This window comes from Camelus bactrianus, chromosome 9 (assembly GCF_048773025.1).
Source record: "Camelus bactrianus isolate YW-2024 breed Bactrian camel chromosome 9, ASM4877302v1, whole genome shotgun sequence".
NCBI lineage: Eukaryota > Metazoa > Chordata > Mammalia > Artiodactyla > Camelidae > Camelus > Camelus bactrianus.
In genome coordinates this window covers 74,438,248-74,582,426 of record NC_133547.1, presented here as the reverse complement: position 1 = coordinate 74,582,426, position 144,179 = coordinate 74,438,248, and the positions used below count along the sequence as shown (strand labels likewise).

The window sequence follows — 144,179 nt, the reverse complement described above, 5'->3', positions numbered from 1 at the left end:
CCTGCCGTCTCCCTCCCAGCAGGGCTCCCTTGCCAGGATCACACACCCCTGCAGCAGGAGCCAGGCCTCTCCCCTTCTCTTGAGCTCCCCAAAGGCTCTGGATTGACGGTGACTGTGTGCCTTAGTTCGTCTGGGCTGCTGTAACAGAATGCCACAGACTGGTGGCTTATGAACAGCAAAACTGATATCTCATCCATCCATGAGCAGGTACTAGCACGACTGTGTTCTGGGGAAGACCCTCTTCCGGGTTGCAGACTTCCTGTCATAGCCTCACTTGGTGGAAGGGACTAGGGAGCCCTGTGCTGTCTCTTATATGATCCCTAATCCTATTCACAAGGGTTCCACCCTGAACCTGATTTCCTCCCAAAGGCCCCACCTCCTAACACCATCACACCGGGCATGCGGATTTTAACATATGGGTTTTGGGAGGACACAGATATTCAGACCAGGGCACACAGAAGCCTTCATCCCATCTCCCCTCTGCTCTGATCCTTGCCTCTCCCTATCTCGAGACCTATTGTCTTTGGCCAGTTGGCCCAAACCCAGCTCTCTAGTCCTTAGAACAAGCAGTCATTGGTGTCGTCCACCAAGCTTCCCGTCCCATCACTGGGATAAAACATTGTCTCTTGTTTGGCATAACTGAATCCCATTTTATCTGCCATGGTGGCTTTGGACAGACAGGATCAGTTCAGCTCAGCTGGACTATATTCCCCAGAGTCCTCTTCGGTTTAGAGTTCCAGCTCGCGTGGACCACAGAAGGGTTCTTTGGGGAGATCTGGAGGGTGAAAGGGAAGCATGAGGCATTTTGTAGCCACATCTGCTGGCTCATCAAATCGGAATGAAACAGCAGCGGGACCTGCAAACCCCACCCTCCCCTGCATCTTCCTTCAGCAACTCTGCGAGAGCCCGCCCCACCAAGATCAGAGACAATGAGATTTCCCTCTGTCCTTGGGGGTGCCAGCTTCTGATCTCATCAGGCTCGATCTCATCAGGCTCGTTCGGGACTTTACTTGCATCTTCCTTTCCCAACTGCTACCCTGAGGACAGGTTCCAGCATCAGTTGTGGGAGAGCAGCCTTTCAGAGACAGCTTAACCAGCACGCCCACCTTGTGCATCACGTCAAATCCCTGGAACAGACTCATCTCCTAGTAGAGCCTGCTTCTCAAATGGAACCCTGACTGATAGGTCTGCCAACACCTATCTGCTCCCCCACCTGACCTGGGAGGCTGGATCCCACTAAAGCACTTAAGTTTCCCTTATTCCAGTGACTGGATGGATTGGCTTTAAATTCAGAGGAATTTTTACTTCATTTAAAAAAAATTCCTTTCGAAGCCAGGACTGTATTTACTACCTAAAGTTCTCAGGAAAAGGAGAAGGAAGAAGATGCCTGGCACAGCTGACTTTGTGGGAGAAGCACTACGCCTTTCAGACAAGTGTATTTAGGAAATTTATATGCATCATGAAAGTGTCGCTACCTACAGATCGCTGAGTCACTGCGGCTCACAAGGCGGTAACATCTTACATGTGCGCTCGCACGCGTGCCTCACAGCACATGGACAGAAAATGAGGGCAGGGAGTGGACTTCTCGTTTTATAGCTGAGGAAACTGGGGCGTGGGGAGGCTCCGTGATATGCCCACACTTCCGTAACTCAAAAGTCAGAGGTTGCAAACCTAGGGGCCTGAGAACCCAGTGCAGCCTTCGGTTCTGTTTTATTTGGCCCGTGCAATATTTTTGGTCTGGTTTGGTTTGTGTTTTTTATGAGCTTCCAACATTTGAAAATCAGAAAACTTGACCCCCTTCCCTCTTAAAAAAAAAAAAAAAAAAAAATCCAGATTTGCTATTTGGCAGCAGACACTGGAAGTGAGTAGAGGCTGCCCCCTTTAGATAGAGTGGGGGAGCCCTGCTTCCTGTGGACTAATCTCCCTCTTTCACTGTTTATATTACTACAAGCTCCTGTGGGCGTTTGTGTGTGCGTTCCTTTAAAATGAGTAGAATTGAGACTCAAAGCCAGTCTGTAATTCAGTGGAAAAGCACAGTCCTGAACGTACAAAACACATATGTTCTTAGTCATTTGATAAGAATTTGCCAAGTTTCTATTCTATGTAGCTTGAGGCGGGGGGGTGGCGGTGAGCAAAACAGGTACCTAAGCACATGTGTGCAAGTGTGTGCGCCAGGGCACATCCACACGCACAGTCTCCTCGATCGGGTGTGCCCATCAGCTGAGGTTCAGTGCGTGAGCTGGATGTCAGCTGAGGAACAGCGTGCAAAATCCGGACACTCAGATGTCCAGCTACATATTTCTAGAGATGGTCTGCATTTTCTATCTGCTCTTCTCTGGAAGGGTTGCTCGTGTCTCCTTTTCGGAAAACAACTGCTTCAATGCAAGTGTTGGCTCCCCGGGTTCCTACGAGGCCGCTCAGTGAACCACACAGGCTCACAGAAGGGTTAACTCCAGGGAAACTGAGCAAAACAGCCAGGTGGTGGGCTGGGAGCCGGACCTGGTTGACCCGGTTTCTGAAGCAAGACTTTTAGGACCCAAACTGGGGAAGAGTAAAGGAAAGTGGAAGGAATCACTCACTTTCACCAGAAGACTTTGCTTGACGATGAAATTTTAAGAGAGGACCAAGATCAGTGGCTGGAGGAAAAGATGAGGTTGAAGAGCTCTGCTACTGATTTAAAAGCTTTTTAATAGAGCAAAAGGAACACAAATAAGCTTTTGCTCTTCTTATACGGAAGAGCCGTCAGTGAGACCTTGCGCCTCCCTTTAACTGGCGGTGTCCCAGAGAAAGACTTTCCCTTCCTCCAGCCTCAGCTTTCCCCTCTGTAAAGTGGGCTCTTTGGACTTTAAGACCACTGAGCTGCCCTCTAGCTATCACAATCTGATGCCAATCACACAGTGTCAAACCTACCTGTAGGTTTTGCTTTGTTCAATAACCATGCAGGCTTCCTCACCCCACAGTATTAATAACAGCTAGCTTTGTGTGTTTGCAATGCCTGCATGCACTAGGTATTTGACATGTATTAACCCATTTCATCCTCACAATCACCCCAAATTTACAGAGGAGGAAATTGAGGCACAGAAAGGTGAAGCAGCTTGTCCCAAGTCACACAGCTGGTTAAGTGGTGAGGCTGGGACTTAGAGCCAGGCAGTCCAGCTCCAGCGTTGGTGCCCTGCTCTGCCACCTGTCTTAAGGTGGGTCTTGTTTGTCTGTCTGGGGTTTTTTAAACTCATAGATAATGGCACTGAAGCATGGATGTCACTCTACAGGGCAGGAGTTAAAGTTTCAAGCTCTGAAGTGAGACCTGGGGTCATAGGTGGCCTGCTGCTTCTACCTGGGGGGAACTTGGGGACATCACTTCAAGCCTTAACTAACTCATCTGTAAAATTAGGCTAATCATTGTAGCAGCTCATTGGGTCCCCGTGGGAACTCAGTGGGAGACTGCCTGCAAGACACTTAGCGTATCTCCCCCAGGTGCACATCCGCAGGATGCAGCCATGTGTCTACCGGAGGACATGTATTGGGAGGCTCCTGTTCAGAGACGCATCATTTGTAACCGCACAAAACTGGAAAGTGACCCCATGCCCATCAGCAGCACATAGATAAGTAGCAGGTGGCTATTCACACAAAGGAATACTATACAACCCCGAGAATGGAAGGCTACCACGTCACACAGCAGCACTGATGAGGCGCATAAGCTCCATGTGGAGTGAGGGAAGCCAGACACCAAAGAGTCCATCCTGTGTAATTCCACTGATATCAAGTTCAAAACTAATCTGGGCTATTAGAAGTCAGGAGCATGGCTCCCCTGAGGGGTAAGGGCGGTCCCTGAAAGGGGGTGAGGGCGGTTTTGTGGGTGCTTCAGTCTTCTGCTTCTTGATTTGCTGCTGGTGACAGGGTGTGTGGATTTGTGAAAATTCACTGAGCTGCACCTAATGAATATACTTGGTGGTATACATGTTATATACCAAATAAGAATTTTTAAAATAAAGAAAATAATAATAATAATAGTAAGTATTATTATTGAAATGACTAATAATCAGTTCTGGGAGGGCAGGAACTTGCTGTGGAAAAGAAGATGGTCTTAGGAGACAGTTGGTCCAGGGCTCCATCTCTTCCTGGCTGTGTGACCTTGGGTGCATTTCTTAACCTCTCTGAGTCTCAGCCTTATCCTCTATAAAAATACCATGACTCTCATCAGGGTGCTGTAAGGACAAAATAAGAAAATGCACGCAAAGTCTGGCATGAGATTTAACACCCGATAGGCACCCAACAAAGCTTGTTCCCTTCCTCTTTATCTTGTATTTTGGCATACCTGCACAGTGCAGGGTATGCAGTAGGTGCATAATACTTGCTGAATGACTGAGTAAACCTTGAAAGTCACATGGCTGCTTTGTGAGTTGATATGCTTTCAACATCCACAGATGGGTTATAGGAATGAAATCCCCCTGCTTCTTATTCAGATGCGGATGAGCTGCTTGCTCAGAGGTTGGAAAGGCGTACCTTGTGCTCTGGTCATTCCCGTGGGAAGGCTCGGGTTTGCCCTACGCATAGGTGTTCCCTCTACCAGCTTGCCGGCTTTACTGCTTTCTGCAACGAGGCGTGGGGAAATTGCCCCTCCCCTGTGTCAGCACACTGCCTGCTTTCTTCTCCCCTCTGAGCAAAGCAAAGAGGGAAAAGCCCTGAGTTCACCAGATCCTCCTCCTCTCCTGGTTGGGTTAAGCCTGGCTGTTCCCTTGTAGCCAGGCTCTCATTGCTCTGACAGTAGAAGCAGAGCCTGCCAGGTGGGCTGTAGCCGGAAAAAACTCCCTGCAGGGTGTCGTGGGAAACACCTTGGCGATGCAAAACTTTGAGTGAGGCGTCCGAGTCCTGATTGCACAGTGATAGCCCGTCCCCCAAGGGGCACTGGTGGGCTTCCCCAGTGGAGCCCACCCCTCACTGCCTCTGCATCTTCCTGATGGAAACTGAATGACTACCATGGCTTCCATTTCACAGTAGGAGAAACTGAGACAGAAGGGTGATGAATCTCAGAGGCTGCCCAGGCTGGGAGGCAGCAATACCCAGGTCAGGCTGCTGTCCCCCAGTCCAGGGTTCTCATGTCCCGACCACGGGTATCCACAGTGCCAGTTAGGCAGAGGAACCCTTGCGTTTAAGTCCCTGCCCTCTTGCCCTCTTCTCTGCCATCCTGGGCCCACAGACACTTTCCTGTTCCCGCTTTCATTTCACAGCTTCAGCCACTACTTATTTGGCGCCTACGATGTGACAGTCACGGGTCCAAGTGCTGCAGATACAGCCCTGGTCCCCGCCTGCTTGGAGCTGACTATCCACTGGGGTACTTTAGTCCATAGCTAAACTTGGCTCTCCTGCCTGACAGAAACTAAGTAACCATGCTTTAACAAGACAGGCTTGCCTCTCTCTCACTGAAAGTCCCAGCTGGTAAGCAGTCCGGGGTGGGGAGGGAGGGTGGCTTCACCCCACAAGTCATCCAGGGACTCAGGTTCCTTCCACCAGCTCTGCCAGCCCCCAGTGGGATGTTGTCACTCACATGGTCATGGCTGAAAAGAGGGATACATAGGGCAGGCAGTGTCCTTAAAGGACCTGACCTGAGGGTTGCACACAGCACTTCTGCTCACATCCCATTAGGTAGATCTGAATCACATGGTCACATCAAGCTGCAAGGGAAGCTGGAAAGTATAGTCTCCAGCTGGATGGCCCTCTTCCCGGCTAAAACTTGAGGGTTTTATAACTGAATTGAAGAGGTGGAGGATGGATTTGGGGGCTCTCTCTGCCATGTGTGGAGAGACAATGTATAAATACCATTATCCCATAAGTCAAATGGACAGGAGAGGCATCTTGACATGAGATTTGAGCAGAGGGTTGAATGAACTAAGGTGTCCAGACACGCACTGTCTAAGGGAAGAAGGTTTTAGGTGGAGGGAGTAGCAAATAAAAGGTTCTGCAGGGGGAAGGAGTTGGTGTGGGAGTAGGGGTGACATGTTTGAGAAAAAAGCACTATAGAGTGATTACAGAGGGCCTGGGAGACCATAGTTAGGAGACTGAGTTTTATTCTGGGAGTGACGCCCGTCTGTGTGTATTTGTGGGGGAGGGGACAAAGGTCAAAGCAGAAGCCAGGTAGGAAAGCTACACATTTGTCCAGGTGAAAGATGGGTCTTCATCCAGGGGGAAAGCAGACAGGGGTGAGAAGTGATATTTTATCTGTGAAGAGGAGTAACAGCATATATTGTTGGGAAAATAGATTGGGGTCAACATTCTGACTAACCTTCCATGCCTGGCTTAAAAATAAAAATTTTAAATTTTTTTTTTGGCGGAAGACTTTAGAGCAGAGGAAAGGCATGGGCAGAGCTAAGCTACAGAAAAGCCATGGCATCCTCTTGTCAACTTGTGGGGAAGGTGATTTTATTAAAAATGGAAGTGAAGTGTTTAGAGGATGCCCTGGCAAGATGGTAAGGGAAGTGCCAGCCTGGAGTGCTGATGGAAAGTCTGAGTTTGTGCGTGGTGGGGCACTGAGAACACAGAGCCCCCAGCCACGTGGATAAAGAGGAGGATTCAAGACGCGCGTCCACACACACACATCTCTCCAGAAGAGCCCCATATTGCTAGAAGCAGCAGCGGGAAGCCATTATGAGAGCTTGCACAATCTATTCTAGCTGAGAAAGTTTCCCAATATAATTTACAAAATTTCAGTTGGAAATGCATTAGCAGCTGAGCCGTGAGGAACTTCTACGGGGTAAATCGGAAAACTAAATTAAAACCCCAGCTTCGAACACGATCGAACCGTGTGAGCAGCCCCTGCAGTCTTCTCTAACCTTTTCAAGTCCTAAGAGCCCTTTTGTTCAGCCCAGCTTATGGGTTGCTTTTCATCTGATTTGGTCGCAGAAAGTTTTGATGGAATCCTTGCAAACGATGACTGATGAGCTCGCAAGCAAAACTGGCCCCACGTCCGTCATACAAGGAGCTCCGAAGGAGAGAGATACAGACGTTTTAAAACAGAGTATTGAAGAGAGATCAAGGGCAAGAGTAAGACAGACAGACAGGAATGAAGGCAGAGAAAAAGACAGAAATGCAGAGAGAATGACACCGACGGAGGGGCTGAGAATGACACAGCGCACTTGACCTCTCTGGGCTGCCTTTGATATTCTTAACCAGGAGCTGGTTTTCTTGAAGTTCTGCAGTTTATCTCCCGGTCCTGTGTTGACTGGCCCATGCACTGGGAAGACTGACTGGTGTCTACAAGGCCGTGTCCTTTTCCTCCTGGGCTCCTGGGGGACCCTATTAAGGACGAGCCTTCCTTCTCCTCCCCCAACCCGCACCCTCGTAGGCTCCGCTCGCCTCTCCAAATGGCCTTCCTTCCTTTCTCTTCTGTGCTGTCTTTCAGCTCCACTTCCCAGAGCAGGTGCCACGTTCTGCTTGAAATCACAGGGTTAGGTATGTCCCTCTGTGGGTTTTAAACACAAGTGAGGCTCTGGACAGAGTCTAGGCAGAGTCCCCAGTCCTCTTTGAAGACTGGGAAGCGTCTGTTCCAGGGCATGGTGACCATGCAGCCAAGGAGAAGGTGTCAGGCTGTCCCCAGCTGAGGGGCCAGTACTGGTCCCCACGACTGAGCATTCTGGATTCCTCCTGGCATAGAAACAATCCTGTTGGCACAATCACTTGGAGCACTTACCGTGTCTCCATCAGGAGCTGGGGATCCAGGACAGAGTCCCTGCCATCGTGGAAGGAACATTCTAGCAGGGAGACCACAACAAGCGAGCCAGCCGGTAAACAACACAGCTCCAGCTGGACATCAGTGTTTTGCAAAAATAAATAACGCCAAAAAGTGACTGGGGCGTAGTCGTGGGGAGAGGTGGCTTCTTTAGATGAGGTGGGCCGGGTGGCCACCAGGGAGGGACGTTCGAGCAGAGACTTAAATAAAGGGGAAGACCCAGCAGACATGCCCTGAGGTGGGAACAGGCTGACGTGGTTAAAGAACAAGAAAAAAAAATGCTTAAATATTTCTTAGTATTATTTGGTGATCTAGATAAGTGGAAAAAAAAAAAAAAGAGTCTGACGTCCCCATGACACTACAGTGGTTAGAAAAAGAGAAGTTAAAGAGTGACTCCCCACCACACACATCCCCAAGTGTCTGCAGCCCAGGGAGACGTTAACAAAAGACCAGAGTCAAGGAATCCACGCATGAACAACTGTGGAACTTTCCACCTGAAGCCACAGGTGTGGACCTGTGCAACCACTCATGTGCATGCCTCCTAAGGATGCTAACGCCCTCTCCCCACCCCTGCAGTCTAGCCAACCTCCAGCCACAGCTAAATCAGAGCCAGGCAGGTCTGGACGCTGCAAACCTCCCAAGGCTGGGCTGCAGGCACTTTACAGGAATCAACAGAGGCAGAGGGAAAATAAACGAACAAACAAACCTTAAATCCTAAGATCCAAAGAAGAGAGACTGATGGAACTTTAGACAGGCAGGTGATAATTCTCAACACTTAACTCTGAGACGTTACACACAGAAAAATCAAGAATTCTCTGTGATGGATGTTAAATATAGAAATTGACTTCTATTCAGGCCAGCCTGGATCCGAGAAATCTGCTGCTGCTATAAACTTTGGTTTTTGAAACAAGAAAACAAAGAATTTCTGCAGTCACGCATGGATAATTTCCAGAGAAGAGAGATTAGAAATTAATGCTAGAATTTCACTGTGTGTATAACATAAAAAATTATTACATATAATTATATATAATTTTATTATAATTTATTACTATGTAAATATAATATTAAGCTATCTGTATACAGAAGAGTATTTTCACAAAGCCCCTTTTTGCCTAAGCATGTTCTCCATCATACTTGACTCTTCTATGGGCAGAACTAAAGCCACAGCAATAAATGAATGGAAAGACACAGTTACTTGAAATCTCACATTCTTGTTGATTACATCAAAATTTTAAACTTCTGTATGACCAAAAAAAAGGGAAAAAAAGTCCTCACCGAAGTCAGAGGCTAAGCAGCGATGTGGGGAACAGCATCACATAATAGACAAAGGGCTGATTTTTATTATTTACAAAGAGCTCTTACACATCAACATGGAAAAGACAAACAGCCTGATAGATACATGAGCGGAGTACAAGAGCAGACCGAGAGCAGAGGAAAGCAATGCATTTGGCCAGTAACCTATGGGAAAAAAGGCCAGTCTCACTCAGAATTAGAGAAATGAAAATTAAAACATTCCGTTATCTTTTACAAAAACAGATGATATGGATGGACCTGGAGATCGTTATTCTAAATGAAGTAAGCCAAGAAGAGAAAAATACCATGTGATACCACTTATATGTGGAATCTTAAAAAAAGACACAAATGAACTTATTGACAAAACAGAAACAGACTCATAGACGTAGAAAACAAACTTATGGTTACTAGTGGGGAAGGAGGTGGGAAGGGATAAATTGGGAGTTTGAGATTTGCAGATACTAACTACTATATATAAGATAGATAAACAACAAGTTTCTTCTGTATAGCAGGGAACTATATTCAATATCTTGTAGTAACCTATAGTGAAAAAGAATATAAAAACAAATATATGTATGTATATGTCTGCCTGAAACATTATGCTGTCCACCAGAAATTAACACATTGTAAACTGACTTTGCTTCAATAGAAAAAATGCAGGGAGAAAACCCAGATGGAGTAGGTTCAAAACCTGTCCTCATTTAGACCTTCCAGAAGCAGACCCTTAGAAAGTGTTTGAGTACCACTAGTTGATTTGGGAGGGATCCCAGGATCTGGGAGGGATCTTTGGGAACAGAGGTAGTGGGTGGGGGAATGAAGCGAGTTACCCTGGTGACGGGAGTTTGATGCCACTGAGGAAGCTGGAGGGCGTGTGGAGGGAGATGGGAGCACTGAGTGACCTCCTCTGAGAGGTGAGGGGCTGGGGTACCTATACACCCACTCCCATCAGAGTTCAGCCAAAGGTTGCCAGGAGGTGGGGTGGTCATGAATTCCGCAGCCCTTCTGGCCAGCAATAAGCATGTGCAGGGGAAGCAGCCCTGGGCAACCAGCAAATCCAAAGGCAAAGAAACACAGGTGCTGACATGGGGCAGCATGCACAGAGATGAGAACGGTAAATGATACAGGATCAGGGCATCAATCAACAAGATCTGTTGCAGAAGCCTCTGTGTGTTCAGATCTTGCAGTGGGCACGGTGCTGATGAAGCATTTATGTGGCTCATCAGCTCATTTTATTCTATCACCACCTTAAGAGATAGATCCTACTCTTATCCCTGTTTTCAACTGAGCAAACAGAGATGCAAGGGGCTTGATTAAATAACTTTCCCAAAGTCCTTAGTGAGGAGACGGTGAACGGATGATTCATGTCAGGCTGACCGGCTTCAGAGCCCTGCCTATTAACCAGGGTACTTCCCATGGATGCAAAGAAACATCCTCACACACCACAGCTGAGAATGTAAATCTGCTACAATCTTCTTGGAGGGGCACTTAGCAATAATTGTCAAAATTTTAAGCGCACACATCATGTGACTCGACCTCTTCACTTCTAGGAATTTATCCCATAAAGACATACTTGCAAAAGGGACTAGCTGTAGAGGAACAAGAAAGCAATTGCAATATTTTTAATAATTTTTTAAAAAATGGGAAACAAGGTAACTGGATGTTCATAAAGGGGAGGTAAAATATTTATGGTATATCCATACAATGAAAATACCCTGGAAGAGTTAAATATAAGGGGCACAAAGATATCTGTATTGAAACAGAAGAAGGTCTATACTTATAAATTTTTTAATTTACATTTTTTAAAAGAACATATAGCAACAATCTTTTGGTGTGACTTCATTTGTTTAACAAGAAAAAGGGTATTCATTTATTACATGTGAATGTATATGATTCAAAGAGAACGCTGATGAGGATTGAAGGTCTGAGAGAAAAAGGGGGGGTCTCATTTCTTACCCTGTGCCCTTCTGAATTACATGGATTTTCTCCCATGTGCTACTTATATAATTAAAAATCTTAATAAAATCAATACACCAAGGGAAAAACCAATCCATTGCTATCCTTGGGATATTAACACCTGGCTTCTGGGGTCCTCTCTGACCAGCTGCTCTTCCTCCCTGAAACGCACCCGTCTCTGAGGTTTAACCTCCCTCTCTCCTTTGCCAGGTTGCTCGTCTCCTCGGGATGTTTCTTTTGAATCCTGTTGCCTTTTCAAGTCTTACAGATCCTGCAAACCTCGCTCAGTTACCGCCTCCTCGGAGAAGCCACGCCAGTTCCCAACAATCTCCTTCCTCTCCAAATGTCCTCTACAAGGACAGCATCTGTGGTCTGGACCAATCACATGACCTGGAATCTCAATTTTCTTGACTTTCTTTCATGTCTCCCGCGTTTGCGTTTTGTTTTCTAGTATTTTTCAGGAAACTTCGATGCTTTGCCAATTCTCGGGAAAAATTCAGGCAAGAAATTGAGCAAATGAGGAAAAGCATTCTCCTCTGAGAATTAAAGCTCAGCCATCACTATGCAGACGTTACTCATTTGAAGGAATCCGCTGACGTCAGGTGAAAAGCAAGAGCAGGAAACTCCGCCACGTGGGGTTGAAGGTTAAGGACCAGAGCAGGGAGGAGAATGGGTCTTAATCTTCCCGTTGGCCTTGCTAGCAGTTGTGCTTGTGGCTCTGTATGCTGCTTAATGGTGTGTCATTCTTGCAAATAAAATAAATATTAATGTTTATAGGCATACTCTACTTTAGTCAAATCCTATGAGTAGAGTTCCAAGAGAAAACAAGGTTGGAAGCAAAGTAAGTCCTTTGGCAATTTTTTGATTCTGTGTGGTGATTTCACGCTTGCTGGGAGATCTGAATGTTATGTTATTCCAATATTACCCGATACTATTCACTAGCACTTTCCAGTATGTGAACATCTGTAACTATTCTTTATAACCCTCTTTATAACTACCATCAAGGGGTCTGGGATTAACATTCCTATATATAAAATAGATAAACAACAAGGACCTACTCTATACCACAGGGAAGTATATCCAGTTTCTTGTAGTGAGTTGTAATGGAAAAGAAACTGAAAAAATACATATGTATGTATGTATATGTGTAACCAAATCGCTTTGCTGAACTCCTGAAACTAACACTGTAAATTGACTACACTTCAATAAAAAATAAGAATAAAAAAATTTAAAAATACTATGGAACTATGTCTTATTTATCAAACAATATTTTAAGATACCCATGGTTAAAAGTACTTGAAGAACAACTTAAGATTTTGAGAATTCCAATTTCTCATTCCCAGATCCCACAGATTCATACCTGTTGGGAATTTGGAAACACTAGCACTGTGACTGAAGATACTGGTTTAGCAGAGCTTTGCTGTTGGATCTGTGATGGCGAGATTACTCAGAAAGTGATGCCTGTGATATTGATGACATGTGTGCATGTGTGTGTGTGTTTGTGTGTGCCAGGTTCTCCTATGAAGACTGGCTTCCTTGGGCTGTAAATTTTCCGTCTGCAAAATAAAGAAGTTATGGAGTAGGATATAGCTCAAATGGTAGAGTGCATGCTTAGCATGCACAAGGTCCTGGGTTCAATCCCCAGTACCTCCATCAAAAATAAATAAATAAAATCCAATTGCCACCCCCCCAAAAAAAGCTACAGAAGCCAATGATTCTTTTATATATATAAATATTTTTCTTTTTATGGAGGTGCTGGGGATTGAATCCAAGACCTTGCTCATGCTAAGCATGCTAAGCATGTGCTCTACCACTGAGGTATACCCTCCCCACCAATGATTCTTCAAACATTATTTTCAGTGAAATCTGACCCTTGGAGGAACCCCAAAGTGGACCATAAAATTAAAGGCAATGTTAATTGTGCCTACCATGGTTCTGAACTGGATGCTAATTAACTTACCTAAGCTTTTCAGCAATCTGTGTGCCCATATCAGAGGAGAAAACCCAAAGGGTTGAAGTAACTTGTCCAAAGACATATGTGAGCAATCTGGTTCCAGAACCGGCAGTGAAAGCGGGCAGTGGGGACCCAAGTCCTTCCTGCTCACCACACCCCACTTCATCATCACGGTGGCCCCACATACCTTTGGGCTCCCCCAGCACACAGCTGGAAAGTCATTGCCCTCAAGGATCTCTAAGGCCTTTTTCAGCTTAGGTCTAGTTAAAAAAATGTTTTAACCTTGCAGTCCACTTTTGTAATTGGCTGAAATTTGTCATTCTATGGAACAATACGAGCACCTCACATGAGCATCGCCCAGAAACCCTCTCAGACAGAAAGGGCGTGGATTCTGCCCCTCGTATGTACACAGGAGCAGAGAGATTCAACCTGAGGTCAAACATCAATTAAATGGCAGAGGCAAATCTAGAAATCAGGTCTCCTGAGTCCGGGCTCAGGTTTTTTTCTAAAGCGTATGAAAGCACTTTGTCATGTGTGAACACTGAACAAATATTCAGTATTATTTTTTGCACCTACCTCCCAGCCTTGTCCAAAATAGCTGTTCAATGAGGGTCTGTTGAACTGAATGGCTGATTATGGCGGCTTTATGATTATAGCATGAAAGTCAGGAAAGAACAATGGAAATGCTCATGAATTAAGATTCTGTTTACCCTTCCATTGTCGATCCTAATCATTTATTTAAGTATGCCTTCTGCTATCCTTAGACTAACACACACACAAAAGAGAGCAGGCATTGGCCGATTATTCTTCCACTGACCACAAGGACTGGTGGCCCAGAAGCACAATGCATAGCACAGTCACCAGGTTGGGATTCAAAATTTGTTGTAGAGGAAACCCCGCCCACACGCACTAACAAGATTGCCTTACATCCTTGCATCCCGTGTGACATCTCTCAAGAGCGTGTGGCCACCGTTCATCGAGAGCCTTAAAAACCAGTAAGCACTTTGACCCAGAAATCCCAATCCCAGGAATTCACTCCTATAAGACCGGGAGATCTGGTGAGAGAGCTATTTGTTGCAACACTGTTTCCAAAAGCAAAAATTGGGAAACAAACTAAATCTCTGCAATAAAAATTGGCTCAGTAGATGATATAAAATCTAGTCTGTGGATTACTAGTTAGCTCTTGGAATTTTTTGTGTGTGGCAAATCCTGTAATAACACGAGATAAAGTGAGGTTGGAAATATACCTACTCAAATTTAACAGTGGCTATCTCTTTATCAGCTGGATTCTGAATGGTTTTATTGTTTATCGTGTGGTTGGTCTCTAGGCTTATAACGAAACATATTTCCTTACAGAATGAAAAACAGTAAAATTGTTTCAAAGGGATGCTATGCAAGAATACATAATAGCACTGATGGGTGTTTATATTACAGTTTAATATTATTAACAATTGCAGATAATATTTATGGAGAACTATTTCACGTAGCCCCTCTGCTAGATTCTTAACCAGCTTCCTTCATTTAATCCTCACAAAGATTACGTAAAGAAGGCAGGATTATTCATCCTCCTTTATAAGCGAGAAATCTGAGGCTCAGAGAGGTTGAGATTGAAACCACTGCATGTCGTTTTCCCCTCTTGGCAAATGTGAAAGCAACAAGAACTCATTTGCATGAATACAACGTGCACGTAATTGTTTTCTACGTTTGTGTGGTGGGAGTAACAATCATCTTTATTTTCTTTCTTTTGCTTATTTATATTTCTGATTTTTCTAAAATGAGGCCATACATTGACTTTTTACTAGAAAAGGCAAAAGCATTTTGAGATTGGCAAAGAAAGCTGGCCACCAAGAACCCATACACCACGTGTAAGTACTGAAAACAAAAGGATGGGTCTGTTGTAGAGGTGGGAAATCAAAAGAAGCGAGAATATGAAGTCCTGAAAGCAATCCCGGGCCAGTCCTAAGACAGAGTTTGTGTCTTTCTCGTTCCCTTCTGCCTCCTTCTGACAGGCTGGACCCTGCTTCCAGAACGAAGTGCTCCTCAGGGCAGAACGGACCTGGATGAGTGCTGGCCGCCCTCTGAAAGTGTTAGAAGCTTTGCCAAAGGGATCTCCCTTCTCAGCAGTCCGGGATCCTTCGTAGCCCCACTGACCTTGGAAGTAGACTTGTGTGCAAATCCTAAATCTGTCAACAGTGAGATTACAGGTAAGTCACTGAGTGTCTCTAAGCCCCCGTTTTCCTTTCTGCAAAATAAATGTGCTTTATATTAGAACCTATCTCATCTGATTGGGGAGCTGATATAACTAAGAGCCCAGCACAGTGCCTGGCACGTTGTAAGGACTCAGTAAAATGTAGGTGTTCTTTGTTATGATGATTAATTAATTATCACTACGATTTTGACATGATCCATATGTTATTATTATATTATTATATCTACTATCTAAATATATAAATGTATATTTATAAATATATAATAAATACATATTTATTATATATATTAAGTATTATATGTTTATTATAGAAATAATTAATATGATTATTATTTTCTGCATCTCCCCTCTTTCAGGCTCCCCCTCTAGCCTGCCCTTCTCCAGTTCGGGCCCTTTTCTGACCCCAACACCAAAGCCTTCTCTTTTATCTTTTTCCCCCAGGAGAAACTTCCAGACTAGAATCAGTTTCTCACAGCCAAACTCAACCAATAAAATTCATTACTCTGAAAGTACTAGGCGTTAATCCTAGCTCCACATTTGCTTCTAACAGAGACCTTCCATGCCTTAACCCCAAAGGATGGGAAATGCTGAGAGTGCGGGCTCTGTCTCTTACTGATTTTACGGGATGATGGGGACCTGGTTCCTGAGAGAGGGAGGGTTCCAGAGGGGCGTGGAGACCCTCACAGCTTCACCTACCTCTCCTGACCTTTGATTCTTTCCAAATCTTCTCTTTAAAGGCTGTAGACGTTTTATGCCCATTGTCATGTTTTATAAACTTTCATTAGCAGCACAGGAAGACAGATGAGCGTGGAAATCCTTGAAGCTGCTCTCTGTAACCCAGGCTCTTTATGACGACCGTAACCTCACCGTGTGGGCCATTTCCATAGTCTGAGGATCAAAAAGAGCCGTTTGCTTTTGCCGAACAAACAGCCGCCCAGCTGTACAACCAAGCCGGGCATCAGTGAGGCCAAGAATGTATTTAGGGAAGGTGTGGTAATACCATATACACAGCAGATTATGGATTTAATGGCTGGTAAAACAGAGCAGAAAATTGACTATTCTTAGTCGTGGCTGCAGACTTGGAACCCTATGCCAGAAATACATTGTTAGCCCATCAAAATGACTAACTAGGGTATGAAAACCAGAAGATATCCTGTTTTCAACTCACTGGTCTCACTGCTCCAACGCAGCCCTCTGATGGCTCTATTTATGACTCCATCCCCCCAGATTCCTTTTCTTCCAAATAAATCACCACCAATCTCACTGACCCAAATCCCATTTCTTACTAAACAGCTTCAGTCTCTCTCTCTTGAGCCTACATGCAAGTGCAGTAAAAAAATATTATGAATCCTTTAGGGTACTTTTTGCCAATTAAAAGTGGCATATTAAATTTCTGAAAACCTTTCTAATCTGCAGTATAAAATCACATTTTATGGTAGCAGATAATTTAGAATCCATAAGCTAATTAAATGAAGTGAATGACAACTGTATTCTCTAGATAAATGATAGATCCGTCACAGATAATGTACAAATTTAAGGGACTGGAACCTTGGGAAAGAGACAGAAACAATGAAAAAAATTGAGTTACCAATGTTGGTCCTTATACATAAGTCCAACTAATTATATTAACTGCATAATGGAATTAATTGCTGGAGTCGTTTTGTCTCCAAATCACTACGGAGTTACGGGAACATGTTCTTTCTGCTCTTGAGAGAGCCTTCATCGCTCTCTCAGTACTGAGGCATGCTTCTGGCACTCCTGGATTTGGAGAGAGAATGCAAGCGTATCCTCTCTGCCCAACATCTCTGGACAAAGGAACCACAGCTATTGATGAAAAGGAAGAAAGTTTCCAAATTAAGATTCAAAAATTACATCTAATGAGTCAATTCTTTGGCCCAGAAGCCTTAGGATCATATAATGGAAAGGTTTAGGAGAAACTGAAGATCGTCTAGTTCAGTGTTGAGAAGGATCCTGAGTCTGTGTTAGGCTCAACCTGAAAGAGTGTAGTGATAAACTAGAAATGCATGACATGGACCTGGGAACACTGCAGCATAGATGCCAAACCTGACCAAGTTCAATTCCCTCGTTTGAGAAAGGAGGAATAAAGCCCCTCAAAGGTGAGGTGATTACCCAAAGTCAGAAGGTTAAGTTCAGTGGTGAGAATTGGGAAGAGAATATAAAGCCTGCGTTTTTTGCCACAAAGCCCCGCTCAGAGGTCCCCAGCATGTCTGAGGGCAATTCTGATCTTCCTAAAAGACAATGAGAACCACATAGTTTATATTTCTATAACACTAGCAGAGAAGGTGTGTATCCTCATCTCAAGCTTCTCCAGGTCAGAGTCAGCCCTCCTTGGACCATAAATGAAGCTTTGCTGACTTCAATCAATCAGAGAGGTTGTTTCAATGTTGAACAGCCAGACATACAGAGGAAAAACCCGACTCTGTTAGGAGAGCTAAAGTCGGTCTGGCTATCTCATGTACAATAGAAAAAAGATCTGAAGGTCAGAGTAAACAACCTGATAAAGCTATGAAGAAAACCATCTCAAACTAGATAAAGCTAGAAGCGTGACTTCACTCGGTTCCAGAGTCCTTGCCCCCACTCCAGTTCAAAGGAAAAATCTATGAGAGGAGGACTAGAGCCTTATTCTTTCTGTGTGTCAGGCCCAAATGTAGTCCTGAACACAGAGCAGGTTGTATTGAATGAATCTCCTGCTTAGACTCATGCAGTCAACTCGTAGCCAGAAGCTGCATGGTAAATGTGTTAGTAAGAACTCTCTTATTGCAAGTGACCGAAACAAACTTAAGCACAAAAGGGTGACATATGGTTTATGAAACTAAAAGTTAAGCATAGTGACAGTTTCAGGTATGGTTGGATCCAGGATTCAAAAGTCGGTCAGTAGCTATTAGATTTCTCCTCCATGTTTTGGTTCTTCTTTCCTCTTGTTGGCTCCACTTTCAGGCAAACCCCCAAGTGGTAGCACCCAGCAGCTGTGGATTTATATCTTCCCAACTTCAAGTCCATCAGAAAGAAAGAGACGCCCCCCCCCCTTCCAATAGTTCTAGCTAAAGTTGGGTCTCAGTCTCATTGTGACTTAGGTCACATACCCATCTCAGAAGTCCTCACCCTGGACCAGGGGAATAAAGCACTCTGACTAACCATGCTGGGTCTCATATCTGTCACCATCACTCTTACCAAGTCACCAGCAAGTTTTAAATCAGGTCTAATGTTCAAGGAATGACTTTGAATGGGTTGGCCCCATTTATACTACATGGGCAGAGCTACACTCCTCTCCACGGGGAGATGGACCCCCAAAGGAAATCCAGGCTTCTGCTACTCCAAACCACAGATGTTACAGGTGAAGGAGAACTCAGCCTTCCTGAGAAGCACCTCCGAGGTGGTTAGAAGACTGGCCCCTGGGAAGGAGGGGGCAGGGGAGAGCCTGAAGCCCCCACAAAGCCCAGGGTCAGTGAATGCTTACCCTTGGAGTGAAGACAAATCCAGCAGGGCGCTGACCAGGTTGAAGTCTCCCAATAAATGTAGAGGAGAGGGGCTGCATTGTGAGCTGGTGGAGAGGCTGAACAGTGGTCCGTAAAGATATCAGGTCCTAATCTGGAACCTGTGAATATTCTCTTATATGGCTTTTGCAGGTATGATTAGGCTAAGAATCTTAAGAGGAAGAGATTATCTCAGTTATCCTAGGGGACCCTATTTGATATCACAAGTGTCCTTATAAGAGAGAGGCAGAGGGAGATTTGACACAAATCAAATCAGAGGACATTCTGCAATGTGACTAGGGAGGTAGAGGTTGGAGTGATGCAGCCGAAAACCAAGGCATGCCCGCAGCCACCAGCAGCTGGAAGAGGCAAAGAACAGCCTCTCCAAGTGTGAGGGGGGACTGTGGCTGACAGCTTGATTTTGACTAGTGGTGCTGATTTCAGAATTATGGCCTCCAGAACTGTGAGGGAATACATTTCTCTAGTTTTCAGCCAGCAAGTTCATGGCGATTTGTTACAGCAGCATAGGAAACTAATACGGAGGGTATAGGATAAGCGTATTCTACAGCGGGAAGGCTGAGGTCAGGACAGAAGAGAGAACTGGAACTTCACTGGGAGAGGGGCCCCATAAACTCAACAAGGCCGATGCCGGTGGACACGCTGTCAGTAAAGAGTGTTTCACCAACACTTACAAAGAATCACACTGGGTTAGGGGGTGGGGAGGGATACATTGGGAGTTCGGGGTTTGCAGATACTAACCACTATATATAAAATAGATAAAAAATGAGGTCCTACTGTGTAGCACCGAGAACTATATTCAGTTCCTTATAACAGCCTATAATGAAAAAGAATGTGAAAAGGAATATCTATACGTACATATGGACACTGAATCACTACACCTGAAATTAACACACCATTGTACATCGACTACACTTCAATTAAAAAAAATCTACTCCAAATATATTTTTAAAAGAGTCAGATTGAAGGATTAAGTCATCTTTCTACTCCCAGGGGTAGTGAGAGCATGGGACTTGCTCAAAGACAGATGCTGTTTGTGATGTTGTAGGTTCTTATGCTTGGAATAATGAGGCCTCTTACCAAGTGTGAAAGGGAGCTTGGGCCAAGGAGACAGCACGCAGTCCTCTGCTTTCAGGGAGGCTGCAGGAGCGGGTGCATCCCTTTAGTTGGGTGCTGGGTTGCCCTCTGGCGAGCACGCCTGGCTGGCCCCAGGCTGCACAGGAGACAAGGACTTGGTTGTCTCACCCTGTCCTGTTGCAGCCTTCAAAGGATGCCTCTTTGACACGCAGTGTCCAGAAGGCTCTGCTTTTTAGTTTCCCCTTCTCCCCAAGGGGAGAAATCTTTTTAGTCCTCCTGATGGGTTTAATCCTTGCAATGGGTTACCTTTCCTTCCTCATCCTGTGGGAAGAGATTTTAAGACCAGGAGGAATCGTATTTATAAAGGCAGCTGATAGTGACTGGATATTCATATCATGCAAAGTGCTTTACAAAGCCATTTAATCCTCACAGCAACCCTATGAGGCTCAGCCTAGTTGGCAGATAAGGAAACTGAGGCTCAGAGAGGGTGAGCACCTAGTCTAAAGTCACACAGCTCATATGTAGTCAAGTCAAGCTTCAAAGCCACGCGATCTGACTTCTAAGCCCGCACTCTCAGCCCCAGACTACGGTGCTCAGGACAGTGCTAGCCTCACTCACCCCCTCTGCTCATTCCTGGGGTCCTCCTACCCAGAGATCAGCCAGAGATTGCTTTTTTGGTCGGCTTCTCATTCTTTATGCTGCTACTTTTTAGCCGTATTACTGATGAGAAAACAGCTTAGTAAAATCAATGGTTTTAAATTATACCTTTATGTACCAAGGATACAAAACAAGCTACAAAACAGAAATACTTTCCTGTGACAAAAAATCAATCTTGCTGATGCTACTGTTCCTCGAGCCTGCCTCCCCCTGGCCCCCGCGCCCCCTCCCCCTCTTACTTAAGACTTTCTCTGCTCTTACATCTGCCGGCTTTGTGTAGACTTTCTTCAGGTTTCTTGCTCGGGAGACTCGTTTTATCTAAAAGGTCAATTCTTTCAGCGGGGCACCAAGCAGAATTGAATATAATTATCCCAATCTCCACCGTGTAGAATTCATGCTTGAATTCATTCAAAAAATAGCGTGCAGTATAATTAACTCAGAGTCCAACCAAATCTATTGAGAAAGCCTCAGGTATCATACAGTTCCACTTACAATAGAACATTTTCATTTAAGGACATTGTACGTATTAACCCAAGTCAGCATCCAATTACTCTGAATAAGTGAATTCTCTGTTCCAGGAATGTAATTTGAAAATGTTGTCATGCAATCTGAGGCAAAAGGTCCTTTTTCATTAATCTAACTCTCATTAAAGTGGAAGCCTGCAGGTTATTTCAAATCCATTAGTTTTAAATACAGGTGATTACAATTCTATTGCACATAAGACAGCAGAAGTGTCTATCAAGAAATATTGGGATGTTTTGAGGGATGGGACTGGTCGGTGGTTTTGCTGTCACGGCCGAGCATGAAATTTACCAGCTGATGGAAGGGGAGACTCTGTTCCAACCCCCCCCCCCCCCAGGGCACACACAGTCAACTGTATGAACCCAAAGGGTGAAGCTACACTTGGGAAAGAGCTCCAGCTAGTCTAGTTCTCCCAGAATTGTCTTTTGTGTGTATTTCTGATCCACTTAGCTTTGGAAGCTCAATAAAATTAACACTCATAGCTTTAATTCTTTAAGAGGCTGGCAGTCTTTGGACCCATGGCTTCATCTGCCTAGATTCCCCTCCCCTTCCGTTATCTACATTCTCCTCATCCCTCAGATCTCTGACTCAAGGGCCCTTCTTCCAGGCAGCTTTCCCTGACTACCCAACCAGAAGTGACTGGCTTTGAATCCTTTCAACCCTGAGCCTCTGATTCCTTTAGTATTTGCCATCTGCTCCCTCAGGGTTTTAGCTATCTTTATACAAATTTGATTCCATTCAGTAAATATTTATTGAGTGTCTAGCAAATATCATGTTCTGGACGAGGTGCTAGGGATTCAGTAACGGAAGGGTCAAGGAACTCACATCACTAGTGGGTGGGGGTGTGGGGACAGACAAGTAACCATGCCGTTATACTAAGTGCCCTGGAGTGCTATGATACAGGACTTATAGGGGACAGTGGAAGCCCAAGGGAGAAGCTTCCAACCTGAACTTCATATCGCTTCTTTACCTAAAACCCTTGAATGGTCTCGTTAGATCTAGAACAGAATCCACACCTCGAACGAGGCCTCCAAGGATCCATAATGATCTGGCCCCGCCTCCCCCTCTCACCTTCATATCTTCACACCTTTCCTCCTCTTCAGCCACACTGGCTTCTTTGAGTTCTTTAAACATTCCAAAGTCTTTGCTGCCTCAGTGCCTTTGCACATGCTATCCTTGCTCTTATCTGTGCCTCTCTCTCCCAAACTCTTTAACTAACCCTTTCCTCCTTATCTGGTAGCTCTCGGCTCAAATGCCATTTCCTCGTGGAAGTCCCCTGAACTCTACTTTCCAAAGTAACTTGCAAGCCTGAGATATTTCCTGTTTCTTTCTTTCAAAACCCTTTCACCACCTGAAATAGTAAGTTTTTGTTCAGTGAGGTGTTGTCTCTGTCCTTCCCTAGAATATAAATTACAGGAAGGCAAGGACCTGGTCAATTTTAATTATCATGAAATCCACTGCACCTGGCCCAGAGCCAAGCCTAGAGCAAGCACTCGATAATATTTGTTGAATTTAAAAAAAAATGAATAAATGACTTGGTGATTAAAGTTGAGACTTTAGGAATTTCCCGGCAAAAGATATGGAAGAGAAAGAAAGTTGTCTTATTTTCAAATTGAACCATAGCTTGGGGTGGGCTTCTTCACTTGTGAGTCCCCAGAATCATGCCTCTATATCAAAGATGACCAACATATTTCTGTTGTCAGGTTTACCTCACTTTTTAGTGTCTAGGTGAACCCAGAAGACGAGCAGAAATGTTGGAATTGGGTTGAGACTAAATCTGGCACAAGGGATCCTAAGGGCTTGCTTCCATCTCTCCCAGGTAAACACAACCTCACAACTGAACACAAGATGGAACCCCCACTCCCAGCCCCTCTTAATTGCCTTCACCACCTAGAGCTTCCCCACCTGCTGGCCAACTGGAAAGAACTTGAAAGACTTAAATAAGTTGTCGGCACTAACTATCTGTCCATAAGCTATTTGGGTGGCAGCTGGTTGCTGAGCCCAGGGCTGGGTGACTGGGGAACCGAAAAAATTTCAATCACATTCTCAGCTCTGGAGAGGATTACACTTGCTTTGAGAAAATAAATCTTTCACAGACTGAGGAACCCCTTTCAGGTGTGAAAGTTCACTTACATCCCTTACCTCTTTTCATATCCCACAGAAGACTTCCCAAGTCAAAACACAATTACAGAAAAATTAAATGGACTTCAGGTAACGGAATGACTTGCAAAAAAGTCACTATTGAGGGGCAGCTAAAACTCCAACTTGAATTCAGGTCAGGATAACTTCAGCAGGTTTGGCCACCCCCTCAAGGAACCACAGTTATCAATTAGAGAGAATTGGTCCTCTTGGAAACTCTCCCAGCATTCCCTGGGACATGCCAGGTCAGGTAGAGGTGGGTATGTTTGTAAGGCTGACTGTCATGGAAGTGGCCCAAGGGTGCCCCTGACCATAACCCTTGGAGAAAGTCATTTCTCAACCATCATTTTCTATCATTTCAAACTTTTCATCCCAAGCAGGTTCCACTTCCCAGGCAACCTCAAGGACCACCACTTTCTTGAAGGTTTCTCCAGTATCCTTCTAGGTCTTATTCCTCCATAAGTGGACACCAAACAATCTTCAATTAATCGGATACCCCACTGTGCAGTTCTCTAACGGTTTCACGGGTCATCTTATCTCCCCAACTACAATGAAAACAGCTTGGGCAGGAACAATGCCTAATAATACTAATTACAAGATAATAATCTCTTTTATGTTGCTTTCAAGTTGACAAAGCAGGTTCAAATCCTCATCAAATCCTCACTGTACCCCAGTGAGGCTGGCAGGACCAGTGCTGTGATTATTCGCATGTGACACATGAGGAAACTGAGGCCTGGATGATCGAGTGACTCGTCTGAGATGGCGCAAGCCACCCAAGGGCGTGAAGGGTGTGAAACAAACTGGGACTTAAAGCTGGTTCCTCTCATTCCAAGATTCTTTCACCATATCACCTGAGATCACCTTTCTTTGGCCCAAATCTTGCATTTCCACCTTCTCCTTTCTTCTCTCAATCAAATCTTTACACTTTCTCACCTTGAACAAAGAGTTTCTTGGGCTGAGAAGCCAAGTTTGGATGATGTACATCAAAGAGCAATATCCTTAGAGAAAGGATTTTGTTGCTTAAAAAGCAGTATGTGAATAAATGAAAGTAACTGTCTCACTTCTGGGGTAGCTGTTTGTTTGGTGTTTCTACAACTAAGCCTGTCAAGAGTTGCTGGGCATCAAAGACACCTATGAGCTCCGAGCCCATATGATCTAGTCTTCATCCATGACCGAGAACTAGACCTTGCATTGACTTGAGTCTTTGGACACTGGTTGGCCTGTCTGGAGGTTGGGGATAGGCTTAGGGTCCTGGGCTACCCAAAGGGGAGAAAACTCACATGGAAGGATCTACCTGCTGATCACAAGGTGGCTTAAAGATGTTTAGTTCCTCCCCACCTCATCCCCCTTCAGGAAAGAGAGTGAGCTAGCTCCCTAGAAGATCTTGTAGGACCTTTGCCCCCCCCAAAAGAGTCTAGACCACTCTAAGCTGAAAGTCATCTTGGAAAAAGGAACGTGATGAAAAAAAAAAGGCATCAGAGACATGCCCCGAAGTTGTTTTCGTAACATTGACACTTAGGGTTCCCAGCCTGGTGCCAGAAACATACATGGCAAGCAACATCCATGAACATGTGGTTGATTTTCCATAAACAGCACATGACCTGAGGTGAACCGGGACTACGTGCCATTTCCACACCTACTCCATGAAGTGCCCAGCATGCAAATGAGTGGCATCTGTGTATGCACAGACTTGAATAGCTCTAATGTGTGAGAATTATTAGCAAACGTTGGCATTTTAACTATTAAAGTTTGACAACAAACAAAACCCACTTGTCTCACACCTCCAACTGATTGCCACATAAAATATGTCATGGTACTAGGCTGCCAAATTTGTTTTTAATCCACTCATTTTCTTCCTCCTCCCTCTACTGCCCCAATTCTCCTATCATTTCAGCCACCTGATCCAGGAGAGAGCAGACCCAGAGGAGCAAACCACCAGTCTACACTCCTTAACATTACACATGTGTGAGTGTGTACATGTGTACACACACACACACACACACACACACACACACACACGATCTTGATGCAGCTTAGTATTTTTTAAGCCCTTCTTTCCATTCCAGATCCTGCACTACATGTAATTTTTACATCACCTTATTTAATCCTCTGCTGGTAAAACCAACCCCTTCACAATCAATAGAGCTTCATGTCACAGGTTTAAAAAATTGAAGCACTTAGCCAACAAAAAATGAGCTTACAGTTGCACGTCTTAGAACAATCCTCAGGACCCCTTCCATGTCCTCAGGGTCTTGCTTCTCTTTGTTCTTCTGAACTGAGCCAGTGACTCCTACTTTCTAAAGGGACATTTGAATTTCTTTTCAAATGTATATTTGACCTCATTTACTGCGGCCCCCCTGATTTTCAAAATGTATGTTTGAATGTCTTTTCAAATGAAATAGCCTTTTGAAGTTTGTTTGCTTGTGAGTACAAGAATTTTTTCTTCCTCTGGATTCCAAAGCATTTTCTGGAAGCAGGGCAGGTGGGGGGTGGGGGTGATGTGCAGGTGAAAGGGATCGTGTTTATATATTGTATTTACGTCTAAAATTACATTTATTTATATACAAATACCTGTATACTGGATTAAGTATTATGTACTAGGTATTACAGATAAATGCTTACATCTCGAAAATAAAAGAGAACCAGTAAGATTGATATGTTAAGAAGGGAGGTGGGAAAGTGCCCCAGCTCAGCTTGGGGGCCCTGATTGCTTCATGCCTGCAGATTCTGAGTAAATGAGAAAAGGCATGCTTCAAGTCTGGGCTTTTTCCCACAATATCTCATGACATTTTTTGAGAAATATACTGAAATTATCCTTGTTTACAACTGGAGTTCAGAGAGATTAAAAAATTCACCCAATGTCACGTAGCTTGCAAAGGAGAAGCTGGTGTTTACACCCAAGTCTGATCCTTTTCTGAATTTTCTATGCAATGTTGATTTTAAAAAGCTTTTGTTGTTCTTGTTTTGTTCTGGGTCACGTGTGACTGGAATGCCTGTTTTGGGCTCCATCTCAGTTTAGGGAACTGTTTTCCCTCAGGTGCCTCCCTCAGACATCCTGTGCTCTGCTCTGCCCTGCCCGGCAGGCTTGGTCCCTGAAGGATGCACCGCAGCCTCCTTCATCTCTTGGTGTCCAGCTGGGTTCAGCCGATGGAGGTGCTGCTGTGGAGAGTAGGTTCTTGTCTTCCACGCAAGAAAGAATCCAAGAGCAAGCCATAGTAAAGTGAAAGCAAATTTATTCAGGGAGATACACACTCCACAGACAGAGTGCAGGCTGTCTCAGAAGGCAAGAGAGGCAATCCCAGGGTAGAGAGTTGTTAGCTTTTATGGGCTAAGTAATTTCATATGCTAATGAGTGGGTTATTCCATCTATTTGGGGGAAGAGTCAGGGATCCAGGAATTGGGCCTCCCCACCCACTTTTTGGCCTTTAATGGTCAGCCTGGGAACTGTCATGGCACCTGTGGGTGTGTCATTTAGCAGCTGATGTATTACAACGGGCATATAATGAGGCTCAAGGGCTACCAGCAGTTGAATCTTTTGCCATCTTGGGTCTGGTTGGTTCTAACCAGTTTATGACCATCCTCAATTGCTGTGTCATTCTTATAATGGTTGCGACTTGCTCCCTTCTCTCTTGTCTCAGAGGTGCCCTGGACAGGGGCTCATTCTCCTTGGTAGTTCTAGATCCCATCTGACAGCTTCTACCTTGGACTCTAGCCTCCTGCCTCAGACCCTCCCACCCAGAGAACGTAGTGGATTCCTGCAATTTTTAATCTCTGATTGGCCCACGGTCCCTTCTGGCTTTTCAGCTCTTCTCTCAGCTCTGTAACCAATCCCCTAGATTAAATTCCTTCTTTGTGGAATATTCAGGCTGGATTCTGCCTTTCTGGGCTGAGCCTGACTGATACAGAGATGAACACATATAAGACCATTTGAGAAAAGCACAAGGAACAGTCACAGTGAAAATGGTGTGGAGGTGATTCCGCTTGTCGACCACACTTCTCTATTGCAAAGTAGAACTTTACCAAAAATGAATGCAGGCAGGGAGAAAATACTACTCATGGGCAGATATGAAGATAAACTATTTCGGTGTATTCCAGCCAGCAGCATTTTCCACTTCTTTGAAGGGTAGGAATGGTGGATATAGCCCTACTGGCTCTGTTCCCTCCTCATGGTTCCTTATTTGCCTACAAAGCACAAGGCTGTTACCACTATCAGATAGATGTAGTGACTTTAAACCTGAATCTCATGAGTCCATACCTGATTTTTGGCTGCCCACCCTTGCTCTAATTTTCTCCATTTCTAATCCTATTTAATGGACAACAGGAAGGAGGGAACAAGGAAGATCTGTGAGGCATTACTGGGAGGTGCATGTTTCAGCGGGAACTACTGCAAAGACATAGGACAAAACCCATAGTCTTTCCTTAGGCACCTGCTAAAAAACATAGCTTCTACTTTTCTCACCAAGGAAGCCCCTGAGAGACATCTGTGTCTGCACATGGCATAAGTGAATTACAGTCACAAGCATTAGCTAGAGACATGAGACTCAGCTTAGTTTCTGAGTTGTCTATATTGCGGCAAAAATCTCAGTCCTGACCAGAATGGGTGATTCATCAGGATTCTCCAGAGAAACAGAACTAATAGGAGATATATGTACACAGACATGCACACACCTACCCACCCACCCACCCTCCTACCCCCCCTACACACATTCCTTATTATAAGGAATTGGCTCACACACAGTTATGAAGGCTGACAAGTCTAAAATCTGCATGGCTATTGTCTCAGGGGCTGGAAGCTGCTGGAGAACTAGGAAGATCTGATGTCTCATTTCAAAAACCATGAGGCAGGAGAAGCCAATGGTCATTATTGTGAAAGTCATCAGGAGGGAGAATTCTTTCTTACTAGGTGAAGGTCAGCCTTTTGTTCTCTTCAGACCTTCCACTGATTAGATGAGGCCCACCCATACTAGGGAGAGCAATCTGCTTTACTCAGTCTACTGACTTCAATATTAACCTCACCCAGAACACCCTCACAGAAACACCCAGAATAATGTTTGACCAACTATATGGGTACCCTTTGGCCAGCCAAGTTGAGACAAAATTCACCATCATAGCAGGTAAGAAATTCTACAAAACATAAAGTTTAAAACCACAAGGTTTATTCCACTTATATGATGTACCTAGAGTATAGTCAAGTTCATAGAGACAGAAAGTAGAAAGGTTGTTGCAAAGGGCTAGGGGGGTGGAAATGAGCAGTTATTGTTTAATGGATATAGAATTTCAGTTTGGGATGATGAAGAAGTTCTGGAGGTGGATGGTGCTGATGGTGGTACAAAATTGTGAATGTACTTAATGGCCCTAAATGTATGCTTCAAGATGGTTACATGATACATTTTATGTTATGTATATTTGACCATAATAATATTGAAAACTACTGAAAAACTAACAAAAATATTACTTAGAGTTACTGCTGTGTTTAAGTGAATTAATAAAAATATTTTGATAATTTCTCAGTTAAATAAACAAAGATTGTTTCAGTTATCTACTGTGATCTAACAAATCACACCAAAATTTAGTGACTTAAAACAATAACAACAACCTATTATCATCATTATCATTACTATTCTGCTGTTGTCACTTGAGATCTCCCACATAGATGCAGTCAGATGGTGGCTGAGGCTGCAGAATCTAAGACAGCTTCCATCCCATGCCTGGCACCTGGGTAAAGACAGCTGGCAGGCTAGGACTTCTGTCTCTCTCCATGCGGTCTCTCCATGGATCAGCTTGGGCTTCCTCACATGGTGGTCAGATCCCAAGCGTGAGTGTTACAAGAGAACTCCAGTGGAAGCCACCAGCAGTCTTAAATCTAGACCTGGAACTCCACCTTGTCACTTCTGTCCCAGCTCAGGGTTAAAGCAGTCAGAGGCAGCCCTCCTTCAAGGGTCAGGAAAATAGACTCCTCTTCTCAAAAGGGAGAATGGAAAGAATCTGTCGCCATCTTTAATCCACCACGAGGTGCCAGAGCTATGACAGAAAGCAAGGGCATTCTTCCTCAATTTTCATTCCTAGAAAATATGACTTAGGGAACCTACATTAACCAGAATGTCCTAATTTCAGAACCTCTTGTGATCCCAAAGGAAGGGGATGGGTCTTTTGGCAAATCAAATCCTCGATTGAGTAGAATCTCAAAATACCCCTTCCAAACGCATGCGCGAGCTCCTCCCCCCCACAAAATGTTCAAAGCCTTGGTTTATGGTACATCTACTTAATGCTAAAACTGCAGAAATTAATTTCAACTTTCTCAGATGACTCAGAAGCCAGCAGCATGGGGGAGGGGGTCACCACCAGTAGCATCCATTATCATTTCACTGGTCCTGCACCCCAGGGCTGGTTGACAGAATGCCAAAGAGATAAACCGCTTTTACTGTAATTCCCACTCTGAAAAAAAGAGATTTACTAAGCAAATTAAGAGGGTGAAGAAACTTGCTAGGGGTGACATTTAGCCTACTCAAGACACCAAACTTTTCAAGCACTTTAGAAGCACGATTTGCACACAATTACAGGAATGCCTCATTTATCCACCCCTGTCAGGGGAGGAGCAGTTTCACAGAAGTGAATTTTTCAGATAATGGTTGCTTCCCCCTAGAGGCACCGAGCCATTCTAACCAGACTGGAGAGAAATCTTTCCCAAATGTTTTGCAAACATCCCGAAGCCTCCAAATGTACACTCAGCTCACCTTCGTTTGCCGAGCACAGGTTCTACTTACTGCCTGTGACTGTGTAGGTCCCTAAAAAGACAGTGTACCTGAAGTTATCAGTCCACTGCCAGCTGCCTTCAATCATCCAAATGACATTTATTGACTCCTTCCGTTTATTGCCAGGTGCTGATTTTATTGTTTTCTTATTGTGCTTTTTTTCTGACTTCAGATACAAAAAATGGAAATAGCTTACTCCAGTCTGTTTTGTTTTATTGAATTTTTGAATCTCTAGTCGCCTTACTCATCCCTTGCCTCCCCCTACTCATATGTTTGATGTCTATGTTCTTTCTTATATATGTCCCTGTAAAATACATAGTGCTGTTTTGTCTGTAGCTAAATTGATAGAAACGGTATCGTGCTATGGGACTCTTTCTGTGACCGACTTCTCCCACTAAACTCCCTGTCTTTAAGACGGACATATTCTGCTTCTAAACACTGCCTCGAATACACCTGTATCCACATTTTATCTGGCAGTTGCTCTGGTGATGGATAACCAAGTCACCTCCAACTCCCTGCCTCAAAATCTGTACTGTAAAGAATATCCTTGTTCACCTGGCCCTGCGGAAGAGCTTCTCTGGGGCCTGAGATGACAAGATCTCCAGGTTTCCACATGCGCAGTTTCATAAGTGCTCCCAGAGTCCTCCCCAGAGGGGCTGTGTTAGTTCATCTGCCACCGGCAGTTCACGAGAAGCCCTATGTGCCCACATCATCACCAATACTTGGTATTAGTTAACTTTTTAAAAAACCAATCTGATGGGTATAAAACATTAGCTATTTGTTTGACTGTTTTTCTTGCTGATAATGAGGTTGAGCATCTCTCCATAGGCACAGTGACCATCATGGATCGCCTAGTCATTTTTCCCTCCCAACCTGTTCACCCCCTGTTGACTGTCTTTTGAGATCTTCAGCAAAGTGAAATGCTGAATTTTGATGTAGTAAGTACTCTTTCCTGTTTGTGTGTGTGTGTGTGTGTGTGTGTGTGTGTGGTCCTTTTCTCTTTCCCACTAATCTCACCTGTCCTTTTCAAATTCTCTCCATATTTTTTCCCTAATCCCCCCAAACACAACTCCACACCTGGCCGTATTCAGGCTTTCTCTCTGTCTGGCATGCCCTTTTCTCATGTGCTCTGTCAGTAACCCCCAACCTAGCCCTTCCAAACCCTTTCACTCTGGGTTTGCCCATCACCTCCCTTGCATTTCTATTTAGCAGCCATTGCATCTCTTCATCTCCTGAACGTAGTTGTCATGATCTCCTTCTCCCCCCAGAAGATTAAAACTCCCTTGAAGGCAGGGCTTGAACTCCATCCACCTTTCCATTACTGGGGTGAGCAGCTCAGATAAGCTGATAACAATGAATCAGTAACTGTCTATCAAACAAATTAAATAGGTCTTCAGAAAAAAAGTTTACAGCATGAAAAGTAAGCCAGTCTCCAGCCAGTGTTCATATGCTCTATTGACATACAGTGACAAAGAAAACGCCATCAAGCCCAGCTAGGATCTTTTCCTGTGGAGCAAATAGAAGCATAGAAGGAATTCATTCAGCAAATCCAAGGCTCCAGGCTGAACTCTATAGGACACATCTCTTAGATGTAAAAGGAGAAAAGGGACTAGAGAAGATGCTAGATTCTTAAAGATGTCTGATCTCCCCCTCTGGTTATCTATTCCTGCATAACAAACCATCACCAAGTAGTGCTGAAAGCAATGGCAGGGAGGTATTATTATTTCTCCCAGTTCTGGGGGTTTATGGGCTCAACTAGGCATTTTTTGCTTGAGGGGTGGGTGGGCACACGTTGCAGTCAAACTGTGGCTGCAGCTGGAACCATCTTGACGGCATCTTCTTTGTCTGGTACCTGGGCTTGTCCAACTGGGGGCTGGGAAATCTGCAGCCCCAGAGTATTTTTCGAGGTGCTCTTTCCTTGAAGTCTCCCCTGCACGGTGGCTTAAGGATAGCCAGACTTCTTACACGGCAGCTCAAGGCTCCAAAGGCACGTGCCCAAAGAGATGGAGAAGAAGAGCAACGGAGCCAGGAGGAAGCCATTTGCCTCTTATGACGGAGCCTCAGAGCTCAGGGAGCATCACTTCTAGTACATTCTGTTCATGAGGCAGTCAAAGGCGTGCCCAGACCCAAAGGAAGGGGAAATAGACCCCACTTCAGGCAAAATTTGGAAAGACCATACGGGAGCTGAAATATTACCATGGCCATTTTTGGAAAATAACAATCAGCCACAACTTCTGTCTAAACCAAAACCCAGGCTGAAGGTACAATATCCATCTCTTAGCGCCTCAGTCATTCCATCTGTACAATGAGCAGATTGGGTCAGGCCATTGGTTTTTAAATTATTTATAATAATTTTATCTAACAGATCTCTCTTGGAAACTCAACATATGAAGCAGGTAACAATGAAGCTGTTACTTTGGAATCAAGTTCACACAAAGCCCCATCCATTTAGTTTCTTCATTCCACAACAAGGCTCTAAGCTCCCTTCAAGCTAGAATTTTCTCTGCTTTGACAATTGCACGCCTTCAAGGTAGAACCCAGGTCCCGGGAAGGATCAGGCTTCCTCCCTAGCTCCCCAGCTTGTGCCTAAAGATCAGAATCCCTCTTGCTGCCGCCACTCCCATCACCAGCCTGTGAGCCAATTGATTTGACCCAACAGAGATAGATGGGTGAAATCACCCTCGCAGTAGGTGCTGGAGAATAATGGTACCCAGGAGGGACAGGTAAGCAAAAAGGGAACAAACCGAGGCAATTTCCAGACATCTCCACTGCCCATTACTTGGTTCACTTAAATACACAAATAACCCCCAGGCAATCAGCAGCCAGCACCTCAGCAGCTGCTGGAATGATTTCCTTTCACTAGAGGCGGAGACTGATCAATGCCCCTTAATCGCACCACCACGTGCCCAAACAGCACGCGCACATCCCCAGCCAGCTCTCCACGTCTGGGCATCTGCTCCACACAGGTGGAGGTGAAGGCCCCCGTATCCACCCTCCTGAAGTACAGAAGCAGGGAGACCAGCCCCCTCCGACAGGGTGAGCTTCTCTGAGACGAGAGGTAGCTTGTGCTGCCCGGCGTCCCTGAGATGAAGGTACAAGTGAAGTGTGAAAGGGCTCTTGGGAGTTGCACTGTCCATGAGCATCATCTTTCATCATCACTGGTGAGCTGCCTGGAGCCAGTGGGGGCAGGGAGGGTATGAAAAGAAATATCAGATCCACCCATAATAGTCTCTATGCCAACCTCAAGAGTTTGCGAGTCCACCCTGTGATCCTTGAATGTGTCTGAGGACCACTGATAGCGGGGCTCTGGACACAGCTCTCCTTTTCCCAGTGAATGGATCCCACCGGGGCAGGGATCATATTGACTCTGGGGCCAGATGACCAGGGAGTGACCCTTATGAGTGGCCAGAAACCACCTTCTCCCACTTCAGCTGTGTTCCCAACTCCAGCTCCCTTCCCCATGGGCCCATCCTGAGGTTAGTCTTGGGGAAATTTTTAAGGGTTGCACATTCCCAGACCTAGTCCAAACTTGACTTATGGGACCATGACGCCATCTCTGATAATGAATTTGGTGAGCACCTCAGCATCAGTGTCAGTGTCCATCCCTGGGATGTTGCAGACAAAAGCCCCACAGATAACTGTCTTATCTGCCACAGTAAGAGAATATTACATTGTGATTCAGTAAATCTCAAATTTATGGCATTTTCATATTACCACCCTGAGTTTAGCCATGTGCTACATTTTATTTGTTTAATTTTTTTCTTTAAATTGGCTCACTTTCATAGAAGAAAAAGAACATATTTATTTTCAAAGAAAACGTTTTGTCACTGCCCAAACTGGAAAATCAATATTGCATGCCATAAATAGGTTATGACTGTAAAAGTAAGCACAACAGGAGTTCATGGTGGATTAAACACAAATGCTTTACTCTGCTCGTTGCTGAAACCCAAATACAATGATAGTTAAGGGATAAAAACCAAAAAGGCATAAACCCACAGGACCAAAAAAAGAACAGAAGACGAAGATGACAAATGACAGATATCAGCCAAATTTTGGAGACTAGTGAGGAAATGGATCAGGATGAATTGACATCTAGATCTGAGAGTAAAGAAGCAAAGAGATAAGCTGTTCTAAGCAGCAGTGCCCTGGAAAGGCTCTGGGAAAGGTAGGGGTTCAGGTAGGGCTAAACCCAGTAGAGTTAATGGAAAGACTGAACTAGAATCTGTCAGACCCCTAGCTTCCCTCTCCCACCAACTCCCTACGAGGGATCACTCCCAGCAGGGGATGGAATGCTTATTTTTTGGGAAGGTGGATAATGAAATGAGTCCATCCATCATTAAAAGAACATTATGACACATATTCTAAAAGTTGAAAATGCAACTAATCACCAAGACAAACCTTTAGTGTTTTCAGGCCTGGGTGGCACACTGTCCTTGGGCAATGGGCCTGCATGCACTACAGTGGTCAGCCTGGGGAACACTGTGGGCTCTGCAGCTTCTGCTGTACTCAGGTAAGAAAAAGAGATTATGCCCATGAAATAGAAACACGAAACTACAAAAAGGGACACCCAGGGAACAAGAGAAAGGTTCAAAAATATGGTGAAGAGTGGATAAAGAATAAGAAAATAAGTGCATTGCTGTAGGTCTATCTGAATAATAGACCTTTCAGAGACAAAAGAAACAGGATACAGAGGGGAGGAAGTTATCAAAGAAGTAATACAAGAAAATTTCCCAGAAACTAAAGACTTTGTTTTTGAGATTCAGAGGGCCCACTGAGTGCCCAACAGAATGAACAAACAAATAACCACACCAAGGGATATTATCATAAAATTTCAGAGCACCAGGAATAGAAAGAAAAGTCTAAGATCTTCCAGAGAGAAAAATAAACAAAATAGAACAACAAAGAACCAGGAAGGAATGAGACAGTGAGCTTTTCCTCAGCATTCATTGGAAGCCCATGGGATAATGTCTTTAAAATTCTGAAAGAAAATGACTTCAATGCTTGACTTTTGCACATAGCCAAACTATCAATCCAATGGAAGGGAATACTAAACCCGTTTTTTAAGGCATGTCGGATGTCAAAAATTTGTACCCTTTCTCAAGAATGTATTAGAGGATGTGCTCCATCAAAACAAGGGAGTAAGTCAGGAAAGATGAAGATGTGAGATCCAGGTCATGGGAGTTCTTGCACAGGACAGCAGCAAGGGAAGCTCCTGGTGACCGCTGTGCTGTAGGCCTGAGGAGCAAGGGGGATCAGAGGGGCAGGAGGGTGATTGGCTCCAGGAGGGATGTCTCCAGGAGAAAATGGAATTGACAGATTAACTGACAGGTGGGCTGGGTGTAAAATTGGATTGAGAGCCTTTGTACAGAGCTACTGGAGTGTGTGGGAAGAGTCACCCAGACATCCAAAGAAAGCCAAGCTGAAGGAGGCAAAGGCCAGGAAAGGGTGACAGCCTAAGACACTATCCAACTAAGCTGTGAATAATATTTACCCATTTATCATAATGAAAACACTAAATCTGAATTTCATAAAAAATACAATATACCAATGGTGGGAACTTGGAAGGAAGGGGAAATATATGTGAGTAAGAAGGGGTCTAAGGGACATTGTTCATACTTGGAAATTAATAGTACCTACCTGTTCTGTGAAACAAAATCAGGAGACATTAGCATAAACATGTCATGTGAAAGTATAAAGGATAAAACTCAGAAGAAACAGCTATAACAATTGACAGTGGAATTGGCATTTTGGGGCTGGGAGGGAGGGGAGGACCGAGAGGCCTGCTGCTCATTATAAGCTTTGTACTATTCAGCTATGTGTTAAGCAATGTTTTTGCATTAGTTTTAAAACAACTTTTTTAAGGGATCAAAAACTAATACAATTAAAACGAAACAATATGATTTAATTTTTATTGGATATTGTCAGTTCAAAGCTCTGCACCCGAGGCCCATTATCTATTTGAGAAAAGGAGATAAGGAAAAATCAGAAGGTGGCAAAGACCAGTTAGTACCCAACAATGACTTCTCCCAGGCAGGTAATCAGAAAAACAGACAGACGTCAAAAGTTGGCTCCCCAAGTATTACGAAGACAACCTGTCGCTAAGACACAGCTGAGTGTATAGCTTCCTGGGCAAGGAGGTCATCACTTTGGCAGAGTCCTGGCCATGTCTCAGAACAGGGCAAGGAGGGTCAGAATTTACTGAGAATTGGAAGTTTGGTTTCTGGAGGCCCTCTCCATGCACGGACTTGATCGGGTAAGAACCACAAGATAACAATCCAGGATTGGTAGAAACAGCAAGGCAAGGATGTTGAGAGGACAGATTCAGAGGAATCTTAGGGCACAAAGTGTCTGTGGATGCTCTCACTGAAGAGGCGATGGGTCTTTTGGAAAGTCCAAGCATGTGCTTGAGCAGGACAGTCCTGGAAAAGTCAAGTTGGGCTAAAGAATATGGAATAGCAAAGTTGGGTTAATGTGGACAGTGAGGTGTGTCTTGATTCTCAGAGTCTACGCAAAGCATGACAGGAATGGTTTAGACTCTTAAAGACAACCAAGAAGGAAGAATTGACTGACGTTAATGAATGCCACTTGGGTGTATTATCTATACCCAAGGCAACTGGGTCCACGCTTTGGGGTAAAACAAGTATTACAGTAAAAAAAAAAAAAAAAAAAAAAAAAGAGTGTTACTATTGGGGAATGCTAATTACACTCTGATAATTATTAGACCTTAAAACTTGAAGGCCTGAACTTTGATGATCTCCATCCTCCTTCAGTGGTTTAGAAACAGCGAGAGAAAGAGAGAGAGGCCCAGCTTCAGGACCATCAGGGGTACGCACGGTTGTTGGGGGGAGCCAGCTGGAGCCCAGCTCCCACCCCTTCTCTGTCTGGCTGCAGATCACGATATCCAGGGCAGTTGTTTTTTTTGGCCATTTCAAGTTTTTAGCATCCTAGGTATTTAAGTATTGGAGGCATTTCACTTCACTTTGGGTATAAATAAATATACGTGTATCTTTAAACCCACTAAAAGATTTTGAATAATACACGATGAAAGGCCACGGCGGCACTTATCACCTGGCTTAATACATTCTGGATGTTTCCTTCCCACTTGACCTGGCCCAGCCCAGACGGAAGTAACAGGGACCACCAGACCCACCAGGAGTCCATCAAAATACCTAAGTGGGGTTGGGGGGGGGGTCTGTGTCCCCACATCCACAGTTTCCCAACTGCTGCTCCTCTACCTGTTTCTGAAGCTCCCCACTCCTGGAGAAGGGGTGCTGAGTGATCTTCTTTCCCCACATGTCAAGCATGTTTTCGGATGAAAACAGAACTGACCACCAGGCTCTTTCTTTTCTGAAAGAATCTGTGGGTGTACATTTTCTGCCCCACCTTTGCAGTGTCCTGTGGGCAGGCTCCCGAGGCCCCACCTGCCGAGCCAACATCTCCCTTCCCTTTCCCATATTCCCAAACCCAGATAAAGGGATCCATCTGAGGGATTTTTAGACCAACTGTAAACATCAGTGAGGCAAGGAGCCTTCTCAAAGAAAGCCACAGAGGTAGGCCCGCTGCCACTGCCCCTGGGCCTGCAAATCGCTTTCTCTCAAGGCAGCAGGCACTCAGGTTGTGGTGCAGGCCCAGGCTGAAGTTTCTATCAGATTCCAGCTTAAGGGGCAAACGAGGGGTGTTTTTAAAGTTAATCCACTCACAAAGCTTTGGGGGAGTGGGTTTCTGTGGCAAGCTCTCTGGTGCCATCAGCTATGGGCTACAAAAGTAAAAAAAAAAAAAAAAAACGAAACCCCAAAACAACAACAAACCCCAGAGGAAATCAAAAAACAACCTAGCCTTATTTATTTTTAAAAAATCTGAATGTAAAAACAAAGTCAGGTTCCTTTTGAAAGGTGGGCTGGGGGAAGGAGGGATGCCCAGATCTGGGCAGTGCGGATGGGCTGGCCTCCCCTGGGATCCCTCAGCAGGGCGGTGGTGCCTCACTCACCTCCGCCAGTCCCAGCCGCACCCCTCCCTGCCCATTCCACCCGCCAGCCCCCCGAACAAGACAGGAGATTTGTGACTGCTGATGTGTGGCCCGTCCCAATGAAGGAGGCTTTTCTTCAACAAAGTAGCGGGCGGTGTCATCTTCCCCGGAGTAGGAATCATTCACTATTAGCACAATGTGTTATTATTGTATTTTTAATTGAAATGTAAATTCTGGGAACACTCTGACCCAATTTACTCCCAGGGAAAAAAAGGGCAAAATTCTCATTTTCAAGGCTCTAGAAATGCAAGTTAATGTTATTAATGATTAAGCTCTTTTTCCCTCCCCACCCCACCAGCCTCCCCCGTGGCGGGGTGGGGGCCGGAATGGGGACCTTCTTATCCAGGCACAATGGTAATGCTACCCCGTTCTCCGAGCGCATTTGATCGCAAGGTAGATCCTGGCTGGGTGGGAAGCTCGCATATTTCCCCCCCCCCTCGCCGGTCCTGGGTTCACACCTGGACCGGGAAATGGCCCGAGTATAGAGATGTGGTTTCAGGTTTTAAATGACGACGATGATTGATGTGTGATTAAATGATTGATTTGGAGAGATTATTGCCCCGCTCTATTTTAAAGAAACTCTTTTTGTAAAAACAGAACCGAGTGGAGACAGGATGATTCAGGGGTTGATTCAGACTTTGCCCGCAGACATTGTTCACTCAACACCACACTGGCTGATAGTTCTAGAACTTATGCTGGAATTCAAAGGGCAGTGAATATTTGTAGCACCAACTCTGCTTGCTGAGAGAAGAGGAAGTATTCATGCTACCAACAAATTTTTACTGAGGACCTACTAAATGCCAAGCACTAAGGGTGAAAACACCAAGATGAAAACTTTATGTAAGGGCTTCTGATTCCCTCCCTAAGTTACAATGACGGCTCAGAAGTCACTGTCGAAGTAACCACCAGGTCTAAGACACCCCTACTCCCGTCTCTCTATCTTTGGCTCTTTAAATATTTTTTCTTAGGGCTGATCATTGCCAGCAATTATCTTGCTCATGTACCCATTTATTTTTTTGCACACCTCCCCTCACCAGCCTGCTCCCACAAGAATGTAAGTCCCATAATGCCCTGGAACACTGGCACCTGACGCCTACCGGAGATTAATGACTCTCTGTTAACCAGTGGATGACTGTGGTATAAGAAATACAAAAAGTCCATCTGACCCAGAGACCTCCTGTATCTCCAACCATTGCCATTCATTCCACACACCTACTACGTGCCTCAGGAATAAATAAACACAGCCTTGGCCCAGAGGGAGCTCAGAGTTAGTGCAAAAGACAAATAATAAATACAGCCCAATGTGATCATGTTGTAGACCATGGTTCTCAACCAGAGGTGATTTTACATCCCTCCCAGGGGACATTGCATGATGTCTGCAGATCTTTTTGGTTGTCACACAAGGGAGAAATGCTACTGACCATCCAGTGGGTAGACGTCAAGGATGCTAAACACCCTACAATGCACAAAGAATTCAGACGAAAAATTAAGAATGATCTGGTCCACACTAATAACGAGATTGACAAACTCTGTTATAGACAAAGAATCACATGTAGAATTCATTATGGAGGTGAAATTTGGGTGAAGGCGGGTCCCTCAGAGAATGGTCTGGGTGGGTCTTGCAGAAGAGGCGGGCAGGGGCATAGCACCATCACACCCTTAACTCCTTGGGTCACCTCTAACTCAAGCCAGAAGAATGAGGCTCTAAAAGAGGTCCACTAACCCTCTCTCACTTGTCAATTTAGATATGCAAACCCTTCTGATAGGAATCCTGTAATGTACTCCACGATTTTATAGAAGGAAAGGTTGAGGCCCTGAGAAGGGAACAGACAATAAGATTACCTAGCAAACCTCTGGTTTCTAAAGGAGGTTAAAGTCCATGATTAGAGAGGGGCAGTCTACACTGATGGGGACCCTGGGGATCTTCCCTTTCTTTTCCCTTGAAGCAAAGGGAAGGAGTTGTCCCTTGCTACATGGATGGATGACACTCACAAGCCAAAAAGGACCAGCTTCAACATCCCCTCTTACTCCAGACCTGCCTCTTTGCTGAGGCAGAAGTTGCTAGGGAACAGAACAGAGCCTTCCAGCTCACGCTTTTTATGTTATACTTAAACAAGCTATTTGTGGCTTCTTACAAGCAACATGAAAACAAATACAGGTTAAGAGAGAAATGATTGGTGGATGCAAGCAGGAGGCAGGGATCTGGAACATGGAGACTTCAGGCAGACAGTGTGTCCCAGCCCAACACAAGTGAGCAGGGTTTTGTCTGTTATTGGACGATCCCCAAGTTAAGTCTTCGGGGGTGTGTGGTTTTCTTTTTAAAGAAACTTGGCATTTTGTTACATCTACTTATAGACCATAGATCAAATGCTCAAGGCAGGAATGTGGTGGGGCGGGAGAAAGTCAAGAATGATGTATGGAAGGTCAGGCGGAGACTCCACCTTCTCAAAGCCTGGGACTCTTATGCTGTGCGTTTACAAACCAGGAATCGGGACTGAGCTCAAACTGCCTCTGTCTCCAGACAGCCTGCCTCCATGTTGCCCCGTGAGCTCAGAGCAGACATCTCAGGGTCCCCAAAGGGGCTCACCTCCCTGATCAGCTATCCCCTTCCATGTGGATTGAGCAAGGTTCCCATTTTTGTAGACATAGAGGACGAAGCAGAAAGTCACAAGAGCTTTCTCTGGAGGCAAAATCCTCCCATTCATCAGTAAGTCTGCAACAGATCCCATCCCTGTGCTAGGCATGGGGGTAGTGATAGGAAAGGAGTCACCCCACCATCCATAAGTGTGTCATCTAGTGGAGACAAGGTATATATGTGTCAGTGATAGAGCAGCAATTCCTAAATGACAGAGAAGTTTGTTGGAGGTGGGGGGTCATCTGTTCTGTGGTCTCCCTGAGAAATGGACAGGATTCCCTGGGCCCTGCCCTGCGGGCATTTCTCTGGAAGATACAAAAGAAGAACAAAGCTATGTTCCAAAGAACATAGCCCCAGGCTAGGAGGAGCTTTCAGTCCTTTGGGAGGAGGAATTTATCCAGAGCCCAAATCCTTTGATCAAGTTCATTCCAGGCAGCATCACTGATGAGCCCATAAGCACCTCAAATCCGACACCTCCCAGTCTGAACTCTTCATTCCCTCCCAAGTTTATGGCTTTTCCTATAATCATTATCCCAAGGAATGACATCACTGTCCACGCATTCACCAAACCAGAAATTGAGAAGGCATCCTAGACTCCTCTAGCTCCCTCATCCACCTCTAACAGCCCACTGCCAATTTGACCTCCTTCATATCTCCATCCCCTGCAGCAGTGGTAGCTCAGTGTCACCTCTTGCCCGATTACCCTCTCAGTGTCCTAATGTTTCTCTGCACATCCAGCCTGAATTTCTTTGTGCGTAGATTCCTTTCCGAAAGAGCTTTCTAAAATGCAGATCTGATCATAAAAGCAACTGTGTTTGCTTAGCACTTACTATGTGCCTGGCTCTGGCATTAAGCCCTGCATCTCCCATCTCTCCTTTAACCCTTGCAGCTAACCTCTGAGATAAGTATTACTTGGCAAGGGCTTGGAAGCTTAGCAGGGTAGGACACACATTAGCTCAAGGCCACATGGCTGGTGAGAGACTTGAGTCTTGAACAAGATCCCATACTCTCAGCTACAGGCTATTAGCTTCTTATGACTGCCATGCTTAAAATTCTTCCACGGAGCCTCAGTGCCTTCCGGATGGAAGTCAAACTTCTTTAACTGTGCAGTCTCATTTCCTAGTGTTACTAACCCCTCCATCTTCATCCACCCTGCTTCCTATCACCATGTCTCACCACCATATGCCAATCAATCTAAACTACCAAAAATAACCAGCCACAATTTTAAAGAAACAGGCTATCCTTGAATACAAGCTCTCCTCCAGCTGGCTATCACCACATGGTCTTCAGGGCTTAGGGCAAACACCACTTTCTCCATGAAGCCTTCCCCACATGGCGCCAGTGAAAGGTGCTGTCACCACCATGCCCCAGGCATCTGTCACAAGCCTTAGACAATATTGCAATTGTCTTTGTGTATTTGCAGAAACCAGAGTATAAGTTCCTTGAGTATAGGAACCATGTCTTTCCTTTCTTTTCCCTAGAAGTGATTGGCATATGGTAGATGCTTGGTAAATAATTGTGTTTTTTTTTTTTAATACATTCTGTTTTTATTTATTTTATTATTATTTTTAATGGAGATACAGGAGATTGAACCCAGGACCTCGTACATGCTAAGCACGTGCTCTACCGCTTAGCTATACCCTCCCCTCATTCATTGTTGAGTGAATATATGAAACAAGTCTTTAAAATGTAGGTAGAATGTGTGTGCAATTGAAAAGTTCCGGACTGTCAGCTCTGGAGAGAGAAACAGAGACAGAGACCGAGAGAGTCACACATACACACAGAGAAGGGGGAAACAGGTGTTCCTACAGTATTGCTAGCGGAGGCATTCACCTGGAATCAGGCTGTGTTGGGGATTCCATATTTTCAAAGCTGTAAAGAGACAGTGAAACCTTAGGGATCCAGGAGACCATAACTGCTGTATTTTTAAGGCTGGCATCTTAATCAAATACTACCACAAGGCATGTAACCATCACACACAGTACTTAGCAGCACACATGAGTTTTATTTTCATCGTGCAGGGGTGAATTACTCGGTATGTGCAGTCCGACAGCTAGGGCTGGCATCTGAGCTCTGCCATGGGCTTGCTGTGTGACCTCCGACAAGTTCCTTAATCTCTCTTTATCTTTGTGTCCTCATCACAAAATACAGAAATAAAAACATCCACCTTTTCGGATTTCTGTGACAATAAAATCAAAGAAAAGCTGGAAAACAAAGGCTTCGAAAATGGGGGTTAATAATATCATCACACACATATAATATCACTGCAAATAGTGACACATTTCACTAGGGTTTTTTTTTTTTTTTTCTTTTTGGTCTAAGAATTTCGTGGCACGCCTTCTGACTAGCAGAGACCTCCCTAAAAAATTACAAAGGCAGAGTTGGAAGGCAAGGAATCATTTGTGCAAGAAGATACACCTGCTGCAAAAATCCATGAACCGGGAGTTAAACCCCGTCGCCCACTAGCGAGGAGGGACCACTTGGTACTCGTTTATTGCTGTGCAAGCTCTGGAATCGCCGGAGACCTGCCAGCTTGGGGAGTAAGAAAGCCCCATGCTCAGTACCGCGGGATTAAAAGGCTATCGACAGCTTGTGACGGGGGCTTCCTGAGAAACATATCCTGGTCAAATAGCAGCAATCATTAAAGATATGAGGATCAGTCAATTTAATCTGTTCTTTTCATATGGATTGATTGGGTTAGCAAAGTAACCGAGCTAGGAGACAATTGACATTTCTGCATCCCTTTCAGATGAGCTGGGGGAGGGGAGGAGGGAGGGAGACTTGCAGAGGTAACCCACTCTCCGCCCCTTACCAACCCTGCCTCCCCAAAGTTTCCACCTGGGCCTCCACTTAAGCCACAGGGGAGCTCACTGGGTCTGGGGGAGGGTGAAAGGCACGGGCAGTGAGCATGATGCATAAGCAGTTCCAGGTGATGGTCCTAAATCAATTCCTTCTCCTCCTCTCCCTCCTCCCGCCATGACCAACTTGCTTCAGTCACAAATCACACCTGTGAAGGGGCCACTGCGCCCTGAAAGCCAGTGGCCCTGAAAAGCCTCCTCCAGCCAGCCGTACAGCCAAGGAAACAAGAAATCAATGTTAACTTGACACAGGCAGGAGCTCTGGGAGCCCCAAGCTGGATTTCTCCTCCTAGATCATTTCCTGGGAGACGAGGATGAGGCAGCTGCCTTAAACAGGGTTTGGTGAGTTGATGGGTGGGGAGAGGAGAGAGGGACTCAAGCAACACTCCACCTCTTCACCAACCCCGTTCATCACTGCCACCTGGGGGGGCCGGGGGATGGCCCAGAACCTCCTTCCATGGGGTGCGGCCTACCTCTGGCCACCCGCGTTCCTCAGAGTTGGAGAGAATGTGATGAGACATAGGCTTTCTGTGGCCTGAGCCACATCCCCGTGGTTGCACAGATTTCAGCACAGAGGTGGTAGATGGTTGGACACCGCATGCCTGTGTGCCTGGGCCATCTCTCTACTTTTCTATCTCGGTGTCCTGGGAAGTGTGAGTGGCTGCTCAGCCCTGGTGCAGGCACGGCCCCGGAGTCCGGGGACCTGTCCTCACACTACAGGCGACCTTCCACCAAGGCTGTGGGAAACGGGAATGACCCGGCCTCATTCCCAGGGAAGGACAACACTGAGCTGAGTCCTGCATGGTCCCCAGACGGTCCCCAGTGCAACGGGGCCCCTCTGTCCTGGGCGGCAAGCAGCTCAACAACTTTTTTTGGTTTTCCTTTCTTGCCTCCCTTACTCTGCCTGCTCCTTCAACTCTTGTTTCCTGGGACCCTATTTCAAGTTACTTTTGCCCAAGTCCTTTTCCTGGGCTCTGTTTTTTGGAGAATCTGATTGTAAGATGCATAGTTGACGAAAGATCAGGAGCCCTTCCAGAGAAGAATATTTGAGAGGCCGGGGATGCGTGGTTTGCCCCAGATTCAGTAGGAAGTGAGTAGACTTGGCTCCCCAGGAGGCATCATCCCGAGGCTGTGCCCTGCTTCCTTCCCGCAGTGGGGTGGCCCCGAGGAAGGGTGAGCGCATCTCTAGGGACAGCTCACTGGCACCAGCACAGCTCACAGTCACGGCTCTTGGGTGTGTGACGCTCACTGGAGCCTGTGACCAGCCCAGGAGGCGGGGGCAAGGCAGGGCATCGTGCTAGATGGACCAAATGGCAAACCAAAAGCATTCTCACAAAGAGCTCTTTGAAAATGGGTTTGATTACATCTTTAATAAAGTTTTTCAACAAATGCATGCCACTCGGCACTTCCTCATTCTTTTTCTTTAATCAATCAATAAAACAACCCATCACTTTGTGGAAGTGATAAATTTTATTTCCTTTTTTCCTAGCTCAGGATGTCCCAAAGTATGACCTGTTTTAGGAGATATAGGGCCTTGTTAACTATTAACTGTGAATCACATTGTGAGAAAAATGTTCCCTTTTCAATTATCTTCCAATCTTATAAAGACAAGAGGAAAAATCTAGATTGGTGCAAATATGTCTCTAACACTTCTCCAAACTTTGGAGAACCTCTCCAAATTACAGTGAATTACAAAAACCAAAGAGTTCAAATCTCTCTGTTTAACAAAGGCAGGCAACAGTATATGGTTAGAACAGTATGATTGCTTTATTTTTTACCATGTTCATTTTCAGATTTGTTTCTTTTTATAGGAGAAAGAAGGTCACCTTCCACGTATGGAAGTGATACAAGCTTTCTCTTTTAAATAAGTTTATTAAAAATAGAGGAGTTAATTAAAATAGTGATTAACTGATCATGAGGAAATTTGAAAATGACTAAAGTTTGGAAAACATCGTTTAAGCCCTGACTCCACTTATGATATCTCTCCCCTGCTTTCACAGTCAGTTCTCTTATCTGGCAATTAAAATGGAAAATTTTCCATTGAAAGGAAGTAATCAATCTGGAAAAGGATTCCGGAGACCCGGTGGGATGGTGACAAGGTCCTTTCTCCTTCTGGAACTCAGTTTCCCCATCTTTAAAATGGGTGGGAGGATGGGTGAGACAGTCTTAAATAACCTTTTCAGCCTGAATGTTCTAGGTTTACATGGGGATGAGCCCCGAGTCCTGACCTTCAGCCCAGTCTCCCCTAATGAGCTTAGGACCTCAAATGCATCATGCCCCAAACTAAACGTATCCCCTTCCCTTTGGTCTCTACACATTCCTGCTCTACACCTAACTGCCTGATCTCCACTCTCACTCCCTCTGCTCTAGTCCCGGCTTTCATCCTCTTTCCTGGACCCAGACAGCAGCTTCCTACCCAGGCTCCCTGCTCCCCGACTCCTCTGCCCAGATCCAGTCCTCACAGATCACTCCAATGGCTGGGTCTCAGTCATGTCCGGGCGACATACAAGCCCCTCACTGTGGACTGCAAGACCTTCCACCTTCCTGCCTCTGTTGAGGGAGAATAGGTTCTTGCCTCACATAGGAAAGAATTCAAGAGCAAGGCATAGTAAAGCGAAAGTAAGGTTATTTAGAGAGAGACACACTTCACAGAGAGTGAGGGAAAACGGCTTAGGAGGCACGCACTCCATAGGCAGAATGTGGGCCATCTCAGAAAGGTGAGAGGGAGAGAAGCCGAGAGGCGTGGGGTGTTTAATTTAAAGTAGAAGTAGATATGCACTCCATAGACAGAGTGCGGGCCGTCTCAGAAGGAAAGAAAGTGACCGTGAGATGTGAAGTTGTTAGGTTTTATGGGCTGGGTAATTCCATATGCTAATGAGTAGGAGGTTTATTCCAGCTACTTTGGGGAAGGGGCCAAGGTTTCCAGGAAACGACCCCCGCCCACTTTTTGACCTTTTATGGTCAGCCGGGGAACTGCCAGGGCGCCTATGGGTGTGCCGTGAGGCTCAAGGTCTACTGGAAGTCGAGCCTTCCGCCATCTTGGTTCTAACGTTTGTCCTGTCCTCAATGGCTGTGTCACTCCTTCAATGGTTGTGTCCTGTCCCCTTTCCTCCTGCTTCACCTCTGTTTACATCTGTTGCCATCTCCTTTATACTCACCCTTGTCCCTCACTCCCAATACTTTATCTGGCTAATTCTTACACAGCCTTTAAGACTCATCTCAGGTGTCACCTATTCTGGAAAGCTTTCCTTGATCAACTCACCACTGCTAGTCTGAGAAAGGCACTACTCCCTCGTGTTACACTGGTTTTTATTTTTGTCAGAGGGGATCATGGCTATCTAAGAGTGCCCGTCTCCCTCACCAGACTGCCAACTTCTTTGTATGCTCAGTGTCCATCCCAGGGACTGGCTCAGGGTAGGGTGCTCAATAAATGAATGATAGACACCTGAATGACTTATGAACGATTCATCTCATAGCTCTGAGTCTACTGCTTTGCCTACAGAGCTCTCTCAACTTACTCGTGGTCTTCCTTTTCATATCTTGGCATTTTCTTAGCTATTACCTTATGAGGAGAATGTTCACTTGCCACCTACATCAATACGTCCCTTTCATGAGGCTCAAAGCTTCTGGAGGACAGGGATTGCTTCCTACTTCACGCCCGTCTAAGACAACAGGCATTCATGACTACCTATAATTGTCCAGGGAAGCACAAACTCTTCATAAACATGAATAAAATATCCTCGCACCCCACGGTTTCTATTTGGTACCCCTCTAAGTCAGGCCATCTCGCCTTTCTTAAGCCATCATCTGTATGAGTTATCCCATGCCAGAGCGCCAGGTACAATTATATATGGAGGAAAGAAACTTCTATTTTGGTCACCAGAAAATTATGTGATCTTGCTTAAGTCCAATTTTAAAACATGGAATATGACTGAACTTAATGTTAGTACTTAAGAAAAATGTTCACAGTAATTACAGATGGGGATACATATATGCAATTTATTTCAAATTTAGTAATACAAAAAAAAAGATTTCTGGATCCTAACATCACTATTTATAACTTGGCCAGGAGAACTCTGAGAATCCCAGTTATTTTGCCAGAATAGGTTATTCTTCATGTATCTTATTTAAGCAATAACGCATGACAGAGCGTGAATTATGGCATATTAATTCTCACCTAGTGGGCTATTAGGCTAGCATTGACGGCCGAGAGCTGTCAGTGCAACTAGGCATGAATTAATATCTAATAATTCCCCTGCTGAACTGTCTTATTGAGATTATAGCATTTTATTAGCAAAGGTTATGCCTTTAAAAATGTTTTTGTATGCTAATTGGGAGATGGGGGCTCAGCCTGGAAAAAGCATCCCTGCTTTTTCCAGCAGCCATTTCTAAACGTTCTCTTTGATGTTCCCAACATTTCATCCTTGTTGATACAATATCATCTCTTAAAAGTTTTCTCAGAAGCATGAAACAGAGGAGCTCCTTGGCAATCAGAAATATGAATAGCTTGCTTTGCCTAAACATTGCATTTGATATAACGTGAGTGAGTCCTGCCATCGGGAGCACTGCCCAGCCCCGGGGTGCTGAGGGAGGATGCAAGATGTGGAAGCCTCTTCCAACATTGTGGGGAGGCCCCCGTGGGCAGGGGGGACCAGGCACTGTCTGAGTCTGAAGGAGAGGCTTGGAATCATGGTTCCAGAGATACTTACCAGCTACAAATCTCCAGCCGAGCAACTCATCTCCCTGGCCCCTAGTTTCATTCTAATACAATGGGCATTTACCCAACTTGCAGGTGTGCCATGATGCACGGGCATCTGCTCCTTGAAGCCTCTCTCTCTACCCACTTGTCCCTCATACTGAAGCCAAAGTGAACGCCGCCTGGTCCCTCTCCTCCCCTGGGTATGACTAATAATCATCCGTTGGCATCTAATTCCCTATGGGTCCCGCTGGTATGGGAGCCACTTTCCCTTTGCTCACTGGGTTCTAGCTAATCTGGCCTTCCTTCTGCTGCTCAAACAGGCTCAAATGGGATGCTTCCTACCTCAGGGCCTGCACAGAAGCTGCTGCCACTTTCTAGCCACTCCCCAACACTACCATAATGTTAACCTTTCCCTGGTCAACTCTGATGCACAATTCAGATCCCCGCAAAAAAGCAGAGCAGCTGTCCCCACCCCTTCCTGGTAGGCATTCTGGATCTCCTCCTCTGGGCACAGGGAGAATGCCCCCCACCCTCCAAGTTAGCTGTGGCCAGAAGTGACATGTGTTGCCTCCAGGAAGAAACCCTGAAATGCATTTCTTCCTCCTATGATTGTGGAGGCTAGGTTGAGACAGAACCTCTCTCAGTTATTTCCTGAGTGAACACAAGGAACAGATCTACATGGGGGAGAGACAAACACATTCTGTTAACCCCTGAGGTTTGGGGGCTATTTGTCACATAGCAAAACATAACCTAACCTAGCTGATACACTTGGCTTTACTCTGACTCTTGGTCAGGTCTCTATAAAACACCACAAACTCCCTTCGGATCACTTATCATGACTACAATTACTTAGTTAGGTGTAATTATTTGTTTCATGTTTATTTTCTGCATGAGACCAAAAGTTCCATGAGAGCACAAACCACATCCGCTTTGCTCATCATTGTAACCCCAGCTCCTATGTGCCTGGCTCAGGCTAGATCCTCAATAGTATTTGTTGAACTACTGAGGGACAGAATGAATGACTCAAATAAATGCTAATATAAATACAAGTCCTTGGGAAACATTGGTGGATCAAAAAATGTATAATCATCTCCCTAATAAGAATTTAATAGTTTCACAGATTAAAGTCTCTGAATGGCAGGTCAAAAGATGGCTCCTACCCTTTAAGTAATGTGTCCTCAAACTTGCTGTGTTACCTTGAGCAAAAGTTTTCCACTCTCGGGGCCTTGGCTTCCTCATCTGTCCAGTGAAGGTCATCTTTGCTGAGACCTTCCAAATATGGAGCTGGGATACAATAAAATATGCATGTACATATTTATAAATACACAGACAAATCATGCTGAGTAGGCCATCTACCCACTTCTCCAGGCTGACAGCAGCCGATCCCTCCAGACACGTCAGTCCCCAAACCCTGCAGGCTGCAGAATCTACCCGATATGGCAGTTTCCACTGAGAAATCTCTTTCAAGTGCCCTTCAGCAATGTCCACCATAGACCAGTTCTCACAAAGGTTAAGGAAAAAAAGCACATTTTTTTGAGAGACTAGCAAGCATCTTCCCTCCCTTGAAATATATGGGTGCTGCCTTGTGCAATCCAGACATGAGGCTGGCAAATCGATTTCTGCAGGCTGTTGGTGCAGGAGGGGGTCCCCTAGTGTTTGGGGCCCAAGAAACCTTCCCACGCTCCCCACCAGAGGAAAGAGGCGCAGGAGAACAGAACAAACGAAGTCGCTCATGTATTACAAAATCAATGCCCATCAGCACTCAGAGCAGCTCTGCTGCTCCACGTGTGGACAAATGTTGCCGAGAAGACACCGTGTGACACACACATCAACACAGCTTTGCTCCCTGCACAGTTTTTACAGCCATAATTAAGGTCTGAACGGATCCAGGGGGACCTTCACAAAGGAACAACCGTGCTAAAAGGCTAAGGAGGGACTGTCTCCCGAACGCAGGTTCAAAGGCACATCCTGCCTCCCAAATAGTGATTATTCCATGGAGGCTTGGCCTCCAGGGAAAGGTGGCCAACAGGACAATGAGATCTCTGTGTTGCTTTTCTAGTGTTTCCAGATGCTCCATCTTCGCTTTGAACTCTCATGAGACGTCTGGTTTGGGAAGCTGCCTGGGTCCGTGTCTATTCCTTCCAGCACATACCAAAGAAATCCATACTTTCTTTCTGTGAGTCTTGGGGCATACAGGAAACCGAACGTCACCCTCTCTCCTTTCAGACCCCTTGCAGAAAGTTGACTTCTAGGTTATGACAAGGCAGAAGCCTGCATTGGTGGGCCACCATTCCCCAAGGTCAGGGTGGGATCTGCCTTTAGTGCCAGGCTTTGTGCAAGACTCTGCGTGGGCCATGTTCTCTCAGATATCACCCCAGAGCTAATCAACAAGCAGACATCGTTCGCAACAAACAAACAGGAGGCCAAGATTTATTGCCTGGCAAAGGTGGTTTCCTCTTCATGAAGCTGTCCACCCTCTACTGTGCAGATGTCATCTCCTTAGGAAGAAAATCTCCCCTTACCTGGAACAGTGCCCCAAACCACCCCCAAATGTACCAGCCCTCACTGCATTCTGTGGGAAAAACCACGTGATTAAAGAAGCACAGAGGGGAAACCCATTGTAGAGATGGGATTACTGAGGCAAGTGGAACAACTAACTGTGATAAAAGGGATTCAAGGCCCCCAGGATCAGAACCTTATGATGCTTGTTAAAATGCACATCCCCAGGCTCCATGCCAACCAAGTATATAAGACTCTCCAGGGCCCACAGTCCTAGCAATCTGGAAATCTGGAGTCTGTTCTCATCCTTTCTCACACGCTCACCCAGCTCAATTCTGATGAGCCATAAAGTCCAAGAATCTCTGCAGTAAAACCTAATTCCTCCCATCTCACTCTGGAGTTACCTTAAAAGGAGGCAGATTTGAAAGCTGACAAAGACAGAACCTTAGCCGGGGCTGGTTAAACTGACCACACTGAAAAAAAAAATGCAAGTTTTTAAAATCCTTTCCTTCAGTCTGGTGTTTTTCTGGTGGTGCTTCTTGCTGCTGATAAAATCCCTTCTCACTTGTGCAAGACCCAGGCATTTTCTGAGGGCTCTCCTGAAGGGGTCTGATGTCACCAATCAGATCATCACTAAAAATTTTAGGCCAACTTCAGAGGAAGGTACTTCTGAGACCACATCAGGACCAGTCCGTCTGGCTGTGCCCTCTCTCCAGGCCGTGAATTTCCATTTCTTCCCCCGGTTGTCCGGAGGTGAAGTTCTCCTGCCCTCGCCTCCTCCTCGGGGCTACACGTCCCCTCTTGGTAAGCAGCTGGGCCCTTCTTGGCAGCTGCTACAGATTAGTAAATTACAAGTTGGAGATTAAAAAAGAAATGACTAAAGAATAAGACCTTTAGTCTGGCAATTTGAAGTCAGACGACCACAATGAACACCTGTTGAGAAAGACCATTATTAGAAGCTGGAGGTTCTGGGTGAAAAGATCACTGTGAATTAATTTTGATTGCCTCAAAAACTCCCCATAACAAATGATCTCCTCCGATGGGGGTGTCAAGGGACCTGCATTTGAAGGGGTGGGGGGAGATTTTGTTTCCAGTAAAGTAACACCACGATATTAAAATCCACCATTGACTCACTTGTCTGTATTCCTCTGTGGAAACAGATTGTGTGTGCTAAGGTTACCACGTATTATGCTTCTGGGGGAGAAAAAAGAGAAACAATTGATATCAAAATCTTTTAAAAAGGTTAGTTGAGAAAGCATGAGGTCAGAGACTCATGACTCCCAAATTGTTAAATCATTTATTTACGTCTGTGTCTATGTAAATGGAGATTCGGGTGTGCTCCCGGTGATTTAAGCAGCCTTTGTTTTATTTTTTAACCATGTCTCTAGACACACACACTCCACCTCCACATTCATAAATTTTTTTTTTTGCAAGGGAAGAATAGAGTAAAAGATGTGTTAATAAATGGATTCACTTGCAGTGAGATGATCTTTGTACTTTGTAATGTCATCAGAAATGAAAAAAAAGTTAGACATCTCTAGATCACGAGGCGCGGTGGGTGGAGGAGCCCGGCAGAGGGACGGATATACTGAATATTAAGTAGTTTCATTCTCTCCTGAAAAGAAAGAGACTCCAGCTAAAATATGCCGGCGTCCTACCTGTCTGTCAGCTCCTGATTAAATCGAAAAGCAGGCATCCCATCTGTTTGCCCCAATGAAAAGTGTAATCTTCTGTTAACTACTTTCTGTTATCGCTCAACTTAAGAGTTTCCTGCAAAATGATTCTCGGTTCATTGGAAGTTTATTTGGCACACAAAAGGAAGCTCCAGAAAGCTTTATGCTTTTAAGCTAATAAGCAATATACCCAGCTGACTCTGGGGCTGAATCTTCTAACACTTGGCCATTAATATAACATGAATTTTCATAGTCTCAGACTTCCATTTGTCATGAGACATAAAACCTAAAAATATCCTGTGAGCAAGGGACAACCAGGGCTACAAACAGAATCTTCATACTGTGTCCCTCTTTGGGAGAATTCTTACAGCGAGCCTAGAAGTTATATAAAACCACAATAAAATTATGTAACCATGTATATCATTTTACTAAAACCTACATGTTTTCTTTCCCATGTGCTGGGGCTTTGCCTCCCATGTCTGAGCACAAGACAGGCACGAAGCCCCTACTGTCATCCCCCAAAACCTGTGAAAAAAGTCACTCTCTCAAAGTTTGAAGATGCTTCTGGTCCTTGCCTTTGTTTCTAGTTTATCAGAAAGATTTGGGAAACCTTGCTGAGAGGGAAGGCTACTTGGGTTGCTTGCAAATGTGTTCTCCCCAGGAGCAAACGCTTCGCAAAAGAATTCCAATTTCTGCTCGATTTAGAGAGTCTTTGGGGGGTTCCTCGGAGATATTAGATAATTGAATATAGTGTTCTCCCATTGAAAAAAAAATCCACACATCCAACGACAGCCCCCCAACTCCCAAGATCGCCTAGCACACTAGTTAATTTTATGACAAAATTAATCTGGAGCGTGACTTATGGAGTCCCAGAGGGAGGTCACTGGGGCCGGTAAATATGTAAACATGGCTTTTTCGGTTTCCGTTTCGCATGAATACAAAATAAACTGCGGCCCTCCGCACGCTGGAAAGTTCTTCCTTAAAGTTAATAAAATCTGTCAACTTCCATAAAGGCGGAGAGGAAGGGGGTCCACAGGTGCAGGCGCTCGGGCTCGGTCTCGAGAAGTCGGGGCAGCTAATAAAAAGCCCTGGGCACCGCGCGGCTCCCTCCCCATCAATTCCCATCAAGCGTTATTAGAGTCATCTGCCGCCTCGGAGGTGCGTCCCCCGCGCTCGCCCCGCAGAAGCGACAATGACATTTGGCCGCGCTGCAGGTGCGGCTGTGTGTGGCCGCGCGGCCCGAGTGGGGCCGCCTTTGTGGCGCTCGGGTCCTTTGATCTGGGCCACAAAAGGCCGCGGGGCTGCAGCCCCCTGCTTTCCGCCGGCGGCTCCTCCCGGGCCCGGGACGGGAAGGGGGCGGGTGGGGATGGGGATGGGGGCGGCGCGGAGGGAGGCGGGAGCAGGGAGAGAGGGGGGGCGGCCTCGGGAGGGGATGATCCATAATATTTATTTCAACAATAGCTTCCAATCTTTTTAAACATCATAAGAACACGGCTCATTAAGCCCACAACAGCCTTGAAATTGTGTTATAAAACCGCAAAACAGAAATCAATACATTTGCTAGAAAGGAGGTAATGAAATATATTGAGTTGCCTGAGAAGTGGTTTGTATGAATCATAATATTATTATGTGCGCATCAATTCCATTTCCAATACTTAAAGTTAACCAGCTAGCAAAGAGCGCTCTGAACCCTCGTTAAACAAGCTCTCCCCGGTTACTTGCCAGGCCGGCGCATCCTATAAATAACCTGGGGAGGGGGCCGGATCGATGCCGCCCACCCTAGAGCTTCAGCTGCCGCGGCCCGATTGCTTCCCGGCCGGATCGATACGCGCGCACAATGGCCGGGAGAGCGCTGGGGGCAGGCGGCAGGCCCACGGCGCGGAGCCCGGCCTCCCGCCCGGAGCTTCGAGCAAGCCGGCTCTGGCCAGCTGCTCAGCCCCTCCTAACCAGAAAGTGCAGCTTCCCTCCCCAGCCTTCTGGAGAGGAGCTCCAGGCTTCTGTCACTTCCTCCCCCTTTGTGTGTATGGATCTGGGGACCCCAGTCTCTGAGTCCGGTCCCCAGTAACTACCTCATACGGGTTTGTTTTCTCATTGCAGTGTTCTCTGATGAGACAGCTTGTTTTCTCTCTACCGTTTGTTTTCTCATTACTTTGTCTTTCGACTGAGTGTTGTTTCCCCTTCCTGTGCCCGCGGTGAATTCAAACTGGATACACTTTCTCCTTCTTGTCCCTGAGCTATTTTGGAAGAGGATCTGATTCTGGAACGTACAGGAAGCGCAAGGTTTGGTGGAGGTCTGGAGTTTATGCAGTTTGGGGGTCTTCCTGAAGAAAACCTCTTTTGCAAACTTCATCAAAACATATGAACCCATGGCCAAGGCCCCTCCCAGCCTTCAAGGGGGCTTGAGAGGTAGGGGTCTGGACCTGGACCCTCCCAGCTTCTGGGAGCGTCTGACCCAGAGAAGGGCCAGGCCCCCTGAAATCATCTGATCCTTGTGTTTCTCTGTTGCCCCCACCTTCTGGAACGTAAGCCACCCTGAGGGCTCTGGTCTTGACTGGCTTTCCCCACTCTGTGTCCCCAGAGCACAGAACCTGTTACCTAGTAGGTGTGCGATGAACGGGGGGATGTGAGAGTGGGCTGCTCAGCTCTGGAGGGTCTGCCAGGGAGTCACAGGCTCATGTCACAGCATGGAGGTTTCTGAGGTCTTGAGTTGGGCAGCCTCTGTGTCTCCCCTCTACCTGAATCTGTGGCCTTTGCACTGTGCATTTGGAATTTGGACTGACGGTTCGAACGGGAAGAGACAGTTGACTTCCAGAGTATTCCCAGGTGGCCAATAAAACATGAACAGCTGCGTGTGACTGTGTACACACACAGGCAAACTGTCACACCTAAGCCAATGCACACACACACACAGCCGGGGCCATGCAGATGTGACTCCCCAGACAATCTAAGTTTGGGGAAAGACCCTTCTGCCCCAGTAGATACCAGCAAATAGTGGCTGAAGGCTCAAACCAGTGGTTCTCAATCTGGGAATCCAGGATGATTTTGCCATTCCCTTCTCCGACCCCCCTGCCAGGGGACATTTGGCCATGACTGGAAACATTTTTGGTTGCTGTATTCTGGGGGGAGGGGGAAGAAGATACTGGCATTTGGGTGGTAGGGACCAGGGATGCTGCCAAATATCCCGCAATACACAGGACAGTCCTCACTACAAAGGACTGTCCCACCCCAAATGACAAGGGTGCCAAGATTGAGAAATCCTGGGCTAAGGCTTCACCAAAGATGTTTTTCTTGCCGGAATGAACAGTGCTGCTGGAACAGGTTCAGTCACAGAGCTGTTGACATTCTCTCTAGGAGAAGGGGGATGAACAGTGGGAGACCCACCCCCCCATGCCTCTTTCCCGATATCCGGTCTGGGTACCAGGGCCACATCCAGCCCTCCACTGTATAACCACTGATGCCCTTTGTCCCCAGCGTGCTCCTGCTGCTGCCACAGCTCTGGGCCTTCCCTCCCGGGCCACTTGAGGACAAGCCCTCCTTCTGACCCTTTCCAACACACCAACCAGTCACCCATTTGCTAAGGGTTGGCTGTCCCTGCTCCTGCCTGGCCTTTGAGGTACCTGACTCATCAGAAGGGCTTCAACAAATAAATAATCCATCTTGAAATCAGGGGCATCACCTCTGCTCTCCCCAACTACCCCCACCCCCACACACCCAACACCTTCCTCACACCACCCCTAACACCCCCCACCCCTACTGTACACACAAACCCCTCCCCCTGCCCCCACCAGGTACCTCACGGCACACTGACCTTCTGAAGCTACTGGAAAGCCATGTCAGACTCTGGAGTATAAATACAGGAATTAGACACCAACTGTGCTTGTGTTTCAGAATCTAAAAGCGAGGTGACAATGATTTTTGCAGCACTAGACTTTCCCACCCCCGCCCCCCATCCCCCATCGCGTGCTTATCCCCTGGGCCCTTTCTCGCTTCCCCCTCCCCCACTGCCTATTGTCTCATGCTTAGCCCAGAATCGATCCTTCCAATCGTCTTGGCCATTTGCGGACACAGACTTTGTGACGACCCAAGTTTCTGCTTTGGTTGGCCAGGAAAGATCAGTGGTCACATGAAACAGCACAAATGTGATTTTCTTTGTTTGGAGAGGGGAGTGTCATCTCTGCTACAGAATCCCAATTACGCACAATTAGCTGACTCAGGCCAATGTTGGCCACTCATTGACCGGCAGATGGTCACCCGGGCTATGATTTTGTCATGGCAGAACCTGGAAAACAGTTTAATTTGGGCACAGAAAACTAAGAAACCATCTCCTATTTTCACTTGGCCTACTACCTACAGATAATCCTCTGATCCTGTTAAGAATGAAACTAAAAAGTAATCTCTTCGGTAGTTTTTAGGTTTAAGACAATTGTTTTTCAAAATTAACTTGTTTTCACTTTCAGTATGTACCAGAGGAATGAGATGAAAAGTAAAATTCAGCAGGGCAAAATTTTCCATATTGTAGAGTCCAGAAATGCTTAAGAAAAATTAGCCCTGATGATTAAATTTTAAAACTTCAAAGGACAAAGTTTAGAGAAAATGGGAAAAAAAAAAGTTGCCCAGTCCTGAACACATTAAACTAACTCAAACAAAATGACTCAATCATCCTTCGAGTTAGGATTTGTCATAATCTGGTCATGGTTTATGGAACCAATATTGAGAAAGAAAGTCAAAATGATTTCTTTTGCTGTAAATTTTTGGGGTTTTGTTTATAAACACAGAGATTCCATCATAAAATACAAGTTTTTTTAAACCAAGCATGCAAAACATTAGGAATTCCTCCAAAGTGGCAAGCAATTTATTCGTGTTTACTATGTTTGTGATCTACAGGATGTCCATAAAGTCTGGAAACATAGGCAAATATAAATAATGTGGTCAAGGATATCTTCAGTCTTAAAAAGTACTAACATATATATTTCCAGACTTTATGGTCATTTTTTATTATTATTGTCATGTGGACAGTACAAGTGAAAATCTAGTTAACGTTTCTTATGTGATGCAAATATGTACTCAAAGTTGAGAGTAAATATGTCTTCCTCTGCTCAATAATATCCCATTTGTGTCAATTTTTTGGAGGGCAGATGAAAATTTAAATGAACACCATTGAAGATACCTTTGTAAAGTGAATTTATTTATTTTTTTTTTGAGACATGAGATGAACAGTTTTGAAGTTGAGGTTTGCCTAGATTGGATTTCCTTACAAAGCCAGATGCACCATGATGATGGAAACCTGGAGGGTGATGGAGATGCGGATGGTCATTCAGGTCCCTTGGGCTTTTATGTAGCAGGCATTTTGCTCTACATGTTTTGCCTGGTTGATCTCAGTGGAATTGTCTTATCTCTGCTGCCTGAATCAGGACATGTCTTGAGGCACATAAACTTAATTCAGGGAAGATCCTTGTTTGACTTGAAAGCAGCACACTGTGGCAGGAAGCCATGGGGAAGGGGAAAAAATGTACAATGCTGGGTTCTATTCCCAACTCTTTCAAATAACAAGCTGTGTGACCTTGGTGGCATCCCTCACCCTTTGTAGTTCTCAGTTTCCTTTAGTGTCAGGCAAAATTATTCTAGGGTTAAAAATGCTAGAATTGGAGTACTGTCAGCCCCACTGATAAGGAAGCTCCCTACATTTTCACGAAGAATCCAACTTACAGATCCCATTGCCCATAGGTGAGTTAAAAAAAGAGTGTTACCCACAACCTGGACTGTCTGGTCCACTGGGAGGGCCAGTTGCAATGACTGGAACTATTTGAAAGGTATCTTAAGTACCAATTCCAATACTCATACTTTGAAAAGTCAGTTTGAACCAGGGTGTGATAACTTATGCTGCAACTCTGTGTAAAATTTTCTTACAGCCCACTTAGATCTAATTCTTCAAGGCAATGCTCATATATTCACTGGGCATTGCTGTGGTATCTGGCAGGCAGACAGATGCTGCCTAGTATTTGTTCAATCAAAGACGTAACTGATTGAAATGATAAATCAAGATCCGACCTCGTGGCTTTTACTTGAGTTTGAGTCGCTATTCTGAAGAATTCTGTAGTGGGAAGTAGGTTTGTTTATCTTTTGAAGTGACTTCTTTCAACCTGCCATTCTCACCACCCACATCCATTCCAGTCCAAGGATTTGAATCTTGGATTTAGTTCAATATGAACAAATCACACTTGCCACATCGCCTAAGTTTACAGCAGTCTCCAAAGTGTGTGCCTGTGTGTGTGCACGTGTGTGCGTGTGTTCTCTGTTGCCACCTGCATATTTGGGTGCCTTTGTGTCTGCAGATGTGTATCTCTTGCCAGTGAGGAGTGGGCCTGCCTTTCTATAACCCTACAAATCCTGAGAGCATTGGCTGGTATCATTTGCAGCAGCCAAATCAATATTTTAATGGAAAGTTACAAAAAAATGAGCATTTGGAAACCAAAGGTTGTACACCAAGAGCAGAAAAATGAAAGACCACACATCACCTGGAAGAGAGAGCCCTAGGAATTGACTTTCCATCCATCTCTTTTATTCCTGTACTTATTTTATAGCCAACATAGCTTCTTTCAGCCCCTGATTGCTTATTTTAAATTGTCTTCCGGTTTTGAAGCTCTATCTTCCCTGTCCCCTCTGCCCCACCCCCGCCCCTTCTCCCAGGAGTCTCAAATGACACAGTCTATGCCATTAGCGATAGAGCCCAAGAGAACCCAAAGATGCATCTAACCCCGGGGAGAGCAGATGAGGGGAAGGGGAGACGTCTTCCTCCTCAAAGATGATGCGACGGCAAGCGAAGCCGGGCTGACCCCTCACCACAGGTCTGAGGCTCTGCAGAGGAGCCACATAAAAGATTGCAGAAGGTAAGGATGTCAACAAGTGCAGCACACAGAAGGGATCTAGGTCAGAGGAACAAAATCGATCTCCAGGCATGAATCACTGACCTCAGCCCACGCTCACCCGCTCTAAATTCCTAGTCCGCGTTAACTAAAGATCGCATTTCCATTGTTACAGCTCCGAAAGTGATTCCTGATTCCGGTGTGTTACATCTCTTGCCCAGCACCTCCTCGGGAAGGCTTTTTCTTTCATCTTTTAAGTATCTGAAACACGATCCCAAACATTTCCAAGTTAAACTTCTCTTCCATTCACAATAAACCCCAGGAAGAATGCAGGTAGAAAAAAAAAGGAGCCGCAAACATTCCTTTGTTCTGCATTGAACTGATGGTTTTTGGATCATCCTGGGGGATGTCTCATAACAAATTGTGTCTCCACCTGTTGTCTCTGCGAAGGTTGGGTAAAGTCCCAAAGACTGAAATCTGGGATAAAAGGGACACGCATATTTCTCAAAAGGAGGGAAGAGGGGTGGGTTTTGATGACTCTGCTAACTCCACGTGGAAGTCCCCCGACACGCTCACACATGGCAAACGCCGTCTCGGAGGGGAACCTCCATTCAAGGAAAAGGCTCGGGGAAGAGGATTCCAAATATCCGAATTTAACTAAATGTTCATCAAAATCCCCTTTGGAAGTTCGAAATGATTTGTGTATCAGCTGAATCACTTCTCTGCCTGAGAAAGTAGTTTTCTGCTGAGCGTGACTCACAGCCTGGGATTGTACACTCTTGGGTCCTCCATGTCTATGTGAGAGTTTAGACCCCAGTGAGGATAAACTCCAGGACCATGAAGTTCTCAAGATACATATATATACATAAATAAAATCTCTCAAAATGTAATCTATAAATAAATAAATAAATAAACAAATAAATAAAATTAAAAAAATGAATATAGCAAATGTTTTATAGTAATTATAAATGGAGTATAAACTTTAAAAATTGTGAATCATTATATTGTACATTTGTAACTTATGTATTATTATGCATCAACTATACTTCAGTAAAAAGTAACTAGAAATAAATATATACATATAAGCTCCAGTTTCACATTCTTTTATTGTTATTTAAACATTTGCAATCAATTAAAATTTTTGCAAGTAAATATCAATTATGCCAGAGTCGACTACCTGGAGTTCTAATTACTCTAAAGCAGAATTCCAGGGCAAAGTCCTGAACTTTAATGGTAGAATGCTAATTTGAATTTTAAGTGGGTGTTGAATATTAACCCTGACGCTGTCCTGGACAGTAAGTTTCTCAAACTCAGCACTATTGACCTTCTGGCCAGATAATTCTTTGTTGTGGGGACTGTCCTGTGTGTGTAGCAAAACTGGCCGCTATCCACTAGGTATCAATAGCAAAATCGCCCCCCAGTTGAGATCTGCTACTCTCATCAAGGGGAAAATTCATTTATTAGACATTTCTATTCCACTTCAAAGAGAGCACAAAGTTAGAGTGCTTTTCTGGACAATGGAGTAAAAAAAAAAAAATAATAATAAAGAAAATAAGTGATGGATTTCCACCCATTTAATGGAGTATTAAACAACCATTAAAATAAGTTTTTAAGGACACTTTATAGGCATGAGAATATGCTCATCTCACAATGTTAAATAAAAGAGCAGAACACAGAAGCATACTGCCAGGTATGCATCCTGTAAGACACATGCATTTTCCAATATTGCAAATATTCTAAAGGGAAAACACCTTTAGCAAAACCTTAAAATACTGAAAACCATTGTTGTTTTTGGGTGGTAGGGTAACGCAGTATATCTTTTTGTGTTTAAATTTTTCCGTCTTCCCAAATTGTCTACCATGAACATGGATTTGTATCATTTTAAAGCAGACACAGCAGACACAACATTGTAAACTGACTATAACTCAATAAAATTAAAAAAAAAATAAAGCAGACACAGAAAAAAACAAGGCATCTTGTATTATACACCATATGAACACAAAGCTGCAAACACACTGCCGTCTTCCAGTCCTAATTTAATTTTCTTCCACACCCTGAAGGAAGCATAGCAATTCCTTTTCTACTCATCTGATCCGTTTATTCATTAAGTCTTCACATCTGCTTCACTCTGCAGTCTTAAGTTTCTAAGGCCAGAATTCTTGACATTATTTTATTTTAGATCTTACTTCTCAACCTGCATATACTCATTCGTTCATTCCATATGCTGGCATTTGGGCCTGGGTCCTGAGAATTCAGTGGGAAACAAGGCAGGTAGGGTCCCTGCTTTCATGGAAGAGGGACAGTAAATCAAGAAATATGTACATGAACAAGATAATTCCAGAGAGAAATAAGAGCTGTGATGGCAATAAAATACGGTGATGCGTCAAAAAGAGAGAACATGGGAGAAAGTACTATTTAAGACTGGGTGGTCCTGGAAGGCCTCTTGGAGGAGGTGACATTGAAACTGAGAATTAAGAAACAAGTGGAGAGAGTCATAGGGAAATGGGGAAGATCTAGGGGCTGTTTCTCAGGCATATGTCCAAACATACAGAGCAGGCATGGAACATTCAAAGAAGAGAAGAAAGGCCACTGAGGCTGGAGCTTTGCGAGCAAGGGGGAGAGTAGCTGGAGCCTGGGCTGGAAAGTACACAGGCCCCTGATTAGACAGCCTTGGCACAGCCAGGCTTAGGTCCAGGTGCACTGGAAGGTGGCAGCAATGAATCAGACTATTTGGGGTCAGAGCCTGGCAATCTGTGACTTAAAACAAGCTTTCAAGGTGATTTTGATACACTGGAAATTTTGAGAACCATGGTTTGAAGTAGACACTTTTCTAAAAAATTGTGGAGGTGTTCTGTGAACTAATTCAGTTTTGTTACTCAGAATGTGGTCCTTGAATCAGCATCCCCTGCATCATCTGAGAGCTTATTACAGAGGAAGATTCTTAGGTCCCTCGCCCAGATCTACTGAATCAGAACCTGCATTTCGACAACATTTCAAGTGATTTCCGGGAAGGTCTGAGAAACACCAACTTACATCAGTGCATTATATATCATAATGAAACTTCTATAGAGAAGAAAATGGAAACCATATGATTTTTTAGTGATAAATGATTAGATAGTAATGAAATACTTGATACACTAACAGTTTTCTCTGGTATTAGGAGACCCCAGTTTTAAAAAAAAAAAAAAGCCAAATAAAAATCTGTTCTCTGTTATCCCAATGCTAAGCCTCCTTGGACTGACCTGTCATGTCTGAATGGAAACCTTGAACTCTGAACTTGTTGGCTTTATAAAGGTGCACTTGACTGAGTAATAGACACTGAAAATGATTTGACCATTTATATTTTTTAAAGGGAGGGAAAGATCCTTATCAAAGCAACTAACCATAAATAATTTACTATGTTTTACTAGTATTTTACATTTAAAAAATATGTAAGACTTAAAGAAAGACAAACACTATAGTATCAATAGAGTCTTCTGTCATTTACCCTTAACAATCATCAGTCTTGTTCCTGGTCCCTTTTGTTACTCAGCATGCTTTGTAATTCTTTACTAACCTCACCACACTTTGCATTAGCATCTATACATTCTCCCTTTACTGTGTAAAATCTCTCTCTCTTTTCTCATTAACGTGGAGTTTTTATTTTCTTAAGGCGACAGCTTTCTCTCATTCTAGGACGAGACTTGCTGCTTTTCCTTCGGTGGTCAGGAAAAGACCACGTTTACAGGAGCTCTGTGTTTCCCCTGTGGCTCTCTCTAATCAAGAGATGTTTCTGTCGGCTGACCGCGGCTCCTAACTTTATCTCTTTGTCCTTTGAAGCTGAAAGCTATTATTTCTAGCAACCACCACTAATTCAAGGAGAAGCACTCTGCTTTCTCCCCAAGTGCTGCATTCTGTTAAAGGAAACTAGAATCAGGAAGGTCCCAATTTCTATCAGCTCTCTCTTTTATGACAAGATATTAAAGTAAGATGCAGCCAGGCTTGAGAACAGAAGCAGTGTGTCTTCTCCATGTTCACCAGCTGGTGATGATGGTCAAGTTCACCTACCCAGGGTGTGTTTCACAGATTTACCCCAGAGTATGAATGAGGACTCACAGACATGGAGGGCTCTTTTTTTAAACTTTCTATTTCTTTATTTGAGGGCAGTGGCTGCTGCTGTTCTTTTTCTGCCTGCATCAGCCATAAAGACGTTTCTTCTGGAAAAGCTCTGATCTGTGTCCCTACCCTGGTTGAAGGTAATTAATTAAGACAGGAAGGAGACCAGAGCATCTCACCTGGGGGTAGCACCCCTTCCTGGGACAGCGATGGGGACTGTTTCACTCAGGTTTCTGGGTGCAGTCCGTGACTGTCTTGGCTAAACTTTTGCAGAGAGGATTGTTCCTGAATCCAGGGCTTCTTTAGCGGGGTGGGGTGGGGGGGTTCCTGTCTTCCAGACTTCCAGAAGCAGAAGCCCCAGGAAATGCAGTCACTCTTTTAGTGCATTAGAGAAGTAGCAGCCTAAAGCCACACGACCCTTTCCTCCAGCCTTTTCACAAGGGTGCCAGCACCCCGAGGGCAGGTAGTCACTCTGCTTTGGTCACTGATGCATCCCAGAACTGAGAAGGGTGCCTGGTGGAGAGCTCCCTAAATGCTTGCTGAATGAGTGAATAAACGAACTCCGTGCAGCTAGCCAACACATTCCCAAGGCCGGAGACAGCTTCCTGAGCCCCTGTGCCTTTTGTGGCTACATCTCAGTGTCCTGTGCACAGACTTCTAACTCACCTCTCTGCTCCATGGGCTCCCTGGCTGTGGACTCCACCGCTCTGCAAGCCCCAAAAGTCAACCATGGGGCTCACTAAACTAACCAACGTCATGGGATGCTTCATAGTTTAATAAGATTTTAATAACCATTTGATGAAGGAAAGAAATTGGTGAGGGCAGAGAGAAGAGAGGAGGGAGGAACGGAAGGGAGGCTCTGGTCATTCTTGCTCTCTCTAGATAACTCCATCTAGATCTGTGGGAAGCTAATCTTTTTTAGTCTTTGTTATGACTGGGTCTGAATTGAACCTTCCAGACTCAAAGGCGGGAGAGCCTTTTGGCCAGAGGGCAATTACAACTCCTAAAATAGGAAGCGTTTCATTAGAAAGAGCATCGGGCTAGCAGAGAAGGATGCTGGATTTAAATAGTTCTCTGCCACTTACTATCCAGCCCCATGGAAAGATCTGATTAAATCCCCTGGACCTTGGTTTCCTCATCTGTTTAAAAGGAATGGTGTTACCATATGCTCTGCTCCGTCCTGTACAGTTAAGGGAAACAGTGAACGTAAGAGTGCTTCGTAAAACATCAAGCCTCCAGCGTGCAAAGAATGATCAGGGAAACTTCCTTTTCCCCACCTCAGGCCCAGCTTAAAGCCATCAGAAAGGGAAAGCTTTCTCTCCCTTTCTGAATCTAGCATCTCCAGCAAAGTCATCTGCAGGAAATCCAGGGTCCAGTCTGAACCCAAAGATCCGCTTCCTGGCAGAGCCCTTCTGCTGAGATGTCCTCTTGCTGTGAATTACCTGCCTCCCTTTACCTGGAAGGCATCTGTGTCCCGTCCTACCCTAGCCTTCCTCTGTCAAATCCATCTGTAGCTGCATCCACCACTAACACAAGGTGTTCCTGCCACGTGGCCTTCCTTTCTTCCCGTGCAAAAGGAGCTGATTGGACCACATCTAGGCAGAAGAGTCAAATGTGTACAGAGAGTGGCAGATGAGTAAGGTGGTCTGGGTGGGAATAGAAGAAAAGCAGAGAACCAGTTGGCTCCCTCGAAAGGGGAACAGTGATGCCTCATGCCAGCCAATTTTTGAAACATGGGAAAGTGAGGATGCTACATCACCTGACCCTCAAAAGAAGAAAATCTGGAAATGTGAACTTTTATATGAGATCTCCTGACTTTCAAGTGTGGGCAAAACTTTTAAATTTGTGAAATACGCCTTGGGAGCCAAATAAAACACATATGCAGGCTAACTCAGCCGGTAGGTCTCCATTTTGTGACGCGAGGTCTCTGGGCATCTTTTAAGCTGAGAGCTGTGGCTTTTCTGGGCTGTGAAATCTGTTCAAAAATACCCCCAAGCTCTTTCCACCCTTTTCTCTCCTCTCAGGTTCTCTTTTTGTCTCACCTGAGCTACTGTGACCGCTTCCTTCCAACCCTCTGTATCTGCAAATGTGCCCTTATTTGGATTTAGTGTCTTGGCAAATAAACCTGGGTTAAGATGAGGTCTTTAGAGTGGACTCCAATTCAATATGACTAGTGTCCTTATAAGAAGAGGAGAAGAGACAGAGACAGACACGCACAGAGGGAGATAATGTGAAGACACACAGGGAAAACCCCACTTGATGACAGAGGCAGAGATTGGAGTGACGTGTCTACAAGCCAAGAACGGCTGGTGACATCTGATACTAAGAGAAAGGCGTGGCAAAGATTCTCCCCTAGAGACTTCGGAGGCTTCATGGCTCTGCCAACACTTTGACCTCTAGCAACCAAAATTCTGGGAGACTAAGTCTCTGCCCTTTGGTTTGTTACAGCAGCCTGGAGAAACTAACACACTAGCCAGTCAGGGGCTGGGCACCAAGAGAGGAGGGAAGATGAGTCACCGTCATCTTCCCTCCCTCACAGTTCTTCCAGACCATGACAACTTGATCCTCCTCTATGATTTCCTAAATTTCCTCAAATGTTAACTATTTCCCTAAACATTTCCTTGATTTCCCAGGAATTTTCAAATTTCGTTTTAGGTGCATCAGAAAATGTGAACCTCATCGATCCTCTTCCCAGGGAGACAAAAATATATCAGCTGCTCACGCCTGCAAATCATGTTTTCACTGTGATCATTCAGATGCAACATTTCCCAGCTCCGAGAAAGACGGCGTGACGGTGACGTGCAGGCTGTGAAAAGCATAAAGGAAAAAGAGTTGACTGGTGGTCCCCTGAGAGAGGGGAAGAGGGAGGAATAAAGCCCCCCACATGGCTGGGTGGATGCCCCATTTCCTCAGTGGAAAAGATACCAGTGTAATTTGAACTCTAAACATGAACAAGGTCTTTATAGGGGAGATAATGACCATCACATCCATAAAGCAGCCAGCGCTCGCTGAAGGAAGGTCTTGGAGTCAGGGTGTGGACTCACAGTTCGTGGGGATCCCTGCTACTTCTGTCAATGCTGCATGCTGAGCTCCAAGGACCGTGGTCAGGAAGGTTCTCCTGTTAGAAGGAGGTGCTTAGAGAGCAGATCATGTGCCTGTGAATTCCAGAGGATTCAACTTCTCTGGAGACCTATAAACAGAGTAGGGAAAGGGGAAGGTGCAGAGATTCAATTTATTTATTGTAGAATTCTGGGCCTGGGGTTTAGTTCAGGAGAGACTGGCGGGTGCTCATTCTCTTTGGGAGTATTTGTGATGGAGGAAGGGAGACCAGAATGGTTAAGAACGGAGCATGTGAGTGATGGAGTGAAATTGTCCGGGTTTAAATTCCTGCTGCTTACCAGATGTGTGCACTTAACATTTCACTGAACCTCTCTGCACCTTAGGTCCCTTATCCATAAAATGGGTGCAAGGATAGCACCCCCCTCTTGCAGTTGTTACAGGGATTGACTGAGTTAATGCAAGTAAAGCCTCTGAAACATCTGATATTTTGTGACTGCAAGATACTTTTTAAAAAAATATCTTTATTGAAGTATAGTCAGTTTACAATGTTGTGTCAGTTTCTGGTGTACAGCACAATGCTTCAGTTATATAGGAACATATATATATTTCATATTCTTTTTCACCATAGGTTACGAGATATTGAAATATAGTTCCCTGTGCTATACAGTATAAACTTATTTTTTATCTATTTTGTGTATAGTTGTTAGTATCTGCAAATCTAGAACTCCCAATTATCCCTTCCCCATCCCCTTCCCCCCCGGTAACCATAAGTTTGTTTTCTACATCTGTGAGTCTGTTTCTGTTTTGTAAACAACTTTGTCTTTTTTCTTTTTTTTTTTTAGATTCCACATATAAGTGATATCATATGGTATTTTTCTTTCTCTTTCTGGCTTACTTCACTTAGAATGACATTCTCCAGGTCCATCTATGTTGCTGCAAATGGCATTATTTTATTATTTTTTTACAGTTGAGTAGTATTTCATTGTATAAATATACCACAATTTCTTTATCCAGTCATCTGTCAATGGACATTTAGGCTGTTTTCATGTCTTGGCTATTGTAAATAGTGCTGTTATGAATACTGGGGTGCGTGTGTCTTTTTGAATTAAGGTTCCCTCTGGATATATGCCCAGGAATATTTGCAAAAGAAGAGAATGACATGGACTTAATCTCTAAAATATATAAACAGCTCATACAACTTAATAAGAAAAAAACAAACCACCCAATCCAAAAATGGGCAGAAGACCTAAACAAGCATCTCTCCAATGAAGACATACAAATAGCCAACAGACACATGAAAAAATGCTCAGTATCACTAGTTATCAGAGAAATGCAAATCACAACCACAATGAGGTATCACCACACACCAGTCAGAATGGCCATCATTGAAAAGTCCATGAATAAGAAATACTGAAGAGGGTGTGGAGAAAAGGAAACCCTCCTACACTGTTGGTGGGAACATAGTTTGGTGCAGCCATTATGGAAAACAGTATGGAGATTCCTCAAAAAACTAAAAATAGACTCACCATATGACCCAGCAGTCTCACTCCTAGGCATATATCCAGGTACTTCTTATTGAAATGGTTGACTGTGGGCCCCATGATGCTAAGTAAAGAACCACATACCAGCTCAGTGGATTAAAACCACATCCATCTATTCCCCCAGATCTGTGGGTAGGCTCTGTTCAGTGGGACTCACGCAGGTGCTGGGTGGGGCTCAGCTGATCTTGGCTGGGCTTGGCAGGGGGTGGCTTTTACTCTCTTCCCAAGACTGGTGGGCATGTTCTTTTCACTGTGATGGCAGAGGCACAAGGGTACAAGTAGAAACACGCAGGTATCTTGGGGCCCAGGCTTGGCACATCAAGTCATGTGGCCAGACCAGAAGGGGCAGGGAAATACATCCCGCCCCAGGGGGCCAGCACTGCACAGGCCATGGATAAGAGAGGGCTGATGAACTGATGCCCAGAATGGGAACTACCATAGTAACTTTTTTTATTATAATTTACGTAAGAAGTCTTAGACTGAGAATCCAGGTCAAGAAACTCTATCCTGATCTTCAACTGATCAGCCAACCTTGGATAAATCAGTCACGCCTGCACCCAGATGGAGAAGGTGCAGTTTATTTAGTTATCAAAACTCAGGCTCCAACTCTCACACTAACTTCTATGCAGCCCAAGAAGTTCCTTCCTGGCCACTCCTAGCTCTGAAGATTTAGGCAGATGTGTGTCCGTGTGCGCACATGTTAGACAGAATCTGACCTTTGTTAAGGTCTGCAGACAACCTCCCTATCTGAGCAGCGCTTTTAAAAGAGCTCTTCTAGAAATGATTACTCAGGATGACGTGCTGTTAGGCTATGGTAAGCCCCATCGTTAGCACGGTGACTAAGGATGCTTAGAAATGGCAGGACTGGGGAGAGATGTTGTCTTAGTTACCCCAGAGGTGGGGCCCAATGACAAACGGGGGAGGGTTCTTAAAGGGACAATGCAGCTTGTGGCAGAAATTATGTTTTCCTACTCAGTTTTTGTTTTCTCTTTTGCACTCATGGGTGTGTTGAAGAATTCTCTCTTTTTTTTTTTTTTTGGCAAAAGGTTATTAAACTTATCCACATGCAAGCAGCCCAGGAGAGGAGAATACAGGCTTTCTAGCACCACGAGCCCAGGCGCTGGCCTCTCCTTACCTGCAGAGGCAGCAGCTAGAAACTCTGCCTAATGGATGCGTGTGTGCAAAGAGATCTGGGGAGCAGGGTTCCACAGGACTCTCCCTACCCCTAAGCCTGACCCCCAGCCCCCCTCTCTCTCAAAAGCCCCTGGTTCTGTGATTGCAACTGAGAAAAAGAGGAGAGAACTACATTTTTCAGGGCCTTTGTCAGGGGCTTTCAAGGTTTTGGATGGCAGCTCATGTTAAGAAGGATCTTTATCATTGTGGCCCGTTACCCACGTGCAGGGAGGGGCACACATGTACATGGTTGAAACAGAGCTTCATAGGACACCACTGACCCTAAGTGGGGAGTGTGATGTCCGTTGCTATTTCCTATTCTATTACACTTAAAAGATAATGCTGGAGGTCACCTGCTAGACTGATTTCCTCATGCATGAATGCATCCCAATACACAGCTGGAAAATTCCGGGCCATTTCCAGTTCCAGTGTCGACAGGTAGAGGGGTGGAGAAACAGAACTCTTTAAGACCCACAGACCTCACTCTCATCTAAAGCAAGAGGCAGCTGGTTAGAAGGAAATGAAGAAAGGATGTAGCCAATGGGAGAGCAGGATGTGTCTGTATTACTTGGATTCGGGGCACATCACCAAATGCATGTGGATTGTAAGGCTTTCTCCTGCACAGGACTAGAAGGACTTCTGGAGAGAACGGAATCCCACATTTTCTAGTCCTTTGAACATAAATACACTTAAGTTTTAAAAAGGGAGAAACTTAAAAGAAATTACCGAATGGATAATGGCATAAGTGACTCTGACGATGTGAAATTGTGAATGTGCTAAGTCTCTGATAGCAGCTTCAGGGAAGCATTGATGGAGACTGAACCTTTCATGGTACAGATGGGGATACCAGTCCATGGATACCAGAATTTAGGATGGTGCCCCAGGGTTGACTATTGAGCAAATAATGGCTCCAGGTTTCCTGGCATCCAACTGTTCCTTCTCTGTTCTCTGGGTGTCAGTTTTGTCACCCTTTAAGTGACAGTGGCCTTGCCTGTTTCACAGGACGGATGTGAGATGAGGCTGGTGGAGCATCCCAAATTCTAAATACTGAAGCAGCCCTGCAGGCTGGTTCGTACTCCCCTTCGTGTCCCTTCCATCAGGAGAGGAGCCTGCTGCATTTGTATCTTTACCCATGTTTACAGGCAACTGTCCGGGCCTCCAGGGAATGTGGCTGTGATTACAAGATGATGTGACCCATGGCCATTCTGCATCATATCATCACATGATTCAGCTGGACTGGGTCTCATCCCGGGTCTCACAAGGGAGGACCGGCCTGTGCAGCTTCCAGCGCGGTGCCATGTGTCTTCAAGGCCGTCCATGGAACGGCAGGAAAAAGCTGATCCTGGAACTGTCCTCAGAAAGGTGAGCAGCCAAGGGGCCCACACAGAAGATGGCCTGTTCCTGGTGGTGTTTATAAAGTCCTGTCACATCCCCCACCCCTGTCGTCCTGGCTTTAGAGAGGACCGGAGCCAAGCTGACAGGCGGTCCCTCAGTCTTTGTTAAAGTTGAGCTCAGATGGACGTAGAAACACAAGAGGAGCCAAATCATATGTTTAAACAGTTAAGAGGAAACCAGGCTCAGCAAGGAACGGCAACCCTGGATTTAGCCTGGGTGAATTTTCCTTCTCTGGGATTTCCTGTCTCTTTTTTGAATGTTTCTATCTATCAAATGTTCGCTGGCAGTTGCTTTAAGGCCATCCGCTCTGCGGTAAAAGAAAGCCTTACCCAGTACTCAGGCTTAGATGCTAAAATACCTACGGCTGCTGAGTGGACCCAAAGCCAGGCTTCTAAGACCCTAGCTCCCTGTCTCCATCTATCTGCTTAGTAGAAAGAGAGACCAAACTTGAAGATGGGGCTTAAAGAACCATCCCTAACAGTAAAGCCAACACGCAGCTCCAACTGCCGGGGGGGGGGGGGGGGGGGGGGGGGCGGACAGTGAGGCTGGTGGGGGTAAGTCCTTAAGGAATGTGGAGTAAATGAACCCAAAAGTCTGCCTCCTGCAAGGTTCTTAGACTGCAGTTAAATTTTAACAATTTTTTTTATGTAAATCATTCGGTATGCTCAGTTGCACGAGGGTGGGGGTGGGCAGGGGGTGATGGCAAGGACGGAACAATGCCTGGGATTAGATAATGTACTTAGTGCTAAAATTCCAGGAAGTTTGTGTGGATCTGGGCCTGGATCTTGTTACTTTTTAGCTCAAATCTAAATCTTTATCTTCCTAGTAGAGTTGAGAGGACTTTTTTTTTTTTTTACTGAGCCATTTTTACAGTTGTAATTTTTTCCCCCTTTCATCAAATAGAGCCGGTTAGATTAGCAGCTCTTAGCACGGAGATGAAAATATTGGTAAGGCCCATTGGGCCCTGTTTTGTTTATTCTAACGGAGCAGGCTTTGATCTAAACATATTTCCTGGGGTCTGGACGAGATGACCTAATTCCTGTCTTATCCGTCTCCACTTTCTGTGAATCTCAGATTGCCCCCCCCCCCCCGACGGTGGAGCCCTTTGCAATTCACTTTACATTTTTCCCCCCATTTTTGTTACTTCCTTTGACATTTGTTTCATTGGGGGTAGGGATGTGTAACTCCTAGTAAAAGGTTCCAGTGCTTTATTTTTCTAACAGGACTGCTAAGTTTTAACAGAGTGGGAGTTTTTCTTTCTTTTTTTTTTAAGCTCTCTCATTCTTGACGTTCACAACACGCCAAGAACAATAAGCAAATAATCTCCTAGAAATGGATGTCAAAAGCAAATCATTTAGGATTTTCTGGATGGACATGTATTTTTACAGTTTAAAAAAAAAAAAAAACAACTGTTCCTCAGCCCTCTAAACCTCAACTGAATAAACCTGGCCCCAGGGGACTGTGATGCAAAACCTCAACACTCAGAGAGCTTCAGAGATCTTCAGTTGGTCTGCGGGAACCTGTCCCCTTCCTTACTCTGTGCTCCCCGCCTCACAGCCACTGGCCTGAGGGGCCGTGGGTAGCTTGGGTCTGTCATTGGTCTCCTTTTTCCCTCCTTAGGTCCCTGTCAATCACCAAACTGCTCCTGCAAGTCTGTTTTCCAGAAAGAGGGAAGCATCGCAGTGTGTACATGCGAAGTGGGGGTGGAGAGCTGTAGAGATGAAGAGGGAGGGGAAACACACAAAGGAATATATAGGTAAGGCAAGACCGGAAAGGAAGGAAGGAGAAAAGGGTGAAAGAATGACAGCCACGCAGGGAGACAGAGAGAAAAAGAAAAAGTACAGTTACTCAGAAACGCGAAAAACAAACTCACGTTGCTAATGTTTATATAAATTTTGAGTGATGGGCATAAGGTTTTTTTTTTTTTTTAACATTATTCGCTGTACTTTCCTGTTTTCTTTTTACAACAAATCACATTCCCCTGGCGCCCCCCACCTCAAAAAAAAAAAAAAAAACCTGGGGAAATGTCACCAAAATGAATATTTTTAGTTAAACATTTTTGTGAACTTGGCTGCCGTCATTCCAGGCAGCAACAACCCAGGACATTTTGGTTCTTGGCGATTCCAAACCTATCTCCACGCACCTCCAGCTTCAGAAAGGGGAAAAATAGGCGAAAACGTGAGGCGAGGCTTGGCGGGAGCGGGTGGGGGCGGTGCGTTCACATCTGCCTTAAAATAGACCCTGTTGCTTTATAAATATAAATCCATTTCTCTTCTGCTGGGCTGAGCCGAAAATCTGAGTGTATTTCCCACACTGAGAGAAGAAGCAGAGCTGAGGGCGATTTCTGGTTTTGGAAATGAATGGAAAGGGGAATGGGCAGGTAATCATCAATGGATTAGAAATATAGTCGATTGATGAATGGATAGGCAGGGACCCAAGCAGAGAGGGAGGCGGGTGGGAGAGAGACGCAGACAGAAACCCCGAGGCTCAGACCCTCTCCTAAGGGCTTCGGTTGCCTCGGAAAGTCTGTCCAAACGAAAAACTGCTTTGCTCCCCTTAACTCATCAGAAAACGCTAGAAGGGAGGAGGTGGGTGGTGAGAGGGTAAAGACAAAATTGCCCGCTCCCCACCAGCCTGGAGGAAACAGACGCGCAGCCGAGGTGGCCCAGGGCCATGACCCCCCGCGCCCGCCGTGGGTGGGAGCCCCAGGTTGGGGGCGAGGGTGGCGACCGCGCCGCGGCCACCGGAGGAAGGGGGCCGGGCGAGCGGGTCCCGCCGCTGGGCGTGTGCTTGGGAACGGCTTCGGGGCTCGTCCCAGGGGACCCTTTTGGAGAGGCGAGCGCGGCGCGGGGACGGTGAAGCCGGGGTTGGGGTGGCGGCGGGGGTGCGTGAGCGCGCTTGCCCCTCTCGGTGGCCAGCAGCCCTCGGATGCCCCCACAGGTCCCCAGGCTCGGTCCAGGGAGAAGCGCCCGGATCCTAACACCACACAGGCCCGGACACCCCGTCGTCTTCGCGCCCAGCCGTGGGAGGAGGATGGACGCCTCTTTCGCAGTGAAAACGTCCCCCTCTGGCCGGTACAGAAGTAGAACTGCCGGAATTCTGCCTTCTCGCCTCGTCCCCACTCTCGAGCAGAGGGGTCTCCCTGGGAGCGGCGTGGCGGGGACTGGAGAGGCGCCGTCGAGAAACACCAATTGCGTGCTGAAACGACGGAGGATGCCCCGCAGCACGCCACCGCGCACACCCCCGCCCCTGCCCTCTGGTGGTTGGGGGGCGCCAGTCCCCGCACTGTCCTGGCTGGGATCAGCGCCCGCCTTCCGGCACGCCCCGCTTGGGCCCCCAGACCACCCAGCCTGGAGAGGCGCGCCCCGAGTGGCCACTGAGTGGCCTGCACCCCGGTGGAAACTTCTACTGGAAGGTGGCCCCGACGACACTTCTCCCTTACCTGGGCACAGGGCCACCGGCTGCTGACGATTCACCGCCTCTCTGGAAGGAAAAATTGGCAGACCCCTCTAGACACCAAGTTCCACCCTGTCCGTTTGCTTACCCCAAAATAGTGCTTAGGAGAAAAACGTGTTTCCCCTAGAACAAAAGGGAGAGGAAGAATCAGATTGAATTTTGATGATGCAAGGTTCAAGTTGACTCTACCCATCCTTTGTAATGGACCTTTTCTTTCAAATATGCGTGTGTGTAAATGCCCGAAAGACTACTTAAATAAAGACCAAGTTGACCTCTCTGGGTTGAGGCCCAGTTTCAGAGTCAGATTATATAACCCCCGCTGCACCGGGAATTCTCCAGCAACGCTGCTCTCAGCCGCCTGGAAAACGACTGAATCAAGGGAAGTGAAACTGGAACAGTTGAAAAAAAAAAACAAAAAACAAAAACAAAAACCTAAGTCTCAGTGGGCACAAATGCCTCGCTTAAGGAAACTTACCTGGTCGGATGGAACCTCCAATACCAACTTTTTCTTTCATATCATTTTTTTGTCCTTATTTTGGGGGGACGGGGGGTTGTAAGAAGAGTGGCCAAGCAAGTAATTGATATTGGGAGAATATAGATTCTCCAAATTTAAAAAAAGGAAGAAAGAAAGAAAAAGGAAACACATGCCCATGCAAACCTGTTTCTGTTACGCCTTTTACAATTCCTTATTTAGAGAGTGAGATACACACATAAACAATTTACTGGTGCCTGGGGATATGTTAAAATACATTTCAGGGCCTGGCTAAATAGAAATGCACTCTAAAAACACAGACACAGTATTTTGTTTTATCTGTTGCAAAAAAAATGTATTTGATTACTTGAGTAAAATTACAGTATCTCTGTTGTTAGTAAGTATTAAATGTTAAAGAAATTGGACCCCCCTTTCCTTTCAACTTTCCAAGAAAGTGCATGTAACAGTCCAATTTTTTTCTTCCATACCTAATACAAAATAAACGAACACTATACCTGCTCTCTTGATCAAGAAGAAGCATTTGCTCTTGTAAGGAACATATGTACATTTTAATGAAAGTGATACTTCTTATCGTATATACAAGAGCATCTACATTTTCTCCACTGAAGGTTGTTCAAGATGCTATACTTAGCAGCATTGTGAAATTCCAGCACACATTTTCTATTGTGAATATACCTACAAGGCAAAATGTTACGTCTCAGTTTCAACTACCAAAACAACACTGGTATTTTCTCTAAAGAATTCTGCGTGCTTATCACTGTACAGAAACTTATTAACATTGAGGACGACTCAAGTAAAAAGCACAATACAAATAGCAGTTCAAAACGGAAATGGTTAAATCTACAAAAAAAAAAAAAAAGGCAGATTGAATTTTAGAATCAAAATTAAAAAAAAAAAAAAACCAAACAAAAAACAAAAAAAACCCAAACCTTTCAAAGAACCACACAGTTCAGTCTGTACTTTCAGTCCTTTCCTTAAATTTGTTTCAAAAGATTAGACAATGTGTTTGCTGATAAAATTCTCCAGCAGGATCAAAGTGTACATTTATATACAGACTTTATTAGAGATCTAATGCATCACTGAGGCATTGCATCAACACCAGATTCATATTAAACTGGATATGGAAAATAAGTTAATGCCAGATTAAGACCGCCTAGCAGGGCAACTTGCAGTTGCCATAAATGTTACAGCAAGTTTACAGGACGCTAGTCAATTAGTATTTAGTCCCAAAATACAGAAGACCAAAGTTAACGCTTGCATTCTGTTTGCAAAGCAAGGTTATATCACTAATAAATAAGCTTTCTTAGAACTCTAGAAGTTGAACAAAGTACAAAAGAATGTCTGCAGAATGTTGTAGTTCAGAGATTGGGCGGGGGGTGGGGGGACCAGAAAGTGGGGGGCACGGGGTGAGGAGCTGGAGGCCGCCGTGGGTCTCCTTCTGAACAGGAAGGCTCTTTCTTCCTCCTGCCAGGGTGCCTTTAACTCGTGACGATCTCTTTGCTGTCTTCCACGAAGCGGGTGAATCGGAAGCTGGTCCCGTTCTCGCTGCTTGCCATCTTCTCCAGGCCGGCCAGGGGTGCGTTGGGCTCTGAGTTCTGGAGCTTCTCCAGGTTCCCGGTCAGCCCACTGACCGGCGAGCTGCTCCCGCTGCCCAGGCTGCCCGGAATGGGAGGGATGCCCCCGTTCTGGATGACAGAGATCTCATTGGCCTTCATCGCCAGCCCGTTGGAGAGCGCTGCTGCATACTGATTCCAGAACCCGGAAGGATCCCCGCTGCCTGACCTGGCCGCCAAATCCTTCTGGAACATTTCTGGGAACTTTACAGGATTGCCTCCTAGAAATGTCATGGGGCCATCCACGGAGAGCCGCCGACCCCGGCGGGCAGGGGTGCTATTCCACATGTGAGTGCCCATGTGTACCTGGGATGAGGGGAGAGAGAGGAGGAGGGGAAAAGGGGCAGGGGGAGAGAGGAAAGGAGAGGCTTAATAGTTGAATCTGTCTCAACTCACAATCCAACACTCAACAAAGCAAGTGGCCGCAATGTCTATTCTTATTATGTGCCAGACAGTGGGGAGGGTAAGGGGAACCGTCCCCTCCAGTCCACTAGTAATAAGGTGCTCTCTCTCTACAGCAGCCCTGGGCCACCTCTCCTCTGCCTGGGCCAGGATGCCTTAGTTACTTTTTATTACCTGCATTTAGCTTATAATGGCCTCAAGCAAGCCAGTCAGTCGCAGATAGCTCCTTTCAGGGTTAGAATTGTTATGTCCACTCTCATTGCAATGGTAAGTATTGTATCTGACACCCTTTACCCTATAAATGTCCTTTTCAGATGGGAAGAAAGTGCCCCTCACTGATTGCCCATTGGAGGGCCCGTGCATGGAGAGAAAAAGCCAGAAAGTAATTATTCATCTCGCGTTACTGGCAGCGATCTCTAGAGAAATACTCTGTCAACAGAAAAATGTACACAGTCAGAGTGCTCAACTGTTGCTCTAGAACTTAAGCATATTTGCTTTCTTTCCAGCACGTATCAGTAGGAAATGCTGTATAATCAATTATCATAATACCCATTAGCAGAGTGGTGACGTTACTGTTTTTAGAAAGACAAACCGTGCTGGGCCGCGTAGTTATGAAAAAAATAGATGCACACGCCGAGGAGAACTGTAATTATTAAGTGATACGGGCTGCACGCAGGCCACATGGAGGTCTTTAATCAATACCCCATGGCAACGCTGGGCTGTCTCACTTGGTGGGTAAAGCGATTCATTTGGTGCACTTAGCAAGACAACAGAGCTAGGCTGCTGCACCGCTTAGGTACCAGATTATTCAATGCACTCTGACATCCAGCCAGCTGCAGCCTGCCCTGGTCCCCGCTGTGATCCTGACCTGCCCAGGCACCCGCATTTCTCCAGATCGGCCACATGCAGCCGGTTCCCTCACCAGAGCTGTCTCCCTGATTCTCTGGGCCGACGACTCTGGGAGCGTGCATTACAAATATTCAGTGGCCACAAGGGAAAGCGGGTAGTGGGGGTGGGTCTGGGTGAGGTACAGATGGAGCGCAGATACCTTCAGATTGCCTTTTGTGGTGAAGGCTCTCCCACAAATCGTGCAAGCGAAGGGTTTCTCTCCAGTGTGAGTTCTCTCGTGAATCTGCAGGGCGCTCGACGAGGAGAAGGTCTTGCCACACGTGTTGCAGTAGTGCTGTTTGGGGGTTCTCCTGGGCAGGGCTGGGAGCAGCACTGGGGACGTGGCGGAGGATGACAGAGGCCCAGCAGGAATGTGGCTGGCGGGGGTGTCCTTACTGTCCTGAGGAGTAACATGCACAAAGCCGTTGACCTCTGTTTTGATAAGAGACGCCAACGAGTTGGCGGGAATCACCGCCGAGTTCTGATTGGGGCCAAGGTTGGAACTGGGCTCGAAGAGCTGTGATGGTAGATCTCGCATCTGATGTGTCAACATGTGTTGCTTCAAATTACCCTTGGTGGAAAAGCCACGATTACAAACTGTGCAAATAAACGGTCTCTCTTTGGTATGACTTCTGTAGTGAATGTCCAAGGCACTCTGACAAGCAAATGTCTTGCCACAAATGTCACAAGCAGTGTTTTTAAATTTCCCCCGGTCTCTGAAAGGGAAGAGGATCCCCAAAGAATCTTCTTTGATGATTTTCTCAGTGTGACTCGATGTCAGATCCAAAGCCCCACCATTCACTGGGGTGGGAGACAAACCGTTGGCGAACTCGCTTGCTGCTGCTCTCTGTGGCTTCTCCTCAGCGCCGGGTGACTTGTGGAACTCCTGGGTGCTGTTGGATGGGGACAGAGCCTGCATGGAAGAGGTAGACTCTGAGATGGCCGGGCTGCCAGCGCTTTGGCTCTCCACGTCACCGCCCACCGAGGATGAATCGTTGGTCAGGATGTCCCCCTCGACGGACCCGTTCTCCACTGACTTCAGGCTGGCCTGCAGCTGCTCAGCCAGGCCAGCATTGATCATCTTCATCTGATTTTCCAAAGCGGCGATGCTCGACATCTCCAGAGGCAGAGGCGAGGAAGACAGGCTGTCCTGGGATGCATCCGCGGACTTGGGCGTGTCCGGGATGCTGCCCTCGGGACAGTCTTCCATGTTTTCATCGGAGAAGTTGTCCAGGTCATCGAAATTCTTCTCATCGAAGGAGCCGGTGTCAGACTCCATGGACTCGGGGTAGCTGTCAGGGACTGGGGTGTTGGGGATCTGGCCTCCCATGTGCATTCGAATGTGCTGCTGTAGCACAACAGCGTTCGTGAACTTCTTCTGGCAGATGGGGCAGGAGTGCTGGACTCGGAGCGGGGGCATAGCGCGATGCACGCTGTAGTGAGTTTTCAGGTTCCCTTTCGTGGTGAAAGCCCGGCCACAGATCTTGCACTTAAAGGGCCTCTCCCCCGTGTGGGTCCTGTAGTGCATCTTCAAGGCGCTCTGACAGCTGAGGACCCGGTGGCAGATGACACATTCATTGGGGTCAGTGGCCTTCTTGTCAATGTTTTCCACCAGTTGCTGAAGCTTGGATGTCTCTGAGGCCTGGGTGGAGTCCAAGAGTCCCCCAAAAGGAAACTTAGCCTTGAACTGCTCGGACATGAGCGGCAACAAAGGGTTGGTGAAGGTGGAGGTGCCGCCCGGGCCACTGTCGGGCACGAGGGAGCTCAGTGCACCTGTGCTCAGGGCTGGGGCTGAGCTGGTGACCCCGCCACTCTCTTCAGTTTTGCCACTAGAGGGTGGCCCAGTGGGGCCCTCAGCTTCCTCCAGGATCCCACCCGGGTTTCTCAGGGCCAGCTCGGGGGCCCCCGAGTCACTTTTGTCGGAGCCCGGGGGGCTGGCGGCAGACTGGCTGATGGGGATCGGGGCTGGCTCTTCGGTCTTGATGAAGGGGGTGAGGCTCGGGAGGGTTGGGGGCAACGGCAGACCGACAGACGTGGTCAGAGTGGGCAGGACCGGTTTGGTGTCTAGCCAGCTGGTGACTGGCTTTTCAGGAGGAATGGACATGCCGTAGGGGATGCCGGTACTGGTGGGGATGTTGTCCAGATGCTCAGGCACGGGGTAGGGGTTCATCTGGATGTGAGGGTATTTCTCTTTGTGGCGCTGAAAGTGGACTTTGAGGTTCCCCTTGGTGGAGAACCTGTTCCCGCAGATGTTGCACTTGAAGGGCCTCTCCCCGGTGTGGGAGCGGAGGTGGATCTGCAAGGCACTGTCGCTGCCGAAGACCTTCGCGCAGAACCTGCACTTGTGTTTGAAGAACGCCTCGTCGGAAGCGCTTTTCGCTTCGAAGGCGGTGACATTTGGTGGCTTGCTTTTCCTCTGCTGGGCCAAGGCAGACAAGGAGTTTAAATCCTCTGCCGTCGTGCCGATGTTGGGCAATGGGCCGGGGAAAACCGAGTTAGCAGGGGCCGGCTGAGGTAGAAGTGGATTAGACGCAGGACTCAATAAACTGCTTATTGCAAAAGCTGGTGAGGACGATGCTGAGACTGCCGGGCTGCTGGCGTGGGAGGCACCAGTACTCGGAGCCCCTTTTTCCGAGGATGGGGTGGGACCTGCTGCCGCCAGCACGTTCACGTTGGGGGAAGAGCCGCTGTGGGACTGGGGTGGAATGATGGTGTTGCCAGAACCGCTCTGAGGTAGCTGGATGGGGGGGAGCTGTTTCACACCGCTGATGCTGGCAGATTGGCTAGCAAGGCTCTGTGCTAACCCAGCTGCTGCCGCCAGCTGCTGAGATAAATGGGAACTTAGTGTGGACAAGGGGTTGGCAGCTGTTCGTAAAGTACCTTGAGAAGGACTAGAAGATGTTGGCAGGTCTGCATTCTGAGATGCCAACAGCAATATTTGGTGACGAATCTGTTCGATCAGTTGCAGCTGGTGGATTTGCTGCTGCTGCAGCGCTAAGAGCTGCTCCATCAGGGCGGGGACGGCCAGCTTGCCTCCGGAGGCCCCCGTGCACCTTGCTTCCTGGGAGAACTGGGCCACCGCCACCTTGGTGCTCTGGAGGTTCTCAATGATGACGTTGCTGTTGATCACGGAGAAGTTGCCCAGCGTCGTCAGGTCCCCGAGTTGAGGTAGAGAGGTTGTGATCGCTGAGGTACCTGTGGAGGAGCTGCTGCCGCAGCTCGGGGTGGCGCTGCTGGCACTGCCACTCAGGGTGCCACTGCCGCCCGCGTTAGCCACCGGGGCCTCCACCTCCATGGACTCGTCCCTGTCCGGTCCGTGGTGCTCCGGAAGGTCACTGCCGTCGACCTGCTCTGCTTTGTTCACCGGGTCGCTCATTTGTTCCTCAGGGTTCTCGGGAGTGGGGCTGGGGGAGAAGGTTTCGGGTGGGGAGGCGGGACTCTCATTGACGATTAAAACTAATTGGTTTTTAGTACAGTTCTTCTTGTGGAGCAGAAGATCTGATAATTCAAAGAACTCGGCGCAGCACCGGCCGCAGACGTGGGCGTCCTTGCTCTTGGGGGTGCGATTGGGTTGACCCTTCTCCGTGTCTCCTGCAAATGTCAGAAGGAGACGGGTTAGCGAGGGAACTGGGACACCCAGAGCCATCTATGACTTCGACACGAGAGGAAGAGGTCAGGCAAACTCTTTTCTACTCTGGAAACTCAAAACTAGGGCCCCTGAAACACAATCAATATTCCCTAAGAACGCTCATAATTAAATTTTAAGGATGTTGAAGGCCTTCCTATCAAGCTGGTATCTCAGAGAGCCATGGCCTTCAGGTCATCCATCAAAATATAAAATACTATGAACTGCGGACATCGGTGCATAATGAAATTCCATAGCAAAATATTGATTTCCAATATTTTATACACCTTATTGTCTGCTCATCCAGAGAGGGTCCAGCCACCATCCTGAGGACTTATTAGGCTCCTGAGTTTCTGTCAACCTTATTCATTTTCAACTGATTCAAAGATATCTGTGACAGTTTGTTCTGTCACTAAACTAATTTGTAGTCATTCAGGTTCCAATCAGTGGTTGACAAGGGGAAAAAAAAAATGCATATCACCAAGCTGTAGACTGACAACTTGAAAATCACCTCCAGCCCCTACCTAGAACCTGAGCTAAGTCTGATTCGTGACAAACACACTGTAGCCACATCAGTAACAAATCCTCCAGACAGCTCGGGACTCAGTTGAATACAAAAGAGAAAGCAATGCGTGCACGCCCACGTGCACGCGCGCGCGCGCACCCCAGAGAAACACAATGGTCATAATCTGTTACAAGGCCTGCCTGGCACCTATATATCACCCCATGGCACGTTTATTTTTAAAAGGAAAGAATGCAACCGTGGCTACCACTCCACTAATCAAGGAATATATGCCGCCATGCTTCAAATGGCAATATCATGCCTCTAAATATTCCATCAAAATTGCTCTTTGCATCTATAAAAACTGGCACAAGATTTACATTTCTGATTAAACATTAGCTTAAAGAAAGATGTGCAGTTAAGGGAAGGCGAAGAAATAATTCTTGGTTTCCAGTTTGGAAATGCTTCGCCATTCTCCCCGTCTGAATGCCTTTAAAAACAGTTTGCTCTTAACTGTTATCAATTGTTTAACAGATTGTCCTGAACCTTTCATTATAAAATCCCTTTATTTCATGTTTGTTTCCACTGGTTGCTCAGATTTCTTCTCACTAAGATCCATTTGTAAATTAAACATAAAAATCTCCAACTCCAAGCTAACATCCTATTCAAAGACAGGATGGCGTCCCATTGTTTGCCCAGCATGGGGAACACCAACTTCTGTTGTACAAATGGTGTGTGGTCATCTCCGAAGGCTGTGGAAAAAAAAAAAAACTGTTTAATTCAAGGATTACCTCCCTGCATGCTTTTCTGCAGAACTGAATCAGATAATAGTTAGTTTCCATGACTTCCAAATTGAATCTACCGGAAAACTTGCAGGGAAAAAAACAAAACAAAACAAAAAACAAAAAAAAAACTAATTGCAAATATGAATAAATGCAAAATCAAAATGCTGCTTTTTTTGGGTAAACTTAAGAGTCAACTCAAAAGAGCCAGCCGTTTGCCCTCTTTGTAGTAAACATCAAAAAGGAAAAAAAAAAAAAAAAAAAAAGAGAGAGAGAGGAAAGAAAGAAAGAAAGCTTGAGTAGTTTTGCATTCCAGAAAATATAATTAATACCCAAATACTAACTTCTGAAAATTCCTTAACTCTGCCTTGAGTGATGCCAGTTAGAGCGCTGGTAAAGTATGCCAATGTATGCCACTCTATTCACTGGGAGTGTTATTTGAGTAGCTAAGTTATACTTAACAAGCCAGCTTTCCTAATACCCATCTTTTAATCTCCACAAGGGTATAGTGCAAAATGTGTTAACAATACCAAACAAATCTGAGTTGTAGCAGAAAATACCAATAATGATTCAGTTTTAATTTAATGTTTAATCACCCTAACTCGGCACAGGATTCCTATGCACATTCAAGGTGCTGTTTTAAGCACTTTCTGTCTCTCTCCCTGCCTTAAAATAATATCAACAAAATATTAAACGAAATTCGCTAAAGTTATGTTGCTTAACTTGGGACAAAAATAATGTGACAAAAATTCTGTTTAAAGCTTCTTATTTTGACAACCAATTTTAAATGATGCATCCATTTCAGATGCTTATTTTAAACTAGGAAATGCAATTCCTAATATATTCAACAGAAATGTTATTTCTTTCTCTTTGCACATTTCCATATGTAATGGTTATGTTTCCATCTACTTTTACAGCCAATTATGAAGGAACAAAAGCTATTCTGTTTGTTCACACATTTTCAACAAAATGCATTAAAACTATTATGTCAGCATGTTCTATTAAGCTCTGCATTCAGTGGAAAATACTTTTCAACCAGCTCACATTTATCAAAACATAAAGCCACTTTAAAACACAGTTTTGCTTGGTCAGCTGGGCTTAGACAAATAATGACAGATTCAGAACTAAATAACTAGCAAGGGAAATCAGAAAACTGACTTCATCAATTGTACACATTACAATGTAGTTGCTTCAAATATTTAGCACATCTGTGCTCACGATTAAAGGGCATTTTAATTCTTTATAACTTGCAAACATCTGATATTCTCATAATATAGAGAGAAAATAAAAAGAAGGTTACTTTACAGGATTTAGCTGATTATTACTTTCCTGTGCTCAAGGTCTGCATTTGTGCTACTTCAAGACTCACTTGAGAATTTTCAAGTTTTTCAACCTGAACGTTTTTATATTTAGGATTGTGCTAACTGGATGGAAAATATAGACACTTAAAAATAAATGCCTGCTTGCTTCTAAGAAAGAGACTGTGTTAAAAAAAAAAGAGCTGCCCATATTTTAGCTTGGATTTTCACAACATTTTAATAAGCTGACATTTGATCTCACTGTAGAGTCAACTAATTTAATTTCCTGATGTTTATGAACACCAAAAAAATAAATAAATAAAAATAATCCTGCTATCTATTTTGATTTATTTCAAGAGCAGGTGTCGCTACACTGTAACAGTTCTAACTTTAATAAATCTATCTGCATTCTGAACAGGATTCCAATGAACCAGCTTTTTAAAAAAACGACAAAACATGAGGACTAGTCTGAATCTTTAACTACCAAAGGGAGTATTTTAAGTTGTAATCAGATACACACATACACACACACACTTACACACACAAACTCACATGTTCTAATTCATTTTCTGAATCGTCTGCTATCTTGTATCTCTTGCAATAATCTGTTACACAGGATTGCAACTGGTGACCCCATTATAGTAAATACAGTTGCCTCGATCCCTGTATTATGGTGAAAATAACATTCCAGTTCCTCTTCCATGGATTCTGCACACAAATTAAAGTCATTTGTAATCCTGGCCTTATAGGAAAATTTAAGAAGTGGTGGTTTTCTAAGTAGGTACGCACAAAAAAGATATTTAGAATTTTGTTGTTGTTGTTTTCCTCTGGGTCAGGGGAAGAGGTGATCTTATAGCTCCTTCCAATTATATGAAAATCCCAGATGTTTTAGTTCTTATTGTACTATTTAGGTACTTGATGCTCAGTTTAAATGTGTCAGTTTTTCATCATCTGAACTGAAACCCTGCAGGACAGGAGGCAGAGCGCAGAAGGGTTCCCGTGTAACTGTCTGCTGAGGCAACCAAAATAAAACTATGCCCCACACTGAAGGGTTTTGCCAGCCAGGAAACAACACAAAACAAAACAACACAGAACAACAGCCCTCCTGTCCCATGTTTAGTTTTCTTTTTTGGCGCTTCTTGGAAAGATCCGGCACTTTTACTTCTCATTACCTTCAGGTCACACTCACATTTTTAAGAAAACCTCTCCAGATTGTGATTTTGGAGCCTGTCATTTTAATAGGCTATTCCTTTTCGTAGACCAATTTAGAAGGGCTATCACACACATTTTTGATCGATTGGTCTTTTATCTTTTTTTTTCTCCCCCCTTTCTTCTTCTTTCACAGACCTGGGAAAAGCCTGTGTCTGAATGTCCAGCTTAAGATTCCAAAGCAATTTTAAACACTCCCACATATGCGCTGCATATTTTCGGCACTGTCTTAAGTTTCTTCTATGCGATCTGTAACCAAAGGACACGTTTTCCTGGCCCCCTCCAAGTTCCCTCGGTGTTCTGACCGGGATTAGTGTATTCCTGAGTGGACGAGGGCAAGTGAAGTCTCTACAAAAATAACAACACGGACAAGACAGTCCTTTGAAATGCATGATACCAGCCCACCTAATGTCCACAATAAATGAAAGGGGAAAATGTCTTCCCCTTGGATGAATCAAACTGAACACTAGATGGGGTTCCAGTTGCAAGGGTTTGTTCAAAAACTTCTTTGTGGCTTTCCTATTCCAGTGACGCGTAAAAGAGACTGCTTAAGGCGAGATCTAAACTTTGACTACATAAACATTGGCAAAGGCACAAGAAACTAAATCCCTGTTGTTTGAGGGTAAAACTGAGCTATGGGAACTACCTGTCAATCTTCCCCTTTGGGGGTCTGGCATCTGAGGGTGACAGGGGAATAAGGTTAGGGAAAGAAGCCAAGCTGATAAGGTGAAACTAAAATAAACTACTAACTTCCTGCTAAGTGACTAGCAAGACTCAATTTGGGGGTCACTGAGAAGATACTGAAGGACATATTATGATCTGGACCTTGTCACCTCTGCATGGGAGGAGGCTAGCAGAGGTTAAAACAGCTCGACACATCGAGTTTTTCCAAAGCCTGGCACACAAACTTTTTTTCTTTTGGAGGGGGAGGGGTGCTGGTTCTTGGGATAAGAATTTCCCATCTCCTTCACTCAAATGCTGGAGGACTGCAGTTTTGGTAATCGAAAAATATTTTAGAAGATGGGGCTAACTGCATCAGGAGGTACCTTAGAAAAACCGAATTCAGTCTGTGGAAGAAATGAATCCTAGTTCCTACCGTATGCCTGGCTTTTCACAATTTCAAAAAACTGAGCAACTGGTCTACCTATTTCTTCCCCAGGTTTTCAGTAAGATCTCTGTGTTAGAAATTCGGGTTTCCTGCTTTCTAAAAGACTGCTGGCTGAGATAACTTGCTACCCGCAAAAGAAGAAAAACATGAAATAAAGTCCCCAAAGAAGGACCTATAAATTGGCACTTGTGCCTATAAACCATAGGTGACACTGGATGTGAAATAAACCACAAAACATTCACTGTCACAAATTCACTTTCAGGCAACACTCTCCTGTCCAGCTACACTTCACTCGTTTGTATGCTTGTTTTTTCACATTTGAGGAAGAATGTGCAGCCTGAAGCAAATCCCCCCCAAACAGTTTGCATTTTCTCATCCAAAATCTTCCTTTAGGCCACAAACTTAAAATGGGCCTGATTAAACATGAATTCTTTCCAACTGCCTTATCTTGCAGGTGTCGGTTTTTCAAAAAAAGCAATTAATTATGGTTCTCTCTAACCTTTTGGGCCCAGAAATCAATGTGTTGCCATTAAGCTGCTCACAATGAGTAAATTGGTTTGGTAAATAATAGAATTCCATTATTAATATAAATAAGAGGAATTTTTACGATACTTTATATGAGAGGCAATGTTTTATCTGCAGTTCGTGATGTTTTTATCTTTCTTCCAATATTATCTTTTCCTTGAAAAAGCTATGTATGCACTGAAATGAATGGAGTCTGAATGGGCCATCCATTTAGCTCCAGGAATTTTAAAAACACCACCCAAGGAAGAAAAACCCAACATATACACACACACATACCCATATACACTCCTGAAATCCAAATCTCTAGTAAAGAACCCACATATGAAATCCTCAGATTCTAATGTTCCCCTTCCTCAGAATTATCTCAGTAAATAATTTTCACAGTGGCAGTCATCCCTCCACAGGTCATCTGAGACTTGTTGAATATCATTTAAGAGACAAGTACTATGTGTCTCTTGGTTTCATACATCATCTTGGTTTCATAAGAAACAGGAAAATTCCCAAGTTTATTTTAGGGTGTTTCTGGTATTACAGCTGCACTGAAATAGAATCAGAATATGAACATCGGAAGCCTGACCAAATAATCTTGTTTTCTTGAACTTGTTCTGATGAAGTTATCGTTGGGGCTATTGAGCCTGGCTCGGGTTTTCTTTGTACGCGCGCACACACTCAGACACACACAGGCGTGACGTGCAGCGAGCGACTCTGGCTGTGCCCAGCCTTGGGAGTCGCTCCTTCAGGGCTACTGAAATGGGGGTCTCCAAACTTTTCTAGGTCCCACTCTGGGCAGAGGTTGTGAAACTGGAGGCATCTGCTAAGAGTCCCAACTAGATTTAACATGGTATGTTCCACATTTCATGTGGCACATTTTAAGCCCATCTGAGGACAGCAGAAAAAGTATCCACACTGTTTAAGTAAAGGTCTAACGTCTAAAAATTTAACAAGCTTTATGTAGGTAAAAAACCAACCAACCAACCCCTAAACCCAAAAACAAACTCCAACGCCTCCTTGAAGTGTGTGTGCTATGTGGAGAGATGAAAGGAGATGGCTGAATACACCGCAGAAAATGTGGTGACTTTTTAAAGGTAACTTTGAGACCTGTGGTGATCTCTCAATTCCATGTATCTTACAACTGCTCCCAAATAAAAAGAACTGGAGTGTGTAAGGCCCTCCTGTAAATCAGACATGGAGGAGGATTAGTTGTGTACTAATATTATTACAACATACTAAATCCTGTAACCCTATTACAAAATCTACCCTCTAGGCAGCTTCTCCCAAACTTATTGTTCAACCATGTAAAAACAGTCATAACCTAAAACCATTACAACTGGAGAAAAAGGGGGGGGGGAGAGGTGAGAAAGGGGGCTGGGAGGGGAATGTTTCCTATGGTGCCCCTAACAGTTTACTGCTTCTTAGGACAATGAACCAGCTTTGGGGAATAAAAAAGAAAGAAAAACGAAAGGAAGGAAGGAAGGGAGGAAAAAAAGTAAAAGAAAGAGAAAAAAGAAAAGAAAGAAAGGGAACTTGATTCAGTTACTTAATTAACTTACCTCAAAGCTCAAATAAACTAAAAAAAAAAGTCCTCATAAATAATGATGGTAAGAGGTAGTGAACTCCTTTTATGCTATTGCTTTATGAGAAGCCTTAACTATTAAAAATTCCGGATTCAGAAGGCAAGAGGAAAAAAGGCAAAGATCTAGCAGGCAACATCGCCAAGATCTAGTCTTTTTTTTTTCTTTTTTGAAAAATGTATAAAATCAGTACACATTTACAAAAAAAAAAAAAAAAAAGACTAAAAAACTTTCTTCTCCTCCCGTTAGGATTTTCCTCTACAAATTTTAACTTTAACAGTATTGCCCTGCGGAAGGTCTCACTTTAGGAAAGATGGGTGTGGGGGCAAGATGCAGAAGAAACCAGCTGGGAAAACCTGGAAAAATAACTGTTCCAGCGGCCTTGAGTAATTTCACCTCGATATACCTCGAGTACTCGGTCTCGCCTTCGGTAGAAAGCGGGGATCAGGGGTTCTTCTCAGCGGACTGAGAAACTGCAGATTCTGGGTAAGGCTTGAAGCTTGAGAAAGTACTGGGGTGAAGGGGACAAACACTGTAAACAAATTTCTTAATGGTCTCTGTTGTCCCCAGTTTCTTACAGGGACTCCCACACCAGGAATCCCCTTCCCGGACAGTCAGGGTGAAGCGGGTGGGAGTCCCTTCGCTTCTCTGCCTGGGCTCTGCGCGGGTGCCTGCGCCTCAGCTGTGCTGAGAAGCAGGCCTCTAAGCAAGGACCCAGGGACCACGGGGCCCGGGCGGCCTCAGAGTTTAAGTGGACAGAGGTGCCGACCCAAGGGCACCCTTCTGAGCCCTATCGGGGTCCAGCTCCCTCCTCCACACCCCACAGTGACGCCCGGGACTGGAGCATCCCGAGAGGCACCCGCGTCGCGGAGGCGGCTCTGGGGGTTGCTGCTTGTCCTTCCGCAGCCGAGAGGCGAGCATTGTGCCGGGAAACCGAGCCCGGGCGCCGCTCCATCGCCTCCGGCCCTGGGCCTGGGAGCTCAGAGGCCCCTAAAGTGAAACACCTTTAGGGATAAGGAGGGACACGAGGTGCCCTCCCTCTGTACCCCCAATTCCCTGCTCGGATCTCTCCCATTCTCGGCCTTAGCTCCCTCACACAAACTTTGTTCTGGACCCGTTCATTCCCTTCGGGACCCCGCAGTTGTCGCCTCCATCGGAGAACGCGAGTGCTTCTCTTCCAGGGTGATTCTCTCCTGGCTAGATAGCCCCCCAGCCCTGAAAAACAACCCTTACGACTTCTGGAAGTACGAGGTACCAAGATCCTCAGCCGGCGCTTGCCGAGTCTTAAGATATCTTGGGGGCGGAGGTTGCATGTGTTGGGAGAGGAGATGCGGGGATAAACTTGGGCGACCGGACCCGGACACTTTCCCCCGTCCGCCTGCACTCTGCGGAGCAATCGGCAGCAAAGCGCAGTCGCCACCCCGGCCTCCACCTCAGCGTGTCAAGCGCGGGCGCCCCGACATAGCTCCCCATCTTCTTGCAGCTCTGAACTCCCAAAGGCATCCCATTCCGCCGCGCAGGCCCGGGGGGAGTGGGAGCGTGGTGGAGGGGAGGGAGCTCGGCGCAGGGAACTGCCCCCAAGCTCCGACTTCAGCCTGGAGCACAAAGTAAACTTCCCTCCCAAAGGCAACTAGGCCAGGGCGGCAGAAGCCAGGCCGGGTCCCGGGCGCGGGCCAGGGAGCGCGTGGAGCCCCGCGCAGGCAAGCGCCGACGGCCTCTGCCCGCACCCGCGCCTCGCCAGGCACCCGGGCCACGGCCACGGCTCGGCGGGTCCCGGGCTCTGCTCCCCGGAAAGCCGGGATAGAGGAGCAAGGCCGACGTGCCCTCTCTCCTCCCCCTAGGAGGACTCAACAACTCCGGAAAGGTCCTGCCGGGAGAAGTGTTTGCTTTCCCCGGGGCAGGAGGGGGAAGCCCAGTAAAGGCACATTGAAAATTAAAAAGAAAAAAAAAAATCGCCGAGTCGAAAAGGCAACCGGGGACGCAGCGGCGGCGGTGGTGGCGGCGGCGGCGGTGGGCGCGGGGGCCAGCCGCGTGTGCGTGGATCCAAGTGTGCGTGAGTGTGAGTGCGTGTGTGCGCGTGTGTGTCCGCGGCGCGGGCCGGAGCACTCACCATCTCGCCGGGGGAGCGAGGCCACTTCGGGGTCGGATTGGAAATGTTGAGGCTTCGCTTGCTTCCTCCGCGACATGCTGGCTCAAACATCAGCTGGGGCAGAATAAAAAATTACTAAAAAAAAATCTTCTCAAAATTACGGAAATCGAGCGGCTGCGGCGGCGGCGGCTCCCCCCGCCCGCCGGCCCGCCCGCCCCCTCCCCGGCTCCCCGGCCCCGGGCGCAGCGCGCATGTGTCCTGCTATAATTATGATTATCAATAATGCATTGCGATTAATCATAGAGGGGCTCTTTGAAAGGCGATTGGCACCGGGCCAGCGCTATTCAAACCCGCTCGCCTTAATCAATTAGTTCGTGATTTGCTGCAGACCCCTGTCTCTCCGCGCGCTGGCCCAATAAGCCGGCCGCGGGGCTGGCTCTGCGTGCCGCGCCGCCCGACACTAGGTTAACCCTCTTCGCGACCGCCCGGGACTCCGCGGCCCGGCCGCCGGGGGCCTGCCTCCTCGCCTCTGCGCACCCGGCGCCCCGGCCTGCGCCCCCCTCACTCCCCCCGGCCCCCCCATCCCGGGCTGGGCCGACCCAAATTAGCATGCCCTCCCCGGAATTAAGCCTCCTGGGTGGGGGGTGGGGCCGGGCGGCGGGGGCTGGGGACCCGGGCTGCGGGCGCGCAGCGAACTTCCCAACTCCGGCGCTAGGCGCGCTGGCCCGCGGTGGGAGGGAGTCCCGTGGCGGGATTTGGGGGAGGAAGTCCCAGTTCGTGAGTGTTTCTTCGTTTCTTTAAGAGCTACCAGAAAGCAGCCCACCCCCACCCCCATAAAAAAAAATAAGCGAGTGGGGAAGAGCCAGCCCCACGCCGGTCCGCCTCCTGCCCGCGGCCCGGCCTCCCTCCCGCTCGCCTCCTGGCTCGGTGCTCCTTCGCCCCGAGTTCTCCATCCCCTGGATCCCGGGCTCGCGGGGGCGCGGAGAAGAGGACCAAGGAAAGGTTTGGGAACGTGATGGGTTTGGGGCTTTGAGGGGGGAGGGTCAGTTCTCCCACCACCCCGATCCTCCTCAGAGGGCCCTGATCCTTCAGCCTCTTGCTTGCTCCCTCGCTCCTTTTCTCTACCTCGGACATTCCCAGGACAATTAGGGCTGAAGTTTTCGGGAGAAGCGGCCCCGAGCCCGTGGGATAAGGGGGCGGCCCGGCTCCGCCCAGGACCCCTCTCGGACCTCCCCCCCGACTGCCCCGGTTGGCTGCAGGGCGCGTCACTCTGTGGGGAGGCGGTGGCGGCAGTGGCGCCGCCGAGGCCGGGGCGGGCGGAGAGCGGGGACCGGCCTGGGATCCGAGTTCAGCTCCAGCCGGGGGGAGGGGAGGGGCCGCCGCTTACCCGGCATGCTGCAACCCTCCCCTGGCCTCGGGAGGCGCGGCCCTGCCCCGCGGGGCTCCCGGCAAGGCCAGTCCCCAGGACCCCTGGGCTCCCTGCCCTGGGGGAGGGGGTCGCACCCCTGGCTCCTGGAGAGGAGGTGGCAGCGCTGAGCCGGGAGTTGGAGGCGGGGGTGGGGGTGGGGGTCCTCGTTCGCAGCTGTGTGGCTCCGCAGAAGCTCGCCTCCACCTCTCAGGCACTTGCCGAGCACGGCGCCCAAACTTTTCTCACCAGCTCCATCTCCCCTGGCTGGAATGCAGCCTCCGCACCCGCGCCCCAGAGCCCAGAACGGGAGCAAGGGATCCGCACTCCCTCCGCTGGGCTCTGGCTCCTGCGAACCTGAGGCTCAGTCCTCGGCTCAGCCTAGCTCTTCCCCTCGCTCCTCGGGGTCTCCTCGCTCCAAGGTTCCCGAAGTCCTGCGCCCGAGGGACAAACTAAACTTAGGCTGAGTAATGGGGTGGGGGGGTGCAGATACACAATCCCTGCCCTATCTTGCGATCGGGAAAGGAGAGGGCTCATAAGGACGCCCCAATTAGGGAGCGCCCTGGAATCTGGAGAGCACCATATCTGTTCGCTCGAAGTGGGCACCAATCTTCTGAACAGAGTTTCGGGTACTCCAGACCCGACTGCACTCCCCCAGTGACTCTTTCTCTTAGCGTCTTTGGTCTTTTTTTTTTTTTTTTAATCTAAATCTTTTGTGTGCGGGTGAATGTTTGTTTCCCTCCTGCCGACCTTTTTGTTTTTCCCTTGGTATAACTTCTCCCTGCTTTCTTTCTCCTTGTTCGCCCTTTCTTCACCTTTTCTCTTCTATTTTTCCTCTCTTCTGCCCTTGCTTGGTCCCTGACACACACACGAACACACACCCTCTTCGTCTCGCTCTCCTTTTCCTCCCCAGGTCCTGTTGGTTACAGTAGATTTTGATAAAAAGATAAACGAAGCTATCAGTGGGGTTGATGTTGAAGAATGAAGATAATAATGTTTCCATAGGTGGTGCTTCAGATGCCATTATTTCTCACTGAATATTTAAAGAGATCCCTCGGCAAAGATGGATCTGCGTGCTCCTGGGGTGCGAGCTGCTCGCTTCCCCCAGACCCCCCGGGAAAGTGTGCAGGAGCACATGTAAAACCAACCCCCCCCCTACTCCGCAGACTGTGGTCCTCGCAAACACCCCAATCCGCACTCTGCCAGGTAGACGAACGCGTCCGTATGCGCTTGCACACTCGTTTCTTCGCTTATGTCCGCGTTTGGAGCCGCCCGCACCCGTCTCTAACAATCTTGGCTTCTTCAAAGTCTGGGCCTCCAGGGCACCGCGTGCTGCCGGGAACGGAGCCGAGCTGGCGATCCCGCAAACCCTTCTTCCCGGTACGCGCCGCGTGCGCCATGGGAAGCTCCCGGGAATAGCTTCGCACGTGTTCTTTACTTGTTCTATGTGTGATTAAGGTGGGGGGGTGGAAACCTCTCCCTCCCCCAAAACACCAAAGCAAACAACCAAACGAAATGCACAGCAAAAGCAGCTTCGCGATGTTTAATTAAAAATGGGCGAGCAGAGACGAATTAATTGGGGGGAATCCAAACTTTAATAACTTTTTTCGTTCTTTTACGTCCTCGAAAGCGTACAGGCGGGCGTCTTGCTCCGTGCGCAGTGTCCCCCGCTAATTTCTTGTTTGTTTTCTTTCCTTCTGTGGCCCGGAGAGATGAGAGGGGAGGTGGAGGCGGGGGATGGGAGGAGGGGATGGTTGGAATGGCGGGGAGAGGAGAATTGGTCTTTATTGTTGACGGCAATACATCAATTACTGGCCATTGTCTCGGGCACAAGTTCCGTGGTTCGCAGACGCGGGCGCCGCACTGTCAGGGCGCGCGGGTGAGGCTTCGTGTGCCGCGAGGCAAGAAATAATTAAATTAATAGAAACGGAGACAGAGTGGGGGTTGATTTCTACTTTTGAGCGGGTCGATAGAAGGCAGCGAGTGAGGTGCCACAGCTGGAGCCCATCCCCACGTCCTGCTCACCCAAGAGACCTGTGCGCTCTATGGGGTTCGCAAGTCCCAGCCTTGGGTGGGGCAGCTGCTGGGGAACTTGGGCAGACGGGGCTCTGACTTGCCGTTTCCACCGAGGGCCTGTCACTGAAGTCTTGATCCACTTTAAGGAATGGGGGTGGCCCGAAGTGTGGCAGCAGCTGCGAAAGGGTCGTGACCTCGTGGGCCGCCAAGAATCTTACCCGGAGGAGGTGCTTGGAGAGTTGTACAAACTCACATTTTGGGGGCTTGATGCCTATGTTTCTACCAATACGTCCCCTCAGTTTTCCCAAGACCTACAGCGTCCTTGGTGGGTTTGGCGGGGCTGAAGGGTTGCGTCCCAGGGCCACAGACCACAACTGAGTTCCCCGCCAAGGGAGTTCCCAGCCTCTTCGCTTCATCCCCTGATGCTGGGAAGGGGAGAGGGTGTTGAGCCTCCTTTTCCCGAGGCCTGGTTCTGCCACCCGCAAAATATCTTATTCTGGCCCAGTCTGACCCCAGGTTTGGGATGGAGCCTGGAATGAGGCCTGGCCTGGACCCTCCTCTTTTCCACCAGCGCGGGTTTGACACTCTACCCTGGAACTGAAGGACGCCCCCACGCGCCCCGCCAGCGCCCCTGCTTCTTCAGCCCACCGGCCCCAGGCCCCGCTGGCCCCCCGGGCCAAGGCTAGGAGGGTAGGAGAGAAGGTTTCGTTTTCTCATGCCAAGCAGAAAGCGGCGAAAAGGCGGCAGCGGCGTCCCAGGGACGAGAGTGGAGGCACATTGATGGTATCAACATTATTGATGGGGAAATATTAGGGGCTGGAGCCCGGAGATCAGGTTCCCAGTCCCTCCCCTACCCGGAGGTGGGAGGGACGGAGTGGGTGGTGGTAGTGGCCACCGTGGTGGCGGTGAAGGCGGTGGTGATGTGAGTTGGGATGCGGGCGGCCGAGTGCACCCGCATTAACCACTTCTGGGGTTTATTTATATTTTTCTTGTCTGAAAATTGGGGTGGAGGGAGAGAGGGAGGAAGGATTGACTTGGCCAGCACCCTAGCCTTTAAGCTCTTTCCCAGGGTTAGGGCCAGAGTGGTGGGAGGAGGCGGGCAGGAAAAATGATAAAACGCAAAGACCAAGTTTGGAAAGCCCACCGTAGGCTCGGTTATTTTCCAAGCCCAGGTACTTCGCTTCCCCGAGAGTTTCAGAAACTGCTTCCTTATCCGAACTGCTGTCGCTCAAATCCTAACCTCTCCTCGGCCGCTGGAGAAGCTTCGAACCCGAGGCCTGGGGAAGAGGCTTTGGTGGGTACCCCCGGCCCTGCGGACTCCGTGCTGTCAGCGCCGCTACGCACGCTCGCTCCCCGGCAGCTAAGTCTCCGTGGCCAAAATGCGCACTTTCTTGGGGAACCCGCCGCCCGCAGCCAAGTGCTATCTCCAGACCGGCGCCGGGTGCAGCGCGGGGACCAGGCGCCCAGGCGCCGGCTCCGGCGGGAAATTCAGCGGTGGCTAGCGGAGGGCGGGCTTGGTCACCAGCCGCACGCATCCCAGCCAAGGGTCCCATACTGCCGGCAAACTTCGTCTTTCTTCTCTTTCAGGGCCATCTCCACGCCGGCATTTAGCAACTGACTTTGCTGGCGACCGCAAGTGCATGTGATTTGTACTTTCCATCCACACTGAGCATCTTGCACTTTAATTCGCTGCGCCCTGCATGCAACAGTGCCTCGCTAAGGGGTCTCAGGGTATAAAATTCCTCCCAAAGGAAATGTCTCGAAGTAGAGAAAGTGGAAAAGACTAATCGAATTTATAAAAAGAAAACCTTTGCTTCCCTTTGGTTAAAATCCCTTTGCGGTTTTCTGAGCTTGAAAAAAAAGTCATCAAGACGCAAAAGAGTGTAGTTAATTCCTGGAACCTATCAGTAGGATGTCCAGGAAGCCCAGCAGGGCTCACAGATTCTCATCTTCGAGCTGAGCTCAAGAAGTGGGACTTTGGGATCCAGTGACTAGTAATCAGTTCTTATATGTTATCTGTTGGGAATAGGCGTGGGGTCTGTGGAACCCTGGACTCTGTGTGCATTTGGGGGTGTGCCTGGGGCGGGGGTCTGCCAGGAAACTCATTTTCATTCATAAAAGAGATCCAGGCAAATGACTTCCCTATGGGACTCCTAGATGAACTAGTTTAGCAAATCTCTTGCAACAAATTAAAAAATATACACGTATACTCTGCCTTTTTCTCCAGTAAAAGGTCCCTTTTTAAAGAACAAGATCAACAATTCCCAAAGGGAGGTGCATCTTGGTTTTATAAAAAAAAAAAAACTGCATACAGTGAGGCCCTGCCTGGGGGTGCCTTCTCTTCGGTCAGTGCTCACAGAGGAAGGCACCCTTTGGTTTCTGTTTGATCAATCAAATAGCCACATGGAGTTTCAGAACGATTCTGGGGTCCTGGCCCTTCTCTGCCTGGCAACCTGTGAGCAAGGCCTGAATGTCACTCACATTATGGGTAATTTACCAATCCTACAAGTCTCAGCTGAGCTATGACTTTCTTAGGGAATATTTCTCTCTACTGAGAAAGTGCTTTCTCTGAGGAAGAGAGGTATTTCTTCTTGGGGCTACAGTGAGTCAGATTTGTAGCTTTACCTGGTCCCCATGGCAAACTTCAATTCATCCATCCTGTGCATCCTTTCTAGATTCATATTGTAATGAATTAAAAAAAAAAAAAAGGCGGGGGATAACCCACCCCTCTCTTCTTCTTTCACCTTTTCCAACTCCAGGAAATTTTCTAAATCGTTGCACTGTTAGTTCTTTCTCCCAATGTTCACCCTCATCTCGCCAACCGCGGTGACCACGCTGTTCTTTCCAACTTAAATATCCAGTTTAACGTGGAGTTTTACATTTCAGAGACTAACATCTCCCAGTTCCAAACCTGCGTCTCCCTGCTAACTTGTGCCTTCTCAAAACAGAAGCAATTATCTCTTAAGTTACAATCCTGAAACCATCAACACCTACACATTAATGTCAGGAACTAGCACCAACTTTTTCTTCTTCTCCCTGTTTATAACTCTCATTCTGTCCCAGCCTCTTTTCTTCATCCTGGGCCCCCCTCAGCCTCCAGACTCTTTGACATATTTTATAGTAAAACCCAATCCCTGGAAGCCTTGCTCAGAATCTTACTCAGGTTGTAATGGATGTAACTTTTGCTTAGAACTTGGCTCAGGACTTGCTGTGGCATTTCCCTGGCCCTGAAAACGGGATGATGCTGGCAAATCTCTCCTTCTCCAACCCAAACAAAAAGATTTCAGGAGCATGGGGATGGAAACATTTTCCAGGCTTGTTTTTATTTTCTCTTTCCCTCCTGGACCCCAGAACACCTCTCTTTTGGGAGAATTGTGCTGAGAAAACCAGCCTCTTAACTCAGCCCCCTGTGGCCCCCTGACAATCTCTCTTCTCCTGAACTCAGATATTTGCCATAGACAAGCTTTTTTCATCATCCTGCTTGGGTGTTGGAGTCAGGCTATTGGTGTTTCCATCCTGGCCCTGTCATTTGACAGTGTCCTGGGAACATAGTCCTAGGTATGCACCCATGTGGTGGGCAGCTTTGGTCAAATTAATTGCACTCCCCTGTTTCCTGCCCTATAAAATGTAGCTAATAGAGAGGAAACATAGAGCTTAAGAGCATCCTACAAGGACTCAGCTTTGCCTCCTCCTAGCAGTGTGACCTTCACATACCTCCAACAGTTTCTCATCTGTTAAATGGAGATAATAGTCCTGTTTTCCTGGAGCTTTTGAGGGTTAAAAGAGTTAATATGTATGAAGACTTTAGAGTAGTGGCTGGTACAAAATTAGTACCACATAAGCGTTAACTATTGTTGTTATTACCTCACAGGCTTGTTGTGGGGATCAAATGGACGATATAGTTAAAATATCATTCTCTCTTTATCTATACATCCATTGACTCATTTATTCATTCACTCTACAGAGTAACATGCAAGGTATGGGGGTACAACTATGAAACAAACACCCTCATTCCTTTTCTTGCTTACAGACAATCAAACCGATGATTTCCTGGGAGCATGTTATGATCGCCTGGCTCAGTGTTGGGGCAGAGGGGAACAGTATAAGAGCAAAGGTAGAACCGTGTGTGATCTCAGGGAATTTCTATATTCGAACGGGAACTCCCTACTAATAAAGACAATTGAAACTAGAGCAGGTTGTGCATGAGCCCAAGCCCTATCGTGCATGTGGGTCCTTTGGGCCAGGGGCAGATCATCTTCTTGCTTCTAGAAGGTTCCTGAGGAATGGTGCACATGTAAGTGGCTTGCTGCTTAGATGCCAGCCAGTATGCACCTGGTTGTTTTATTTGGCTCACATATTTGTCTTTTTGATTGTGCGGCCTCCTCTGAGTTGTGCAGAAAAACAAAACGATAAAACGGGTGCTGTTTTCCTTTGGGCCCTTTGAAAGGTATAAATCACTTACAGTGTTTACTCTGGCCTTCCGTTTCTGGCTTTTTGGCTTTCCATTTTTGTTGGATTATAAAAATTAATCAAGCTCAACACCATAGAGCATTCTGTAGTCAGATCGAATGATGGACATGGAAAACCGTCCTGTCATCTTGTCCTCTTCTCCCCAGGTGTGTGTTCTGGACACAGAGCCTCGGATGGCTGCTGCGTGGACCAACTTAGTTATTATAACCATGTTGTGACCAAATGTAATTTCACATTGACGGGCAGAATGCAAAGTCCTCTTGTGAACCCCCCCCCCCCACTTTGTGCTTTGAGATTAAAACACATTTTATGGTTAGAATCTGGAAAGAGAATGAGGGCGTCTGAGCAAAAATACCTGTTAGCAGTGGCGTTGTTGTGTAAACCAGGAGAGACAATAGCCCATGTGCACTGGTTTTGATGGAGTAACGGCTTCCTTGGGAAGCATCTGACAGCAAATGGAGTTTAAGACAGTCGAAGATGTCAGTGAGTGGGGAGTGAGGTTTCTTCCCCTGCTCCCGGAATGGAGGGAGCAGACTCGATTTAATCTGTCACTTGATGTCCTTCTCCTCAAAAATAGTGCCCGGGGGCCTCAGGGGCTTTATTTAGAGGCTCTCAGGAGCTTGGCAGTATGTAAATTATGCCTGAGTGTCCTTCATAGTTCCCGGTGGTCACAATCAGAGGGATTTAAACATGATTTAGGCTTTCGAATGATTTGTGGGAGCATTGGAGCCAGCCGGCACCGCAGCGATGGCCCAGGCGGGGTCTCTCACTGTTGCATGAAACAGGTCTCCGTGGCTTGGTTGTTCTGTCCTTTCTCCTCCTGGCCTCGGAGTTGATTGATGAGTAGCCACCCCCTCCACTCACACCACCCTCGGTGTTGGTGGGTGGCCTCCCAAATATCTTTCCTATATCAGGCAGCTCTGAGATTTTTTCAAAATGGAAGGTTTTACAACTTTAAAAAAATAACATTCAATCTATAGTGTCTGCAAAGCCTCCCATTCATTCATTCATTCATCCATTTGACCAACTTTAATTGAGCACCTACTATCTGCTCAGTATTTCAGGCATGGAGGATATAATCATGAACAAGACAGATAATGTCTCTGGTCTTCTAGAGCCAATATTCTAATGAAGGGGATAGATGTAAAGAAATTTCTGTAGATTCAGAGAAACGTAAGAACTTTAGAGTGCATGAAACTATACAGTGATGGAGAGTGACTTGCGTGGAGTCACAAGGAGAATGATTGGGGGGGTCGGGGAAGGCCTCTGAGAAAGTGACATTGGTGTGGAGATGTGAGTGATGAGAAGGTGTCAGCGATTTCGGGATACGAGCCTTCTGGGCCAAGGAAAGAGCAAGTGCAAAGATGCTGGACAGGCAATGGGCTTGGAAAAGTTGGCACCTTTCTCTTCTCTTTTCCTCTCTTCCGCCTCATTATACTTTCAGGCAGATTAGGGAAATTTAATAATCTTTTTTAAGGTTTTTCCAGTTGAGTGGATGAAACAAATTATGGTATATCCATGCAATGGAATATTACTCAGCCACAAAAAAGGAATACACTGTTAATACTTATGTTGATGTGGATGAATCTCAAAAGTATTACACTGAGTGAAAGAAGCCAGAACAAAAAAAGTATGTATTGGATCACTTCATTCATAGACCATTTTAGAAAATGCAAACTAATTTATAGTGACAGAAAAAAAATTAGTGATTTCATTGTTACTTGGGGATGGAGGGGGAGGAAGGAGAGATTGTTAAGGGGCACAAGGAAACTTTTGGGGCTAACTGAAATGCCTGCCCTCTTGATTACAGTTTCACAGTTATATACATATTTTGAAACTGATCAAATTGTATACTTTACATATGTGTGCTTCAGTATACTTAAATCATAGGTCAATAAAATTGAAAAATTAGGCTTTTCATTTCAAACAATGTTGGAAATGGATGTTCTAGATAAGGAATTTAAAGAGAAGATGGCAATTGCCACTGTCATAATTAAACACTTGAACCCTAAAAGTCCTGGGAGCTTGGTCACATTTAATCTTGAAACAAGTATTAGCTTGGGTGGGGATGGCACTGGGATTGGCGCTTACCTTGACCCTGGAAAAAGCATGAAGATTGCCTTGTGGTTTTCCAAGCAAACAAAAAGTCAACTCTGAAGTCAGAAGGAGAAGGGACAGTCTTAGAATTAGAGGACTTATTGGTGATGAGAGAGAAAGTCACAGCCCCCAGTGGCAGGTGCATCCAGGTGGAGTTCAGAGTCTGAGGCTGCACTAACCCTATTCAAACTGACTTATGGGTTATTGATTGGATGATTATTTTGGAATGCCATAGACCATGGCTTGGTCATGAAGGACGATTTTTGGTGAAGGACCAGCTTTTTTTTTTTTTCCTCCAATATATCATGGACCAATGTTTTTGTTAAAATACAATAAAATATATTACTAGGAAAAATGGAATAGAAAACAGAGTTACACAAAATATAAGCCCAAAACTGTATTACAGGCATACCTCAGAGATAATTGTGGGTTTGGTTCCAGACCACTGCAATAAAGCAGATATCACAATAAAGTGAGTCACACAAATGTTTTGGTTTCCCAGTGCATATAAAAGTTATGTTTACACTATGCTGCAATCTACAAAGTGTGCAATAGCATTATGTCTAAAAAAAGTACCTACCTTAATTAAAAAGACTTTATTGCTAAATATGCTAACCATCATCTAAGCCTTTGGTAAGTTATAGTCATAACATCAAAGATCACTGATCAAGGATCACCGTCACAAATGAAAATGAAAAAAGTCTGAAAAATTGCGAAAATTACCAAAATGTGACACAGAGACACGACGTGAGCAAATGCTGTTGGAAACTTGGTGCCAACGGACTTAAACAAGATGCGGTGTTGCCACAGTTTGTGAAAAGTGAAGTAGCTGCAAAGCGCCATCAAACAAGATATGCCCGGTATGGATTCAGCAAATGTAAAATTATTCTGGCAAACTGTCGAAGTAGCTTCTAAATGCTTACTCTCGATTTCTCTGGTTATGGTGTGGCAGACTGACAACAGGCTGGACCAGACACTGGTTCGCGGACCACAGTTTGAGTAAGTTGCCCTGGAGTAGTCCGGAACCTCACACCCAGGGTGGTCACAAGGAGGGTGGTGGTGTGTGAGCTATGGGTCCCTCTTAGTGCACAGGGAAGCTGGATGGGGCTTGTGGCAGCCAGAGTCCCCCCCATGGCCAGTTGCCTCTGGTTGCAAGGAGTTTCTTCCCTTTATCATCCTGAGCCACAGAGATGTTCCAACTGACTTTGTGGAGACGGTCAGGAAGCACCCTAGAACACTGGTTCTCACACTTCAGTGAGCAAAACAATTGGGGGCGGCTTGCTAAAAATGCATATTTCTGAACCCCAGCTCCAAAGATTCTAATTCAGTATCTGAGGAATGAGGGCCAGGGATCTGCATTTTCATCAGTGCCCTGGGTACAGGGTAGTGGACTCACATGCATGTGTTCCCAGGAGCTCATTTTGAGAAGCACTCACTCAGACATAGCGGAGGTGGGTCAGTGGTGGGGATTTCTCCATCAGTATGTGCTTCCTCCTCTCCACAAGCTACGTTTAAGACCAGAAATTATAGTTCCCTGTGCTATACAGTATAAACTTGTTGTTTATCTATTTTATATATAGTAGTTAGTATCTGGAAACCTCAAAATCCCAATTTATCTCTTCCCACCCACTTCTCCCCCTGGTAACCATAAGTTTGTTTTCTATGTCTGTGAGTCTGTTTCTGTTTTGTAAATAAGTTCATTTGTGTCTTTTTTTTTTGGATTCCACATATAAGCAATATCATATGGTATTTTTCTTTCTCTTTCTGGCTTACTTCACTTAGAATGATGATCTCCAGGTCTATCCATGTTGGCACAGGGAACTATATTCAATATCCTGTAGTAACCAATAATGAAAAAGAATATGAAAATGAATGTATGTATGTATCTGTGTGACTAAAACATGATGCCGTATACAAGAAAGATAAATAAATTAATTAAGAAAATTAAATACTTTAAAACCAATATAAAGACCACAATGTTACAAGAAAGACTACCAATCTGATGATCATTTTTATAAAATATAAGCTATTTTTAAAATTAAGCATTAAAACCATCAAAAAGAATTATTTCTACCAAAGCAAGATGTCTGTTGATTTTGTAACAATTAGATCCAAGTGACTGAAATTTCTTATATTATCATTAAACATTTGAATTTTTAATCATTTTATGATGAGTCATTTACCTGTGTAAGTTATATGAAATTATTGTTTTCCTCTAGTATTGTTAGTATTGAGAACTGATTAACTTTTTTTCTTTTTTTTTGCTTTGAGGAAGGGGGAGCTTTTCAAATTTGTATAAAATGCCATATGGGCTTGGTGGTAGCCCTAGTTTGGGTGGTGTACTTAATAAGGAATAAAATGATCTATGAAACCCCCCCTTAAAAAAAAAAGTCCAAAAATTAAACCGAGAGATGCTTCCATCAGGGTTTTTAGTGTCAGCAAGAGACACCGGTTCATTTCGACATAGAAATAATCTCCTAAGGGATTAGGCAGCTCACAGACTCTTTAGGAGGGCAAGAGAGTTAGGCTCAGCCTGTCTAGATCTCATCTCCAGAAAATCTCCACCATCACCAATGGAAACAGTCCCACTGCTTAGCCTGCAGAAGCTGGGTGCCACCCCCACTCCCCGGGCGTCTTCAGCAGACTGGATTCTTTACTGGGCCTTGGTTCCCGAGTCAAAGTCCTCTCAGGGCCATTGGTGGCTGCTTTTAGCTGCAAGGAAGGCTGAGGGAATGGATGTCTGGCATTTTTAGCTTCTATCTCAGGGGCAGTCTAAGGTTCTTGTAGTAGGGCATTCCCTGAGGACACGAGAATGTCAGGTGTCCCTAAGACCCACAGACTCATGCCCCAGCTGAGACTTTCACTGCTGTCTTATTTTCCCGAGCATCACAGAAGGCCCACAGAACACTGTCCAAAGTGCCAGGGAGCCCACCTGCAGTCCTGTAGGCAGCAAGGGCTCCATCCTCTTTGTTTGAATCGGGCTCTACCTCCTTTGTACTCTGAGCAGCTCATCCTGATGTGTTGGAGAACCCCTCAGAGGATTCATCAGATGCCGTCAGCCCTCAGCAGCCCCCTGGGATGTTCTCAGAAAAACAGGGAGGGAGAAGGGAGCTGTTATTTGCTGCTTACATGCCAGGACTCAGGCTGGGGCTGAGTACAGTGCACACGTTAGCCCGCTGGACACCCCCAGGAACTCTCTGAAGTTATTTTTCATTTTCCCATTTTACAGATGAGAAAACTGAGGCTCTCGAGTAATTTCTCTGGCACCACAAAGCTTTGGAGCTGCTGGATGCCTAAAACCAGGTCTCATGACATCTTTATGAGAAAACAAAACTACACTAAATGGAGCTAAATGACAACAAAAACGATTTCAAGTTTTAGGAAGCCCAAATGAGAAAAGGACTTGGGCTGGGATTTTGGAGTTCACCGGGTGGACATAATCTGGACCTCCATCTCGAGTTAAAAGGATCGGAAGATACAGCTTGAGGGTTCAGGCTGATTAAAATCTCAGATGCTGTGGTTGCTTTGTATTTTTTTAATGGGTGTTCTTTAAACACCTTTGATTTGGAACTGATGAACTGGTGAAGTGCTTTGAGCAAAGCCAATCCACCCCAGTGAGTTAAACCGTCTCTGGTTCTAGATGAGTTCATAGCTGAAGCTGGGGGTCGGTCTCTGTGACCTCCCAGCCCCCAATCCTGCCTTCTTATGACTCAGTGGCAGAAACTTCTGTTTCCTCTTTTTTGCCCTCATGATTGTAGCTGAAAAGTCGTATGGGTGCAGTAGAAGCCACCAGGATTTGGGAAAAGGATGTCTGAGCTCTTAGACGTGCTCTGGTTATTATCAGCAGGATTTGCCCCAAGTCTCTTGGAGCTTCATTTCCCTGCTGTGTGACCTGAAGGACGTCCTCTGTAGTCACCTGCCTGGGGTGGGGGGTGGTGAGGGGCCGCCAGACTATGGGCTACACTAGGGCAGGACACCTGGCAAGCATTCAATTCATATTGTTAAATGCATGAATCTAGCGAGAGAAAGCTGTTGCAGTGCATCTATTCACACTTGGAAATGCTGACAGATGCTCGCAGCCTTGTACTGTTTTGATAAAGCGGTGTCTCAACTTTAGTGCATTCAGAAGTCACCTGGGGATCTTATAAGAATGCACATTCTGCATTGGAAGGTCAGGGCTGGGGCCTGAGATTCTGAATTTCTAACAAGCTCCTTGGTGACACAGATGCCATAGGTCCTGGACAACTCTTGGGGTAGAGCGGCATAAGTAAGTGGCCAGCAAATGCCCAAGTCATGTGAGGTGGGGGTCAGATGGGTAAGGGGTTCCCTGGGCCAGTGATCTTCCAGTAGGAGCTGGCTCAGTTCTCTAGCTCATCCTGGTTCCAGAAAGATCCCCAGTTCAATGCCACATCCATGAAGAGGCCGAAAGCAACGCTCTTTCTCCTTGTGCAGCAGGGAATGCGTCCTGGCCACGGGATCCCACATTGGCCATATTTGGCGAAAGGGATGCCTCTGGCTGCCCGTTGCTCTGAGTCACCCGTGCGTGGCACTGGGATTAATAACCGCTAATACTTGTCAGGCGTGGTGTGTGCTGAGCTCTCGGCACAAGCTTGGCACGTGAGAGGCCCTCCAGAAAAGGGAGCTGATGAAGGTTGTGTCATGAACTCCTTCCCATTTCTTTTAGTTCGCTTGGCAACTCGATGACATGGGTGTTAATTGAGCAGCTCTGGAATGTCGCTCTCTAAATGCTGGACATACCAGGCTCATTCCCACCTCTGTACCTTTGCTTGGAGCAGTGTTTTCCCCTCGGGGTAGTTTCCGCCCCTGGGGACATTTGGCAGACATTTTTGGTTGCTATGCCTTGGGGTGGGAGGCAGGGAGGGTGCTACTGTCATGTAGTGAGTAGAGACAACAGATGCCACTAAACATCCTACAATGCATAGGACAGTCCCCCACAACTAATAGTCATATGGGGCTTACGATGGCATGGTGCTCGGGCTGAGAAGTTCTGGATTAGATAGATTTTCCTCTAGGAAATACTTTCTTCAGTGTGACCTGTGAATGTTCTACAGGTCTCTAAGCTGACTTTGGAGTGGGATGATCTCATTATGCTATGTTCCTAACTTTTAAGGCCTATAACCTCTTCATGCTATGGGTTCAAACTGAGGCCAGTGAGACCTTCCTTGCCATTCACACACCCTACCTTCTGCCCTTTACAGTGAGGATGTGTGGATGCAGTGATTTTGTTTTCCCATTCAATATGTATAGGGAGGAAGGGAGAAAAGGGCCCCAGTGGGCGTGTGCCTGTGTTGTCTATTTCAGAACTAGATCCTGGCACTCTTGGCTGCTTCCCACTTCGCTCTGACCAAGCCCAGCAAGGGATATCTGCCCCAGGGTGAGGAGGCAGAACCCTTGACTCACCTTGGCTGCAATACCCAGACTCTTTTTTTTTTTAAAGAAAGAAGAGGGGGGAAAAAAAGCATGTTAGGCAATGACTCTGGCAGCATAATGCTTTTTCCTCTCCAAGAACTGAGGAAGGCCTGATGAGGTGTGGCCTCCCTGGAGTCATTTAATTTGGAATGCCTCTCAACAGCACGTGGGTCTCTGCAACACCTCCCCGGGAGCCAGGAGCCACCACCAACCCTCCACCGGCATTCCCTGGGAGATCTGCTCCCTCAACACGACCCACAGGAATAAAATGGGGGAGGGGAGGTCCTTAGACCTTAGAGGTGGCCCGGCCAGTGGCCACGAGCCTGGAAAAGGCTGAGGAACAACACAAGAAAATGTCCATTGGAAAGATGAACGGGTGGCACAATGCCTCCTGGAAATGGTTTCTTCGCGGTGAGCTTGTGGGGTTATGTTTATCAGAGAAGAATATATAGGCGGGCGATGGGAACAGCCTCCATCCTGTCTCAGGGGCTTTTCACTGCTAGTGATAGATGCCATTCATGTCCCGCCTGAGAAATGGCTGTGCTTCAGGCACCTCCGTCAACTCATCTTATTGATCGGCTGGGCTGTTGCCTCCTTGGAACAAGGGAAGAGAAGAAAAAAGTCAGGAGCTGCAGTGCCCAGCCCCACCCAACCCCCTGCCTTGGGTGTCCGTGTACCTAATAGTTCCCTTCGGATCACCATTCTGTGCCCCAACAGGGAACCGCCCGGCCTGCCTGCACAATGACCTTTCAGAAAGATGCATGCCTCTTTGGATTTTTTTCCCTCATCGAAGTGGTGTGGCTGTGATTCATTTTCCCGCCATTGACACATTGGACCTCTGTTAAATAGGATTGAAAGCAATTAATCTGGGGCAGAATGCCAGAGAATCCCATTCATAAATAATGCTTCTCCTTTGCACCCCCAGCACCGGTGTGCCAGGGGAGATTTACAAGCCCAGAGCCTGCAGCCCAAACTCGCAGAAAAGAGTGTGTCCCCAAACCTCTGCCTTTGCACGTGAGATTAAATGGCCATGATCAATGTATCGCCGTCGGCGCCAAGGGGCCATTTTTAGGGCACGGACATAAAAGTTTGTAATGGAGAGGAGATGGGATCCAGCACAAGCCCTGACCAGGGCATATAACCCATCTTCCAAATAAAAACCACAAAGGTTTTAGCAGAAGTTCTCTTCTGTGGCTGCTACAGCTGCAGAGGAAGGTCTGTGGAGAAGAAGCCAGGCTGAAACTCGAGTCCAAATGTATGAGTGTGAATGTGGGAAGAGGGGTGTCCAGGGGGCTGAGTGGTTAAGGGCGTGGCCAAACCCAGTGGTGAATTCTGTCTCCATCACTTGTTAGCTCTGTGACCTTGGGCAAATCACCCAAGTTCTCTAAGCATCTGTTTATTACTCGCAATAACAGTAGCTGTGCTCCTAAGGTTGTTGCAAGGGCTAAAGGAAGTAGTGTTCAGGAAACGTGTAGCCGTCCCCGGGGTTTAATAATAGCTCAATAAATGTTAGGAAGACGGCAAAGATGCTGTTGATGACGATGTTGTCGATGGCACTGGTGTCTGGAAGGCACCAAATGACAAGGTTCAGCCACATGCCTGTCACATCTGACCTGTCAAGTAAAAGGCAGGTTCAACCACTTCAAAGTGTGCGTGGTGATAAAGAGGCCGGTGGTTACGGAACATGTCCCTGGGGCAGCTGTCTGGACTCCGGAGCTGATCTTGGACCTCTGCCTCTGAGCCCTTGTCCCTCCACCACTAGGTCTTCTGAACGCTGCCCTTTAGCTGTGTCCCCCCAGCCTGTGAAGTGATATTCACGTTAGGGCTAGCATCCCACGGCGAAGAAGGAGAATCTGTTGCCAGAATCATCACTCAGTATTCTTGTTTGTTTGGTGTGGCTCTTGGATGATCTGTGCCTGCCTTCTGTTGTGCTCACCAAACGTTGTCAGTTCACGGTGAAGATGGCAAACAGCAGACCCAAAGCAGCCAGCGTCTGGCTATGGAGGGGAAAGTTGCCAATTCGGCAACTGGGATTCTATGTACCCTTTCTGGTCAATTGAAACCCTTTATTTAACTCAGATCATCCCTTCATGGGTCTGTAAGAATCTCAATAGCTGACGTGTCCTGAACCAGGCATTCAGTGTGATGCTTTACAAGTGCAATTTCAGTTAAGCTTCACAACAGCCTTATAAAGGAGGCCCTTTTTATCTGGCAGCCTTCTTGGCTGCAAGCAACCCAGGCTGACTCGCTGTTCCAGGAGGGGGTTTATTGGAAGGATATTGGCGGCTACCAATATAAGTGATAATCATTGCACCTTGAGGTATTTGGCCTCATGGTAATTGTCAGAGGCTGGAACTCAAGGCTATGGAAAGGGCAGGGGCCCAGTGAACCCCAGAGGGCCAGGCGGCAGGAGAAAGCTGTTCTGTGTGTCACCTGTGCTGCTCCAATCACCGTTAACTTCCAATCCTCTCCCCGCCCTGGACATTCAATCTGGATTTGCTGAGTTTTTGCATCAAGACCTGCCATGTGGCTGGACCAGGGCAGGAAAAAGAAGATCTTGCCTGCTACGCATGAGTAATACTAGGGAGGCTCTCTCTTTCACGAACACTACACACCACTGGGGGATTCCCCCAAAGGAGGTGAATGTCGGGGTTTCCAGCCAGCCCACATTGGCAGATAACCCCCACAGTAACATCAGGGGCCTCGTTGTACAGATGAATGTAACTGATGCTCAGAAGGCCTGGGTAGATTGCCCAATTTCACACAGGCATCAAGGGGCAGAGCTGGGATTTGCACTCTGAATTCTCAGAGTGCAGACATTAAGCTCTTCACCGCTAAGCGGCTCTGCGTTTCATTAGGGACCACACCCGTTAGGATGAGCTCCGCTGATGGTAACACGATATTCGTCTCAGACTGACCTAACAGTAAGGACATTTCTTAGCCTCCATATCCAGCACTGGTTAATCCCGCACCTCAGCCATGACATCAGGGACCTGGGCCAGCCTCTTGCACGTGGCCGCAGGGTGGCAAACACAGGCATCTGGACCCCTGGCTTCCTCGCTCCTGTCCCACTGGGGAAAGTGGCAGTAGACTTTCCTATTCCTTCTCTCTGTAAAGTGCATGAAAGAACTTTATCAGAAGCCTCCAGCAAATCTCTCCCTTGGTCTCATTGACCAGAGTCAGCTCACGTGACCACTAGTAAACCACATGCTGGATGTGATTAACCTCAGACCTATCCCTGAAGCTGGAGTCAAACCCCAAAGTGCATAGCCTTTCCAAGAGGACAGAGAGGAGGTTCGGCTACTGGGGAGCTGACCATGGTCCACCAGGGGAATGACAATACATTTAAATAGCCATAAATGTGTATAAGTTTAACTCACTTTTACTTATAATAAAGACACAGGTCAGTCAATATATTCATCATACTGATACCTGTGATCCAGTTTATGTCTTTCTCTAGCTAATAAATGCTTTTTACTACAGAGCTGCAGTATAAACAGGATGCAGACACATTGTTTGTTGGAAATTGGGACTCACCTTCAAGCTGGAGCCAGTGCACTCACAGGAGAAGCAAGGCTATGGTACAGAGGAAACCATTCCGTGGGTATGTGTAGAAAACCATCCAAGCCACGGGACACCACAGGTGAGTGGATTTGCATCTTAAGGACTGAATGCTGAGGGGCCTTCCGGAGAACAGTGGCAGCATGGAGGTGGTACCAGGGCAGGAAAGCAGGGTCACAGTGGCCAGAGAGCTGAGCACCGGAGTCAGAAGCCAGGAAGCCCAGGGGCCAGCATGATTCCGGGCTCTACGCCAAGTGCCACACAACATTTTAGAAGGTTCAGTAGGAGAAATGAAGGCCAAAGTAAGGTTATGAATAGGAGAATCTTATTTCCTATGCCAGCTGGGTTTTCTTTCATTTTTCATTCATATATTTGCAGGTGTATTCGTTTTGATTGAACTCACAAGATTTCCCGTAGAGCCTGCAGAACATTAAAGGATGATGATTTCTCTTCTAGAGAGAGGTCTGATGTCTTTAATTCAAGAGCTTGAAACTTTTTCGAACATGACCCACTCTTAAAAAATACATTTTACACCAGGATTCTAGTACACATTAACATGTGTCTTACTGAAACAAGGGTTTCCGAAAACAAAAGCTTGCTCTTCCTCTGGTGACACGTTCTTTTTTTTTTTTTTTTTAACATTTTTTATTGATTTATAATCATTTTACAATGTTGTGTCAAATTCCAGTGTAGAGCATAATTTTTCAGTTATACATGAACATATATATATTCATTGTCACATTTTTTTTTCTCTGTGAGCTACCATAAGATCTTGTGCATATTTCCCTGTGCTATACAGTATAATCTTGTTTAAATATTCTACAATTTTGAAATCCTGTCTATCCCTTCCCACCCTCCGCCCCCTTGGCAACCACAAGCTTGTATTCTATGTCTATGAGTCTATTTCTGTTTTGTATTTATGCTCTGTTTGTTTGTTTGTTTTAGATTCCACATATGAGCGATCTCATATGGTATTTTTCTTTCTCTTTCTGGCTTACTTCACTTAGAATGACATTCTCCAGGAGCATCCATGTTGCTGCAAATGGCGTTATGTTGTCAGTTTTTATGGCTGAGTAGTATTCCATTGTATAAATATACCACATCTTCTTTATCCAGTCATCTGTCAATGGACATTTAGGCTATCTCCATGTCTTGGCTATTGTAAATAGTGCTGCTATGAACATTGGGGTGCAGGTGTTAGGTGATGCATTCTTAACACGATGGTTCCCCACATGCGGTCCTGAACCAGCGGCAGCAGGCACCTGGGAAGTCATTAGAAATGCAGGTTCTTAGCCCCACACCCCCTCAAAGAGAGGCTGGATCATAAGTTCTGGTTGTGATTCTGGTATACGCTAAAATTTGAGAATGACTACATAAAAAATATTATATGATTTTAATCTATTTAATTTTTTTTTTAAAAAGTGTTTGTAAGCCACCAATTTGGGGGTAGCTTAAAACTACCTTTATAAAAACTCAGAGGCTCCCCTGGGCTCCTTCCTTCTTCCCTTCCCAAACTCATCTCTACCATCTGCCCTTTCCAACCTTGCTCCAGGCAGCCCCAGCCAACTGCAGCCAGGCCCACCTCCTTTCTGGTTCTCAAACTCAGCCCTTCCCCTTCTGAATCTCTGCGTTATACACCCCTGTAGGAAATCTCCCCCCCTCCACACTTGCAGGGCTGGCTCAAGCTCCATGAGGGTTCTTTGCTCAGGTGCTCTTCCTGAGACTAGCCTGTCTCCCTGGGTGGGTCTCAGCCCGTCTCTTTTCCTTCGTCATCACCCTTAGCACAGCTGATACTGATCAGCCTCCAGCTGACCCAGGCTGCTGAGAACAATGCCTGGCATATAGTAGGTCCTCAATAAATATTTGTTGAAGGAAAGAAAGAATTAATGAGTAACTGTCAACCACACGTACCTGGGAATACCTCATCATCCCTGGAGAAGCATTTCCAGTCCACAAAGCCTGGCTCCCCTCTCCGACCTGGCCTTTTCTGGTGAGACACCTTGCCACTGTCTTGGAAGGGGAGAGAAGGAGACTGAGAATCCCCTCTCCTGATGTTCCTTGCCTTGCCCTTCCTCCACCGTTCTGCTGTGTAATATTTAAATCAGGGAAATGACAAGCGAGGAGCCCGAGAATCAAGTTACGGCACCGGGGTTCAAGGCAGGGTTCACTGCACAGCCTGGCTGCTGGGCTGCTGGACGTTAGGCAAGCCCATTAATGCCTTTAGGCTCAGTACCACTGGGGTCACGAAACCCCAGCTCAAGCTCATTTATAGAGTCGTCAAGGGTCAAATAGGAGAGAACTTGTGAACATACCTTGTATTCCAAAGCCTTCACACCCTGAACAGCTAAGGGACCGACCCATAAGCCACATTTGTAATATTAAGCAAGACTCTCCCAAGGAAACTGCAAAAGCGTGGACAGTGAGCAAACTTGAAAATACCTACATGCATGGCTCCGAAAAGGAGTGCCTGGAGCCTCCAGGTCTACAGGAGGGCTTGGGTGATTTGCATAATAATTTGCATATACTTTGCCTATCAATTGAGGTAAGTGGCTGATCCCTTCTCCAACCATCCTTGGCCTCTTCACTTTCGTGGCCTCCCCCCACCCCCACCAATGGAGCCCAGCCTGGAAAAATGGTGGGTTGGGCTCCCTCTGGGGGCCCCCACTGCCTGCCCTTTCCCCCCAAAAGCAGGTCTGGGGGTGAATCTGGCCCAGCCCGGAGAGGTCCTGTGCCTGATGGGTGGCGGGCCTTCAGCGCGGCTGAGATTTCACAGTCAAAACCATTAAAGGTTATTCTCCTTTTAATTCTTTGTGGTCGTTCTTGCTCCTGCTTTTGAGAAACCTCCTATTTTCACTTGTGAGATGCTCGGCTGCGCTTGTCACGCCCTAAGAGGTGATTTCAGTTCTCCGATGCCAAAGAGCCTTTTCTGCTAATCAAAACACAGCTGCAGAGGCCCATATGATCTGCTAATGGGCACCCCAACTCCGGGGTATGTCTGTCTGTACCTGGGGAAATAGATATAATTAGGATAACAGATATCATATGTATATGCAAATGCAGCAGGTAAAAATGACTAGCAGGGGAGATGGGGGTGGGGTGGGGCTGGCATTTGCCAAATCCCATCAGACCAGCCGTGCAGCTTAACCAGGGACCGACCCCATCACTAGTCCACGCCTTCCCCAGAACCAGCGCTGGTGCCCTCTCTGCAACCCCTTTTCTCCCCTACGCTGAACCGCTCACGGAAAGTATTGTTCTTCTTCATGTCAAAATAGATCCCCACACTTTTCTGAAAAAAAGTTCTTTCAGTAGCCCCAGACCTGGCGAGGCTGCAGGATTCTTAGCATCTGGGAGCAAGTGAGGAAAAGAGGGACCAGAAGAGACTTCCTCTCTGATGTTTTGCCTTTAGTAAGGGTTCTGTTTCCCAGAGTAGGAGCATCCTGACCAAAGAGGACCTGGCAAATCATGACTAAGACCTGATTGCCTTTTTCAAGGGGAACCACCCTGTGAGGGGAGCCTGGAAGTTTGGTGTCAGGAGTCAGAAGGCCTGGGTTTACGTTGTGTGTCTGCTTCTTCCTGGTGGGGTGAACCTGGGCAAGTGACGTACCTCTCTGTGCCTCAGGCCCCTCACCCTAAAATGGGTATCATATCAGTAACTACTTGAAAGGACCTGGCAAGCTTCAAGCTCTCGGGTAATGTCCTTTGTAATGGGTTTGTGGGAGGGGGAAGAGTGTCAACGGTCAGGCCCAGGTCCTCACTCCACCATATCCATCCATCTGTGTGCTCTTGGATAAATCACTTCACGTCTCTGAGCCTCAGTTTTCTCATATTTAAAATGGACTAATATTTGCCTACTTTCCTGGGCTGTTAGAGGATCGAAGAGGCAGTGAATAGATGTCATGGTGTCTAACAGCCAACAACAGAAGCTAGTTATGTATATAGAGTAATGCATCTCTTGGGAGCTCCAAGCCTGAAGTCATGGGTTGAAGATGGGTTGAAGAGGACCTGGCTCCCATCCAGCCTGTTGAAATTACTCAGAGCAGTGCAGGCAGACGACATGGGCACTGACTTTTACCAAGCTGTGCAGACATTCACGGTGGGCATCCAACCTCTACCCAGTTACAAGATTCTGCATGTGGACCTCCGACTTTTGTCTTGGGGTTGGGACCTAGGCCATTTTCATTTCTGGATGCCTTGTGCCTAGCACGGTGCCTAGTGCATTGTAGATGCTCGAGAAATAGTCGTTGGTTGTCTGAATCAATGGGTGAATCAATGTTGAATCACATTCTAAATTTATGTCTCTGCCCTATGGGCAGCGAAGAGATGGCTGTCAGAGTCCTGGTCCCTCTACAAATGTTGAGAACAATACTTGTATAGGGCAGGTGGACTTTGGTGTCAGAACCGTTCAAATCTTGGCCTTGCCATATCTTAGAAGTGGTTCAAACCTTGTTTGAACTTCAGTTTAAGAAAACTGACTGAACCTCAGTTTGCCTCATCTCTAAAAGGGGGATAAAAACCATACCTTCTTTATAAGGTTATGGTGCAGAGTTCTTAAACTTGTACTTGCCAGTGTCTGTGTGTTCCCACAAGGCTGGGGAGAGAAACTGAGGTGGATCTCTTTCCTCCCTTTCCACCCTTCTTCCCTAATCACTACACGGATGCTGGGGGTATTTCAGACCCGGTCCAGTCCCAAGCCCCGGAAGTGATTCTGATGCTTTATCTAACTGTGGCATTGATGTTTTTTATTCTTGTTGAAGACATCAATATTCGTTCAATAGTATAAGTCTTAAATAAGCATCTTTTAAACGACATACTACAGATGATGAAAGTCATTTCCGCACAGAAGATTATCTCACACGATCATGTTTCCATCGTTATCTGGGGCCTCTGTACTTGGCAAATCTCTGGAGCTACTTAAATGATAACATTAGTCCTAATACTGTGTAAAATGACTAGTTCCTCGGGGTAGGTTTATTTTTAATAGTGTATGTCAGCAGCAAATAGCTCGGAAGACCCCAGAGGAAAAAGCACAGCTCATGCGCTCACTGAAGTGATGATATGGATATATTTAATATCTATATTAAAAACCTTTTAGGAGCCATGGTGATATTGAACTGGATAGTCAGACATGTTCAGGCAAAATCCTGGGCCGTTTATAGGGCACGATGCAGTGTGCGTTACAGAAATCTTTTGAGGTTGTTCAAAGTCAAATCTGGGCTTCAAAAATCTTTGACAGACATTTGACCTCAGTAGTAAAATACTCTGAAACACGCTAAGAGAATAAAATCGCTTCCTTTTCTTTTTTGTGAGTCTGTTGATAAGTTTGCTGCGCTATTAAAATGTTTAATCACTCGCCTCCAGCAAGAGCAACCTTCCATCTGAAGTTACAGTTTATTAGAGGTCCCGAAACTTACTGCTATTTCCCCAAAAGATGGCTGGGGGACCCTTACAGGGAAAACAAACCACAAGCTGACATCAAGCATAGAGTCACAGATAAATGGATTGAAAATAAATAAAAAAATAAATACTTTGAGATCGATGTCAGGGAGATCGTGTGAAATTTGCACCAAAGCTCCTAACCTGAATGGACAGGGTTAAGCTGTGGAGTGCCCAGAGATCCAGCCTGAGCTGCAGCCCTGAGACAGCCGCAGAAAGAGGTACTAGCCTGGACCAGGGAGGGGATGATGGGGGTGCTCACTAGAGGTCTGTACCTTCCAAGATGGAATTCCTCTCTGCTTCAGGGCATGGTCAAGGGAAGCCCAGACCACAAGGGCAATGAACAGAGGCCCAGTTTCAGTGATGCTCACCGTCCCTTCCCTCTGGCTTTTGTAAGTATGGTCCTCTGGCCTTTCAGATTTAACTGAAAGCAAACTGAGTTCTGCGGCAGAGGATTGGGTTATGGAAACTGCAGCCTTCTTGGGGTGGCCTCATTGGCACAACACCATGGACCTCACCTGTGGAGGAAGGAGTGCAGAGGCCTCTTGGATGACCACAAAGAATTAACTCCTTTTGATAACTGGGCATCCCAGACTGTGCCTTGAAGGATACCTAACAGTAATGAGTCAACTCGGAAGTATGAGGTCACAAGTCTCCAAAAATTGAGGTATAGAGATACAGGGAATTCCCCATATAGCATCCTGGGTCCTTGTTATCCAAAGAGCTAAAATTCATTTTAAAAACTGGATAATTCTTTCCCAAACTTGGTGAAGAGGAATAACAAGTATTCTAGCAGGAAAGGGCACCATAGCCCAATATATTTGGGAAATTATACAACTCAAAGAGTCACATAGTCTGTCGATGGCTCTGATACGTCCAGAAGTGAAAACCTAGCCAACAAAATTACTTTCACTCTGCTCAACCCAGCATTTCCCCAGATCATTTGGCTGGGCTTTCCTTTCTTCACTTCCTCACCTTCCTCATAAGAATCCCTGTGTGGCAGGCGGAATTCTAACAATGTTCATCCCTTTCCAAGATTCTCTTCTTCTGGTTATCTGATCAATCCTAATGCAGGTACTGTTGTGAAGGAATTGTGTAGATGGAAGGAAAGTGCAGGTACATTGACCTTATGATGGGGAGATTGTCTGGGTGAGTCTGACCCTATCAGTGGAGCCCTTGATTAAAACAGTGAGAAGGACCTGAAGTCCCCTCACTGTCTTTGAAGGTGAACAGGCCATATAGGAAGGAACGTGAGTGGCCTGGAGAAGCCGGGGTGACCACCCCCAACGCCTGCTGAGAGCCAGCAGAGATGGGAGGACATTAGACCTGCAGCTACAAGGAACAAGATTATGCCGACAACCTCAGTGACGCTGACAGCAGATTCTTCCAGAGCTACCAGGAAAGAGTCCACCTTACGAAATTTTGGCCTCGTGAAATTCTGCGTAGAGAACCCCAGTAAGCCCACCCCAACTTCTGTTCCACAAAACTGTGACATAATAAATGAGTGTTGTTTTTAAGCCGCTAAATATGTGGTAATTCATTCGTTATACAGCAATAAAAAACAAATAACTCAGAGAAATCAGAGCAGAATTAATGGTGATCCACTCCTCCCAACCACATTACATTTATAAGATGTTTTACATGTAATGAAACACTTCCATCTAATTAAGTCCTACCAGTGATGCTCAGATGCCGGCAGGGCAGGTGTGTTCACATTTACAGGTGAGGAAATAGACTCAGGGAGATTGAAGAACTTGCCCAGGGCACTCAGCCAGTAAGTGCAGGCAAGGCAACTTGAAGGGGGTTGTTATTTGTGACTTAGGGTAGGGGAGTTTCCTTTGCTTCCTCCTTCCTTCAAATAGGAAAAAATGTGAGCATTGGGAGACAATGCCACTGGGAACTTGCAAAGGGGGACTGAAGAAAGAAAATTCAGAGAACATGTCAGGCGAAGAGTTTGCTTCATCAGAGAAGTCTTTGCTTTCATCCCTTGTCGCTGACCAGAAAACCTTGTTGGAAAACGGACTCACAGCTGTGAGCCAGTGACGACGTGTGGGGGCAGGGTGCCCAGAGGCCACCGGAAGTGGATGGCGGGATGCTTTATTTGGATGACTAAGGGCAAGACACACAGGCCTATAATATGGAGAGGAGCAGTGTCTGCAGGCTGACCTCCCAGATGGATGGTTTGCAGAGGTGGGATTGCCTGCAGAAGCAATCTGCTTTCTCTGCCACAAGTAGTAGTCCCACCTGTGCTGCCCACACCCCTGAAACGGGCCCGTGACTTAGCATCATGGAGCAGACAAGTCATCTGGCACCATGTCCTGTGGACACAAGGGGAGACCGAGGTCCAGGAAAGGGATAAAACTCCTTCAAGGTCACAGGTGCCTTGACTTTCCATCCAAGAATCCCCCAACACAAACACACACACACACACACACACACACACACACTCACACTCACAACACAATACTTAGCTATTTTATTGTGGCAATTTTCCATGTTGTTTAATGTTCACTTCCTGATGAACCAGAGCTCCTTACCAAGAAAATTTAGTGTATGTGTGTGTTTGTTTTGTGTCCAGCATGAGTCAGAACTGTGTAAGTGTTTACTTTTGTTCTAGTAATAATAGAGTCCGATCCTGATGGAGTGCAGACCCAGGGCTGGACACTGTCTTGAAAGTGTCCCTGGTTCACTCACTTCACTGGAACAGCAAGGCCATGAGGTTGGGGCGGGGGTGGGGGAGGAGCCAGCAGAGTTCTTAACAAATGTTTCTGGCCAGAGGTGGGTCCAGGTTTTGTAGGGTCTGAAGCTTGTGCGATCTGGGGGTCCTTTTAAAGAAAAGGAATACAGAGTTACTGATATAAAATGAGGGGCAGGGTCCTGGAAGGTGCCCAATGAAGAAGCCTTATGGTAAACCTGCCTGGGGTTCCCTTTTCCTCCAGGGCACAGGTTAGGGTTACACGTTCCTGCCCTGTGACATTAGCCAGGCCACGTGACTTGTATTGGCCAGTGGGATGTGGATAAACTTCATGCACGTCACTTCCAGGAGGAAGTTTTGATAATCGGTGTGTGAGTCCTGGCTTTCCTCCGCGATCTTGACTTTCACGTCCGTGGACGGATGATGTGGGTGTGTGCTCACACGGATCCTCCTTTGCCCTGGGACTGTGAGTCATTACAGTGATCAGAGCAGCCCTTCTCTGCCTCCTGCCCCATGTCAACCCGCAGTAAACACAGAGTGCGAGTGGGAAATAAGCTCTTGGTATGTTAAATCTTGAAGATTTTTGAGGTTTTTTTTTAATTGAAGTATAGTTGATTTACAAAGTTGTGTTAGTTTCAGATGTACAGCAAAGTGATTCAGATTCTTTTCCATCATAGGTTATTACAAGATATTGAATAGAGTTCCCTGTGCTATACAATAAGTTCTTGTTTATTTATTTTATACATAGTAGTGTATATCTGTTTGGATATATATATATTTTTTAACCACAGCAAACCTCGCTTAACCTAACTGATGTATATAGGCTATTATTGCTCCCATTTTCCAGATGACAAATCGAAGCATAGAAAGGCTTAGTCACTTGCTCAAGGTCACACAGCTAATCAGTGGTGGAGCTGGGGTCAGTGTCTCAGTTTCCCAGTGACACCAGGGAAGGGTGGGGTCTTTCCTAAACTGGAGATATTTGTCCCACGAACCCAGAAGCTGCTACTCAGATCCAGCTGATGGTTGTAAAAGAGGAATGTGAGCCAATCATTGCCAGGTCTTCCGAGTTTTTAAAGGAGAGGCCATAAATCTAGAGTTTTCATGTGAAATCCCAATGATTATACTTAGGCAACTGATTGAAGTTATTTTCCTTTTTTGAACGTGGCTAGGCCATGACATCAGTGAGCTTGATTTGGTTCACTGGTTGGGACCGTATAGCAACCAATTTCTCGTTAAAATAACAAAACAAAAGACAAGAAGCAACAGAAAATTCAGGTCAGGAAGAGGTTTGCCTAAGTGACAGAGTCAGGGTTAAAACCTGGACAGAGATGGACAGACAACGGGGTGGGTGGGAAGAGATGAGGAAAAGGCTTCGAGGTGCTGGTAGGACTGGGCACACGGGGTTGCAGGCATCTGTCCAGTGTCCAGAGAGGAGAGGTCTCATGCAGTAAGATGACCAGGGTTGGGGGTTTCTCCTGGAAGTAAAGAGAGTCGCATACATTTTCAAGGACTCAATCACATAGAAAGTGTTTGTTACGGTTATTCAGATTTTTCTATGAAGCCACCATCCTCACACCCAAATACCCCTCGAGGAAACACTCATGGTTCTGTTCGATGCATAGCTGGGAGCATGACTGTGACTGTGAGCCTGTGGGATTGAGCAGGATGTGGCTGAGTGTCATTGAGCCAAAGAGAGAAGGGGCTTCCTGGAAACCGGAGATCTACTTGGACCTAAAGGTCCTTCAGAAATCCCTGATGAGGCCAAGGTATTTCCATCTGCCCGTCTCTTCTTCCGCTGTTTGTCTGTGGACTCAGCACGTTCTCGGGGAGTAAAACAATGAGTAGTTAAGAAGGTCAGGTCCACGTGACTCTCAACACTAAGGCTCTGACAGGCAAAGTCATGGTCAGATGAAACTAGTGTGGGTCCAGAACATCTGAGCTCGTGCATTAACCCACAGGTTCCCAAAGCACAGAGGGGAACGTGAGATGCTGTAAGAATAAATGGGACATCTGTGGAAATAGAACCTTGTGGACAAAAAACATTTGGAAAACTGACTTACACAATGCAATAAGGCCCTTTGCGGGACTTCTCAGAACTTTAATAGGCCATGAGCACTGAGCATCTCCAGGAAGGCAAAATAAAAGGACACAAGTGAACTTATTTACAAAACAGAGACAGACTCACAGACACAGAGAACAAGTTTATGGTTACCAGGGGGTAAAGGGAGTAGGGAGGGATAAACCAGGAGTCTGACATTTGTAGATACACACTTACTATATATAAAACAGGCAGACAACAAGGTCCTACTGTACAGCACAGGGAACTATGTCTAATATCTTTTAATAGCCTATAATGAAAAAGAATATAAAAAAGAATGCATATATGTATAACTGAATCACTATGCTGTACATCAGAAACTAACACAACATTGTAAATTGACTGTACTTAAAAAAAAAAAAAAGAGGGCAACATGGGACCCTGCTTGGCCATGGAATCCTCCCCCACCCCCGAATCTCTTGGGAAAGAATGTGGCAGAGAACATTCTTTGAAACTTGCAAGCTAATTTTTATTTCGTGGCTTCTCTCCTCACCTCTCAATAGCCTGGCCTCTTTCTTTCCAGGTTTCTTTGAGAACTGCAGTTTTCTCTTTTCAGGAAATGGGTCATTTCTACTTATCCATTAGTTTCAGCAAGTAGGTGGGGCAGTGGAGACTGGGGGGAGGTCAGAGTGTTGCTGTCACTGTTGGCCACATGTCCTGGGGATCTCTGGGGTGGCGCGGGGATTACCCCTGTTCTCCAAGGAGTGAATTTCACAGTTGGAATGTCCAGCCCAGGGGAGACAGACACTTTAAGGCAAAGGGACAAAGCACTTGGGAGGTAGCAGGACTCTGGAGGAAACACCCCCTCTGCCTGGGGACACGTACTGCGGGAGGAGGAAAAGGAAGAGGAGGAGGAGAGAGAAACCCCTGAGTGGCTGACCCAAAGGGGCCCCTTTTATGGCCTTCCTGTTTATGGCTGAGAAGTAAACAGCCTGGGAGCCAGGTCGTCTCCGACAGCAGCTGGGGCACCGGCTTGGGCTGGCTGGGGACCCTCTCTTTCTGGGTGGCAATAGGCGGGGCATCTGCCAGTCACGGGAGTCTCAGGGGGCACTTTTTTTTTTTTACCAGCATCTTGGGGCATTTTTCCTTCAGCTCACACCATCTGCCTCCCCGACATCACTGGTCTGCCTTTCTTTCAGGGGACAGCTGGGAATCTGTGTGTGCAGGCTCGGGTGCAGATCCCTAAGCTGGGACACTTCGCAGCTGTGTGGCTTCAGGCGAGCCCTGCACCTCTCTGAGCCTCCTTTGTAGGGGTGAGTAGGAGGAATCTGGGAGGATGTGCAGACTGTTGTCCCTGCGAATAGCACTTACACTTTGCCTGGCATGTGGTACCCGTCAATGCGGGTTTACCTCTATGATGATTTCAACTGCCCTCCTGACTAAGACCCCAGAGCCTGAGTGGGGGTGGGGTGGGGGAGGCTAAGAGCTGGGGAGGGGTCAGGGGTCTACCTCTGAGAGGTTCCCTGGCCTCCACCCAAGGTAGCAGCTCTCTCTCCGGATTGGAACCCGCAGCCCTTTGCCTCCGGAGAAAGGCAGGCTGTGATGGATGACGCGACGGTGTTTCACCTGAGATGACGAACACGGCGCTGGGGGCAGCAGGAGAATCGATAAACTATAATTATCAAGAACGATGTCTGTGGGAGGTGTGGAGTCCTGCCATCAGAAAGAGACAGAGGAGGGGCCGGCAGAGGAGACGGCGAGAGCAAGACACACATGCACATCCTGACAGATGTGGAAAAAGTGTGCCCTGGGGGAGGCAAGCGCTCGGAGAGAGAACCAGGGGTGTGCGTGGGGTGTGTGGTGTGCACGCCCCCCCCCCCACCAGGTCCGTCCTTGCCGGCGGACCTGGCAGCAGGGGCAAGAGCCAGGGCTTCCACCTGTCTTACACAGCACTCGGGTCTTGCAATCCTCCACATCCTCTCCTACATCAGGACTTTGTTTATTACTGTATTATTTTGTTACTTTCAGCAGTGGGAGAGGTAATTAGGTTTATTTATTTTTTTTTTAATGGAGGTACTGGGGGTTGAACCCAGGACCTTGCGCATGCTAAGCAGGTGCTCTACCCCTTGAGCTATACCCTCCCCCTCAGAACTTGGAATCACTAGTAAGACCATAAGAGCCCACACAACAAATCCTGTGTAGCACAGGGCACTATGTTCAATATCTTGTAATAACCTATAATGGGAAAGAATCTGAAAATGAATACGCGCATATATGTGCAGCTTTGCTGTGCATCTGAAACTACCACAACATGGGAAATCAACTACCCATCAGTTTGAAAAAAAGAATGTAAGAGCCTAAATAAATTGGGAGCTCGAGATTGGCAGATACTTACTACTACATATAAAATAGATTTTTATTCTTATAACAAGTTTCTACTGTAGAGCACAGGGAGCTATATGCAGTACCTTATAGTAGCCTCTAATGAAAAAGAATATGGAAAGGAATACATGTACGTGTATGTATGACTGAAACATGCTGTACGCCAGGAATTGACAACACTTTGTGAACTGACTGTACTTCAATAAAAATAAATAAATGATAAATAATAAGTAAATACTATAACAACAACAACAAAAGAATATAAGAGCCTAAATATAATATCCATAAAGAATACCGGATTAACTCTTTGATGCAAAGGTGAACTTTTCCAATGTCCACTTACAAGATCAAATCTATTCATTTGGTTCGGCTGAGATAAGAAGACACTGTGGATTGCACTGTACGGGGTTAGAAACACTACTTCGACATCACCAGGGTCTTCATCGTCCCCGAATTCACCGTTGCCTCCTGGGCCCACCGCTCAGTGCGGTTTTGGTTCCGACGTTTTTGGAATCGATGTGTGATGCTGGCAGCAGGAGTTGATGCTGAGCCTGGTGTACCCCGGTGGCTGCTGGGGGCTCTGCTATATTCTCACTTACCTGATATCTTTTAAAGCCTTCATGAAAGGTTGCCTTTTCTGATCCCCAACACTTCAAGGCCTCAGCCCCCACAAAGGATGACTCAGTCTGTGTGTTTCCTAGGTCCCCTTTGATCTGGTAACCTTTACAAGCACACAAGTGGCAGCGCTGAGGTCCTTTGGGGTGGACGTGTCTCCTGGGTGTATTAGGGAAACTCTCTTAGGAGGAATGCTTTTGTGATACTCAAATAGGCTGAGTCCCTCTCCTCCTCCTTTTTTAAGGATAATATATATTTTTTCAAACAAACACACAGGCAAACACACTTGTTTTACTTTGGGCTTATGGTGTGCCTGGCACCGGCCTAAGTCCTTTATGCATATTATCTCAGTCTCCTAATCCCAATGGCACCAACAGGAACTAGTTCTTCCCTCATCTGCGGGGAGAGGTGCTGGCCGGAGGCCTCACCTCCCTCTCAGAGCTCACGGGTGGCCGGGCTCATCGGATACCCAGGCCGGCCCTCAGCATTGTACTGTGAAGCCCAGGGTCATTATTGCCTTTCCCGGTGTAGAAACTGAGGCCCGGACAGGGTAACGCCACAGGCCTCATGGCTGCCTAGAGCAGTGACCAGATGAGGTGAGATGAAGTCCCCTGAGCTCTCAGAGACGTGAAGAGAAAACAAAGGACACACAGTAACCCCCACCCTGCATTAGGGGTCTCCAAGATAGGCCCCTACACCCCCTGCCTCCTTCCCACCACCCACCACCTCAAAGGATGCGCACACCCACTTCTCCAGCTCTCAGGGGCTCTTTTTAGGAGCAAGTCAGCCTCCTGGCCTTTGGCTGGGGACTCACACAGCTGGCCAAGCTCCCAGGAGGCCGGGCTCCTCCGAATTCTGTCTTTTCAATCTAGGGGGCAACATCCAGAAAGGTCTGTCTGGTTTGTGTGCACCTACTTGGCCGGGTCAATGAGAGATGAGCCTGCGTTTGGGGTTTGGCATGGCCCGTTTTACACACAGATGGGCAGATGTACCCAAACGTCTAACGCGTGCAGGAGAGAGACAGGCACCTGCACAGCCAAGGGGTGCGGGTTTCTTGCTCTAATCACTGAGCACAGCCTCTGCCTTTGGGGAGGGAGGCTGTGATATCTACTTTGTTTCTTTCTTTTCTTTCTGTTGTTTCAAATTGACACGGTGACCTCGGGCAAAGTGCAGCAGGGAGCTTCCTTTTATTCTTATCTTTTTGTTTTGTTTTGTGTCCGTTTAAACTATGTACCACTGTTGGAGAGTTTAATTTGGATACAATGAGCCAGATACCAGAAACATAAATTATCTTCAAGACTCTGGACTTGGAGAATTTGTAGGATTCTTCCTCATTCGAAACCCAATGCAATTTTTCCTTTGGTAACTTATTCTCTTACCTCGATAAGATATCACAGAGAAAGGATAGTTTAAAAAAAGAAGCGGTGTGTGTGTGTGTGTGTGTGTGTGTGTGTGTGTGTGTGTGTGTGTGTGTTTGTGTGTGTGTGTTGTGTTTTCCACTCCGATGAAAAGAAAAAGGGAAACAGAATGATAATCTGTTAAGAAACAGGGTTCCTGCTTGGTAAACACTGCTCTGTGGGTTACTTAAATGTAAGGTTACTTACAACCAGGGATCAGTTTCTTGTTTCTTCACCTTCAAACCCAAATCATGCTCACTCTTCAAAGACACTCAGAACTACAAAAAAAAAAAAAAAAAAAAAACAAACCCAAAACCTTAAAATATATGAAGGATTTGATATGTGGAATCTAAAAAAATTAAAAATAAAAAGATAAGGACACAAATGAAGTAATTATTTATAACTTAGATAACTGATTTCTTGAATATGTGTGAGCACATTTGACTGTCCTTTATGATTGGATTACCGCATTCTGTGGATTCTAATTTTGTGGATGGCTTTATTCCTTTGATAACTATGTAAGTTTAAAAAGCTAAAGCTCTAATCTGTTCTTAGAAATAATGATCAGTATACATATGCAAACTAAAAAAAAAAAGTGCAATATGTTATATATATGTATTTACATCCCATATGATGTATATTTGCATCAAGCTGTAATAATTCTACCTAATAAAACTGAAAAAGGAAAAAAATATGAAGGATTTGAAGCAGATATTCTTTAAACTGCAGAAAATTTTAGTTGCATGAAGTAGAGTAAAATTTTCTGCAAATTCAGTTGGTTTTTGTTTTCTCAGGGGAGAAAAGGCGATGGGTGTCACCCCAAGCAGAGGAATCGTTTTAATTGGATGTTTTCTTACTTGCTGTGGATGCGTGGAGAAGTCTCGAAGCTCTGGAAGAATGAGAATGTTCAGAAAAGACAATGCAAGTCATTACTTCTCCCTACATTTTTTTCCCACCTAGATTTTGTCTTTTCTTCCTGGGTAGCTCCCACCCCAGCACGTTAGACCTTGTCCCCCTACATCCCCTCCCCGCTTCCCACATCCCCCCACTCCCCCCCGCTCCCCCAAATCCCTGCTGCCCCTGTGGAGCAAGGCCAGATGCCCACTGGCTTGGAGTCACACACGTGGTTTGTGGGGGAAGATTAGGGAGGGACAGAAGGTTGGGGGAGCCGAGCAGTTTCCACAAACAGAACTGGGGGCCAGAGGCCACCATGCTGAGGGGACAATAAGCCTTAAAGGTACCAGCTGCTTCTTCCTTTTTCTGATACGTAGTTCAACATCCCAAAACCCAAAAAGTCTCTCACTTGGGATACTTTATGAAATGGTATATAAATGATGCTGACCGCTGCTGTGAGTCTTTAAGCATTTAAAGGCCTTGCTGTCTTTAAAAAAAAAAATACCTATAAATGAATTTGATGTAAGCCCCTTGCGGAGGGAGGCGGGAAAGACACGGCAGGGAGTACACTGTAGCCAGTTTCCTGTTTGGGTTAGATTGCTTCTTTTTCTCCCTTTCTCACCCCATCACACTCTCTTTTCCACACGTAGTAAATGTGTGCATTAGAAGGACTTTGCTTTCTACTTTGGATTTCTTCCTCTCACCGTCAAGGTTTTGAATCTCTGTTCGGGTGCTGAGTGATCTAGGTTTGCGCACACACAGGGACACGGGCGTGAGTTTCTCGCCGGCTGATCCTTGTCTCCTGTGTGGCTTCCCCGAATGACCCTGCTGTGCTCTGTCCCCCTTGAAGCTGACACAAACTAAAGATTCCGAGCCCTTCCCAAGTCCCCAAACTGTCTCCATGCCCACACAGCCTGGGTTTCCGGCCGTTGTCTCTTTATTAGCATGGACCAGACGCCTTGCTTTGCGGGCTGATTTATGGTTGCAGGAGGGGAAACTCCAGAGAGGGTGTAAAATACAGTGTCCCACGCTTGGGCCTGAGCTTATGTGTTATCGGTGATTGCAAGCGTTTTATAACCCCGGTGCCAAATCGAAATCAAGGTGATTTGCGCATCCATCTCCCGGATAAAATCAGGGCAGGCTCTATTGTGGTTTGACCTTCGTGGTGCCTTTGGCGGGTCTGACTTGTCTAAGTCCCTTGGACAATTACCCAGGGACAGTTGGAAAATGCAGTGATAATGACCAGAGCTGGGATTACCAGCTGTATCAAAAGGCTTAACTGCTCACGCCAGAGTCTCCTGAGCGCCAGAGAAAAAGCCCTAAGAAGAGGTTTGCATCGTCTCTAAGGAACGCATGCCACACTGGCAGGGAGGGGGAGCTCCGAGGGGCTGTTCTCCTATGCATTTAGACTACACCCCTGAACTCCATAGCAAATCGAGGATGCAAAACTTTGAACCTTACAAAAAGCCGGCTGATAACTGGGCCTCAGAAAGCCGGTGCAGGCCCTCCTGGCCTTGTTGATAAATTCCAAGAGCTCAGCCGGCTGTGGGTCAGAGAAGTAATTAAGCTTCTAAAATGAATGGAAGAGCGGGAATAGGGCTGAAATCAGCAGTATCTGTCCTTCCACCACCAGAAGTGGCTTCTTCTTGTTGACTTTCATAGAAAATGGCTTGAGGCTGCCTGAAAAATCAGACCTTCTCTCTCAGTAAAGTTCAAACCTCAACCCCAAATTTTGAAGGATGCACTCACGGGAGCCTAGCAGGGTTGAAGATCTTTTGAACAGCTTTGTGAAAATTGTAGATTTTTAGAACCTGAAGGCTCTTTAGTGATGGTCAGAGGGTGTATTTAGGAGAAATATTTGTAAGTCAGGGTTTTATGCCTCTAATCTGAGATTCTCAACTTATATTTAGCCCAAACTTCTTTTTAAAGTAATTCCATCTCTTTTGATTCTGTACCCTTTCATAGACCAGGGGAGGAAGTTCAGATGGCTCTTCAAATGGTACAGCCTGTTTTACAAATCCCTTTAAGATATGCTAATGTCTATGGGCTGATTATTAAGATAAATACCTTGTGTTGGAAACCGGAGTTAATTATAATATATATAATTAGTTGTTGGTCAGCCTAGAAGTTATAATTTATTGTTCCCTAATTTGCATTTATTATCAAAGATATTTAATTTAAAGGAATTACAAAAAATAGGCTGATTTGAGTGGTTATGGAGATGGTGGGCATTTAGCAGACTTCAAAACTCTTTTTTTTTTTTTTTTAACTTTTCTAAACCCATTATATACAATTTCAGGAAATAACACACCAACATTAGGACATGAGTTGTGCTGGTTGATTAAAAAAAATTAGAAAGCCATTTTCGTAAGAAACGATGCAGTTTTCTCTTCCAGACCTTCATTTTTGGAACCCTAGGTGAGCTTGCATGATAAGAGGGTCCAAATCCAAGTAGAATTACGGAGCTTGTGTGATGAGGATGTCTTTTGTGTCAATGTTGGTGGGAGGCGGAGGAAGATAAAGTAAAATATTAGATGCTTTTCCTTTCAGATTGCAATTTTTTCTGGACAGTGAAAAGGAGACCAGTCGTTTGCTACAGATAAAGCTTTTGTTTAAAGGAAGATTCTTAACGCCTTTTCATAAACTATGTTTCTGTAAAGCTCCACCGGCCTTTCAAACATACTGTTTCTCCCTTCCTTCATCTGATTCCTGCTCTGTCCAGACTCTGAACTCCGTCTGCCACACAGGAGCAAATTTCTGGTATCCTTTCATCTCAGAGTTAGTCTGTGTTGAATCGGGTCTCCTTGGCACAGAAGGCAGCCCTCATCCTTCTCTCCTCCTAAGAACCCTGTTTTTAATCAATGCAGCCCCAGTCTGACTTGGCACTGAGTTGTTCGGAGATCTGTCCGCAGGGGCAGCGACACCACGGGGATGCCAGAATTTTCCTTCCTGATTGCTTCTCGGCCTTTTGGCTAAGATCAAGTGTAGAATTTTCCTTCCTGAGAGGAAGAGATCGTCCATCCCAGGGTGATGTCATTAAGAACGTACCTTTCCAGTTTGTTTGTGTCTTCTGCTCCAGATCATCCCTGAGCCACGTGGACATTGCTTTTGAACTTGCTGAATGCCAACATCAGAAAGCTGCTCTCTCACGTCCCGTTCCTTAGAGGTCAGAGATGAAGCTGTTTGATTTCATGGCTCTCATAAGTAAGAGTGAAGCACGGTCAGGTTGGCTGTGACTTGAATTATTCTTCCTGTGGATAGAAATTCTGTTCTCTTACTGAAGGGGAGGTTGGAGATGAGGATGGTGGACATCTCCTTCAAGGACAAGACCTCAAACCACCCTGGTGGGTCCCCAGGGGAGCAGCTTTTGGGGTGATGGTAAAATCAGAGTCCTGAACCACATGCAGCATCATAGGACACTCCCTGGTCATTTCTGCAAAGGGCCCCCTGGCTTCCCCTCTGCTCGGGAAGCCCTGGTGTGCAGCAGTGTACCAAGGGTGGGGTAGGTGCAACCAGGGGGTGCACTGACTGCAGAGAATTTAAAAACCACCGCCAGCTAAGAGTGGTCTCCATTTTGTTATCATCGTAAGCGGGCAATGCTATCGTCAGTGAGGAAAGTACTGGCGTGCTGGCACAGAGAGTGCTTCAGTCATACCCGTCTCAGCTCTGTGTGTGTGGGGGGGTTCATGCCAGGGCCTGGTCTAGAGTCCATTCCAGGTCAGGAGACCCTGTCTCCAGCTACTGAGAGTGTTGGCTGCCAATGGCTCAGAGCTGCCACCTTCCCTGGAGAGTTATGCCCACCCTTCCCCGAGCAGCCCATGGCTCGTAGACAGCTGACCCTCTCAGGGGAGAGAGCCTTAAGGGACAGTTCACCATGCAGCGTCCCCACCTCCACTGGCCACGCTTAGACCTGCCTCTAGACCACAGCCTTGCTGAGTGGCTTTCCTTTCTCTCTCCTGCTTCTTTCCCCATCTCTAAGCCCTCCCTCAATAGATCTCATACATTCAGATCCCTGTCTCAAACTGGGCTTCTGGGAACCTTCCCAGAGTCATCTGACTTCCAGGCAGGAATGCTCTGCATGGCCAGGAAACCTGGCCTCTGATTTCCCAGGTCCACCTGCAATCCCAAAGGGTCCATATGTCTAATTTCTTCCTCATCGCCTACAGAGGCCAGATGTGCTCCCAGTACAACTTTGCACTTTTCAAGGGCATTCAATGTCATCCGTGGGTCTGCAGAATAACAGAACCCTGTGTTCCCCCGAGGATGTTAGAATTCTTTTCTCAAGGGCTCTGTATGAAGGCTATAACTAGCCTCTGGGAGGCAGGACAACATGAGTTTTGTAGCCTGACAGATCTAGGTTTCCTCCAGATTGCCATTTACTTTCTGTGCAATACCAGGCAAGAGAATAAGCCCAATGCCACCCTCACCAAGCTGGCGAAAAGCAGAGCCAGCATGGGACCCAGGAGCCCCATTCCAGGGTCCTTGCTTTTAGCCACAATCCTGACTAAAGGGTGAAATAGATCCCGTGCTTAGCACAGTCCCTGGCTGCTCATAACATGATAGCAATGAAGATGACCATCCCGTTGATGAGATGATGATGAAGAAGATGATGATGATGACAGCAGCAAGGCTGAGAGAACAAGATTGGCACATCTATACAACAGAATGCAGTAGACCAGCCAACAACCCATGGATTCTTCCCTGGCTCCTCCTGTTGAGAAAAAACAAAACAAAACAAAAAAACTTGGGGTCCTGGAATGAGCACTAGTCTTGGATTCAGGAGACTCTGGAGTTTGATACAGACTTTGGGTTGGGTACCAACTTTGGGTGAATTCTATAAAATGGGCAGGAATGTCAGAATTAACTGAAAAGAGATCTTGGGTACAAGTGCTTAGCACCGTACCTGGCGTGGTAGTTGCCCAGCAGATGTCTGGTGGTTAAAAGAAGACCATGCCCTGGGAGAGGATTTAAGGGCGACTCTGGAGTGAAGCAGTGCAGGGCAGCTCTCCCTCTTACTGAGCACCTCTGGGGAGTAGGTCAAGGTAGGTCAACTCACAAGAATGACTGGGGCCCCACTGGACATGGCTGTGTTGGATCTTGTGACAAGGACTTACTGTTCCCTTGACTTCACAGTAGCAACTCCTCTGCACTCCAGGGTCCTCTGCTATTTCCAGGTCCTATTTTCACACATTTGGCTTCATTCTGAAAGTAAGCTCCCCCATGCAAATAAATGCTCAGGAGGGCTAAGATTTCAGTCTGTGTTATACAGCGTTGCATTCCCAGTGCCTAGCATATTACTTAGGATATAGTCAACATTCAGTAAATATTGTTGAGAAAAATCAACCTTACCAAGAGCCAGGACTGAAAGCACCAAGGACAAGCATTCCGCTAGGAGGCAAGAAGCTCCTTAAAGTGTGTCATTTCTTGGCTCTGTGGCTTTGGAAGAACTACCTAACCCCTGGGACTTCATTCATCTAGTATGTCAATGCCACCATCTCTACCTGGCAGGTTTGGAATAATGTCAATGGAATCTTACTGGATCTTTGAATTTTAAGAGCTATGATATTGATTTGAAAAGGACAATTTAAGGAAGTATAGTGAGTCCTAGAATTTATAGAAGGTAATATTTCTTGAAAATATGCTATGAATTTTCTCTCTCAGACATTTAAGAACACATTTACCAATGAAGTCTTGGATTAAGAAGTCAAAACTGAAATAATAAACTATTTAAAAATCAATGGCACCAGCTACCAGATGTGGCCAAAGTGCTACTCAGAGAACATTCATAGCCTTCAATGGATTTATCAAAACCTAAGATTAAAAATGCATGAGCTGAACATTCAACTCAAGAAGCTGAAAAAGAAACAACACTACCAAGAACAACACACATACAGTAGACCCACACATGCACGTGCGCGCACACACACACACACACACACACACACACACAGGAAGGAAAGCAACTTCAACCGACTGTTTTCATAAAAAAGTCTTTTGATAGTAGGATGTATTTGTATCAGGAGAACTTCTGAAAGTGGACACCCATTGATACATTTTCCACCAAATAATTTCTAATTATCTACTGCCCTTATGCAGAGTATGAAGCTCTCTAAAGAATATAACCATTCTATACTAGCCAATCATGCTCTATTTTATCTAGATCATTCTTGATAATGTGTCAATTTAAGAAGATGATGGAAGAGGTTGGGAGGGATGTGACAGGTCCTGGAGAGAGCAGAGGGCTCATTCAGACCCTTGACCATGTGAAGAAGCATGTTGCTGGATGATGCAATTTGTGCAATATGGATACATGAAGCCCTGGAGTCATGAGTATAAAATGCAGGGTCCTGTGGGGAAGGAGGACCCTGAGCCACTGGCTGGAATTTCCAGGGAAGTAGAGGTGGGTAGAGGGGGAACAGTGTACTGGCTTCCTTTTCTAGTTCCACTTGATAATTAGTCTGATAACCCAGAGGAGACCAGACTCTCACCTCCCTGTGGACATCATCTAGACAGGATGCTGGTGACTGAAGACCACTGGAAATTCCTCTATGGTTTTTTCTTCTGGACGAAAGAAAGCCTCAAATTCTTACTTCTTTAAGCAGGACCTGACTCTGGGCTCCTGTTCTTAAAACAACTTAGAGAATGGGATCAACCACCCTCCACTGATACTTTCTTTATACCCTGGACAGTGCCTACACCTTCCCTCCTGCCAAGAGGAAGGAGCTGGGAAACAGGAAACTTTCCAAACCAAGGCCTTCAACTCATCTATGGGGACGCTGGACCATGTACACTACTGACTGTAGTCAGGGCCCTTGAGTCTCCCTTGACCCACAAACAGCTTGAACTAGACATACTGCAGGGATGTTGACATTTTTAGACTTATGTGTTCGATGAGGCCTTCACCGATTTTTAACACTTGAAGCCTTGTTTTATATTTGCTGTTTATATTTTTGATCTGTAAAATGGGTAAAATGGTAGTACCTACCTGTCTTAGTCTGTTCAGGTTGCCATAACAAAATACCACAAATAATAAGATGGTTTATAAACAATAGACATTTATTTCTCACAACTCTGGAGGCTGTGAGTCCAAGGTTGGGGTGCCAGCATGTTCAGACAAGGGCCCTCTTCTCAGTCGCAGACTCCTTGTATCCTTGTGTGGTGGAAGGGATTTCTCTGAAGGTGCTTTATAAGGGCACTAATCCCATTCATGAGGGCTCCACCCTCATGACCTAACCTCCCAAGGCTTCATTTTCTGATACCATCACCTTGGGGGTTAAGATTTCCGTATATGAATTTTGGGGAGACACATGCATTGAGACCATAACACTACCTCAAAGACTGTGGTAGGTTTTCCATGAGGAAATTACATAAAGCATTTCGATGAACGTCTGACTTATGCCAAAACTCAAACTAAATGGTAGCTGTATGTGATGTGCTGCTTTTGTGCCAGTGTTCTCATTTGAAAAACAGGATAAACGGTAAGCCTCATACCCTGCTTCAGAATGAAGTTTAAGTTTGAACCATTTGAAATTGTTGCTATTTGATCATTTTTTTTTGCCTAAACAGACAGCGATTTCACGGTGGGTCAGTCTGATGAGGTCATATGTCAGTTCACATCTATAGAGACTTATGACCAATTAGAAATATGAACTGTTACTTTATTCCTTCTCCACTTTCTAGTTCCATCATGAAAACACGCCGTAGATAAATGACAAGACTAGAACTATGAGATTTTTTTTCTCTCTTTGTTTCATTTTAGACTCTTCCCCATCTCTCCCCACAACCAGCCCATAATCATATTTCACAGAGCTCTGGAGGGGCAAGCTCTGCTAATCAGAACTATCCCACAGAAGCGGGTGGATTTGTTATTTTCTGTGTTAAGTTGTTAATTGATTCGATAATTGCCTGGGAGACACACACAGACACACACATACACAAAATAAATGTCAGGCCACAGACTTTTCTCTCAACAGTAAGATGAAGATGTTTTAGTTATTGGAACTCAGATGTCACCTAGAAGAATAAGAGGAGGTACCGGGAAAAAAAAGAGGGGAGTGGAGCTGGCGTGGTGGGAGGCGGGGGGAGGCAGGCCATCCCTCTTGGTTATCAAGCGAAATGACTCCCCAAATATGACAATAAATCACCGCAGGAATCAATCAGACAGGAGGCCACTGCTCCATGCTGATAATGCATCAATCAATATTTAATGTTTACACTTTAATTAATCCACACATGGGAAGCATTCTTTCAGTGACAAAAATAAAGGGATGAGAAATAAAACACCTTTTATATCAAGGAGCGTTGAGCGCACTGCCTATCTGGTGGCTTTGATTGGAGCTGTCATTGATCACCTTGAGCCTCGCAGGCCTCTGAGTCACATTTGGATGTAGAGCTAATATGGGGGAGGGGCCCCGAGGTGTCAGAATCCAGCTGGCGAGATTGTGACTTCCTCAGACCTGCTGCAGACGATGGATTCCTGCGAAGGCAGAACAAAGCCGGGGCAAATATTGGATTCGAAACGCTGATGACATCTTCTCCCCAGAAAAGATTTCTGTCTGCAGATAGTGATCTATAACTCTGGGGGAGGCGGGGTGAGCAGGGGAGACATTTTTTCCTCTGTTTTGAAGAGTCCAAGCATCGTCTTGGACACACGGATTCCAGTCTCAACCCCCAGGACTGTTTTTATAACATTTGTAACCCATTAGCATGACTTTCACACTCTGCCCTACCTCTTACAAGCTTTTAAAAATACTCTCCTGCATAGCACAGGGAACTACATTCAATACTTTGTAATAGCCTATAATGAAAATAATATGAAAAGGAATATATATATATGTATATATATATAATATATATATATACACACACACACACCACACATATATATATAAAAGAATCACTATGCTGTGCCTCAGAAATTAACACAACATTGCAAACCAACTATACTTCAATTAAAAAAGTCCCCCCACCTCACACGACTTATAATTCATATACAGCTGCAGAATCTCTGAGCTGGGGTTGACTAGCTGACCTCATACTACATTTTGTGGCCATTTGATCAAATATATATTACCCAAATGTAACACTGGCAGATTCCTTTTGATATTTTTGAAACTGTGTCTTTTGTTTTGAGTCTCAAGCATTCTGTAGGCCCTTGAAAAGTACATTTATAGCTGTAAATATATCTATAATTCCTATTTGAGAAAATGGCTTGGTGGACAATGCTGGATTTTGACTTTTGAAAATCACTAAGTGGCCTTTTTTGGAGCATAGGACTGAGGTGAGTATATTAGCTGTTGAAAATGGCAGGAGTCTTGGTTTGCGTTCCCCTAGAAGTAGATCCTAAGATAAGAGTTTGAGAGCAAGTGATTTATGAGAGAGACAGAAAAACAGTCAGATAAAGGGAGGTGGGGGTGATTGCTGTGGGTAAGTGGGACTCAGTGCCACTGAGAACTTGGGAAGTCAGAGCAGAACAGTCATTGCAGTTAAACCTTCTGGAAGGCCAGGGTGCTGTGTTTATACACCAACTCCTTGTCTGCTACTAGTTGAGGACTGCTTCCAGAGGAATTCACGGCCCACCACTCCTCACTCCCAAGGCCAGAAAAAGAGCCCTTGGGCAGAGAATCAGGTCTTTCTCTCAGGAAGCACTCAGCTTGCAAAGCTGAATGATGCTGGGGATATGGGCACATACCACCTGGGGCCATTCCACCAGGACGAAGAAGTAATTGATGAGGATTCTGACTGTAAAATGTGAAAACAAAGCAAAACAAAAATTACAAGTGGTCTTGAACCAAAACATTTCAATTACTCTTTATCATCTTCTCAGTAAGTCCAGTCCTGGTAGACTTTCCTTCAGGGCAAGAAGACAGACAACCCGGTCAGCTGAGCATTAGAGGATGTTGATTAGGGGCTGTGTGTGCAAAACATAAAGTCACACTCACTGGCTCAAGATGCTCATACTGTGAGAGACAAGAAGAAACTGAGTCTGACAGAAGGGCTAGCTCATTCATGAATCCTTATACACTCCTTATCGTATTTAGATTTTTCTTTTTCGATCTCCTTCTCTATCTCTGCTAAGCTTGGTTAGCTGCCTTTGAGCAAAGCCAGTTCTATGATGCAACAATTCTGTATGTACTTACATACTGCACTCCCCAGTACAAGAACCACACTACACCCCACATGTCCAACCCAGGGAGAATAATATGCTAGTGGTTCTTCATGTAGAATGCGTACTACCGCTGACTACATCGATTTCATTTTCCCTCTTTTAAACTACCTTCCCCCCACCCCAAGTTTGCTTGCAATTTACTAAGTTTACCTCCACTGTATCTGTTGTTGATTTTAACATAATTCTAATTGGTTGAATAGAATTTAATTTCAGAAAGCCCCTATTATACGAAGCTGATCCAATTTGTGTCACTTTGAGTTTTAAAGACTCTAGTTATGATGTTCTTCAATTTGAGAAACTAGGGACTGGGCTCCATTAACTTAGGCAAGAAACAGAAATGGGGGAGGAGTACTGGCTAGACCCAGAGCATCTCTGGTGATCTCAGCCATGACCTATCTTTCTCGAGGGTAACCGTCATACGGCCAAACTCCAAATACTTGCCCCTGTGCACCTCTACTCAAGAATCAAACTCCTAAGAAAACCTTTGACTGGTCTTGGCTAGCTTCTGTTCTTATCCTGTGGCCACAACTGAGTAGTAACTGAGTGTCAAGCTGTCACTGCCTCCCGCCCCGCCTGAAGGTGGACATTATACCCAGAAGGAAGAGGGAAGGAATACTGAGCTTACGAAGGCAAAAGAAGCCATGATGTCTACCATAGTCTTGGTTTTGTGCTATTTTGTATAAGACAGGACTTTAATTAAACACGTATGCCTTTTTTCTTCCCTCCCATTTTTCTTTCCAAACTTGAAATGAGCATATACGCATTCATGGTAATCTTTAAAAGCTCATGGAAGATTTGACATGCAAAAGAGGAAACAAATAAATAAATCTAGAAAGTCCTGTTGTATAAACTCTTATTTTCCTAATACATTTCTTGAGCTCCTGCATTCCCTAGAACCCTGATTACAACATTTCTCCCTTGAGAATTCTTTTATACTGTCTTTAAATTATTCAAGAACCTCTTGGGATTATTTTAGACCAGTGGTTCTCAACCTGGGGTACTTTCCCCTCACTCCAGGAGGACATTTGGCAATGTCTGCAGACCTTTTTGGTCATTACTGGGCAAGGGGAGGGGAGGAATAGTTACTGGCCTCTAGTGAGTAGCAGCTAGAGATGCATTTACACATCTTACGATGCATGTGGCATCTTCCTCCAAATGTCCATAATGCAAAGATGAAAAACCACGCTTTAACCCAAGGAAGCTGGTTCAAGTCCGAACACCAGGCGAAGAACGACCTGGTGAGTTAATCAGTATAATCCTGCTATTGGTTATCCCTACTGCGCAGAGTCACTGCTGCAGGTTGGTCCATTGCAGTCTGGTACCTGTTCACTCTGCTAAGAATCTCTGCTGGTACACAGTGATGCCCCATCCTGCCTCTTTAAGTTCACACATTCATATGTTATTTCCTAAAGTCCAACAACTGGAGCCAGAGAGACTGGCCATGAGATGTTTCTACTTTAGCCACAGATGGATTCTCTGCAGAAGAGAAGGGTCATGAACTCTAGGGTTTAGCTGTGTCCCTTCCCTGAACTTTGCTTCCTGAAGTAGAGTTAATCCTGCAGACAGATTCCTACCACAGGTTCACTGTTGATCAGATTTCAGACTCTCCAAGGCCTTTTCCTTTGGCCTCACCTGCTCCATCACTCAGGCTTCATTTTGCCCACCGGGACCAGGCACCGTATTCCCTCAGTTGCTTGTATCTTAGAGTTGGCTGCCTATACAGGAAGAACCCTAGATGAATTCTCCTACCAGCAAGCAAGTGACCTTGGACTTGGCCTTGGCCCTTTAATGGTAGGGTGATGGGTTGTGTTGGTGAAGGTTTTCAGAATCCAATCCTGTGTGGATATCATCTTTCTAATTTTTGGTCATGTCTGTGAACGTGTACTCATTTATTTAATATTTTCCTTTTCATTGACTCACTGCATTTACTCAACAAAATGTTTTCTGACGAGGAAACTTTATTCACTTTCACAGATGGAGAACCAGTTGTCACACAAAATTAATACAAGAAAAAAATACATAATGCCAACAAAACAGAAAAGCAGTTATTAAATTCTAGCTAACCTCTATTGCCCACTAAGGATTCTGAGCTATATATAGGTCCACCTGTGGATCTTCAAAAGGGAGCTGGGTCAGTGTTAGAGATACAATAGGGGACATAGAGAATTTTCTCCCCCCACAGATGCTCAGAAGGGTGGGATGAGGACTGAAAGTGAGTCTTGTGAGAGCATGCTGATCCTTGCAGCAGCTCAAGTCAGCATGTGGATTCTATACACGTGGGGCTTTGGGAATTCTGAACTCCATGGTCTTTAAGGACTCTTCTGACTCTAGCCACTGGCTTCATCTTCCTTGTCCACATCACAAAACTGCTGAGAGACACAGATGAGAAGATGGGGTGAGAAGGCTTCCTAAACTGTGAAGTTCCGTACCCTGAGGGCAAGCAGGTGCTCACTTCCTGTGAGTGGGCTAGTGTTGACCATGGGGCAGGGGGCTCCTGCCTCCCTCAAAGCACCTTCTTGTCTGACCCATGGGTATCTCCAGTTCTTCAGTCAGAGATAATCTCCTTGGCTTGAGGCTCCTAGATCTCAGAAAATGTGCAAATTTCCAAGTGGTAGTGGGCAGGGGAGTAAACTTTCTAGAGTTCATGTATCATTTTCAGCAACTGGGACTGAGTTTACCAGTCCCTTCCTGGGAGGAAGGGCAAGGCTCAAGGGTGGTTTAGGAGAAGTGTCTGGGGTCCAGTCATGGTGACGAAACAGGGAAGCAGGGATCATATGCTAAGCTCAGTGTCACAGTTTTACCAAAGTCCATCCCTGGCTTCTGACCTCTGTCTTCAGCATGGATAGAGCTTGGTTTGACCCCTGGTTATCATAACGAAAGAAGGGCCACTTTGGAGGGATTGGGAAGAGGGCCTTACTGTTAGGAACTGATAACAATCTTTCTCTAAAAGCTCTTTAAGCATCGAGGTTGGTAAAGAGCAGGTAGCCCTTAACTATTATTATTATTACTATTATATTATCCTTGGTGAACATCAGTTTCTTGCCTTATCTCCTCCCTCTGTGTCTTTCCCAGCACTTGAATAGGACCTGACCTCTTTAACTTGCCTGTGAAAAGAATTACAATAATGTTTGTCAACTTTTAAAAATGCTCATTAGCTGTCCCAGGTCTTGTGTTAATGCTTTCTATGAAAGCCAGTGGGGCTTAGCTTCAGGAGCCCCATAGGCCTGGGAGAGACAGAGGCAATGCTCTTGGGAAGTGTGCACAGAATCTCCCGTGCACCAGGTCCAGGGGCAGGGACAGTGACTGCAAAGGAAACTGGGCCAGATGTGCCTGCTGCTTTTGGAAGTTCTCCTAGGGAGTGAGGGAATGGCTGCAACTCACCCAGGGTCATAAAAGCTGGTGGCGGACATTCTGGGAGTGTTCATCTACAGGAGCTTCCCTGGAGGCTGACATCTTGGCTGGATGAAGAGCACCAAGACCCAGTCCCACCCAACAGCCTGCGAGTTTAAGGCTGGGAAGCATCAGGTCAGATTCCCCTCCCTTAGTTTGAACACAGGCACGTGAACTTGGTCACTGGGAGTGCTTGTGTGTCCACTGGGGAACTTTATTCTCACCAGTTAAATCCTCAGGCCCCTGGCACGACACATATACTAGCAGGTGAAATTCTGAAAATATATCCCAAGGTCGCCAACCTCATACATACAGAGGCATTCTTTAATGGGCGTGAATCCATCACTAAATGCTTTTCCATTGATTTCTAATAGCCTTTTGGTGAGCAACCTTAAAAAGCAAAGAAATAAATCTTTGTTGTTGTTGTTTGTTTTATTTTTAACATAATTTGAAAAATCAAATTAGGGAAATGGCAAGCCAAACTTATATTTTTGCCTGAAACTTTCAGATTTTGTTTTTAGTGATATTTAAGAATTTCTCATAGTGACTGAAAGAAAATGATTTGCATCATTACTATAAAATGGTGTTTTTTTAAGAAGAAGATTCTAGCTCTAGATGTTTTAAGCTATAATAGTTCTAGAATAAGAACAATGAGTTCTAGGAAACCAATGGAAAAATGGCCAATGTCCTTACTCTGAAGGATGACTTTTATCTTTTGCTAACAAGGGTTATACTTTTTTTTTTTTAAGATGAGAAGATGAGGAGCTTCTGTGGTCCCCAGCACCCCAGGAAAATTTTCTAATACAAAATTAACTAATGTTGCTACAAGGAAGGGATAGTTGAATAATTTCAAGAGTCTGTGTCCAAATATTAGATTTAAACCACCATGTTGGCCCAGGCAATGATGTTAAAAATTAAATCGTGGTCAAATCTCCTGTGGTTGGCATCAGAATGAGAAATTGAGTGGGTGTCTTAGTCAACATATTAAAAAAAAAAATGGAGCTAAAATTCTGAAATGAGACCAAGCCAATTTTTTCTATGTTAAGAAAATCTCTGAGAAATAATACAGTTTTGAGTTAGAATGTCTTTAAAACTGAGAGGCAGGAAAATTACTGAGCTGTTTCTTTTTTCTTTGCTCTGATACATTCAGAAACAACTTTCAGGTTTTACAGGGGGATCCATGATTTTAAATACCAAAGGAGACCTCCTTTGCCCTTTTCTTTTACCTGCATGACTGTCTGTCAAATCTGAGGCACCCCATAAATTCCCATCCCATGTCCTTTACCATCAGTAACAGAAAATGGAATTTAGGGTCAGTTTATAGGGTGACGTTGTTGTGGCTGACAAATTATTCATGCCCCAAACCTGCTGTGAATGCTGATTGAGTGCCACGTACCTTCTCTACAAAGAAGCTCAAATGGTACTGAGTTTAAGTTGCATAAAAGGTTTTGAGAGAGAGAGAGTATTGTGTTTAGGGACTCAGCTGGCTTGGCCACTTTGAGAGACTTAATGACTATGTCCACTAGATTTGGCTTTTAAAAGGCCAACTCCATCAAATGCTAAATGGGCTGGACATGGATGGAGGAAACTGCTTTGTCCCAGGATAACAGAGCCTAAATCTGGATGACATTTAAAGATCATCTAGTAAAACTCACACATTTTCCAGATGGGACTGAGGATCAGAAAGACGAAGTGACCTGACTAAAGTCAAGTAGGGGTTTGTGGCAGAACTGGAGCTCTCCTGGTTTCCCAGCTTCGTGTTTCTTCTGTGGTCACGATCTAAGAGAAACCACACTGCCTCATCCATTTGTACACAGGTAAAGGATTCTAAAATCATCATCCACCCACCCATCCATCCATCATCCATTCACCTATCCTTTTAAAATAACATTTATTAACCATCTTTTCTGTTTTGGGCACCCTGCTGGGTTCTGTGGGTACAAGAAGGAAAAGTCCCATATTTATCTTCAAGAAGAAGGTCAGACAGTATGGTGCAATGAGTGCTCTGCTGGGGGTTTATGGAGAAGGAGATGTGCTGGAATCTGACTGGAGGGAATCAAAGATGGCTGCACAGGAAATCTAACACCTGTGCTGAGTCTTGGAGCACAAGGAGGTTAAGTCCCTCAACTTGGCTCTTCTTCTTCAAAATTATTTTGGCTACTTAAGTTCCTTTGAGTCTTCCTATACATTTTAGAATCAGCTTGTCAGTATCAACAAAAGCATGGATACTGTACTTTTTCTGAAAGGTAAATAGTCATGTCCCATAGTCCATTCCTGGTTTTGGTAACTCAAGTCTTCTCTCTTTTTTCTTGGTAATTCCAGCTAAAGGTTTGTTAATTTTGTTATCTTTACAAAGACCCAATCTTTGATTTCATTGATTTCCTCTATTATTTTTCTATTCTCTATTTGATTTATTTCCACTCTAATATTTATTACTTCCTTCTTTCTGCCTGCTGTGGTTTTAATTTGCTTTCCTTTTTCTAGTTTCTCAAAATGGAAGTTCAGATTATTGACTTGAGATGTTTCTTCTTTTGTAATATAGACATTTATAGCTATAAATTTCCCTCCAAGCACTGCTTTAGCTGCAACTCATAATTTGGTATGTTGTGTTTTCATTTTCATTCACATCAAAAATATTTTCTAATTTCCCTTGGATTTGTTTGCTGATCCTTTTTTTGGTTAGGAGAGTGTCATTTAAGTTCCACATATTTATAAATTTTTCAAATGTCTTTTTCTTGCTGATTTCTAACTTTATTTCATCATGGTTAGAGAATATACTTTGTATGATTTTGGTTCTTTTAAATTTACTGAGATTTGTTTTATGCCTAACGTGTGGCCTACCCTGGAGAATGTTCCATGTGCACTTGAAAAGAATGTATATTCTGCTGTCTTTGGTGAAGTATTCTATAGATGTCTACAAGGCTTAATAGTCTTCTATCTTGTTGTTTATCTTCTAATTGGTTATCCTTTAGATAAAATGAGTATTTAAGTTCTCAGCTATTACAGTTGAATTGTCTATTTTCCCTTCAATTCTGTCAATTTCTGCTTCATAAATTTTGGGGCTTTATTCTTAGGTGCATATGTATTTATAGTTGGTACAACTTGTTGAATTGACACATACCATTACAGAATGTCCTTCTTTGTGTCCAGATACTGGACTTTTTGAACTTTTGAACGATGCTCTCATTGGAAATTTTATCCCAATGCACAAGTTCTGTTCATGATCTTCATTACTAATAACATACTATATTGCCTTTTGAATCAATTATTTAAAGGCTTGCGTACAACAACATTCAAAACTTGCTCTTGTAAAGTCATACCCCCAGGGAGAATGACTAAATCTGTTTTAAGTAATTTTGCCCTCTTTCTTTATTGATTCTGTCAGGTGACCTCTCTTAGCATCCCGAACCAGCTGGCTGAGGTTATTTCAGGCTTACTTGTTTTCCTGAAATAGTACTGTTTGTTCAAAATGAAGTATTTGAAAGAGGCTTTTATAACATGAGAGACTTCAAGTAGATTTAAATATAATCCAACTCCCTCTTATTCAAGAAATAATTTTTGGGGAAAATAAGCTTGCCTAATGTTTAGGCATATACACTCTCCAGTTGTATACACTGTTGTTTTGATTCTACTTCATGATGAGGATCAGCTGATCACACACCATGCCCTCTCTACTTCTTCTCTGGCTTTCTGGTGGTTTGAAAGTTGTCCCTCAAAAGACACTGGACCTTACCAATGCAAAGTCTTGGTGTGTAGCATATGAGTTCCAGCGAGGCATGCAGCTTTGTGTATCCAGGCCTCAGGAGGGTCTTGACTCAGCCTCCTGATCTGTTTCTCACTGAGCCTCTGCCAGATAACTAACAGGCTTGGTCAGCTGAGCAGGAAGCTTGGGGGAGCAAGAGAAGCATAGTTCTGTCTTCCATAAAAATTAATTTTCTGCAGGAAATCAAAGGGATGTGGGTTGTTCAAGGTCAGCATCACCATTCCTGGGCCCATCGCTTCCTTGCTCTGGACACTGACTTTGGACCCCTGGGAAGAAGGGCATTCTCAGAGTCATGTGTTTGGGAGAAAGGACCATCTGTACAGTCAAACTCACACACATGTCCACACATACACATACTGTGCAACAATACTTGGTGTTCTTCATGGAGTCCTAGAATCTCAAGGCTGGAAGGGCCCAAGATATTCTCTCATAACATAACCAAGGGATCCTTCTATTTCATTCAATGGAAATGTGATTGGGTCCAAAGACACTGGCTTATTTTCTCAATATGTGTATCCAGATGTGACTGAGAAGGGCACATTTAAAAAAAAAAAACTGGATTATCTGGCTTTAAAATACATGTTGAAAGTAAGAGTGCTGGTGAGACTATCAACCATGCATTGTGTTCGGGACATCCTGTTTAACGACCCTCTTATTCTCCTCCCACCTCTCTCCTACCCCCAACCATTTTTCTCCCTTTTTAAGAGAGTCAATGAAGGAATGAATATGTTTTGCCTGGATTAAAAACAAACAAACAAAACAAAACCAAGACTCAAAGCGATGTGATACTGGTCTTTCTACTCAGGAGCCTGTGAGTTGGAAAAGAATGTAATTTTACTTTGTGTGGCCCCATGAGATAAAACTGGGGCTAACAGAGATCACGTGGGTACAGAACTGTTTTAGAAGAGCTTTCTTCTGGCGAGTGTCCAAAGAAATAATGGAATGCTTTGGGAAGTCATAAGCTCCCTTCTCCTAGAGACACTAAGATATGACTTCAGTGATCATTCATTAATGTCTTATTTAGCAATGTGTATTTCGAACCTTACTGTTCCAGGCTCTGTTGTAAGAGCTGGAGAAATAGCATGAATAAAATAGGTAGAGTACTTACTCTCAAGGAGTTTCCATTTTAGTCAGGTGGAAGAGATTGACTGTAAATAGGGAAACCAAAATGTTTTAAAAAAATCACAGATTTTGATCCATGCTAGGAAGGTTATAGACAGGCTGCGATGATAGGGAATGAAAGCGGGTCCAACTTTCACCATTTCCAGGATGGTTTAGGTTGGGAATTAGACATCACCTCGGAGGTTTGTTTCCTTACAATTCTGGGAAAGTGATTCTATGACTCAGCAATGGGAACCTACCTCCTCATTGCTTTGCTGCCCAGGAATTCAAGATAATTCAGGAATTCTGGGGTTTAGTTACCTGGAAGTCAGTGGAGTGCAATACAAGGCTCTAAAAGTCAGCTCCCAACCTAGGAATGCCAGCTCTCTGAAATCAGCAAGAATCTTGTTTGCTGTTGGTTTTTAGTCCAAGCTAGACTTTACTGTTTTGGGCCAAAAGTCATTGTGTTGGGTTTTAGCAGAAAGACTCAGATGAAAAGAACTGGCCTGATGTCTGGATTTCTTTTAAAAATCACCTTCCAAGGTCTGTCCCAGAATCAGACTCTTGGTTTAACCATCTACACCTGGTGTTGGCGTGTTGGAGGGGCAAGGATGAGGACAGTTCGTCCTACACATCTTCTTTGTTTTGTCTGGCTCACTAAGTATTTTTGTTTTTGTTTTTGCCAACACTTAAAATGGGGATGTTGGAATGTTTTCCTTAAAAACTCAGATTTATGGTCTTTCTTGGAAAAGTTGAAGATCTGTCAGGAAATGCCCTCATTTTCACATGGAAACATCGACTGGAGGCATAGAGCATTTAGGATGGGAGGTGGGCTCTCCAGCTCACCCTAATGCCTGTGCAGCCCAGGTCACTCACTCCTGAGACCTGCTTGGCTCACACTGAGTTGGTGACATCAGTGGCATTCTACAGGGAGTTGCCCATCCCTAGAAATCCCATAGTAACCATTACACTAAGTTAAATCCAAAGCAATTTAAGACCAGATTTCCCTACCAGAAGAATTTTTTTTCTTTCTAAAATGCATTAAAAATAAGTAAAGAGAAAAATGCCATATGATATCACTCATAAATGGAATCTAAAACAAACAAACAAACAAACAAACAAAAGAAATTACTTATAAAACAGAAACAGACTCACAGACATAGAAAACAAACTTATGGTTAGCGGGGGGGAAGGGGGTGGAAAGGGATAAATTGGGAGTTCGAGATTTGCAGATATTGACTGGTATATATAAAATAGATAAACAATCTTATACTGTATAGCACAGGGAACTATATTTGATATCTTGTAGTAGCTTAAGGAGAAAAAGAACATGAAAACGAATATATGTATGTTCATATATGACTGAAGCATTGTGCTGTACACCAGAAATTGACACAGCATTGTAAACTGACTATACTTCACTTAAAAACAAGTAAAGAAAAAAAAAGAAAG

At 45.7% G+C, this 144,179-nt stretch overlaps 1 protein-coding gene, 2 long non-coding RNA genes and 1 other non-coding gene across 7 annotated transcripts; 3 read left to right on the top strand and 1 right to left on the bottom strand.

The window, feature by feature from the left end:
• Positions 1-70,092: 70,092 nt before the first annotated feature.
• LOC141578684 (uncharacterized) lies at positions 70,093-74,533 on the top strand. The gene is made up of 3 exons (XR_012509304.1): positions 70,093-70,275; positions 71,929-72,064; positions 73,249-74,533. It is a non-coding gene; the product is annotated as an uncharacterized LOC141578684 (long non-coding RNA).
• Positions 74,534-74,589: 56 nt separating this feature from the next.
• Positions 74,590-90,546, bottom strand: SALL1 (spalt like transcription factor 1). 3 transcript variants are annotated; one of them, XM_074370762.1, is made up of 3 exons: positions 89,891-90,546; positions 77,321-80,751; positions 74,590-76,176 (listed from the first exon to the last, which is right to left on the bottom strand). In XM_074370762.1, the coding sequence occupies exons 1-3, from the start codon at positions 89,964-89,966 to the stop codon at positions 75,736-75,738; spliced, it is 3,948 nt and encodes a 1,315-aa protein (XP_074226863.1). In that variant the 5' UTR covers positions 89,967-90,546; the 3' UTR covers positions 74,590-75,735. The 3 variants fall into 3 exon arrangements, with proteins under 3 accessions (XP_074226863.1, XP_074226864.1, XP_074226865.1); XM_074370763.1 differs by having other exon boundaries at positions 74,591-76,176; positions 77,321-82,039; XM_074370764.1 differs by lacking the exon at positions 89,891-90,546 and adding an exon at positions 81,073-89,007 and having other exon boundaries at positions 74,591-76,176.
• Positions 90,547-90,569: 23 nt separating this feature from the next.
• On the top strand, positions 90,570-115,825 carry LOC105074264 (uncharacterized). 2 transcript variants are annotated; one of them, XR_006727231.2, is made up of 3 exons: positions 90,570-90,871; positions 108,771-108,930; positions 109,227-109,305. It is a non-coding gene; the product is annotated as an uncharacterized LOC105074264 (long non-coding RNA). The 2 variants fall into 2 exon arrangements; XR_835773.3 differs by lacking the exon at positions 109,227-109,305 and adding an exon at positions 115,507-115,825 and having other exon boundaries at positions 90,594-90,871.
• Positions 115,826-127,257: 11,432 nt separating this feature from the next.
• LOC123618766 (U2 spliceosomal RNA) lies at positions 127,258-127,452 on the top strand. The gene has a single exon (XR_006727235.1). It is a non-coding gene; the product is annotated as a U2 spliceosomal RNA (small nuclear RNA).
• Positions 127,453-144,179: the final 16,727 nt, after the last annotated feature.

Coding starts and splice junctions, on each gene's coding strand:
- SALL1 (XM_074370762.1), bottom strand. CDS start 89,966: ATGTCGCGGAGGAAGCAAGCGAAGCCTCAACATTTCCAATCCGACCCC. Junction 80,752..89,890: donor CTCGCTCCCCCGGCGAGATG/GTGAGTGCTCCG, acceptor TGACATTTGCAG/GAGACACGGAGAAGGGTCAA. Junction 76,177..77,320: donor CCACAAAAGGCAATCTGAAG/GTATCTGCGCTC, acceptor CCCTCATCCCAG/GTACACATGGGCACTCACAT.